This window comes from Gordionus sp. m RMFG-2023, chromosome 5 (genome assembly GCF_954871325.1).
Source record: "Gordionus sp. m RMFG-2023 chromosome 5, tfGorSpeb1-WG-v2, whole genome shotgun sequence".
Lineage (NCBI taxonomy): Eukaryota > Metazoa > Nematomorpha > Gordioida > Chordodea > Parachordodidae > Gordionus > Gordionus sp. m RMFG-2023.
The window spans coordinates 16,918,121-17,040,742 of NC_088779.1; the positions used below are offsets into that span (position 1 = coordinate 16,918,121).

Below are 122,622 nucleotides of genomic sequence, written 5' to 3' on the forward strand. Positions count from 1 at the left end.
TTTTGTATCTGAAATAATGCCATATTTCTATATAATAAAAATCTAAAAATAAAAAAATTATGCCATAAAAAATTCTAAATGTGGAATGATTTCAATTTTATTTAAATATTCCATCATAAAATAATTAAATATCTTAACAGTTAAAATAAAAATTAGATTGCCCTATAAAAAATTATAATGATTTTACAAATAACCTTTAGAAAATCTTGCATTCCAATATTATTTATAGAAGAGAATGGCATTAAATCCTTGCAACACATGAGAACATAATTCCTTACCAGAACCCATTTTTTATCTTTTATAAAGTCGGTTGTATCTTTTACAATGGGTTTGAAAAATAACTTTAAATTTTGTTTAGATATTTCTTCTTTACATGATAAGTCATATTTCTCAAGTAAATGTTTTATTATGTTTGATGTGCTGATATTTTTTGAATAAGATTTGATTGGATAACTAATTAAAAATTCACAAATATTTTTTAAATAATCAAAAAATTTACTCTGAAAATGAATAATTATTTTCATCCTCCCATCTTTATCAAGGGCTATTTGCAAGCATATATTACAAAAGACTTTATCTGTAGCAACACTGGTTCTCTTATTATTTGTGTCAGTTTTTAATATTAAGAATCCAAAATGTTTCCATGCAAAAGAAGGCTTTGCTTGCAAGTATATACTATATTTTGTTACAGGGTAATGCTGCATCCATTATAATTGTTTTAGTCCTGCTTTTTTTATATATGTTATAATGGCAACAAAATAAAAATGATTAATTAAAATTTCCTTTTATGATAAAAAATAAATTTTCTATAACGAGTTGAAAATTGCATTATGGTTTTATTAAAAATATTTGAAGCATCAATAATTAAAAGAATAAAATATAGATAATATCAATACAATACCTTTTCTATTTTAATGTCATAATCTTATTTTATCTAATAGACCCAAATTTATAACAAATAATATTTATTAATTTTAAAAAATAAAATCGCATTTTTTAATAATTCAAAAAATATTTAATAGCTTTCTTCTAATTACAATTCATAAATAATATATAAAATAATGTTTTTTATAATAATAAAAAATATGTATCACGCCGCCACGCCGCCGAAATTTTACATCGGCGGCGACGTGTTGAGCGCCGGCACTTTTTGGCGGCGGCGTCGGAGTGGTCAAAAATCACTGGCAGCGGCGCATTTGATAGGGCACATGTCTAAATATACCCAATATATATTCGTGATATACTTTTGATAATTTTGCATAAACGAAAGAACGATATATATTATGCCATTTTATAAAAATAATATCTTATATCTATTCTTAAGGACCCAGTCTATTTTGAAGCTTGCCAATTGGCCTCTCCGAAAAATATCCCCCATTATTCATGATTAATTTCTGATTATTTAACATAACTCACGAAAAGACGTTATAGTACACTATTTTTTTAAAAAAAATAATTTCCTATTTCTTTTAGATTATGCTACCTTTTTGATTTGACAATTTTCTCATCGAACTATATCCTTCGCTATTAATGATTCACTTCTGATTATTTTGCACAACTAGCAAAAGGGCAATATGAAGATATATTTATTATTTATAATAGATTATATATCTATTCTTAAAGATCTACTTTATTTTAAGTTTACCACATTGTCCTTCCAAACAATATTCCCTTCCACAAAAAATACAGATTGTGCGCTATTTTTATTTAAATAAGATTTTTTGGATTGTACATATTTCAAGCTTACCAATTAATTTTCTCTAACATCTTTCCTCTCTATTAGTGTTTTACTCCTAATGATTTTTCGTGCGAATGGATACAAAACTCAAGGGTTAGAGATCATATCAGTAAACTCATATTCACGCCAAACAATTTACTATAATAATGCATTCATTGTAAATATGGGGGTTTTAATTGAATTCATGTTCTAAATAATAGTTCTATTACGTTGAAATATTTTGATAGTTGCTAATAGAGCAGTAACAATTTAACTTATTCTTTTTAAAATTTATGAAGGGAATTTATTATAAATAAGAAATGTAATTAATAATTTTGAAATATCGCGGCCGAAGGCGGATAAATTTTTTTAAGGGTAGATATAGTTTTTTGAAGAGGGTTTGCATCCAGTGGACATCCTATCATGTAGACGCTGAGGACCAATTCAAAGATATGTCCTAGTTTATGTTATTATTCCGAGAATTACCAAAATTCCACAAACTATTATGCTTACAGAATAAAAAAATTAAATCACTTGTATTTTTTATTTTAATGATGAAAAAAAACAATTTCCAAATTAAATAATATAAAGGTGAAATATAATGTAAAATGATAAGAATAATAAAGAAAGATTAAATAAAATGAATTAGAAGTATAGTTTTCTTTTATAAAAACTCATTGTACTTATTGACTTAATTATTTACAAAAAATGAATGTGAAGATCAGGGTTGCCAGGTCAAAATTTTCAAATTGCGGGAGAAATTTAGTATTGTACGGGAGTAGTGTTGCGTAATCGGCTAATTTTAGCCGACTACAAAACGTAGCCGAGATTTTAGGTGAAAAAATCGGGTAAGACTAATTAGGTAAAGCCTAAAAATCGGCTAAGCCTAATTAGGCTAAACCTAAAAATAGGCTAACTAAAAATTGGCTAAGCCTAAAAATGGGCTAAGCCTAAAAATTGGCTAAAATAAATTAGTCAAAATTCTGCATCGATGCTTATAGCATTAATTATTATTTATTTATTTTAGTAAAATAATTTATTTTATTTATATTTAATGTAAATATTTTATTATTATCAAAAAATAAACATGATATGATTTAATATTTTTTATTTATATTATTATATTTTGAAATGAAAATTAATTTATTTATTTGATGTTATTTTAACAAAAAAAATAATATGCTGCTATATTGTAAAAATGTAATATTCTTTTTAATATAATTTATTAGTGATTTTCACAATCTTCTTTGTAAATACATCTTTTATTGAGGAATTACATTGTAAATTTTATTAGATAAATAAACAATCTTTTAGGTAAAATCTTTTATCATTCTTTTTATCATTTTTTTAAAATTATCTATTTATTATTAAATGAGGTGTATTTTATGAAACTTTTTTGATGTTATTTTATATGATCTTTTTAAGGATAATATTTTAATGTGACAATTGTCATAATCATTCTTTTATAAGTTTTTTGAATTTTTTTGAAGAAAGTATGTTAAAATAAGTATTAATAACATCAGTAGCGTACGCAGGAATTTGGTGTGGGGGGAGGGGGGGGGGGGGGGGGGATAATTAAAATTTTTTAAAATAAAATTATTGTTATTTAAAAATATCAAGCATAAATTTATTAGGACTAATAACTATTTCTAATATACAAATTTAAATTAATATGAATTATAAAAAATTAAATATATAAACCGATATATAAAAATAAATTTGATTAAAAAAATATTAAACGAATATAACCGCGGCATATAAATACTTTAAATAAATCTGAATTATAAAATATTAAGTGGATATAACCAGGATATGATTACTATAAAATAAATAATCCATAATAGAAATTTAAATTTTTTTGAGCTTTTAAAATTTATATATAAAGTATAAAAAATCTAAATGTTGGAAATATGAATAATTATATTTTTTATGTAAAATAAAAATATATAAGACATTTAAAAATGATAGCACAAAAAATATTATAGAAACATTATATTTTTATAATGTAAAATCCAATCTTCGTTGGGAGGGAGCTAATTTTTCAATTATCTCATCCGTGTTTGGCGTCAAATGCCTATGAATATTCAAAAGGGCCAGACCATTCAACCTACTTTCAGAAGTTGTACTTCTTAGGTACGTTTTTAATCTTCTTAAAGAAGAGAATGTTCTCTCATTAGTTGCAGTACTAATGGGAAGAGTTGCTAATATATATAATAATTTCAATATATTGGGAAAATAATCTAAAAGATGTTTGAAATGATGCAAAGCATCATAGCATTTTTTGGGACTATATCAACCATAGTTAATCTTTTATACCATAGTTGGAATTCAGCTAATAAAGCATCATGAGAAACATTAATGTCTTCATGATAAAAATTTTCCAAATATATTATTTTTTTTCTATCACCATCTGAAAAAGGTTCAGAGGGCTTTTGCGGAAGTAATATCTGTAGATTGATAAGTGTTTCTTGATAAATTAAAAACCTTTCATTTACTTGGGTTATAAATGTATCCAAAAGAGGTATAAAGACATTTATTTTATAATATTCTTCTATTGACCCTATATTAATATTTGGACGATAAGTTTGCCTTACTGTAAGTCGAGGGAGACAAATATTGAACTCGTATAGCTCTGCTTTTGATTCAACATTAACATATAAAATATGAAATTCCTCATCAGCATTAGCTCTAATTTCTTTGAGTTCTAATAAAATTGTCTCTGCTATTCTCATCATCTCAATCAAATCAATATCAGGTTTTTGAAAAGTATTACATAAAATAGTTGTATAATTAAATAATTTATTAATACATTCTAATGCGAAAAAAAAATTTGGTATAAGTATTGAATCCAGTAACTTGCTTGCTTCTGAAGAAATATATTTTTCAGACATTGTGATATTTCTATAAGAGCATTAATAATCGGCTCTTCTAACTCGATAAAAGCTGTTACTGCTTGATGTCGAAGACTCCATCTTGTTGGACAAGCTTTTTGCTTTCTCCTTGTTGGGTAAGGAGTTTCAGATATAATTCTGTTCAAAATATTTTGACGCTTGGGGTATCTAAACATCTCATAGATGCTAGATATTTTACCTGATATAAATATAAAAAATTTAATTTAATAATTAAAAACCTAAGCAATATCAATGGTAAAGAACATGAATCCGATATTGCTAAGTTGAGTGAATGGGCAGCACAGTGGACATATATAGCTGTTGGGCATTTTTTTTAATAAATGCCTGAAGCCCATTGAATTGTCCACTCATTGCACGTGCTCCATCATACCCTTGCCCACGTATCATATTTATATTTAGCTATATTTTTTAAAATAATTATATAATAAGATTAATTATTACTTTTAATTTTTTAAGATTCACAAATATTACATCAGCTAAAGCAGACCCAGTCATGCTTGAAACAAGAATAAATTGGAGAAACATTTCCTTGATAATGTTTTTATGAGTATCTACATATCGCGCACACAACGACATCTGCTCAATGCCAGCAATGTCCGTAGTCTCATCTGCCAAAATTGAGAAGCATGGGGCAGAATTGATTTCAACAATCAATTTTTCTAAAATGATATTGTTGCAAATATCAATTATCTCATTTTATATCCTAGGGCTGAGATAAGTAGCATTTTTATTGGTACTAATGAGGCTCTCCATTAATACAGGATCTCCTAATGCTTTAAATTTTAAAAGTCCACGGAAATTACCTTCGTTATTATTATTATTAAAATTTAAGCTTCCTGAATCCTTGTGGCCACGAAGTGCTAGGCCTTGCAAGCCACAATATAAAATAGCCTCAATAGTTAGTTTTATCTTGCCTCTATTTTCTTTTGCAATTTTAACCCTATTTTTATCAATTATTGATGAAATGGGAATCATATCCCCCTTTTGAATTGATTCTTTTGAGGAAATCATCAGTTCACAGCTTTTGTTTATTAAATTATCATACTATACTTTTTTGCTTTTTGGCATGATTTTTACCTTCAAGCGTTTTTTAAAAAAAGTCTAATATCCATGACTAGAAATTTGAAAATTATAATACCGGGAAATTTAAAAATAATAGATAAATATTACGCCACAAGGAAAGCTTGAAAACGAAATTAATTGATAAAGTAAATTAGTAAATGAAAAAGGTAATAATATAAAAATTTAAAAATAAATAGATATGAATAATTATAATAAAATATAAAAATATAAAAAATAATATTTTTGAAAAATATGCTCGGCATCTGCATTTTGGCTGGGGGGGGGGGGGGGGGGGGGGGGGATTTGTCCCCCTGTTTCTCCCCGCTGCTATCGCTAATGAATAACATGATATAAATTTAGTGAAGATGTACCAATGAAAAGTGACAATTGTCATAATCGTTATTTTTAAAGTTTTTTGAATTTTTTTGAAGAAAATATGTTAAAATATGAATTAAAAACATGTTTAAATAAAAATTTAGTGAAGATGTACTAATGAAAAGTGACAATTGTCATAATCGTTATTTTTAAAGTTTTTTGAATTTTTTTGAAGAAAATAAGTTAAATTAAGTATTAAAAACATGTTTAAATAAAAATTTAGTGAATATGTACCAATGAAAAGTGACAATTGTCATAATCGTTATTTTTAAAGTTTTTTGAATTTTTTTGACGAAAATATGTTAAAATAAGTATTAATAACATGTGTAAATATAAATTTAGTGAAGATGTACCAATGAAAAGTGACAATTGTCATAAAATCGTTATTTTTAAAGGTTTTTGACGACAATATGTTAAAATAAATATTAATAACATATGTAAATATAAATTTAGTGAAATGAAAAGTGACAATTGTCATAATCGTTATTTTTAAAGTTTTTGAAATTTTTTAAAGAAAATATGTTAAAATAAGTATTAAAAACATGTTTAAATAAAAATTTAGTGAAGATGTACCAATGAAAAGTTACAATTGTCATAATCGTTATTTTTAAAGTTTTTGAATTTTTTGACGAAAATATGTTAAAATAAGTATTAATAACATGTGTAAATATAAATTTAGTGAAGATGTACCATAGAAAAGTGACAATTGTTATAAACGTTATTTTATAAGTTTTTGAATTTTTTGACGACAATATGTTAAAATAAATATTAATAACATGTGTAAATAAAATTTAGTGAAGATGTACCGTAGAAAAGTTACAATTGTCATAATCGTTATTTTTAAAGTTTTTTGAATTTTATTGACAAAGATATTCTAAAATAAGTATTGATAACATGTTTAAATAAAAATTTAGTGAAGATGTACTCTAGATAAGCGACAATTGTCATAATCGTTATTTTTAAAGTTTTTTAATTTTTTTTGACGAAAATAGTTAACTTGCATCGATATTGATTTTAAAATAGAAAAAAAAGTTTACCCAAATTTTAAACAAGATTGTCTGGTGAAAATTAGCAAAAAAATAATAATTTCTAACTTAGGATTAGATATTATGATAATTTTGCATATTAATTTCTGACCCAATGAACGGATGTAATAAAATGCCAATTTGCTCCTGTTTTTGGGGAAGAATCTATTATTATCATATGTTTTTTCTATGGCATATACTCAGGCAATTTTTATTTTACAATCTATATTTTTACCCATTTACATCAAAGAAATTTTAAAAATAACGATTATGACAATTGTAACTTTTCTATAGTACATCTTCACTAAATTTTTATTTAAACATGTTATTATTACTCATTTTAACATATTTTCGTCAACAAAAATCAAAAAACTTTAAAAATAATGATTATGACAACTGTCGCTTATCTAGAGTACCTCTTCACTAAATTTTTATTTAAACATGTTATCAATACTTATTTTAAAATATTTTCGTCAAAAAAATTCAAAAAACTTTAAGAATAACGATTATGACAATTGTCACTTTTTATTGGTACATCTTCACTAAATTTATATTTACACATGTTATTAATACTTATTTTAACATATCTTCGTCAAAAAAATTCAAAAAACTTTAAAAATAACGATTATGACAATTGTCACTTTTCATTGTCTTCACTAAATTTATATTTACACATGTTATTAATACTTATTTTAACATATTTTCATCAAAAAAATTCAAAAAACTTTAAAAATAACGATTATGACAATTTTTTTAAGGTACATCTTCACTAAATTTTATTTAAACATGTTATCAATACTTATTTTAACATATTTTCTTCAAAAAACTTATAAAATAACGATTATGACAATTGTCACTTTTCTATGGTACATCTTCTCTAAATTTTTATTTAAACATGTTTTAACACTTATTTTAACATATTTTCTCCAAAAAAATTCTAAAAACTTATAAATTATCGATTATGACAATTGTCACTTTTCTATGGTACATCTTCACTAAATTTTTATTTAAACATCTTATTAATACTTATTTAACATATTTTCTTCAAAAAAATTCAAAAAACTTTAAAAATAACGATTATGACAATTGTCACTTTTCATTGGTACATCTTCACTAATTTATATTTACACATGTTATTAATATTTATTTTAACATATTGTCGTCAAAAACCTTTAAAAATAACGATTATGACAATTGTCACTAAATTTATATTTACACATGTTATTAATACTTATTTTAACCTATTTTCTTCAAAAAATTCAAAAAACTAATAAAATAACCATTATGACAATTGTCACATTAAAATATTATCCTTAAAAAGATCATATAAAATCATCAAAAAAGTTTCATAAAATCCACCTCATTTAATAAAAAATAGATAATTTAAAAAAAAATGATAAAAAAAATTATAAAAGATTTCACCTAAAAGATTGTTTATTTATCTAATAAAATTTACAATATAATTCCTCAATAAAAGATGTATTTACAAAGAAGATTGTGAAAATCAATAATAAATTATATTAAAAAGAATATTACATTTTTACAATATAGCAGCATATTATTTTTTTTATTAAAATAACATCAAATAAATAAATTTATTTTCATTTCAAAATATAATAATATAAATAAAAAATATTAAATCAGTTTATTTATCTAATAAAATTTACAATATAATTTCTCAATAAAAGATGTATTTACAAAGAAGATTGTGAAAATCACTAATAAATTATATTAAAAAGAATATTACATTTTTACAATATAGCAGCATATTATTTTTTTTAAATAACATCAAATAAATAAATTTATTTTCATTTCAAAATATAATAATATAAATAAAAAATATTAAATCATATCATGTTTATTTGTTGATAATAATAAAATATTTACATTAAATATAAATAAAATAAATTACTTTACTAAAATAAATAAATAATAATTAATACTAAGCATCGATGCAGAATTTTGACTAATTTATTTTAGCAGATTTATATAGGCTTAGTTAGACGATTTTTAGGCTTAGCCGATTTTTAGGCTTAACCTAATTAGGCTTAGCCGATTTTTAGGCTTACCTAATTAGTCTTAGCCGATTTTAGTCTTAGCCTTATTAGGCTTAGGCGTAGTTTTTAGCCGATTACGCAACACTATGCGTGAGAAATATAAATTGCGTTAGAAATATAAAAATTGCTAAAAAGTTCTGACCTTCGGCCGGGATTTTGAATTGACTTAATTATCCGACTATTATTTTTTATAATTAGTTTATATAAATACAAAGTCGGTAACTATTTTTCAAAATAAAATAATAGTGATTTATTAAAATATATTTTTTTATAAAAAAAACCAAAGTCAAAAAATGCAGATGCCGGATTATATTTTTCAAAAATACTATTGTTAATATTAATTTATATTTGTTAATATTTATTCCTATCTCATATATATATATATATTTAATTACATTTATTTATCACATTCATCTACTAAGTTATTTTATCAATCAATTTCGATTTCAAGTTTTCCTTGGCGTAATTTACCTATTATTTTCAAATTTTAGTAGGGTAATATTTATCTAAATTTCTAGTCAAATAATTATTATCTCTGAAACTCCTTGTCCAACAGGGAGAAAGAAATTGCAAGCTTGTCCAACGAGATCGAGTCTCCGCCACAGTAACAGCTATTATGGAGAGCCGATTATTAATGTTATTACTGAAATATCATAATGGCTTGAAAGAAATATTTCCTCAGAAGCAAGAAAATTATTGGATTCAATACTTATTCCAAATTTTTTTTCTCATTAGAATGTATTATTTAATTATACAACTATTTTATGTAATACCTTTCAAAAACATAACATTGACTTGATTAAGATGATGAGAATAGCGGAGAGCATTTTATTAGAACTCAAGGAAATAAAGCTAATGTTGTTAAAGAATTTCATATTTTATATGTTATTGTTGAGTCAAAGGCAGAGCTATACGTGTTTAATATTTGTCCCCCTAGACTTGCAGCAAGCAAGCTCATCGTCAAAACATTAATATAGGATCAGTAGAAGAGTATTATAAAACAAATGTCCCCTCTCCCAACCTTCTTCATATGGTGATAGAAAAAAAATTTAAATATTTGTTAGATTTTTATCATGAAGATGTTAAAATATCTTATGATGCCTTATTAGCTGTATGATTAAAAGATTAACTATGATTTATACAGTCCCAAAAAATGCTATGGATGCTTTTTATTTCAAACACATTTTAGATTATACTCCCAATTATTAAAATGGTTATATATATTAGCAGCTCTTTAGTAAATTAATTAGAGAACATTCACTTTTTAAGAAGAATAACAGCTTTGCAGAGGTACCATTTGCAGGACACGGCCCAGATTTTTTTTTAAAAAATTTTTTCCGGTCCCCGAATTTTTTTAAAATAAATTATATTTATTTTTGATTTTTATAGCTAATATATTTGGTTTTAAAATATACAGCTCGGCCCGGATATTTTTTCTAAAAAAATTTTCAGGCCCAGCCCGGGTGTTTTTTAAAAAAAAATTACGGGCCCGGCCCGGATATATTTAAAAAAATTAAAATACGGTCCGGCTCGGGGGCCGGGCCTGCAAGTCTGTGAAAAACATACCTATGAAATACAACATCTGAAAGTAGATTGAATGATTTAGATCTTTTCAATATTCATAGACATTTAACGCCAAGCAAGGATTGATAATTGAAAAATTAGCTCAAAACATACAAAATACAATTATTCCTAAGAAACTTTTTATAAATTAATTTATATTTCCAACATTTAAATTTTTTATACTTTATATATTTTAAAAGCTCAAAAAATTCAAATTTCAATTTTGGGTCATTTAAGTGATTCATATCGTGGGTTATATTCACTTTATATTTTATAATTCACATTTATTTTATAGTTTTTCAATGGCGGTTTATATATATAATTTTTTTAATTCACATTAGTTTAAAATTGTGTATTAGAAAAGTTATTAATCTTAATAAATTTATGCTTAGTATTTTTAATTAACAATATTATTTCTTAAAAAAAACTATTATCCCCCCCCCAGACCAAATTCCTGCGTACGCGCCTGATTGTAATATAATTGATATAATGAAAATATTATGTATCTTATTACTAATTAGTAGATTGAAAAGGAGGGTATGGCACATCATTGTTGCCAAATCTACCTAACAACACATTGAAAAATAGCCACCCTTAATAAAATGTGTATTTAAAATACCCCTCCCGATATATATCTTTATCATTAATATATAAATAAATATTAGAGTATAAAAGGTTATTATTATATTTAGATTTTTATAAATTTATAAAATATTTTTCAAAAAAAATAGAGGAATTTAAATGATGATTGATCTATTTAAAAATAAAATAAATAGGAAAATTAATTTGAATATTGTAATATAATTGATATAATGAAAATATTATGTATCGAAAATATTATATATCATATTGCATTTTACATTGGTGAATAATTGTATTCACTGATAGTAGCTTCTTGAGTGAGAATTGGTAATGTTAATATTTAAATTTCATATTTTTCTTTCTTTTAAATTTATTTAATTACCTTTTATATTTTCCTCTTTCGTAAATGTTAATTTAATTTAACGACGAATTTGTTAAAAATTAACCTTAAATTGTATATATGTAAATAATATTAAATATATATAGTTGTAAAATTTTCAATATTTTAGTAGTAGTAATAGTAATAATAAAATGATAAATTAAATAAAAGATTACAAAAATATTTTTTGGTTTTTCTTTACCTTCCTTCCGTGAAATTATCATGGTGGTAGATAATTATTACGCTACAAATTATACTGAAACATGGTGAAGCTAGACGAAAGAGGATTATGAAAAATGATTTAATATAATTCTAAAAACACGTAAGAGATGATTAAAATATAAAATTAAAAATAATATAATAAAATTTTAATGATGAAATATTTAAAATAAGAATAAACCTATATAAGACAATAATGATAAAACAAAATTTATAGATTAATTAGAAGATTATTAGTAAAAAAATTTAAGGATGATGAAATACGATGAGCACGATAAAGGGATGAAGTCGCAAGTACACAGATATCAGTGAAAACCGAGATACGATAATTATGAAGATTCGAGACATACAAATAATTATGAACCAAGATATAGAAACAATTATAATCCTAGAGTTTATGATAATGATAGGGGGTATAATGGGCCAGGACCGTGTAATAATTTTACAAGATTTAACAATAAAAATAATTATAACTATGATAACTATAGATATAATAATAATGATAATTACAAATATAATGAAAATAATTATAGATATTATAGACATCAGAACGAATCGAGATACATACCTAGATACAATAAATCAGAACAATAATCAGTCATACAACAACAGATTTGACTTAAATAGAATGGATGATGATGACAAGGCAAATAATGGTTACAAAGTTACGATATACCTTAATGATTTAACAATAGTCATGCAGATCAACACCGGGTCACGATTTTCGATATTACCTATTAATATTGCTAGAAAGATAGGAATCAAAGTCTTAAATAAATCGGATATGAAAGTGACTGGCTATGATGGGAAAAGAATAGAAATGTTAGGAATCGTTAAAATAAATGTGAGATATGAAGACAAAACTCAAAACTTAGATGCGTATGTAGTCCAAAATGACAAGATTGCAATTCTGGGAAGGATGTGGATAAAAGTTTTTGGAAACATACTTATTAAAATTGTAAATATAATCGAGGAAAATAGAAAAGTAGATAGTAAAAATTATGAAGGTACATATTACAATAAAAAGCATGAAAATTATAATCATGAATATCATAATAATAAAAACTTGAATAAAATTGAATTATGTAAATTAATACCAAATGTTAAAAAAAAAAATTCTTATAAATTAAAAGAAATAAATCATATGATAATAATTGATGAAATAATAGTGATTAAATACAATAATGAAATAAAAATTGAAGAAAATAATAAAATAAAAAATTTTATAATTAATAAAAAATTTAAAAAACTTTGGAAAAGAAAATTAAAACAAAGGTGATTAAATATCGTGATGTTGAAAGAGAGATTAAGAGTACGATATGGAGATCGTATGTTGAAAATGGAAGGAGAAAGAGAAATTTTGTTATAAAGAACAAGTTGAAGAGTAATTATGATATAAAAAAAGTGTTTAAATTGAAAAATAAAGGAGTAAAATTTAAAAATAAAAATAATTAAATAATAAATAAAAAATTATAATATAAAATGAAACAATTCCAAATATTCTATTATTCTATATTCCAAATTATGATTCTTATTCTTTTGAATGATTCTGATAAATTATTTATTCCATTATCATTTCAATTATTCCAAAAATATTTTATTTGAGATATATTGATCATAATATATATTTACAAACATTGATAAAAATGATAATAAATAACGAGATGAAAACAAGCTAGTGTGAAGATGATGTTCAAGCGAATGGTTGGATGATATGAATAACAAGCTAAAATTAATGAAAAGATATGACTGAGGCTAAACAACAAAATATCAAATGAAAATTCTACAAAGGTGAAAAAATATTTAGAGGTGGAAGAAGTGAACAAGTTCAAGTTCAAAATTCAAAGTCAAGTTCAAGTTCAAAAATTCAAAGTCAAGTTCAAAAGCGAGAATATGGCCTACGACATAAAAAATGATTGTTATAAATAAGTAAAAATTTTTGTAAAAAATATATATATATAATTTTGAAAGAGAAATGGGATGATCAATACAAACAGAAAATCAACAAACAATGTTCAACCAACGACGTTTCAACAATGATGTTCAACCAACGATGTTTCAACAATGATGTGCAACAACGATGTTTCATGACGTTCGATAATCGATTCAACAAACGATAATCAGATGGTCAAACAAGCGATCTAAAGATATACGAACAAATGACTAATGGAGCAATTGAGAAACAAATGAATGGAAGTGAAGATAAGAAACTGAGGAAAGAAGACGTTAAAAAAGGGGGGGGGGGAATGTTAATATTAATTTTGCTTTTTCTTTCTTTTAAATTTATTTAATGACCTTTTATATTTTCCTAATTTTCGTAAATGTTAATTTAATTTAAGGACGAATTTGTTAAAAATTAACCTTAAATTGTATATATGGAAATAATATTTAATATATATAGTTGTAAAATTTTCAATATTTTAAGTAGTAGTAATAGTAATAAAAAAATGATAAATTAAATAAAAAATTTCAAAAATATTTTTTGGTTTTTCTTTACCTGCTTTCCCTGAAAATATCAGGTAATATCATCTTGAATAGCTTTATAAATGATATAGTAAAAATATTAGTATCATATTGTATTTTATATTGAATTGGTGATAATTGTTTTCACTGATAGCAGCTTCTTGAGTTAGAGTGGCAATATCATCTTGCATACCTTTATAATTGATATAATAAAAATATTATGCACCAAATCTTGAAATTTAAATGATAATTGATCTATTTAAAAATAAAATAAAGAAATTAATTTTGAATATAGTAATATAATTGATATAATGAAAATATTATATATCATATTGTATTTTACATTGGTGAATAATTGTTTTCACTGATTGCAGCTTCTTGAGTGAGAGTGGTAATATCATCTTGAATAGCTTTATAATTGATATAGTAAAAATATTAGTATCATATTGTATTTTATATTGAATTGGTGAATAATTGTTATTACTAATAGCAGCTTCTTGAATGAGAGTGGTAATATCATCTTGCATAGCTTTATAATTGATATAATAAAAATATTATGCAAATTTTGTAAAGATAAATTATAGTGATTTGTAAAATTTTTTAAAGATTAATTAAAAGAATATTTAAGGTTTAATTATGGCATCCTACAATTGCATAGTTAACTGAAGCTATACGCTAAATAAATACGTATCATGACGTAGTGATGACATGACGTAGTGATGACATGATGTAGTGATGACATGACGTAGCGATGACATGACGTAGTGATGACATGACGTAATGAGGACATCGGAAAATTATAATATTGATAATAAAAATCAATTAAGCTTCAATTGTTAATGCTAAATTAATATTTAGACATTATGAGTGATATTGATATTCCATTTATAACACAGAATTTGATTGCAAGCTGACATAGAGAAAATATAATTTATATGTATTAATCTAATCTAATAAATAAAATTGCACTCATTTAATAAAAATTCAGATAGTCTTATTATTTTTAAATAATAAAATATAATTTATATATTAATCTAATATTAAAATACCACTCATTACGTTAATGTAGTTGAGAATTATATTTACGACACAAACAGATATGGGCTTCTCAGAAGTCAGGACGATGGCGACAGTACTAAATATCTCCATTTTAACATTTATATTATATAATAATAATAGTTTTGTATGGGCCCAATATGACTCATTTATATTCGCCATAATATTAAAAAAAATTTTGAAAATGTTTCAGATTGCAATCATATCTTCCATCTAATCATTATTTAATATATTTTTATTAAAATTTATTTTTTATATAAAAATATATAAATATATTTCATTCATTTATATTCCACTTGATATTTTTTTTTTATGAAAGTTGTAGTTTATAAATAAAATTCAATATATACATTGGATAATAATTATATTTTTCCATGAAGTTTTTATTAAATATAAAATTTAAAATTATGCATAAATATTTATATTTATAAAATTCTTCGTCTATTTTTTAATCTTTTTTCATTGATGCCAAATGAAGTTTATTTTATAATTGATAACCCAATTCAGTACAAAATAATTAGAAATTGATTACTTTAAAATATTATATTGAAACCAAAATAAACATTGCGATCAAGCCATTTAGGCTAGGAATTTATCTTACTGTTTCTTTGCTGTGTTTACAAAAGGTGGGTGCTGATTTTTAGAGAGTAAGGTAGGAAAAGCGGTTTGTCTCTAATAAATTTTCTGTCATGTAGAAGCTTTGTTAATAAATTAATGTCCATCGATAAAAAAAGGAAATCAATTTTTTAAAAAAGCTATGGTACATGGATTTCTACCCACACTTTGAGGGTTGGTAATATAACTCCAGGCTTGTTAACCGATCTTTTTAAAATGATCGAATCCCGATCACGATCTTTTCAAAAAATGAGGATCGAAATCCAGGATCGACCTTTTTTTCTATTTAAATTTCTGAAGGAAATTTCTGACCGATGCAAAATTAACTAATATATATTATAAATTTATTGTAATTGAAAAATAATATAATATAACAGATGCAAAATTAACTAATATAAAAATAAATTAAATATGGTAGAAATTTATTGTAATTGAATAATAAATATAACAATTATAATATATTTATTTATAATTAAAATTAGCTTTTAATAATAAAATTTTTTCTAAATTATCATCATTTAAACATCATCGTCTTTCATTTAGAACATGTTTAGCTTTACTAAACAAGCGCTCCACAGGAGCGCTTGATGGCAAAGGTGTATTATATTCAATAAATATTTTTTTTAAATTAAGATAAGTATTAAAAATATTCATGGAATCATCATTTGAATAAAAAATTTTTTTAACGGAACAAGCATTTTGTACAGTATTTTTCCCAAAAAAAGCATCAATGTCATCCATACATTCATTTGAGGTATCCGCATATGGTTGTTCCTGCATATTTTCCAAATATGCAACTAATCTTTCTTTTACCATCATATTTTGTGGCAGATTAATATAAGGCCAATTAAGTTTAAATTTAGGGTGAATCATGGCTGCCAAAATGTTACTGTCTTCATACAGTGAAGGAAATCTATATTATGAAATGATAAAGTGTTCATTTTATTCATATAAATCAAATCAAATATCTGCAAAACTTAACCCTTTTAAATTTTACAGTCAAGTCTGGCACATCATCTGTATGGTATTTATTTATATTTGGGTCATATCATAAATATTGATTAAATGTAAACTTAGTACTTAATATACAAAGAACACTATCTACAAGGGCTGAAAATACCGCAGGCAGCTAAATTTCAATTTATCTATCAAGAGTTAGATTCCCTGCTCCATATTATCCTCCCGTTCCAAGATTTTTAACGAGATCGCCAAAGGTTCCATAACCTATAAAATTTAAATTTATTTAGAGAATATCATTGTATTACTGTTGCATACTCTTTAACAAAAAAACATTCCTCTTGCCTAAACATTGCAAATCCAATTTGATCACATACTTGTTCTACTTCTGAAAACTTTTCAGAAAGCATCTTATCTATTAATTTCATGGATTGGTAATAAGAATTCCATCTTGTCTTGTTGGGAGCTATTAAATATCTTCCCAATTTCTCCAATAAAATATCCGCCATTTTTGACGACATATTTTGTTTATTAACTAAAGCAAAACATTTTGCAAAAGTGGATCTAGATATTCGTTTATAATGGAGATCACTATCTGCCATCTCCGCATCTGTTGTTGCAATAAGGTTAAGATTATGGCAACAACAACGTTGATGTTTTGGTAGGCTGATAGTAGGAATAATTGGGTCATCAACGGATAATATGTCATCCAAATTTATCAATTCTATATCCTCACTACTATCTTCTTCATTTTTCTCCAAAAACTCTAGAAAAAATTAATTAATTTAAATATTTTTTGCTAAATATAAATATTACTTAAATGCCTTGACAAAGTTGATTCCATTGTCAGTCACCATCTTCACTACCTTATTATGAATTTTATAGAACTTGTGGATACCCATGATTTCGTTGGCCAAAACATCATATGTTTGCCTCCCAATTATCCTCCTCAGTGCCAAAGCGGATGACCTTCTCTTGAGAGTTAACGGATCCATCCAATGTGCAGTAAGTCCAATAAAAACCCTAATAAAATAAACATTATAAAATTCATATAAATATAATATACCTTCGACGACCACTCCAACAATCAGCAGTGGTGCATACATAAAAAATTTCAGACAAATCTCTTATAAGATTTGTCGTCATATAAGAGAAGGAAATATATATCCTGTTGCCCATTGTTTGGCGACAAATAATTTTTGTCGCAGGAGAAAAAGTTTTAATCATTTTTTCAAATGAAGGATCATCAACCAGAGACAGTGGTTGGAAGGTGTCAATAATAAAATCCATGATAAACTTGTCTGCTGTTTTTTGCGATACAGCTGGAATGTTTAGATTGTTAAAATTTAATTTAGATTGTCTTGATTTGCAACCAGAACCACTTTGGTTTTGCAGTGATATATTTTTTTGTGTAGAGAATTCGTTTAGGTGTTTGGTAAATTTTTAAATTCACTGTGCTTTTTCTTTATAAATGAAAAAAATAGTATGTATCAAAGTTGGATGAAAATAACTTCTCCTGAATCAAATTTCATTTTTAAAATTTTATATGGAAATTTAAAGTTAAAAAAACAATGTACAGGCTGAATGAAAAACCTATATAAACAAAAAAATGATAAAGGGTTCAACATAAATTTTGTTAAACATATTAAAGTATATTATTTAATTTATATATGGTTAAAAAAGGTTCATTTTAAGTTTACAATATTGTCTTTGTCTATCATTATTAAAAGTTTCCCAAGATGATATGGTCTAAAGATTTTGATAAAATATTTTCCTATATATGAATATAATTAGCTTTTTGGCATTTAAGAACTATGGATTAAGGGTTCAACAAATTTTGTTAAACATATTGAAGTATGTTTTATTAGTGGTTAAAAGGGGGTAGGTTATCTTAAAAATTTAAGCTTACAATATTGTCTATCATTATTAAAGTTGCCCAAGATGATATGGGACAAAGATTTTGATAAAGTATTTTCCTATTATGAATATAATGAGGCTTTTTGGCATTTAAGAACTTATGGACTGAGTTAAATGATACAAAAAATACTTTCAATTCAAAATATATTATTAAAAAAGTCCTAAAAATGTTGTCAAGAGGATTATATAATCAAGCTCAAACTGAAACTATAATACTAATTGATTAGATTTAACATATTATAATAAAGAAATAATAGAATAGATATTTATTTTTCTTTTGGTGAAACATTGCTAAGTCAATACAAATAACATTGAACTGGATGTTTTAATTATATTAAAGAAAGTCAAAATACATTATAAAGGCTTAATTATTAGTTATTACACTTCCATTTATTATAAATACTCTTCTTTTGAAAATTAAACTAATATAATAGTAATATTAAAAAATAAATGCCTAATTATTATATATAAATAACAAAACCAAGATTAACTCTTCATCAAATATTTTATTAATTATACTGTATCTAATAATTCATTTTTTTTTATAAAGAATCTGTATTTAGATTCTATTTCTGTATGACCTGCTCAACTCAGGAATGTAATAAATTAAATTTAAACATGTTTACATTAAGATTATCAAATAAAAAAAAATTAAAAGAATTACTTGTAAATGTCTCTTTAAGTTCGAGGATGATATTTTGGAAGATGATATTATCTTCTTACAGAGACGGCATTCGGTGCTGATCATATTATAAGAGTTGCTTTCATCCATTTCACATAAAGTAAAATACTTACGTAATTTCAAAAATGGTAAAAGATTCTCATTCTCACTTATATCTGCTGTTACATCAATAGTAGAAGCAATAGAATCTTCTAAATCTATAATGGTCATTTACATTTACCTTTTAAAATAAATATTAATATATTAATATATTATTATAAATTTATATTAAATAACTTGTAAGAGCTCTAAATCTCGTAAAATTTAGGAAATAAATAAATAATAAATATATCTATAAAATAAATGGTGGAATGGAAGTTGATAATGGAAGTTGATAAAATATGAAGATAGATATTTTTTTTAAAAATAATATTTTAATTTAATTTTCAAAATTTTTATTTTATTTATTGCTTTTTAAGTAAAAAATTAATTTTTAAAAAGATCGGGATCGAATTTTAAACAAAATGATCTCGATCTCGATCCTCAATTTAAGTCAGAATCATAAATCTCGTAAAACTGACAAATTTGCGATCGAATCCAGGATCGTTGATCTTTTGATTCGATCTTTTAACAACTCTGTATACTCTTACCAACAAGAATACCTACCGCACATGTTACAATTAATTTTATTTGTATATAATTATAAATATTTGAATACTTAATTAAATTTATATATATTAAAAAGAGAAATTCAATTATTTTCTTAACTTTAATGATGTTCATTGATTTTTCAACTCTCACGACTTAATAATCTTAAAAAAAATAAAGATGGACTCTTGATCATATAAATCTTGCAAAGCATTATTAAAATATTATTCTAAAACATAGATTCTTATTAATCAGTTAGGTTTTATACCATAGATGTTTCTATATTATATTATTAATAATTTTAAATTCATGTCATAAAATCTTTTACTTTAGATTTAACGGGTCAAAAACATTGGAAGATATTTATATCAAAATCTCTTAGCCCATCGGTGGAATTTTAATTGCGTGAGATTTCGAAATCTCATAGATCACCTACACACGTTACCCCGGGCCAGTTTTTTTTAAAATCCGGGCCTAGCCATGCAAATGGTACATCTTTCCGATATATTTACACTTCTAAATGAATCATGAACTATTGCTGTATATTTTATTTCAAAAAAAACGCGTTGGTCTCTACGTTATAAAAAAGGAACGCATTAATCGCTACTCAAATAAAAGTAACGCCTTCGCATAATGATTATAAGACTATTATTAAAACGTATGTAGGCTGATTAAAAAAATATCAAATTATACACCCTTCCAATAGAAAATAGGGCTTTATGTAAAATCTTTTATTTATAAAATAAAAAATATAACTATTTCTAAATGTAAAATATAATTATATATTTATAATGTGTTAAAACTTTTCTTTTTATAAGATTATCATTTGAATATAATAATAACAAAATAAAAAGTTAGTTACGAATTTAAGGTATTTTATTAAGGTTAAAAAAATATTTCAAAATAAAGAATAGTAACAAAATGATAAGTATTCTTATAAATACAAAATAATAATATTAAAGCTAATATAAAATTATAATATTAACCAGCAAAATAACATTTCATAAAATTATATAATATCTAAAATTTGATATTGTACACACTCATAAATTGAATTTATATTTAATTAATTATGGAACTGAAGGATTGATTTTAATATTAAATTCCTTTATATATATTATAATGTAAACAAGTAAATTCTATTGGTTGGAAATATTGAACGAATAACTTTATACAATTAGTAGTTTGAATATATCCAGGGGCGTCGCTGGCCTTTACAATCTCAGGGGGCTCAACTAAAAAAAAATTTTTGATTTTCATATTTTGTCATTTATTATATTATGCATACAAAATAAACTGGCATATAAAAAACCACATAATGCAATAATAAAATTCTTAGCAACTTACATTGACAAAAGGTTATCAAACTAGTATAACTCTCTGTTACCATTTTAAACAATGTTTTATACAATAAACTAATAAAGAAAAATTTTATAGGCCTCTACCAAATCAACAATTTTTGAAGAAAAGGGTATAAACGACATCCAAATCATAAAACTATATGGTGGTTAGAGCTTCCTTTTATATGACATGATGGAAGCTAGATAAGTAATCGAGAAAATTATCGTGAGATAATAAATTTCTAAAAGATTAACATCCATTTTAAATGATATATTACCGACTACACAGTTGACCATTATTGTTTATCTAAAATATTCAATCATCAGCCATTGTTGTAATAATCTTAAATTACATAGAAACACAAATAATATACACTGGTTAATTTGCAGTAATAGCCATGACACTCACGATGAAAACTTATATCAGAATTTATTATGTTGGATAAATTGATAAAATAAAAACACTATTTGAAAGAAATAATTATTCAAATATATTGCAGTCTGAGTTATTTACATACAGCAATGTCATAATAGAAAGGAAACATTTTCTAAATATGAAATAAGGACCAGAATGATATGATGAAACAATTATGATTTTATATATTGTCGATATTATATCTTAAAATAATAGTAGTTTGTAATAATATCAAAAATATACTTGTATTAAAAAAAATAATTCAAAACTGTTTTTCGAAAAAGAAAAATATAGAAAAGAGAAGAAAAGATATCAATATTACATCTATATCAGGATGAATAATAAAATGTCTAATTTTTTAAAATTATTTATAACTAAATAGATAGCGTTAAAAACTTGAATGCATATTGTTACTATATTTATTATCAAAACCATTTATTAGTAAAATTTATTATAATATTAACTGTAATGTATTATAAAGTTGTCAAATACGTCTATAAGTGGCATTTTATCTAATATTTTATAACCAACTGTATATAATAGAGGATTATAAACTATATCTCTATTTATTTACTTTTTATAAAGTAATCTCTCATACTTATTTGGATCTTGAAAATATTTTTAGGAATAGGTATGATAATTAAATTTAAAAATAAATATACAGTTGATTAGTCATTTTGAACTCGGCTAATTACAATATTAAATTTGTTAATTTTGAAATAATATATGATTATATCTATTTAATTAGGGTTACATAATAATTTAAATAATAAAAGTCAATTAAACTTCAACTGTTAAAGCTAAATTAATATTTAGTGGGTTAATGATATTATATTTTTAATACAAAATTTGATTGCAAGCTAGCATAGTGAAAATATAATTTATATGTATTAATCTAATCTAATAATTAAAATAGTATTCATTTAATAAAAATTTAAATATTCTTATTAATTTCTAAATAATAAAATTAAATCTATATATTACTTAATGGAATTATAAAAGAAATCATTCAAGGAGCTATCAAAAAAATTTATTTTTAGTTCAATGAGATATTAAGGAGCCATTAAAAAAAAAATTTTTTATTTCAGGGGGCTCTTCAAATTTTTCAGGGGGCTCGAGCCCCTCCGCGCCCCCTCTCTCTAGCGACGCCATTAAATATATCTAATGTTGAAGGTATCTATAAATTATATATAATTATTAATCATATGGCCATCGCATCTTATAATTTACAAATTAACCTTATTCGCTCAAGCTGTTTCTCGAAAATTAAAGTAACGAGTAACGTTTTATTTTAAATTTATTAAATTAATATATGAAGTAATAAATATATTGCTTTACATTTTATTGGGTAATAATTTACAATTAAATTAATGCTATACAAAAGTTATAATAATTATAAGAAAGAACATTCTATCTATTAAACGCATGGATATATTCCCCGGTATTTTGTCGCATTTTGTTTTTAGGTCTAAGTAGATCTAATAATGACAAAATGTCAGGTTTTTTCCCCATTTTAGCGATTATGCTAAAAATGAATTAAAACTGTTAACATAATTTTGACCATATTTCTGGGTTTCGAGAAAAAATATATTGAATGCACACTGCTTTTGATTGTATTCCAATACTCGATAAACTAGCATCTCAAATCGAAGTTCTAGTAGGATATGGTATTTAATATAAGATAAAATTGTTTATTAAATGTTCAAAGATAATGTAATTTTATTTGGAACAAAGCAAGGGCATCTCTGGAAATATCATATTGATTGTATTAGCATTATGTTTTACATTTTTAATTTTTCATTTAGATAATAATGATTTAAAATTAACAGATACTTACAACAATTTCACTAAAAAAACTTTATCACAAGTATCTAAAATTTTGTTATTAAATGATGAATATTTATTTTAGCTTCATGTTGATACTCATCATAAAATACTCATATATTTATCTGGTTATATTTATTTTAATTATATATTTACTATAGTAACTATTATAGACAATATGATTAATATATGTGACTTGGAAACATTTGAAAATATATCAACTTTAAGTAAAACCAAAGGTGCTTCACAATTTTCTATTGATTATTGGGTAAAAAAAATTAAATGATTATAATAATTTAGTTGTATAAGTTATTATTGAACACAGGTACTAATGTGACTGCACAGTTATCATTTTGTGTTTTAATAAAAAAAAGACTCATATTTTATCAATGGAAAAATAAATATCCAGTAGAATATTCTGTAATTTACAATATTTATAAAATAAATCATATTTGTCATCCCTTTTTTAAGCAAGAAGCTACTTTACCTGAAATACCAAAGACTTTTATTTGGTTTAAAGACTCAATTATTTTTGCAACCAAATCAGAATATTTTACTTTTGCAGTAAATTACAATTTTAGGCATATTTTATTATTAACTGTAGATAAATACAGGATTAGTTAAAGAACTTTTTCCTGCTGGTAAAAATGGAGATCCTAAGATATGTGCAATGTTTTTACCATCCTCTAAAATATTACTAAGTATTATATATAACCTTAATTTTAATGAAACCAAAATTTAATATATATTAAAAACATGACTAATTATCCAATCTATCTTTATTTTAAAATTATAATTTTTAAAACTTTAAGGGATAAAGCAAAACAGGAAACCAAAAATCCATTATAAATCACTAATTTGACAAAAATATACAAAATTAAATAACTTTAGGAAAGTCTCAACAAATAATATATTAGTCAACAAAAATAATATAAATAATAGTGTATGATATGAATTAGAGCACTGCAAAATTCTTTTTTTGCCCCAAGCTAATTTTATTTTAAACCCAATCTAACCCAAAAATTTTATTTTCTAGCCTGGCCTTAAATTTCAAATTGAAAAATATAAATCTAATTGAGAGTTTAATTAATATTTTATTTTTATAAACAATTTTTGCATATTTTTTAAATCTGAGCTTGACACTGTCTAAAATTTGAATCTAATCTTCCCAAATTAATTTTAAATTTAAGCCTGAATTTTAAGCCCCAAGCTTGACTTTGGGTAGAATTTCAGGATTTAGAATGAATTAAATATTTTTGAATTTGACAAAAAATAATATTTATTGTGTTTGTAAAAATAAGTTCATAAACTATATTTTCCCTATTTTTTTTGTAGTAGTACTATAAAATATATTGGTAAATGATGACAAATATAATTAATAATCTATATATTAGGGAGATATCCCCCCCCCTAACATTGCTCTTATTAGTGATCTGCATCGGGCCTAATTTTTCAAGCCCGGCCTGGCCCGAAATTTTTTTTAAAAAATTTTCCCGGCCTGGCCTGAACTCAAAATTTATTTTAGAAAAATTTACTGGCCCAGCCAGGCCCGAATTTATTTAAATATAGAAATTAATTCTTATAATTACTTAAAATAAAAGACATATGTTATATAGCGTTTAGTTTCAATAAATTAAATCAAAAATTTTTATTTTACATAAAGAATTCAATTATAAAATTGATAAATTTAGATATATTTAATAAAATTTCCAAGGTCCGACCCGACCCGGCCTGAATTTTTTTTAAAAATATTAGGCCCGGCCCGAACAGGATTATTTTAAATGGCAGGACTCGGGCCGGGCCTAACTTTGCAGATCTCTAGCTCTTATTACAAATAATTCTCCAACTGTTTAATCAATCCATGAATTTTATAACATTGTAATTTAAAAATATATTTATCAAATGATTCTAACAGTAGATACTTCGAATACTATTTTTTTATTACCGATGTTTCGAATACGATTTTTTAAAAATAGTTTGAAGATATTTTAAATCGTATACCATTTTTAAATTGCTGATATTTTTATATTGCGAAAATTTCTGACTAATATTATATTGTGGATATTTCGAATAAGATTCATATTTTGTATTGAGGGTAATTCGGATCGAATACTATTTTATATTTAGGATAGGGATACTATTATTCTATGCAGAGATTTCTGTATAATATTTTTATATTGCAGAAATTTCGGAGATATTTAATTCATCTCCTTAAATTTTGTGGAAATTTTGTTTTTTTAGATTATAAACTATCAAAAGCGATATTTTAATTGATTTTATCCATTATTAATTGCTATGTCGGTTATTTTTATTAATTATTGGTTTTTTATTCAGGATCTCGACATTTTGTATTCAATACAAAATTTAGCTTATTTTTAAAATAATAAATTCCTTTTTGCAAATTTCAAGATAAATTCATTCTAAATTCTAATTCGATTTATTTTCTTGAAAGGTGGCATAAAACTCTGTTTATAAGATATAACTAGCCATATACAATCTCTAGGGAGGTGGGGGGCTCAAAAGCTTTACGTTGGTCATATTCGTTTAAAATCGTTTTTTATTAAGTTTTTACATTGTTATTACTTTATAATTTTATCCTATTAATACGTCGCCGTAGGAAAGTCAATAAATAAGACTTTATTTGTCAAAGAAATTGTATAAAAAACTGTATGAAATACGTATTTTAGATTGTCGACGTTTTACAAAAATACCTATTACTAAAATAATGTTTTGATTTACTACATATCCTCAACTTTTATTCTCATTGTAACCTGGGCTAGAAACAATTTGAGTTTGTATAACTATGAAAGGTTCCTGTTCTTAAAATTTAAAAAATGGAGTTTGGTTCACAGATTTAATGCAGTTTGGAGGATTTTAGGCTCTAGTTTCAATTCCAAACTGTTAATAAAAGCTAGGGAGGGTTGTGCATTTGACTGATTAACTACGATTTGGTCAATTGACAAATATTTGACCGGTCAAATATTATCAAATACGGTCAAATATGGTCAAATTCAAATAAATGTTTTTTATGACAATATTAATTTTATTTTTTATATAATAGTAAAATGAATCTAAAATATTTTTTAAATTCACTCATTCAATAACTAATGTTTCACTCTTCGTGGCAGAGTCTTGTTCTGATTCATATAGCATATTATCATTTTCGTTAATATTGTTTAATCAATTTTCCTGTTGTCGAGATCTTTGATCGATTTCTGTTTTAGTAAGAATATAACCCATATCAACCAATTTTCTGAAGAAGTAGAACAAGGAATTGTTAGTAAAATAACACTTCTATTAATAGGTATGGTGAGCAAAGCCTATTCCACTAAGTTGAGGCCGGAATCTGATTGCTCCTTATGGAAATTACTGCCTTCCACATAACTTGGTATTAAATGTACAGTTTTTACTTCTGAAATTTATGATATCACTTGAAATATTTTGATCATCACCACCTTGCAAAATACCTAATTCTTATATTATATCATATATTTCTTAAATTTAATATTAGATGCTATCCTTGATATTGGAAACTCAATAAATAAGCAGCAGTGTGATCACATGTATTTATTACTTTTTCCTTAGAGTATTTGACCGTATTGGCCAGGTCAAATACTCCTCCGGTCAATTGACTGGCTTGCAAACCCTGATAAAAGCAATGTGTTTTTTCAAGGGATTTAAATAAATCAACCCTCTATGATGAATCACATTTTTAACAAACAACATGTTTATATATTTACTAGCTAATAACCCGTCAAGAATGACGGGGTTGAGGGGTAATTAGTTTGTATATATGGTATTAAATATACTTTATTGATATATTTTATAAAAATATTAAAATTTAGGGGAAAATGAGGTAAATTTGTGTATCACACCTCACCTCATAAGATATTCTTAATTTAAAGTATGATGACCCGTCTTTCTTGATGGGCAAAATGAAAAATATATAACTAAAAGTACCAAAGCTCCCGTTAGTCAGCATTGCTGAGCCTGTCAAAAATGACGGGGAATGAGTTTTCCTTACTCTTATGATAGTTGTTATCTTTTATTTAAAAATAATATCCAATTGTTATTATTTTATAACCCCCTCCCTCCTTCAGGCCAGGTCCAATCCATTAAAACTAAATGTAAATGCTATGTTTTGAGTCAAAATATATTTAAAGCTTTTACTTAATACCCATATCAATATTATTTGTTAAAATACTACTGATCACCTATGCCTAATATTTAATATTGAAAATATTTCCCCAACCCCAACCAAAGATCATAATAATTTTGGTAGTTAAGAACTGGAATATATGGGCCTTGGTTTTTTGATCAGGCCGAGCCCAGGCCTGTAAAAAAAATTTGTCTTAGGTCAATGTCTGATCCATAGTTAATAATAAAAAAATTCCCAAGCGTCCAAGCTAATAATAATTTGAAAAATTCCTAAGCCCAGCTCAATATAATTTATAAAAATATTTTTCAGGCCCAGCTCAATATAATTTATAAAAATATTTTACAAAGCTCAGCCCGACCCATTATAATTTTAAAAATTTTTTCACAAATCTGGCCAACCGATAATTATTTTGAAATTTTTTCCCAAGCCTGGAGCTTCCAATTTTTATCAAAATATAGTTTCATATATAAGAAGAATTGTATTACAAAATTAATATAGAAGGGGGCTGAGTTGGAAAGAATGTTTGCCTATGTAATGTTAAGTCTGGGGATCGCGTTGATGTAGAGGTAAGTCTCCTTCGATTATTAAGATTGATATGATAGGAAAGTCGATAGAAAAAATAACATTAAGATTATACAACGTTCATTTCTTGATTACGGAGATTATATATATATAGGATTATACTAGTTGAAAATTTATAAAGGCTAAACTTTGTTAATATCATTTGGTCTTTTATTACAGGGTTTCCCATTTAGAAAAGGCCCAATAGAAAAGTCTTAATCGAGAAGAAAAAGACTTGATGAAGATATAAAAGAATTAAAAGCTTAAAAGGTTCTGTCTAAAAGGGAAAACGATCAGTCAAAGAAGGAAAAGGTGCCGTTCCAAAAAACGGAAAAGTATCAAATAAAAAAGAAAGGCACGATCGGAAAAAGTGGCACTAAAAATAAGATATTTTTAAAAATGGTGCCTGTTATAAAAATATAATATATATTCATATCAGTAAATATTCAATTAAAGTAACCAATGACCGGAAAATTTTTTTTTTATTATTTAATAAAAACCTGAATTATTGCGCTTATATTTTTATTTTCAACATTATACTACTAAATACTTTTATTTTAGTGGTTTATCATATATTAATGATTTATTAGTATAGTACGAATGTAATTCCAGATGAGGGGAAAAAGGGGAAAAAATTCCACGCCTTTGCTGGTTAAGCCAGATATGTTTGAGAAAATACCTAATTTATTTTTGGTGTTGATGTACAAAAATAATACAACTAATGTTTTCATCTAATTCTCAAAGAATTGCGGTCTAATAACTCAAATATCTTGGAGACATATCCAGATAATGGGGTAAATAGTCATATATACACGCCTTTAGTGGTTTAGCCAATGAGTATGAATTAAATAAATAATTCAGGTGATATTGTATAAAATAGCGCGACAAATATTTTGCAATTAATTCTAAATGAATTACGAAATAATATATCAATTATTAGGGACGAATTTCCCAATACGTTGAATAATAATAATATATCTCTCCATGAAGTAAAATCAATCTTTTTTGAAAATGTTTTTCGACCATGGAGTTGTCTTAATTAGTCTTGGTTGGCCTTCACTATTCTCGAGGGATGTATAACGTAATTTTCCTATACTTATATTGAATTATCTTATTAAATTAGTATTTTTAGTAATTCTATATCAATCAATTACTTTACAATCCGACCATCTCAGATTATATTAAAATTTGATATATAAGTTAATGAAGTGTTGTAATTGACGATTTCAAAATATTATCCCCTAAACTACTAGAAACGGAGATCTGGGATATCAAAGTGGCAGTGTTGTAATTGACGAATCCAAAATATAGCCCCTTAACTACTAGAACCGGAGATCTAGGATATCAAAGTGGCTCTGCTTGGTCATTTTTCAAAAAAAGAAGATTTTTTAGAATTGGGATAACTCTAATATTAGATGCACTTTATATTCTATTATGGGTTATTTTATAGCCCTAAGTAAACTCTTGCACGTTGAATAAAATTAATCTTTAATTTATATATATTTTTTAAATCGTGGTTAAAAATGTGTAATCAATTTTTAAAATGTTAATATTAATTTTTTTCTCAAATTTTTCATATTTTGTAAAGAATACCAAGAATTGTTCATACAAAAATTTTCAGAGTGGTAAAAAAAAGGAGTAGGAAAAATACTTAAAATATAATTATCACTAGAGTGCTAATAATTTTATATAGCTTAAAATTTTATTTTTGAAAATATAAGTCAATCTATATTTTTTTATATTCATATAGTTTTATTGAGTAAAATCGCATTATGGATAAAAATAAAATTTCCACTAGATAGCGCAAATAATTTAAATAAGTTATATAGCCATATCCGAGGCGCTGGAACATAATCGTGCTTATTTTATTTATATCAAAAAAAATTAATAAGTTTTCCAAAAATTTACTTTTTATCCTAACCTACAGTATTGTGATGATTTAATGAAACATGTTGACGATTAAATTAAAACCCATACAGATAAAAATATTTTGTTTGCAAAAATAATTCAAATAACACATTTGCAATTTATTAAAAAAATTTAAACTTATAAAAAATTAAAATAATCGACCGAGGTTTTTTTTTATAAAATCAATTTTTATCTATAAATTGGAAGACTTTTTGAATGAGTTTAAAAATACACAATTTCTTTTTGGGTAACTTAAGGTCAAATTTAAACTTATTTTTTCATTTTTTGTAATATTAAATTTACCTTTCTTATATCATATTTTCTAAAATGACTTGTGAAATCTTTATTTAATGTATAATTATTTTATATATATATATATAAACAAAATATATATATTTTTTATTTCTATTGCACATATAATATAACGAAAAAATATATCTATATAATAATCTAGGTAATTATCTACTAATTTAGTTGTTCAAAGGAATTTGATATATCGTATCGTATGTGAGTAGAAGCATGTGAAATCATAATTAATGAAATTAAACAAAAGGCTAGTAATTACCTCGATTATATGGATTCTGCTATTTGGTTTTGGATATATTGATCGATATTGATTTTTCAAAATGTCAAAATGGGGTTTAGTTGCTGGGAATAAGGTGGAAGATGTCCTATATTTAGATAATTTTGAGTTATTATATGGGCACGATGAATAGGCGCATAATCCATAATTATGAGTGAATTCATCCATTTTAAATTAAATTGCTGTAAATGCCCCGTTTATAATCGTGTAACCATTAATTTCTATGGTACCCAAAAGCGATACGTTTTTCCCCTTTGAAGGATGGAGTTTGTTGGATGGCCTTTTACCCATAGGCCATTCATAGTGGGAAATGACGTGGGAATTGAAACCTGTTTCATCATAATAGAATATGTTTTAAAATGACACCTTAATCATTTTTAGGCAATATTCTTTCCGAATATAGATAACATCTGGGGAATTCCATCTATCGTGTATACTTTTCTGGCTCCGTTTCATTAATTTGATGCATCTTGATATAGCCGACTCGCTTAACCTTTGATATGGCGGTAAATGTTATATTATGTTTTTAATGGTATAGCCTTTATTATTACCAAAAAATTCATCTATATTTGATTGAAGTTCTGTGTTGTCTTTCATCTTTCGACCTCTATGTTTTGTTATATAATCAGATAAAGGGTCGTCGTAATATTCAGGGAAAGTTTCCTGCTTGAAACGATAAACTGAACCAATGGATAAATTTAGATCTTGGGCAATTGTCTTTGCATTGGGCTGATAATCAATTGGTTTGCTCCAGAGATGCTAACCCGGCAAAATTTTTGCCCGGTTCGGTTCGTGTTTTTATTAACAATCCAATAGGAATCTTTAAGAATAAATTTAAAAAAATTTAAAAATGGAGTAAATGAATTAAGTTGTTTAAAATTTATTAACACTTCACTTAATTGGAAATTTGAAAATATTATAAAATGTCAAGTAAATAATTAATATTCGTATTTACAATTATGCAAATATATTATATTAATTTAAACATTACACTGAACCCGGTTGGGTTCGGTTCGGGATATTGAAAATTTTATAAACGAAGTTCAAATTCGGTTCAGGTTCAAATTTTTTTCCCCAAAACCCGGGTTTTCTTCTCCGGGTTCGGTTCGAACCCCTAGTTTTCTCAGCCATATTTTAGCAAATTCCATTTTTTCATCGCTCCAATTACCATTTTTTTTCCTCAAACGAATAGATCAAAATTTGCTTGCTCTTGAATATTCAAATATTGACATCGGTTTGTACTGTCAGTTAGACATCTAAGGGAATTTGATGGGATAGGTGAATAACTTTGGTATATTCGTTATTTCAGATAACCCCCCGAGAGAATATGAAATTTCATTATGTTTATCTAAAATTATGTATATAATGTTAATTAATAATCGAATATTGTATTAACAAACCTGAAACTGGAGATAGATTCAAAAGACTAGCGATAGTAAAATTTGACATTTAAAAAAAATAGATATATAATTTTTTATTGGAAAGAAAATTATAAATTGAAATTTTTTTTTTAGAAGTATTAAAATTGTCGCAATATTAAAAATTATTAGAAGTTTTAATTTAAGTTAAATTACCAGAAGTTTTTAAAGATAATAATGTTTTTCTCAACATTTTCTTTCAAGTTTTTAAAATTAAATGTGTTATTTTAATTATTTTTGCAAACAAAATATTTTTATCTCGATGGGTTTTAATATGTTTCATTAAAAATCATCATAACACTATAAATTGGGTTCACAGTCCAAAAACAAGAAAAATTTCATAAATTTGTGTTATCATCAGGTAATTTTACTATCCCAACAGAATGACATTTATTTGCTACTGCGTATTGGAAAAGTACTTGCGATGGAATAGGGGGAACTGGTAAACGCTTTGAGCACACCAGTTTACAACCACCTTATGAAAATCAAATAAAACTTTGCAATTTCTTCAAATTCGCTGAGGAAAATTTATAAAAATATTCATTTTTTCTATACATTCCATGATGAATATTAAAAAGAGTCAAAACTTTTGAAGAATCGGTTTTCAAAAGCTCTTTCCATTCCTGGAACTTAGTTTATCCTGTTAGCTTATCACAACTAATTACGAAAAAATATTCCAGTGCTATAAAACCACACGACAAAATATTCAAAATCGAATAGGTGGAATACAACCAATGATATTAAAGGGTATTTAACATGAATTTGATGCTATTAACAAATTTAATTTATTTATTAGTAACTTAATTCTAACCCTACAACACCAAAAGTGGTGCTGTAGTGTACCTTCGCTGTACTAATACCTGATATTCTTATTCTTCAGAAAAATGATTTTCTATGTCATCAACCTTTTGGCCACTACAGGAGCAACTTGTAATTTAACTAGTGAAGAATCCGAAATGACCATATATAATTTAAATTTAAGCAAATCAATATAACTAAGCATCTATACTTTTAGTAATTTTTCTATGAATTAATTTAATAAATATTATCGAATAAATAAAAATTCTGACTGTTATTTTACAAAATTTAAGTTTTTAGCTATTTTAAATTATTTGCGATCTAGCTGAAATATTATTTTTGCGCCAAAATAAATTTTATTCAATACATATTATATTATGGAATAGTTTTGTTAAATAGCTCGTTTTGAGCCGATTTTTAAAAACAGCTAATCAATATTTTATTCAGAAAAATATTATGCAAGCCTGAAGATTTTGTTCATAGAAGGAACAATGGTCTAGACATATATTATCGAAATCTAGAGGCTTAGTTAATAATTTTCTGGCTGAAATATTGAGTTAGTCGTTTTTAAAAATCGGCTCTAAACGAGCCGTTTAACAACGCTATTATGGAATATAAAAAATGTAAATTGACTTATATTTTCAAAAGCTATATAATCTTATTAGCGCCATTTAATGGTAATTTTATTTTAAACATTTTTTCTACTTATTCTTTTTTTTACCACTGAAAATTTTTATATGAACTTTGGTACCCTTTATGAAATATCTGAAATTTGGGAATAAATTTTATACTAAAATTTAAAAAAATTAATTACAAATTTTTAATCACAATTTAAAAAACAATATATATTATAAATCATTAAACAAAAGCCACTTTGAGACCCTATATCTCAGTTCTAGTAGAGTTAATGGGCTAATATTTTGAATTTGAATTTGTCAATTACAACACTTCACTAACTTATATACCAAATTTTAATAAGTTCTGAGAATGTCGGGTTGTAGAATTATTTATTTTATATAGAATGATCCTTATGTATTTATTTTTAGAATATTCAGCAATATTTTTTTCAATACTAACAATCTCTACTTTAAGGCTTATAAAACATAACAAAATTATGTGATTCCTATAGAATCCTTGTCAGAGATCGGCAAACCACCCCCCACCCCCGTTTCGGCCCTTTAAGATTTTTTGCACAAGTTGACCGCCCGCACGTTGTTTAAATGTTTGTCCAGCCCAACCAACCTGATAATTTTTATAAACTAATTTACTGGCCCAGTTTGAATAAATTTTTCGGCTAGGACCGTTTAATTTTTGTTTCTTCGGCCATCACATTTTTACATCTATCTAATTTTTCCCGATGTTAATTAAAACTCCTATATCTTTACTCCTTGAAAATCTATTTTAAATTATATCATACATATTTTTTTAATTTTTTGTAAATTTACTATTTTATTTATAGATTTAGTATTTTAGCTAGATAGCTTGAAATACTCATATTGTAATTTATTTTAAAATAGATATCAAGATTTGGATGTTATGGTTGTCCCATTAAAATTTTACAAAAATAAAGATTTACGAGGTCTGGTCCTATTTTTGTTTATGAATGGTCTACCTAGCACGTTTTTTTATGTACGAATTTCCCTACACAGCATTTTAAATTTAAAAGAATTTGCTCCCTAGCTAGACTTTCGAACGGGGGTTTGGATGTGGTTTATTACATATCCATCTTTAATCCTTTTTTATAATTATAATCTACAACTCTTATATTTTGTTAACCTTTATGTGTTTTCAAATTAACATTCTAAAAATTGAAGATTCCTATAATAAAATATATGATCACAACGTCAAAACGGAGAAAACAAAACAGTTGCCTTCCACTTCCACAAATTCATATAATAATAACTTGCTTATTTCCAAAGAAATTGACACCTTAAAGGATAATGTTAAAATTAATACCGATGCCAATTTTGTGCACTCAGAAATGGTTTACTTTAACGATCCAAAAAAAAATATTATAGCAGGATTATGCAAAGATGAAATTACAGTTTTGTACGATATATCGAATCAACAGATTATACACAAAAATGTTGTAACTTGGACAGAAGCTCCGATTTATTTGAGTAATTTTAAATTTAATTGCAAGTTTCAATTATTTTAACCGTTGTCTTATTTTAAATAATTCTCTTAATGTTTTAGAGAAGGGGGTATATTTTTTGCACGTTTATTATTCAAAAAAATTAAATGAATTGGATAAAAATTTTAAAACCCTTTTTCCTTTTAAAATGACTATCTAAGAAAAGAAGGCTTGAGGCGCACTATGTATATTCATAATTTTCCAGCACTCATCTTTTTAGGTAATAAGCTCTTTAAATATCCTTTTTCAGTTATAGTTAAAATCCTTCTTTACATTTGATGATGCTGACTCTTTATGGGTCCATTTAAGTTTGGGTCTGCTTCTCTATCCTTTATTAATCATTTATATACTTTTACCCTTGTTTAAAATATAGTTCTCAAGAATCCTCATTGTATGCCCGTGCTTATTTACAATGTTTATTTGTTTTTATAGGGATTGCTTATTAAACTTTCTATTATATTCCTTATTTTGGTTACCCCGCCTATCATCCTTAGCATTTTTGTCTGTAAGTTTTCCTCGTTTGATTCTTAGTTGGCCATGCTTCTTTTTCCCCTTTAATTGTGGAATTATTTTGCTTGATAGCTACAGGATAAATTTCAACCATGATTCATCTTTTTATATCCCAATTATGTCATTGCTTTGTAGAGTGGAACTTTAATATTTTCAATTCATTTATATTGATATTAGTTTCCTCCGCCTATTACCATATATTCTGTTTGTTGACTTTCAGCCCGAGATTTTCTAGGATATTAATTTAACTATTATTTGTTTCTACAAGTATTACTATATTTTATTCTATGGAGCTGACTTCGAGTTCATCTATGATATTAAATAGGGAGGTGAGAGAATATCCTTGATGAACTCACTCTCTAGTGTTGTTAAACGGCTCGATTTTTAAAGATAGCTTGGAGATTTTGCTCACTGATGGCAGAAAGGTTTGGACATCTATTAACGAAATCTCGAGGCTTGCATAATATTTTTTAGCTAAAATATTCGGTTGGCCGTTTTTTAAAAATCTTGCTGTTTAACAAGACTATCCCTCGGCTATTGGGTAGGTAACCTGAAGGTGAGCCATTTAACTTGCATTTATATATTTTTTGGGTCCTTTTTATTGCATAAGATTAACTAGATAAACTCCTTAAATTCGATTAAAAATTTTGTCTATATCTACAAATTCATATGAGTCTTTTTGTGCATTTTTCAACTCTTTGTCTAATTGCACGGATTGCATCAATAATTTATTAATCCTTATTTTAGTATACTTATTTTTGTATTGAAATTTTAAGAATTTCTAAACCCTTATATGATAGCCTTATTACCGCAAAATATTGAAATTCGTACTATACAACCAAAGTTATTGATTCAAACTATTCCAATAAATAAGGCTAAAGGAGTCGAGATATCATCAAAGTAAATATTTAATATATTAATTTTATATCAATAAAATAAAAACTTTCCAATTTATTTTATGTATAATATCGAAATTTTAATAACATATTGACCCTATCATTTATTATTTTTTAAATCGGTTATTAGCCGATCGATATAAATCTAAAAATAAAAAAGAACTCGGTATTATTTTTTTGATATTTATTTTAATTACTTATTCATTCAAATATTAATTTTAACATTATATATAATTTATTAATGTATATTTAACTTGATTCTTATATAGATGCTAGATATTTATGATGGATATAATTAACAATAAATAAAAATAACATTTATCACTTAAGCCCACAAAATTGTACTACTAGACTAATTAATATTTGATACCGCGAAACTTTTAACCAAAACAGTTTTTCGCGAATGTTTATTATAAAGAATGGATTTTATAATGTAACTTTTATCAGGAATCCACATTGGCGAATGCTATTTCACGAAACGTATATCGCGAAATATATATCGCGATTGTTGCTAATAGGGATGTAAATATTTTATTTTGAAACATTTATTTTTAAGACCATATAAATTAACTAATATTTTAAATAATAGTTTGAAAAATCGATTCAATGATAAAGTTTTTTTCTTCTTTTAACATTAATAAATTTATATACTGATTATTGAGCTTAGAATAGGTTTATAAAATTTATTATTAGTTTATGCTACCCTGTCCTATGCTTTCCTCATGACTTACCTAGGACTTAGGTGATGATTTAGCACTCAATTTTTATTAGATTTCATTTGGGTTTATTACCAATATCGAGCTCTTATGCAAAAATTTACAGGTCTGCTCTCCTAAGATATAAATTTCCACAGCAAAAAATGTATAAATATATAAGAATAAAATAAAAAACACGTAACCCTTTATTCCCGGTGTCCAGATAGAAAGTCCGAAAGGCTTGGCCTACCATAGCACTCAATTTTTATTAGCTTTCATTTGGTTTTATTACCAATATCGAGCTCTTATGCAAAAATTTACAGGTCTGCTCTCCTAAGATATAAATTTCCACAGCAAAAAATGTATAAATATATAAGAATAAAATAAAAAACACGTAACCCTTTATTCCCGGTGTCCAGATAGAAAGTCCGAAAGGCTTAGCCTACCAAGGATCTTCGCACATACCGCCCCGGTCTGCCTAAATTTTTTTTTAACATTTACCAAAAATCAGGCCCGGCCAGTTAAAATTATACTAAAAGTCCGCGATGGAAATATCTTATTCAAATTGTTTCAGATGTACTTATAAACAAAAAAAGAAATGGCTTATCAAATTATTTCATATTATTTATAGCAGACTATATAAATGAATATTTAAGTAAAGATATATAATTGAGATTTTGTGAATATTATACCATATTTCTAAATTTTGGAATTTTATTTCGTTTAACCTTTTTCTTTTATGTTACTTTTTCCTTTTATATTAATTGATTAATTTATAATTAATAGAGTTTAATAAAGGAATTAGAAATTATATTATGATTTCAAAACGATAATTTTATTTCTTTTGTATTTAAAAAGGCACTAATATCAACTTAACACACGCGACAACCCGAATTTATTTGTACGAATTTTCTTACACATTTTTTATATCTGTATCTAATTTTCCCAATATTAATTAAGGCTCTATATCTCTCTGGCTATCTATTTCCACAACAACTGTTTTATATTATGAATGATTATGTTTGATATCTTTATTGGAAAATAACTTATTTAATATTTTGCCAATACTATATTGTTTATTAATTTATGTTTAAGCTAGACAGCTAAAATAAAAAATGAACGTTTTCGTATATCCTTAATGTTAATTTTTATTTTTCTTATCAACTTTCCTATCTTCTTAATGTTAATTTTTATTTTTCATATCAACTTTCATAGCAACTTTCCTATCAACTTTCCTATCTTCTTAATGTTAAATAAATCGATGGAGACTATATTTCTAATGTTAAATTTTAAGAAAATTTTTTGTACATAATGGAATTCGAACCCCTGACTTAACGTTTTAAAGGCAAACGTTCTTCCCACTCAGCCACCTTCTATATTAAATTTTGTAATATAATCTTTCTTATATATGTTATTATTTTGCTATTATTTTTTATTTTTATTGGCTTTTTAATCCTTATTTTTATTGGTTTATTAAGGTCTTATTTCATTGGTTTTAATTTATTTTCTTTCTATTTTATTGTTTTAAATTTATTTTCTTTGTTTTATTAATTAATAATCAACCATTTTTAATTAACGATCTTTTTTTAATTAACGATTTTTAAGATGATCACAACCTTTTTTAAATTTTTCTCGGGGTTCCGATAGAGCAACAATTTTCTAGAGAAATAAGAGATTAAAAAAAAAAGAGAATCCTTTTTATTAATATTATTTGCACGAAAAATCAACTCTGAAAATTTAATAAAAAAAGTTACTTAATTAATCGTCTAGGATTTTTAAAAATAATCAGAGAAAATCATTAAAATTCTAAGTATTTTTAACCCTTCACTACAAAGGTGGGGTAAATAGGACCCCACAACTTTTATAATCTTTGTAATACAAAAGCTAGAAGATATTCCGACCTGATTTTTTCAGTAGTTTAATATTTTGTAACAAGGAATACAACTTCCAAATTTCATGATTATTGATTTGATAGTTTTTGAGATATATGCTATTTGTTGAGCTTGGGGTAAAATATACCCCACCTATGTAATGATGTAATTTTTTTTTTAAATCCAATTTTTTTTTGTTACTAATTATATTTATGTATGTCAGGTTAATAAATATAATTGAAAAAAATATAATTATATCTATTTTTTGATTGATATATATGACTTTAAATTTGAAAATTTTATATTATTTATTTTTTCGGTGGAGTAAAAAATCATAAATTTAACATATGATTTTTAATTTGAATTATTCTAGTGACATTTTATACTTTGAAAATAGAATTATATGCTGGCAATCAGCCTGAAGGACCTTATAAATTGAGAAATAAGCCTTTTGATGTGGTTGAAAGGTTAATTCAGCCCATTTCTAAGAGTAATAGGAATGTCACCACAGATAACTGGTTTACCAGTTATGAACTTGCTATACATTTATTAAATTCCCATTCATTAACAATAGTAGGAACTTTAAGAAAAAATAAATAGCAGTTTCCAACATCATTTAATTTTAAAAAGAAAGATATTTGTTCAAGTTTATTTGCCTGCTAAGATAATATGACATTAGTATCATATGTACCAAAAAAGTATAAGCATGATGCTTTCTACCCTTCACTATGATAACAATATTGATACATCAACTGGGGATTTGAAAAAACCAGAAATTATCACATTTTACAATCTCACCAAAGCTGGTGTTGATGTTGTGGATCAGCTATGTTCAAATTATTCAATATCCAGAATAACAAATAGATGGCCTATGACAATTTTTTATAATTTGTTGAATATATCTTGCATAAATTCTTTAATAATTTATAAATCCAATAATTTAAAGGAGATTAATAGATCAAAGTTTATAAAATTATTAGCAATGGAGCTAATAACTATTAATGAGTAATAGATATGAAAACCAACATGTTAATAAACTACTAAAAGATAATATTGGGAACATGCTAAATATAGAGGAATTAAAACCTATCCAAACAAAAAGGAAGGTGCTCCTCTTGTCCAAGGGTTAGGGACAAGAAATCTTCATTTATTTGTTCAAATTGTTCAAAATTTATATGCAAAGATCATATGTATGTAACATGTCGTGAATGTTTTTTTTAAAAAAATGCATGAACTTTAATATCAAATATTTTTTTTAATATCTGATGTTTTATTATAAAATTTATTTAATTATTACTATAAAATATTGAATTAATAAAATATATAATCAAATTTGTTTCCATTCATTTATTTTTGGTCAGATCATATGATTAAGGAAAGTTCCAAAAAAAAGATTTTTTTTTGAGCAGCTTTAGTAAATATATCATAACTTTATTTAGAAATAAATGTAAATCTAGAAATTTTGTATTTATTATCTCTAATATTTTTACAATAAGTATATAAAATTTTAGTTCTTAAATTTTATTATTTTCTGAGATATAGCTATTTAAAATTTGGGGTAAAATAGACCCCACCTATGTAACCGCGGGAGTTTTTTTCACCTATGTAGTGAAGGGTTAATCTTTATGAATTCTAAGCATTTCAGAATATTTGTAAAAATTTACTTTTAATTGCATGAAGCGCATTTTTAAAATTTATATTGGGAGTGGGGGGGGGGTGTTGTGGAGTAAAAAACCTGAACCTAATAGCCCCCTCCTTACTTACAACCATTGTGTGAGAGAGACCAGAAAGAAATTGCTAATATATCTTTTATCAAATCAGATACACATGCTACTTAATAGACAATAAGTTAGCTTATGATTTAAGGAACTTATCTGGGTTAATTATAATATGTAGTTTTCCTTTTAATAAATGCATTCGCAATATATTTATAGCTTCGCATTTGCTCGCGATAATGACACCTCGCAAATACTTTCGCATAAAAAAATTGCCATAAAGGGTTCGCGATAAAAGTTTTGCTATGATGGATTCGCGATTAAGGTTTGGTAGAAATAATTTTCTATATTTTTTTCGCTATAAATGGTTGCGAAAAAAAATTCACATAATTGGTTTCTCGATATTACCTTCACTCTAAAATTCCTTTGCGTATACGATATTCGCGATAAAAGTTTTGCGGATATGTGTTTTGCGATAAAAATTTGGTTAAATTAACCTGCTAAAATTTTAGATGTATTGAAAATTTTATTTAAAAAAAATATATTAAATATTTAATGGAAAATTATATTGTTGGGTGATTGGCCCATATCAACCTTGATATCGACAAGATCAAATCGGTCTCAGAAAATGATATCGGTATCGGTACACCTCTAATGATAACATAAGATTCTACTCATGTTAGGATCAGTGACTTTGCTAGTTTTTTTTCAACTTGAGCGCAGATCATTTCCAAAATTACCAAAAAGAAGAATTTTTTATCGAAAATTAGTAAAAAAAAGAATATAAATATATCTGAAATTAGCCAAACTAATTTAAAATAAATTTTGGTTACATGTAATTTACAAGGGTTTTTCTGATAAAATTTAAATGACCTCTAAAATATTTTAAACAATGAATTAATTTATAATTATTTGAATCGTAGCTTTCTATATATTCACAGTTTAAAATATTTTTTTTTATAAACTAACCCATATACCTATTTGATTTTAGTCCACCATTTCTTAAATATATTTTGACAGCTTTGATTTTATATCACTAATAGTTCAATCTTCTTAGTATGGATAGAATTTCTTTTTTTGGGTTTACAAAAATAATCATACTTTTTTAATGCTGTAAAGTAGCATCTTTGCTAAAGGCTTTATATTTTTTGAGCAAAAGAAGCGCCATTCGTTGCTTGTTTTAAAGATAACGAGTAGGTTTTTTCGCGTAATGTTAACGGTAACGCAAAACGTTACTCGTTACTTTAAATTTTTTCTTAAAAATATGGAAAAAATCAGGGATCCAAATCGTAACAAATTTCGGTTAAGACTCGGATAAAAATAACGGTTCAAGGTTCAGGTTCGGTTCGTAAAAAAGTAAAATATAGATTTGGTCGAACCTCTAAAAACCGGTTTGAACACTTTTATATTTAAACCTACATTCGAATTATGTATAGGCAAATAAAACCTTCATTTTTATTAATTGCAAATTATAAAATAATATTTAATTTATAAATATAACAAATAAATTTCAATGATTAATTTTAATGTGAACAATATTTAACTTTATTTACTTAAATTTTTATAAAGCCTCACAATTATATTTTAAGATTCGTCTCACTCAAATTAAATCTAGTTGATAAACATATTTCTAATTTGGGTGCCAGTATGATATCACACAATTTACATAATTCTGGGTATCGATTACCCTGATTTCTCCAATAGTCTAAAATATTCATATTTTTTATTTAATTTAGGTTTTTAAAAAAATTAAATAAAATATTTCTAATTTTCTCCTATTTTTGTAACAGACTCTGTTTGTTACCATTTTTTTTAAGAAGATTTTATACTAAATCCTCTTCAGATGATACATTAACCGTTGATTCACCTTCACTAGAATTTTCCACTCTGATAACAAAGTTTAATTCCATGTTATGCCATATTTTATACATATGCTTACTAGCCTTGGTTTTTTCTTCAGTCAGAAGCACTTGATATCTATATAATAAAAATTAAAATTATCATTAAAAAAATCTTATTTTTTATGAATAGATGGAAAAATATATAAAGTAAAATTATTTATTAAGGTAAATAAAATTTATATAAGATATATTATTTTTGATGATAAAGGGACAATGTGTTTAAAAGTTGTTTCTTTCTAAAATTCATAGCATCTATTATTGAACCAGCAAAGTAAAAATAGAAATTCCTAATTTAGCTTTTAGTCATATGCCATAAAAATCCCATAAAGTTAGCTGCTCAAGTTGTAAGTTCTTGGAAGCTACCTTAATTGGTTTTTGAATATTTATCAACCAAGCTGTAAAATAAAGTTCACTGTATGATAATGATAATTCATTATACACATCTTTTAATTCATTCATTCTCTCTAGCATGTCAGAGGTTGATAACCATCTGTGACAATCCAATATAAGTTTAAGTTTAATTTTTTTAGTATGATTGATATCGATTTTGTCCTTAGCTTTTTGCAGGCAGTACGAGCTTTAATGATAATATTCTGAGCAATTTTTTAATTCACGATCTATCACAAGTTGTAAGGTATAAAAAACAGGGGCGTCGCTAGCCTTTACAATCTCAGGGGGCTCAACTAAAAAAAATTTTAAGCCCCCCATATGCATACAAAATAAATTGGCATATAAATAATTAAAACAATACAAGACATTTCTAAAAATAAAATTTTTTAATACAAAATCTATTTATTAAAGTATAAAATATTTTCGATTGCTAATATAAAAAAGATTTGCGTCTAAAGAATTGCAAGTGATAAAAAAGATTAATTAATTCATACATGTGCCTCAATTGATAATAGTTTTTAAAAACCACATAATGCAATATTATAATTCTTAGCAACTTACATTGACGAAAGGTTATCAAACTAATATAACTCTCTGTTACCATTTTACACATTTATAGAATGGACTAATAAGGAAAAATTTATAGGCCTAAACCATATCAACAATTCTTGAAGAAGAGAGTATAAACGACCAATCCAAATCATATAACTATTAAGTGGTTAGAACTTCCTTTTATGGTAGCTAGATAAGTAATCGAGAAAATTATTGTGAGATATTAAATTTCTAAAAGATTATTATCCATTTTAAATAATATATAATATATAAACGACTACACAGTTGACCATTATTGTTTATCTAAAATATGCAATCATATGCTCTCAGCCGTTGTAGTAATAATCTTAAATTACATAGCAACACAAATAATAGATGCTGGTTAATTTGCATTAATAGCCATGACACTCACGATGTAAACTAGTATCAGAATTTATTATATTGGATAAATTGATAAAAAACACTAAAAATCTTTGAAAGAAATGATTGTGCAAATATATTGAAGCCTTGAGTTATTTACACGGCAAGGATGCCATATTAGAAATGAAACATTTTGGAACTATAAAATAAGGACCAGAATTATGATGAAACAATTAAGATTTTATATATTGTCGCACCATCTCTAGTTGGTATATTATATCTTAAAATAATATATATTTTTTTTTTGAAGGGTAAATTCTCTCTTTATTTCAATAGTTGCTGATATAATATATTATCAAAAGTTTATAGCAAATAATAAATTTTTTATATGGTAAAATTAATAAAGGTAAAAAAAATATAATTTGCGAAAGGGTAAGGGATAAAAGAATGGAAACTAGGAAAGAGAAAGGAGAGAGAGAGCATAGACATAGGAGATTATTCAATGGAAGAGATGAAACTTAGGTAGTTAGAGCGAATGATGGCTGTAGCAAGTCTTTGTCAAAAAAAAAGGGACTCTTTAGGCTGATCGGTTTTTTCCCGAATCCGTTTGCCTAATTCTTTAAAAAAACTTAGAGCTTTGCTACCGAAGGTGGTAAGAGTAGAGCAGGCGATAGGTATGAATAAGAAAGAGGGGTCTATGGAACTATATTTGATAGTTTTACGAGTTTCTGCTAGAGCGAGGGCATCGACGTTGTGGTTGGATGGTGCATTTGGGTCAATGCAGGTGAAGTCCCAGACTAGTAGCTGTCCCCTTGACCAAGGAATCAAGGACATTCCATCAGGACGTTTTCCGTCGAATCTAAAAATGCCGGTCGGTTCAAGTCTTGATGGAATGCCTGCGGATTTGAGAGCGCGCAATATGATGTCATTGCAATTGGTGTGCCGTGGAAAACGGCCTCGGCAAAAGCGGCAATGGAGGCAATGTCTGCCCTTGCGATCGACGCTGGTTTCGCAATGTTTGCATTGGTACGGTAGAACAATTTCGCAATTGAGCCGTAATCCAATAGCAAATCTTAGCTCGTCAGCGGTCAGCAATAAGTCGAGGTTGTTGGAGGGTATAGTTTCCAGAAACTCGTAACCCGATCCTTGGTTTAATTGGTGAAAGACTGTGAGATCGTCGTCATGAAGGCTCGATTTTAGGTAAGCGACGGAGCCTTCGTTGAGTGGAGTATCCCAGTCTCTCTGTAAACAGGAGGAGGGTCGAGGAGTGTTTGGGACAACGGAATTGTCCCAAATGGTCTGGGCTTCAGCTAATAATGGGTCAGGAAAGTGAGTAAGCTGGCTAATGTGTGAGTCAGATGAGAGGCGGGAGGCGATGAATCCACTGATGGAAAGAGTTAAAGGTGAGCGTAAGCCGATGCCCCCGAGCTTGCATGGAAGTGATGCTTGTAGCCATGAATTATGGTTGAAACGAAGATTAAGGATCTCTTCGGCAAGAGATTTGACGGAAGTTTCAAATGATTTTAGTGAGTCGGGAAATTTAAAGATTGAGGTGGATCGAAGAGCGTAAAGAATTTTAGGAATGTAGTAAAAGTTTTTGAGGAGAAAAAAAGCTTGATGGCGAGGGAGAAATTTAGAGATGTTTTTGAAGTGAAGTAAGCTGGATGATGCGTTAGAGAAGAAGTGATTAATGGATTGCAAGCCACCGACAGGTGAGCCGAGATGAGTGAGGGATGATAGCTCGGTTGTAAGGAAGTTATGGGTGAATGGGATGGAACAATGAAGTGGACATATTTCGGTTTTTTGTTCGTTAAGTGAAAGTCCAATTGCGGCGGAATGTGTATTAATGATGGCGAGGGCCTTGGCGACCTCGTGAGGGGAGCCGCAGAACATTCCGTCGTCGATGTACCAAGTGTGGAGTGGAAGATTGCAGTTGGTAGAAATGTTTTTGACCATTTCGTTGATTCCAATGCAGAAAAGTATTATTGTAAAAATAGGGTTTGACTAAACTGCGAATGCTAAGGTAAACTGCGAATGCTTAGGTAAAAATTTTAATATATTATCTTTTATTTGTAGTGAGATCCATTTTCCTATGATATAAATAACTTATAAAAAATTAAATTTTTAGATATATTCAATAATAAAGAAATATACATTAATAGGTGAATTATATTTTATCTCATAATAAATCGTTTAAATCTTTTAATAAAATTATATTAAAATATTAATAATTAAATTTTAAATTTCAATAATATTAAATCCGCAAGATGGCGTATTGTTATTTTATAAAAAAATTTAAAATTATTTTTTTGTTTTATTATATTTTAATATTGTTAATTAAAAAGTAAGCTAAATTCCATATATTATCTATCATTCGAAAAATTGCAAGAACAAATATAGGTTTTTATAAATTTACATATGATCACATTTTAATGGTTAAAGTAAGAAAAATTAATTTTTTTAAATAATTTTTGCATACTTGATATTGATCTTTTTTATAAATAGCCACTATGTTTTTATTGCCATTATTACAATATTACCATACAATAATATCATTCTAATAAATAAGATATCACAGAAAAATTTTATCGAAAATATAATGTTTATAAAAGATTATTTTACACCTAGCATAAAAATGTATATAATGTATAAAGATTTACCATTTTTAGGGGAAATATATAATTTAGATAAGGGATTCCGGTAATTTTATAAATGTCGTTATATTTTATTTATAAAATGATATATTGGTTTTAAGTAAAGAATGGAGAGGGGGGATTGGTGTATTTGTTCGAATTTTCAGATGATTTAGAAAGACTTTGATTTGCTATTCTGAGATATAATAACTTGGGGTTTTAACGTCGGCTAATATCTAATGAGAATTGTTGGTGGGTTAAGCGTCCATGTATTTCTTTTTCTACATTTTGTTTTGCTAAGTTAATCGTTAAAGTAATATAATTTGATTGTTTAAATGACCATGAAAAGTATCTTTGGATTTTGTGGCGAACTTTTGGTTGAGTGGCCCTAAAAAGGGCCTTTGGGTATTATGGCCCTAAAAAGGGCCTTTGGGGTTTATGGCTCTAAAAAGGGCCTTTGGGTGTTATGGCCCTAAAAAGGGCCATTGGATAAATTATTTCTGAAATAAATTAGTGCCTACTGGTTAATTTTTATGTAGGAACTATAATAACTAGCCTCTAGTTCTATCTGATCTAGATCTTTTAGATTGACACGGTTTTTTAGATCCTGTAGGTTGAATTAATGTCAATCCACCACATGTCGAGGTAATTTTTTTCCGTTTATTTGTACTATGTGATTTAAGCACATTTAATATTATTTTTTTACGTTGATCGTCACTTATCTGGTCCCATTCATGACGAATTTTTGTCACATCATACTTTTTTGTTAAATAATAATTTCCCAAACCAAGAAGGGCTCTTTCAAAATCTTTTTCTTGTGCTAAACTTAATTCATAAATTTTATTGACCATCATATGCACAGGTGTTGTAGAATCTCGGTTAAACTTTATTTTTAACACATTATTTAAAGATTCGCAGTTATTGTTAGTATAAAGATAGGATATCACCTTATTTTTTAAAGGTAAATATACATATAAAAATAAATTATTTTTTAAACTGGCATCTATATGTTTCAATAATTTAATAAACTGTTTATCTCTACAATAATCTCGCAGTTTTTCAACCTTTTCTCCAAAGATTTTATCGCTTAATGAAAATACAAGTCCTTCTTTGCCAAAAATTTTAGTTACAATATCTTCCCTTGTCCTTGAATCCATTCCCTCTTTATCCTGTAAAAATAAATTTAGATTCTTTTTCTTATGATAGGTGCATAATATATGAGTAGAATTACTAAAATTCTTTCTTAACGAAGTTATTAAACCTAGCTCCTCATCGCTGCCGAATATAAGATTTTCAACATTTATTTTATTTTTTTTGAAGACGCCTTCCAAGTGCGAAAAGAAAATGTTAAAAGTTTCATAATCAGAGCTGCCATGCAAAAATATAGGACCAAAGAATATAGGATGATCCTGTGAATATTTAGACATGAGCACTTGATTCTTGAAAACTGTTGTCGTCACAAACAAGGGACCTAAATTATAAGTTTTATCAACACCTATAATACTAGGAAAATCTTGAGAACAAATATATTTAATATTATCTAACATTAAACTAGTATATAATATTAGCGAACATACTCTGTCTGGGCTTATATTTATTTTTTTTAATATTGGATATTTATGAATATTTTTTAGTAATTCATTTATCTGGTCAGAAAAATTTTTCAAATAACAAGAATCATTTTATGCAATTCGTTAAATTGTATATTACGAATTTGTTTGATATCTCTGGGAGTAAAATAATTTTCTTCATTAGCTATTAAATCTTGGTACACGTCTTTTGGAGGCTGATGCACTACCTTTTCCTTAATTTGTCGCATTATACAAACTGGGGTACGACTATAAACCCCTAGTAGTTTCTGTTGTTTCCATGTGGAAACAACCCTGGATATGTTCCTATGTATTCAATTATAAATATAGATTGAATAAGATGAACTGAGCTATTTAAATGTTTATCTAAATGGCATATTCTTCTTTTATACGTTTCACAATTTTTCAATTTTGTATAATAACGATTTAAAATTACTAAATCCTGAGGATTTGGTTGTGGTTTTGCTGCAATAAATATATGATTATATCGTTTTGTGGTGGACTTGCCAAATAAGCCATCCTTAATAACCATAGGACCACTGCTAATTGTATTATCATTGATATTTATACTATAATAATATTTTGTTGTACCTGTGGATGTACCAGTCCACGCGCCACAATCGTCGCCATACACTAATTTTTTACCCCTTTCTTTCAAAACCATATTCTCTTTATTACTTATTGTAAATATAACATTGTTTTTGATACTTTTTGATACCGGTTGGTATTGATTCTAGAATATTTATGGGATTCAATAACATTTATAATAATATCGGTGTCTAAAAAAGGTAAGCTGCTACTAACAATTGATGATAAATTAGTAATAGTTGGAGAATTATTGTTAACTGAAGATGGAAATATGAATAGTGAATCATTAAGGATAGCTGGCATCAAAACGGGTGATAAAAAAGCGATACTAGATGGGGAATTGATTAGAGGTTGAAAAATATGTGGAGGATTATTTGCTGATGATGAAATATGTGATAAATGACTCATACTAGACAGGGATTTGATTGAAGGTGAGATAGGTGGAGAATCATTGTCAACAGAAATTGGAGAATCGAATAGTAAACCATCATCAGATAAAATAGTTGGTAAATAGCTAATAATAGGTGGATATTCGATTGGAGGTGGAAAAATATGTTGGGAATTATTTTCAATTAATGGAAATATAAATGGTGCTACATCAATTCTAGGTGACAAATGACTAATAATTGGTGGAGGACTCGATGGTAATGATTGTAGGTAACAGAAATAATTTGGTTTAAAATTTGCCAATTTATCGGGGTAATTTAAACTCGACCACATAAAAACTAAGTTATTTGAACTTGTTCTTCTTACGGCCCGCCCATATACTGGTGTGGTATATGCGCTATACATCCCACGATTAGAAGGTGGACAATAAGATTGAAATGCTTTTCCCAAAGCTGCACTTGATGTATAAAGATGCATCATTTGTGCCCAGCCTCCTACCATCAATGCATCATTTAAAATATGATTGTAATCAGTAGTGGAAATTCTTTCATCACTTATTGTTTTATTACTACTGTAAAATTTATCATCTATATCATAATACTTTCTATTAATTATTATTTCAATTGCTGTCAAGAGTCTCATGTAGAGATGTTCCTCCTCATGACCAAAAATTGCTAGAGACAAGCAACGATAAAAACAATTGCCATCCGCAATAACTTTTCTAGGCGAATAATCTTCTAAAAGATGCCCCTGAAATGATTTTAACAACCTTTGAGAAATAAGGTCTTCCTCCCCAACTAAAAAATTTTCATTACATTTAGTTGATAAATTGTAATGTAAACTGATAAGGCTCAATTCATTTACTGCTGAATTAACTGAAAAATTATTCTGTAATCTAAGCAATGAAGAGCATGGCTTCACATCTATCTTCTCCATCATTGCCTTTTTGAAATAAGATTAATAATTAAAATTAAATATATTTATTATTTCTGATCACTTAAAGATAAAGGTCAACAAAATTAGACTGTTAACACTTTATAATTATTTGTTTTATACTGCTCAATCATTGATCATAACATCAATTGTAATCAGAGTTGTGCAGTACCACAAATATTTGTATCTAAAATACAAAATACAAATATTGTATTAATTTTCTTATTCTTTTCTGCCATATTTAAAATATATTGACGACCAAAATTAATTGAAAAATTTACAACTTATATTAAGATAAATGGATATAAAATAACCCAAACAAAATTAGTAAAGATTACATTTTATATATAAATGCAGGGATCAAAACTGAACCAGAAGCTTTATTTTTAATTGAACCTTTATATTTATCCGAAAAGGTCTAATACTAAATTATTTGAAAATTTTGATTATCTTATAAAATAATAAATATATTTTAAATACTCTTTTACAAATTAATATTCAACTCCCATTAAAATAGTCTCCCTTCCCTATCTATAAAAATGGGCTATTACTGATATTAAAATGCCTGATATATTAACTCATCATTAAATATTTTATTAATTATTGTAAATATTCATTCTTACTAATTGAATATGTTATGTTCTTCACAAATAAATAGTAAAAACTATATTTTATAAACTATTCTAATTTTATTTTGATATTTTGAAAAAAATACTAATATCTGTATCTAAGATTAATTTTTTCACATCTGTATCTAGATTATTTTCTTACGTGATTATCCATTTCTGATTGAATATATTAAGATATATGACGACTAGAAAAAAATCTATTGTTATTGAGGTAAAAAAAGGTAAATGAATGAATGGCATCATGTGAAATATTTATATAAATATGATTCTAACTATTTAAATATAAATTAATCATTTACTATAATATTTAGATAAATCAAGATAAATAATATTTAAATTATTTTATTTAAATAGTAACTTGGTATTATTGAATATCATTTGACACAGAATAATATTTTATATAGTAATATTAACAATATACTTTACCGGCATGATTTTGTTTTAAATATTATACATAGCCCTCCACCATGCGTATTATGATAATTCAGCTTATTAAAATGAATCTTTAATGTTTTAGGGGTAAATTCTGATATATAACATTTTTAAATGATTATATTTTTTTATAATAGTATTTTATAATTATACACGCCAACTTGCGGATTTAATATTATTGGAATTTAAAATTTAATTATTAATATCTTTAATATAATTATATTAAAAGATTTAAACGATTTATTATGAGATAAAAGATAATTTAACTATTAATGTATATTTCTTTATTATTGAATATATCTAAAAATTTAATTTTTTATAAGTTATTTATATCATAGGAAAATGGATCTCACTATAAATAAAAGATAATATATAAAAAATTTTACCTAAGCATTCGCAGTTTACCTTAGCATTCGCAGTTTACCTTAGCATTCGCAGTTTAGTCAAACCGAAAAATATACTTGTATTAAAAATTTAACTCAAAACTGTTTTTTGAAAGAAAAAAAAAATAGCTTCCCTAACGTAAAAAAGAAAAGATATCAAATTTATTACATCTATTGAAGGATGAATAATAAAATGTTTAATTTTTAAAATTATTTATAACTAAATAGATGACGTTAAATACTTGAAAGCAAATTGTTACTATATTTATTATCAAAAGCATTTATTAGTAAAATTCATTATAATATTAGGGGAGACCGGGGATGGTTGGGACACTTTTCGTTCAAACCTTAATAATTTTAATATTAGTAGACTAATCTGAATAATTAAAATATCTTCTGAATCCCAAAAGTATAGGCTATTTGAAATAATTAATATATATTTTATGAAGATTATATTTTTTTAGAAAATTGAATTTAAAATAAAATTTTTTTTGTCCCAACTATGACAGACTCTGTGTACGTTGCGACACACATATGTGATAGTTGGGACACTCGTGAAATAGAGGTCTAAATAAATTTAAAATCAGTAATCCAGTAAGACTAGAGACTATGACACATATGATTTTATTGATAATATTATAATTCACAATCAATAACTATATAAAAAAAATTTTAGCAAAATTTAATAAATTTATTTTGGCGAAAAAAAATTGTAAAGAAAAAAATGTAAAAAATTTTTTTTTTAATCATAAACATAGTGAAAGATAAGTATTTAATTATTTATAATTCACAATACTAAATTAATAATAAAATTATAAAATTGATGATAAAATGAGCTAAAATGGCGTGTCCAAACTATACTATGACCAACTATGACCGAGCCCACTAACTTTATAAATATCATCCAAAATCATATTAATTCATATTTATTGATTCTGAAAGTTTGCCAGATTGGAAAATAGGGTTTAGGCTTTCCTAAAATCTATTTATTATGATTTTTGAAGCTTTATTTATAAACATAAACGATAAAGTTTGCAAATATTTTTTATTACTTTTGGTATGCCAAAACACATTTTCTTCTGTAAAAATTAAAATACTAAATATTTTTCAAATCTTTTTTAGCCAATCATGTATGACAAAATTATCTATGTTAGGCTCAAATTTCCAGTCTTATAAAATAATAGCTCAAATTATAATTAGAATGTCCTAACGTTCCCCTGTACTCAATGTACCCCGGTCTCCCCTAGCTGTAATAAATATTATAACTGTCAAATACGTCTATAAAAGTTGCATTTTATCTAATATTTTATAAACAACTGTATATAATAGAGGATTATAAACTATATGATGTCTATGTCTACTTTCTTATTTTTTATTATACTTATTTGGACCTTGAAATATTTTTAGGAATAGGTATGATAATAAAATTTAAGAATAAATATACAGTTAATTAGTCATTTTGAACTCTGCTAAAAATTTTTAGTTTTCAATTAATAAACGATTATATTTATTTAATTAGGTTTATAAAATAATTTAAATAATAATAGTCGATTAAGCTTCAACTGTTATTGCTAAATTAATATTTAGTGAGTGATATTGATATTCTATTTTTAACACAAAATTTGATTGCTAGATGACATAGTGAAAATATAATTTATATGTTTTAATTTTATCTAATATTTAAATAGTATTCATATAATAAATATTTAGATAGTTTTATTAATTTTTAAATAATAAAATTAAATCTATATTTTACTTAATAGAATTATAAAAGAAATCTTTCAGGGGGCAATCAAAAAAATTTATTTTTAGTTCAAGGGGTTAAGATTCCATTTAAAAAAAGTTTTTTTGCTTCAGGGGGCTCGAGCTCCTGCGCGCCCCCATCTAGCGACGCCACTGATGAAAAGCACATCTTATATTTATAATATTATATTGAGAATCATTAAGATTGATTGTTAATTCATTAGGTACATTTGTGATAGTAGTAGAAATATCATTAAATTATCTATATTTTGTGTTTGTTCTTCATCATTTTCAGACATTTAGTTTTCAACATCTCCTCCATAAATAATTACTATCTTAATTAGATTTGCCCCATTATCAGTTATAATGTATATTTGTGATGTTTTGATTTCATAATTATTTAATACTTTTATTAAAATAAGTTTTAAATTTTCTGCAATGGACCGTTCAAAATTTCTTTCAATGCTAATGTTCTCAGAACAATTTTTGCTTTTTGAATAAACCGAAAATTGATCCCAATAATGGACCTGTTCTATACGAGTAACAGTCAATTTTTAGAGATAATAACTTACCATTTATTTCTTTGATTATATTTTGCCGAATACTTAAGGCTAATTCTGCAACATTAGATTGAATATACAGAGAATTAATTTTAATATTACCCATGCCTTCTTATATAGGATCAAAATTTTTTTTAAAACAGCTATCATCGATGAATTTGAATGGTCTGCAATTAAAAGTGACAAACTCAGTACAAGTATCGATTAGATATTGTTTTTATTTTAATCTTCTATCTTCTGTTGGCTTGATGACGTTTATACTTTTTTATTTTATTAGATTTTTGTTGTGATATTTTGTTAATTTTATCGAATTCTAGAGGTTTCTTATTATATGGCGCTCAAGATTTGCTCCATGATGGCTTTTCATATTTATTTGACAATCAGCAATATTACATTTTGATGTGTCATTTCATTGGCATACGCAGCGGGGTGGGGCAGGGGGACAAATCCCCCCCCCCCCTTCCAAGCCAAAAAATGCAGATGCCGAATATATTTTTCAAAAATATTGTTTATATTAATTTATATTTGTTAATATTTATTCGTATCTCATATTAAATATATATTTAATTACATTTATTATCACATTCATAAGTTATTTTATCAATTAATTTCGATTTTAAGTTTTCCGGCGTAATATTTACTTATTATTTTCAAATTTTTAGTGGCGTAATATTTATCTACCATTTTCAAATTTCTAGTCATATAATTATTTCTGAAACTTCTGGTCCAACAGGGAAAAAGAAATTGCAACCTTGTCCAACGAGATAGAGTCTCTGCCATCAAGCAGTAACAGCTTTTAAGGAGTTAGAAGAGCCAATTATTTGCTATTACTGAAATATCACAATGGCCTGAAAGAAATATTTTCTCAGAAGCAAGAAAATTATTGGATTCAATGCTTATTCCAAATTTTATTTCTCATTAGAATGTATTATTTAATTATACAAATATTTTAAGTATTACTTTTCAAAAACATGACAGACTTGATTAAGAAGATGAGAATAGCGGAGAGCATTTTATCAGAACTCAAGGAAATTAGGGCTAATGTTAATGAAGAATTTCATATTTTATTGTTGAGTCAAAAGCAGAGCTATACGTGTTTAATATTTGTCTCCCTCGACTTGTAGCAAGGCAAGCTCATCGTTAAAACATTAATATAGGATCAGTAGAAGAGTATATCTTAGATGCGGATACATTTATAACCCAAATAAATGAATTTTTAATTCATCATGCAGCACTTACTAATCTGCAAATATTACTTCTAAAAAAGCCTTCTCAACCTTTTTCAGATGGTGATAGAAGAAAAAATATTTGTTAGATTTTTATTATGAAGATGTTAAAGTATCTTATGATGCCTTACTAGCTGAATAACTATGTTTATAAGATTAACTATGGTTGATATAGTCCCAAAAAATGCTATGGATGCTCTGCATTACACATTTTAGATTAAATTCCCAATGTATTAAAAGGGTTTATAAACTCTTCCCATTAGTAAACTAATGAGAGAACATTCTCTTTTTTTAGAAGGATAACAGAGGCCTGCAAAAGTACCATTTGCAGGGCACGGCCCGGATTTTTTTTAAGATTTTTTACCGCCTGGCCTGGGTTTTTTTAAAAAAATTTTTTAGGCCCAGCTTCGCTTTTTTTAAAAAATTTTCAGGCCCGGCCCGGCTTTTTTTTAAATAAAATTTTCAGGCCCGGCCAGGATTTTTTTAAAATAAATTATATTTATTTTTGATTTTTATAGCTAATAATAACGATTTCAAATATAGCTGTTTTAAAAAATACAGCCCGGCCTGGGTGTTTTTTTAAAAAAATTTCGGGCCCGGCCCGGGTATATTTAACAAAATTACCTGCAGGTCTCTGAAAAACATACCAAGAAGTACAACATCTGAAAGTAGATTGAAAAGTTTGGATCTTTTGAATATTCATAGGCATTTGACGATAAGCAAGGATGAGATAATTGAAAAATTAGCTCAATCCCAGCGAAGATGGATTTTACATTGTAAATATATAACATACAAAATACAATTATTCCTAATAAACTTTTTGTGTAAAGTCTAAAAAAAATCAAATTTCTATATTTGGTCATTTAATTGATTCTTTACATATAATTTTTTTATAATTCACATTAATTTAAAATTGTGTATTAGGAATAGTTATTAGTCCTAATAAATTTATGCTTGATATTTTTAAAAGACAATAATATTTCTTAAAAAATTTTATTATCCCCCCCCCCCCCAGACCAAATTCCTGCGTACGCGCCTGTGTCATTTATAATACTTTATGTTAATAATTTACATTTTAATTTTTCTCTAGGTATTATAATTTAAGCTTAAAAAATTTAAAAAATGTTGTAAAATGGCAATATGCTAAAGTTTATAAAAATTATGACAGATACTTATCAATCAAATAAGATTAATAAAAACAATTCGAATATAATATAAATTTTTGCAATATACTAGTTGTTGTAATATGTAAATTACTTTGAAATAAAATAGAGGAAAAAGAAGTAATATTCAAATCGATTGTTAAACAGAAAAACGTAATGAATTATTAGATTTTTTGAATAAAGACGATGTAAATGAATTGGAAAAGAAAGTATATATAATCGGGAATATTTTACTTAAAAAAAAGAAGAAGGATTATGATTTTACGAACTTAATTTTTAATTTTAATTTCTTATTTTAATTATGATTATGTAATTAGTATTTATATTAATTAATAAAGTATTAGTAGTTAATTTATTTATACCATTTATTTTATTCTCTAAATTCTCTCAACCACTACATTTGTTGGCCGAAACATTATGTTCTATGGACATATTCAGTCTACTTAAAATACTAAAATTTTACAATGGTGTTGGAGAGAGGAGGCGACAGAGCAATTACAACAATTCAGTCTAATTAACTCTGAAAAGAAATTCTAAATAAAGGGGGAAGGAGATGTATGAAATGACTATCGATACTAAGACAAAGAATGAGAGCAATAAAACAATGGTATCAATATTAATGGTCGTAATTCGGAAAAGAATAGAATTAGTCGTTTAGCTAAAAAGAATTCGTCACAAGAGATCGTTATAGGTACAAGTAATCGTTTTATATAATAGTAGGTTGGGATTAACCAAAAATCTTCATAAAGAAACAGCTTTTCGTCATTAGAAATTTTATGCCGCAATCGAGCTCACTTAGAGATCAAATTTTTATTTGAGATCAAAAGATAAAAGAAATAGTTATCGTATAAGAGATCTTAAGACGGATATAGTGACAAGCGACTAGGTAGAACAAGTGAAAAATTTATTGACTCGATCACATTTATCAAAATATAATTAAAATAATGATTTTTCAGGATGCAATCGTTAATCGTTGACAAATTATCGCCAATTGCTTATCAAAACTTAAGTATAGGATACAAAATCGATGATCTTAAAAACAAGAATTCGGGAAAACAATCGTTAATCGTAGATCAAGCATCGCACATCGTTGACCGAGATAATGATCATTAGTTACAAGAGAACGTTAGAAACGAGCAAAAGACCAAATTAATTTATCAGGAGAATAAGACATAGTATCGATAATCGTTGACTAGCAATCGTGTATCGTTTAGTTAATCAAGTTGTCAGTGCTAAAAGCTCATCAATAACAGACTAAGACAAAAAACAGAATCTATCGGTGATGTAAGTGAGCAAAAAATAAAACAGTAATTGGATACATGCTCGAATATGGGATGTGGGGCCTAATTTAAGTGTAAGGGTGTTGTAATATAAATTACTTTGAAATAAAATAGAGTAAAAAGAAGTAATATTCAAATCGAAGTAATATTCAAATCAAGTAATATTCAAATCGATTGTTAAACAGAAAAACGTAACGAATTATTAGATTTTTTGAATAAAGACGATGTAAATGAATAGGAAAAGAAAGTATATATATTCGGAAATATTTTACTTAAAAAAAGAAGGATTATGATTTTACGAACTAATTTTTAATCTTTTAATTTTAATTTTTTTATATTATTTTAATTTCTTATTTTAATTATGATTATATAATTAGTATTTATATTAATTAATAAAGTATTAGTAGTTAATTTATTTACACTATTTATTTTATTCTCTAAATTCTCTCAACCACTACATTTGTTGGCCGAAACATTATGTTCTATGGACATATTCAGTCTACTTAAAATACTAAAATTTTACAATCTTACACATTATTTTAGCATCAAATCATGAGGTTCTAACCGGTTTAGAGGCATTTTAGCGGTTCGGTTCAGATTCGACTAGAAATTTTTTTAGTGGTTTAGGTTCGATAAAAGGTTTTGGCGGTTTAATGGTTCGGTTTAGGTTGGGTTTGGATCCCTAGAAAAAAATTATTTTAAATTTTATAAATCATTTAGGCTGAGTTTATAATTCAGATAAACTACCAAAGTTCTTCATTTTTATTTTATTTATTACTAGGGCTGTGCCTATATTTAATATCGGATCCTATCGGCAGCGATTAGCGTTTTCAAAAATATCAGATTGGGTCGATCTTTTTAAAAACATATCCGATCCGATATTTTTTATTGTTTTTGGTTATATTATTTATTTTATAAATAATTTCATAATAATAAATTAATGAAAGGAACTAATAAAAAATTTATTTGTTGTAATGTTTAAAAAAAATAGTTTAAAATTTTACACTATTTTTTGTTAAATGAAGCTGTTTAACACTACATTCATCCATAATTTAGCCGAACATGAACCGAACCTCTAAAATGCCTCTGAACCGGTTCGAATCTCATAATTATATGCTTATAAAATAATGTGTAAGTTATTATTAGTATATTGCAAAAATTTAAATTATATTCGAATTATTTTAAAGATTATTGTCAATCACATTTGATTGATAAGTGTCAGTCATAATTTTTATAAACTTTAGTATATTGTCATTTTACAACATTTTTTAAATATTTGAAGCTTATAAATTATAATGCCTAGAGAAAAATTAATTCCAATATATAAATTATTTAAATATAGTATTATAAATGACACATCAAATCTGATATCATACTGGTAGAGCCGGCTACCCAAGTTGGTGTGGAAAGATGTTTTTACAATTAAATTTATATTATCTCATTGTAGATGTAATTTGAGTGAGACGAATTTTGAAAATATATTAATTGTGCGGTTTATAAAAAAATTTTAAGTAATTGTTTATATTAAAATTAATCGTTGATATTTATTTGTTATATTTATAAATTAAATATTATTTTATATTGCGCAATTAATAAAAATGAAGGTTTTATGTATGTGTTTTTTATTTTAATTATGAAATAAATAAAAAATTTTCCCTATACATTATTCGAATGTAGGTTTGAATACAAAAGCGCTCGAACTGAACCGATATTTTTATTTTTTGCGAACTGAACCTGAACCTTGAACTGTTATTTTTATCCGAATCTGAACCCGAACAGATATTCTTTTCAGTTTGGATCCCTGTTTAAAAGAAAAAAATATTTTAATTAACTACAAATATCGACTATTTGCGTCCCCCAAAAGGAGACATAGTTATGTGGAATATTTCAAGTTAAATTTTATGCGGGATAAAAAGGAATATCAGATCAAAATTTTGAAAATCAAATGTTAAAAATAAATAAATTATTACAAAGAACTTATCTTATAATATATTATGATTGTATATTTTTATTATCTATGTCGAAAAAAAATAAAATTTATATATATATTTAAAATTTTTTACGCGTTTCTTTTTTTGAATAGCCAATGATATGTTTTCACAAATAACGGCAGTCCTTTTTTCAAATGTAACCGGCTATCGCGCTTCTTTTTTCAAAAAGTTTACAGCACTATATTTTCCATACCAATATATCTAATATGATAAATATCTCCCTATTTTTCTATCATATCATATTACATCTTTAGAAATTATGTCTAGAAAATTAAAAACTCGTTTAAGATTTAAATATTTTGTTATGACATTAGGTAATGCTCTCCGCTGTAACCGCCACATCTTCCCATCCGTTGTTTAATTTTGACGTAGATACTCTCTATTGAAACGTTGCATTTATTATTTAATAATCTTTAATTGAATTCTCTTTGTTTTGGGGAATCTAGTAAAATCAGATTTTCATCCACATTTATCTAATGAATTTCTTCCGACAACATCCTCAGTTATCGGTACTTAGGTATGAAAATGTTGAAATTTCAGGGGGAGCATATTTTTTAAAAATGTTTACTTAAATGATTTTAAACAAATAAAAGTTGTAAATTTTTAGCCCCGCCCGTCCGCCCATTTTTAATTTTTCATAACCCGCCCACCCGCTCGCCCTTTCTTTAACAAAATTAAACCTTTTGCCCAGATGGAAAGGCGGGTTGCAGATGATCTCTAATATACATATATTTTTTTATTGTGATGGTATTTAAACTCATTCTAAAGTTTAAAATCCTTGTAAAAAATGTTGAGCTTCTACTTTTATAAAATTTTAAACAAGTGTAACTAAGATTAATCTATATCAGGATGTAAAAAAATTAGAATGCCAGATTTTTACCTTCATTGTAATTATCGACACTAAAAAAAGGAATATGGAATATTTTATATTTAATTGTTCAAATATTATTTGAAATGTTTTTATATGATATTCTTATTATTCTAGTAAGGATTTTGCATTTTTTTAAATATTATTTTAATTATTATTATTTTTAAGAACATCCAACCTCAGATTTCTTTTTAAAATTTTGCATAAATGTGTTGTTAAATAATACTGAAACGATTAATTAATTACAAATGGCAAGAAAAGTTATATGATATCCAAAAAACGCTTGTTTTTTTAGTATTATTATCGATTTATAAGGAAACAAAGGCATACAGATTGGTCTAAATGTTTTATAAAAATCGGAAAAATGAATTATTTTTAACGATTTAAATTAGAATATGGATAAATGGACCGCAACATTAAGAAATCTATGCATATTTTTTATTTTGATACTAGAATCAGTTTATTTTTGAATTCTGTAGATTTAATTGAATTACAATCGATAAGGGTAAAAATAAACAATTTGACCCTTGATATTCCCAGAAATGTGAGAGCTAGGATGCTAAAATTTGAACCCTCTTTTAGTTATGTGTACCTTAGTTTGTAAACAAAATTTTACCCAAATTTTAAAGGGCTGGAAGAATCATGATTGATTTATCATGGGAAATGACCCCTATTAATTAATTATAATATTTAGAGCATTAAGTCAAAATACTCAAATTTTAGCACTCAAGAAAACCCTTGAAATTATTTCTTCGGGGGCTTGCAGCAACTTAACGATGTCACTGGTTAGGACCTGAGTTCACAGGCATTTCATTCTCGGATGTTAAGCCTGCTCATGATTATATTATATAACAATAAATTAACATAATGAATTATTTTGTCTTAAAAAAATAAGAGGCATATATGTTTGGTCCGCTACAACTTTACATTTATTGAAACCGAGGAATTTTAACAACCAAATGAACGAGTTGATTCAGATCAAACAATTTGAGTTGGCGTTACGATTAACTGTAAATTTCAATATATATTCTAAATAATTTGCAATTTTATCTCAACGATGCATTAAAAATGGAGTTAATGTTTATTAGGATATCTCATGTTTAGACGACTTGGAAAGGGAAAGGGCTATTAAGAATATACAATACATGCACGCTAAAACCCTTTTTAACCAAAAAAGATATAAAGATTCAATGTATCTATTCGGCCGTCTTAAAATAGGTTTGGTTAATTTCTTGATATTATAAAATTTCACATTTTTAAAATGAATTCTTAGATCCAACTAAAGTCTTGAATCTATATCCCAACATGTTGCCTTCCGATTTTGACGATATAATTAGTAAACTTGACAAAACGAGTTCCGATAATTTCCAAGAAACAGAATGCGACTCCCCGACTTCCCCTTATGATAATAATCAAGAAAATAATAATTTCACGATGAAGACTCAAGAAATAGATTGGAACAACGCTCTCTTGGCTTTGATCGAGTACTTAACCGAGATGAGAGTTTATTTTTTTGCCTTGCTAAATGAAAATAGTAATATGATACATATTTTAAACAATATTTTTCTTAATGATTATTACATTTATTCGCAATAATAAAATATATTTCTGTAATGTCGATGGAAAGTTAAATCATTTCAGTGGCTTAGACAAGAGGGATTTTGGGGATGAAAGCTCCCATGGAAAATATTAGATTAATGTTTTCATATTATATATATATATATCTAGACGAAAATTAAATTTCTTTTTTAATAAAACACGCTCCTTAATTTTCTATTTTTATAAAATCATATCAGAAATTTATTCCCCTATTTAAAAAGTGCAGGAAAATTCTATGAATAAATAATAATAAATTTTATTTTTTAACAAAATTTTCACATTAAAAAGATTATAAAATTAAAAAATCAGGAGGCTTCCCAAAAATGTTTATAATTCCTATGAAATCGACATTTGATCTTCTTATAAGAATTTAAAAGCCTCAAACTTAGCGGTGGAGGGTAGAAAATCATCTATTGTAATCTTTTTCAATTTCACCTTAACGAAATCATCTTATTTTGATATCACATTTTACAAAGATGCTATATGTCTATTTGACTATATGCCATTTAGGATTGAAAGCTCGGATAATCTTTCATCTGTCTTACTTGACTTGAAATAACTCTAATATTGGTTTTAACTTATAAAAAAATTTCAGGCGCATACCACGGTTAGCGCATTAGTAGAAATCATAGCTAAATTTCCATTATTTATTGATTAAAAATAAATTTTAGTGCAGCTGTAGTTCATTATCAGGTTAAACCACTATGCAAAGCAATGTTAGTTCTTTAACGGCCTAACACATTAATATCCGATGTATCATTGTCATATTTGAAAAGGTTAGCAAATGAACATTCTACAACAACCACTAAATATGATTCCACTATAAGTGACTTAGAACAAGAAAGCCATTCTTCTCAAAAACGCCACACAGGATATGATTGTTCTAAATTTTTGGAGAGAAAAGTGGATCACTTCCGAATCTTTCTAAGCTAGCCGAAACCAAAATTCTTTTTGTTTCAGAGCACACCAATTGAAAATGTTTTCTCTACCGTTGGGTTGACGTTGAATTCAAGGAGGTTATTCTTGTGCCCGGCAAATTTAAATAATATGATTTTTATACATGATAAGAATAATATCGCAAAGTTTAGTTTGAATTTATAATTGAGTTTTCTTTTCAATAAAGTTGTAAAAATACACCGATATTTTTTAGTGTACATTTTATTTTTTAATTTAATTTAGCTTTTCTTAAAAAAATTATTACCAATTTTAAATATTTATATTATAAAAATGTAGGCACGCCGTTTTTAGCCGCCGGCGTTTTTAAAACTCTCGCCTGCTGCCAATAGTTTCATCGGCGCACAGGTCTACATATAGCTTTAACTTTAGAATTAGTGAGAATAAGATTTATATCAAATTTTTGAGAATATAATGAGATTTTAACTATTTTGCTTCTATATCCTATTAAATAAACAAAAAATAAAATATTTATAAAAAAATTATATAATTCATTAGATTTATTTTACAAACCACAATTTAAAATCTGATATATAAGATTCAGCCTATGGCGTCCATTATAGTTCTTATTTCGCCTATAAGTTTCTGTTTATTGAGTGGAATTTGATTGATTATTAGTACGAGGCATTACATACTGGAGATATTTAGTGCTTCTATAATTTTCGTTCTGCCTGATGTCAATCTTGGGATTTTGCCAATATTGTTTTTTCTCTAGACTCTCCCGAATAGGTTGAAACACTAGAAGGTATTAAAAACTCACTAATTATTAATATAAGTTTCAGAAGTAACGCTTCCATAGCTGACTTCACGCTTAAGTCACCATACCATACTTTTTATTTAATTTATAAATCGATTACTTTTTGGTGAACGAGAAAAATTTATCAAAATATAAACCAAACGGTTTTTCTATATTCTTCGTTCTGTATCAATGACTTTATACCTATTTACCAATAAATTTTTCTTTACTACCTTCAAAACAGATTATAGTATTAAAATGCACTAACTAAGCACTACTTATTATTGGTTGGTATAAGTTTAGGATTAATTATTAACTCACTTCACCCGTAGTGGCATCGTAGCCTTTGTCTTCGCTAGTAAAATGCTTGTTATTGATGCACGTAATAAGCACGAATATTTTCTGACACTCACGTCTGATTATATTGTTTACAAAAATTTACCAAATTAAAATCGCAAATATGCAGATTTTTAGCGAAGACAAAGACATTGTTATCATTTTTTATAACCCGTTTGTGGTTTGTAAAACAGTAGAGAAATTAATAAGCATTATTTAGGCACTTATTAGCGCTAACCAGATATTTAGTTTTTCTATATTTTGTATTTTTCATTCTGCTTGAAACCAGTTTTGACATTTTTTATTATTTTTCTAATAACTTTTTCTTATACTATTTATTCACCAAACGGATTAAAATAATATTCAATTAAGCACTAAACATTGTTAAAATTTTCAGAATAAATGCTTTTAAAAATTTTGTTTTTAATAATTTTTCCTTTACATTAACTACTATACTGGTTAAATCACTGATATAGGTACTAATAAAGCCCGAAACATTGGTGTATATTTTCGATTTGGGCTTTTGTTCAGGCAACTAAAAGAGATTAAAGATATTACATATTTAAAAAAAAACAATAAATATAACAATGGGAAAAAATATTTAATCAGTATTTTATTTTCTATATGCGTAACAAGAAATGGGGGTTTGAGAAAATCATCATCCTACCCCCCTCCCTGAATAAATCCTGTCTACGCCACTGCCAGTCTTTACTTTTTCTAAAAAATGATAACGTTTACAACACCGGCAAAATCGATCCACTATAAAATATTTTTTATCATCTTCAAGATGGAACATTTATCGATAAAGCGTCGAATTCTGAATATCTCAAAATCATAGACACATGCTTGCTAAAATGTTATTCAAAAACGAACGACGCGCTTATAGGACCCTTGTTACGTTTGCCCAAAAATTTCTGTGATACTAAAGTTTGCGAAAGAATCCTTAAAAAACGCGGCAAAAATGAAGAACTAGTTATACTTTATCAAAGAACAGGCTTGCACAGAAAAGCCCTCAACACATTGGTATCGGTCATCGACCACAATTTGGTTATTGATAGGGAAAATGATAAGGATGAAGATACTGCTAGGGCCCATAACATAGAAAGACTAGTGACATATTTACAGCGTTTAGGTTTGCTCATTGATTTCTATGTTAAATAATATTATTTTCATATTCATAATTGCATATTTGTAAAAAGGATTTTTGTTTAAATATTACTAATTATATTAATTTGACCAACTCCTATACGGCTTAGGCAAGTTTTTTGCTTAAAAAATTACAAACATTTAAGTCGAGCCTCAACTTTAGACGAGACAAATAAAATTAAGATAAAATGATAAGCCTTTTTAGATATATATAAATAAGTGATCAAAATCACAATTAAATCTTTATAAATTATGTTACTAAACGCCATGAAACTTTAATACTTATTCCTTCTTAGGTCCTAATCATATCGATATGATATTGGAATACTCAATTAATATCATTAAAGAAAGACCAGAGGATGCTTTAAAGGTATAGTTTAAAAACCTTTAAATTACACAATTCATAAATGTTTTAAAACATTATATATAAAAGTTTAATATCGAATAATTTATTTGAAGATTTTTACAGAAGACATTCCTGAAGTTGAAAGTTTGGATCGTGAAAAGATACTATATTTTCTTATCAAACACTCTCCGGACCTTATAATACCATATTTAGTAATGTTGTGTTGGAAAACAATTTAACTATTTTTTCTATTCTAATTAAAATTTAAAAATATTACTTATTAATGTAACCCTTACTCAGGGTTGGGCAGTATCGCGGATATGAAAATTCTAAAACATCTTGTATATAAGATATAAATTTAAAAAGGTTATCTTAATAAGTTAGAATTATCCTAGAAGCCAATCTATACAGTAATAATTATGAGTACTGTATTTATATATTTTTAACCTTCCCAAATTTTATGTTTTTAAAACTATAAAATTTTTAATTTTGATGATTAAAACATAGTGCTGTAAAAATATTTCCTATTTTGGCATCTATTCGTCACCTTTAATTATTAACTAATCAATACAATACCGAATGTAAAAGGTTATGCCAAAATTGGGATTTTGAGTGTGCCTATAAATTTCAATTATTGCTCCTCTTTGCGACTATTCTTAAAATTTTATTCCAAATAACAAACTATTTATTAATGTTCCTTTTTGCTCAAAAATATCTTTTTATATGTAGACATTAATATTTAAAAATTATTTTTTTACAGCTTAACATTTTAACCGTTTTACGATTAATAACTTTACTGCAATATATTTTTATAATCTCTGGGTAAAAAACGTTTGTTGGTAAAATATTCAAACCAGGAAAGTTTTCAAAATATGGGTAAGAAAATAGATATAAAAATGCATCCTCACACCAAATACAAGGTCTTTACGCTCAAGGAAAAAAGTTACTTTATAATTTTTTGAAACATTATCAAATATTAACCTTTTATACCATAGTTTGCATTCAGCGAGTAATGTCATGGGATACTTTAACGTCTTCATAATAAAAATCTGCCAAATATTTAATTTTATCAGATTTGAAATAAATTCTGGAGGATTCTGCGGTAATAATATTTTCAGAGTGCTGCGATTTATTAAGAACCTTTCTTTCATTTGAGTTGTAAAAGTATCCTGAGAGAGGGGTAAAAAGATTTATTTTACAGTATTTCACAAATATTAAATTCATATTTATGTCAAAATTTATTAAATTCGTCATCTACATTTGCCATAATTTCCTTAAATTCCACTTCCAATATATGGTTCATTCTCATACCTCAATCAAATCGATGTTAATTTTTATCAAATATTTTATACCTTAGTTTACGGTTAAAAAGTGGCAAATTTTAAAATGGTGGCTAAATGTAACGCCAAAATTTGAAATCGACATTAATTCATAGAATAAATTAGTAGTACATTTATTTCTGCTCTAAATATGATAAATAAATGTAAATTGGAATATATATGCTATAAGAGGTGTTGTAATTGTGGTAATATTCAAATATACTTTTAAACAAATCTAGAAAAAATAAAGAAATCTTTAGGCAAATTGAGACTATGTAAATGTAGATTAAAGAAAAAGGATATATAATGGAGAAATTATTATGCGAAAAGGACTTGTTTTCTTTTTTTAACTTAGAATTTAATTTTTTAAAACATTAATTTTTAGTATTTTAATTTTTACTTTTTTTTGGTTATGTTTTCCCTTTATATTAATTTATAATTAATTTTTAGTATATTTAATAAAGGATCCAAAACTATAATTTTAGTATTTAATTTTATTTCTATTTTATATTTAAGTTCCTAATCTCCCAATCCAAAGTCACTCATCAAGAGGAAGGAAAGATAATTATAAAATAAAAATAATAATCATAAAACAGTCATATTTTTGAAAATATTCTAGCCGTCATCTAAATTTTTGTGATTTTGGGGGGGGGGGGGGATTTGTCCTACCTGCCCCCTCATTTTGTTCGCACCTGACCCTGGTTTAGGTTCATTTTTAACATTATATTTTGCACACTACTGACACTAGGCATGGAAAGAATTGTTTTAAAATTTATTTATATCTTTATTTTTTTTAAATTTGTCCAACCTTGCCTATATTTAAAAGAAGATCATAAAATTACTTATACTTACTAAAATAAATAAGGAATACATAATTGATGAATGGGAAGATCAAAATACCTTGTTTCACAACGCGCTCATTAATCAATATAGAGAAAAGGTGCAATATGAAATAGAATACTTTCGAACAGAATACTTGGCTAATGAAAATGCTTTATACAATATATCTCAATGGAATATCTTATTAAATGGATATAGCACGAATTACGATAACAAGATTAAAAATACGCTAAATCAAGATAATAATTTAAAGCAAAATGGCGAAAATATAATAGCTCAAGATGCCCAACAAGTTTTGATACCGGTGAAAGATATGCATGATACAGATATTGAAAGCATTAAAATAATGCTCGATGATGATGAATCTACCAACTCTTTGGAATTCTACGAAAAACAAGTTAGAATGGGGAAAAGTTTGGGCAAGATCAAACATTTTAGACGCAAACTAAGGTTTATATTAGAGGAGTCTGAATACTATATGCCCGATACACTTATCATCAATTTTCCAATTCGAGGTTTAATTGTGTTTTATAGAATTTTACAAAATCTATATTCATAATATAAAATTAATATAACTTTTACTACTCATAATTTTATTCTCACCCAATTAATTAAGACTTTAATTTGGAACGAGCTATTTTATTTGGTAAAATGTCAAAACACGAGTCAGCGCTTGCGATATATTGTCACGTATTAAATGATATTCCTTTGGCCTTAAAACATTGTCACAAATATTATTACAGGAATAATGCTTCAAATGTAAGCTAAAATTAAATAACATTATAAATTAAGGGTGATTTCACAGAATTGATTGTATCTTATAATAATATAATGAAGATAGCCTGCGCAAATTATATAAAATAATTATTTAACATAAGGTGAAATGATTTTTTATCACAAATATTGTTTTTTTAAAAAAATCTTAAGTTTACAAATAAATTTCTCACCGATTCATTTTTTCTTAAAGGGATGAGTAAAATTAAGTTTTTAATATAAATTAAATTATAATAAGGCAAATCATTTAACATACTATTGGTAAAAAATATTTTAATTGTATTTTTTTTAAATTAAAAAATAAAAATGCTAAAAATAGAAAAAAAAAACCTTTAAAATCTAAATTATTACAATTACAAAAAGTTTTTCCGAAACCAGAGTTACAGTAGCTATAGTTTTTTGGACTCCTTGAAATGATTTGGGATATTTTAGCTATGATTTCATTGTTACTTATTATCTTGTGCATTTTCTCAAGCTATATATATTATGATTATACATATTATCGGATTTTAGAAATTTATTAAATAACGGCATCATTTTTTCGCAAATTCATTTATTTATAAGGTCATTTCCAGACAGAACATAAAGCGGTTTCTTTATTAACGATAAAATGGTGCTTGGAGTGAATTATAAGCCTCATTTTTTAAATATTATAGGGGAGACCAGGGCTAGTCGGCGCAAGAGGCTTGTCGGTTCAAAGGATTAATGACTTTTGCTAAAACCTTTTTAGAGAAATAATTATTAAATATTTAAAAATATAACAGTATATATTTATAGGTAGATGTTTAAGGTATCTATTGGTATTTTGTAAGATCTTATATGATAATTATTATCGGAGCTATGATGATTTTGACAAAAATTGTGCCGACTAGCCCTGGTCTCCCCTATTATACAAAAAAATTAATTCAATAAATTATTATCCTTTGTTTCGAAACATAAAAATAATTAATGGAAAAATGTCTAAGAAACCTCAACCTTCTAAATAGTCTAAGGGGATTTTCATAAAATAAATCAACTTCTCTCAAAACCTGTAATCTTAATATTCAACTTTATCAAAAACTAAAAGTATAAATTGATTAACAAGGAGTCATTTAAATAATAAATGTTTGGCTTAATGTTTCTCCAACGTTTTTTTTAAAAACGAAAATAATTTTTTTTCATTAGTTTATAAATGGATGATCATCAACGATATTCCAATCTGTATTTATCGTTGATATAATTTTTATCGAAACCTCAATAAAATCAAGTTTCATATTGCTTTATTTTTAAAAGAGGAAAAAAGTCTGATAAGTTTATTGATTATTTTAGTTAAAATGATATGATCCCATCTTTAAAATGACATGATATGGAATTATATCATTAAAACATTATACAAATTGACAGGGAAATAAACTAATTCCAACATTTAAAATGAAATATATATGATTATTTTAAACTATTTATTTATTTAATAACCCGTCAAGAATGATGGGGTTGAGGGGTAATTAGTTTATGTATATGGTACTAATATACTTTATTAATATATTTTATAAAAATATTAATATTTAGGCGAAAAATAGGTAAATTTGTGAATCACACCTCATAATATATTCTTAATTTCTGATTCAATTATCATCTAATCAGAGAGAAAAGTATGATGACTCTTTCTTGAAGGGCAAGATGAAAAATATATAACTAAGAGTACCAGAGCACCCGTTAGTCAGCATTGCTGAGTCCGTCAAAAATGACGGGGAATGAGAATTTTCTCCTTACTTTTATGATAGTTGTTACCTGTTATTTGAAAATAATATCCAATTTTTATTCTTTATAACCTCCTCCCACCTTCAGGTCAGGTCCAATCCATTAAAACTAAGTTTAAATGCTATGTTTTGAGTCAAAATACATTTAAAGCTTTTACTTGATACCCATATCAAATTTGTTAAAATATTACTGATCATCTATACCTAATATTTAATATTGAAAAAATTCCCAAAGGTCCAAGGCCATAATAATTTTGAAAAAATTTCCCCAACCCCAACCAAAGACAGATCATAATAATTTTGGTAATTGATAACTGGAATAAAATATTTAAAAAAATCATAATGAATTTAAAAATACAATCAAAATCTATAGGCCTTGGTTTATTTGTTTTTAGTCAATGCCTGATCCATAGTTAATAATAAAAAAGATTCCAAGCGTCCAAGCTGATAATAATTTGAAAAAATTTCCCCAAGCGTGGCCCAATATATTTATAAAAATATTTTCCAAGCCCAGCTATACGCATTATAATTTAAAAAATTTTCTCAAACCTGACCAAGCGATTATAATTTTGAAATTGTTTTCCTAAGCTTGGAGCTTCCAATAAAAAAGATAAATATTGATATATTTAAATTACTTTATCATATTATAGTTTCATATATAAGAAAAATTATACAAAATTTAATGTAGAAGGGGGGTGACTGGAAAGAACGTTTGTCTATCGAACGTTAAGTCAGTGGTTCGAATCTCGTTGATGTATAAAAAAGAATTTTTAAATTTTTTTTTAAAATAAAATAATTTAACATTATAGGTATATAGTCTCCTTCGATTTATTTAAAGTTCAGATGATAGGAAAGTTGATACCAAAAATTAACATTATGATGATAGGAAAGTTGATACCAAAAATAAAAATTAACATTAAGGTTATACGAAAACGTTCACATTTCTTGATTGCGGCGATTATATAGATTAGATTTTAACAAAATTTTTCTTCGATAGATATGTTTTAAAATTGTGAATCATATAAATTTTTTAAGGATTAGGTGATATGCTTTAAATAACGACGTTATTTTATTTTCAAAATTTTTTTTTATTAATCAATCTTTAGATATATTTTCAGCTGTTCAGCACCCTTATAGACCCTCCGGATCTGATAGAATTAAAAAATTTGCCCAATGACACACCAGATTTCAATTATTCTCATAACAATTTGGACGAAGAAACGTTGGAAAAGTTTAACGAGAATGTGCGATTAAAACCAGAATCAGATTTTACATCAGCTCTTAAAATTTTGCTAGAGCATTACGACAAAATACCAATATTGAAAGTTGGGTTATAAATTTAAAATATATACTATCTTTCTCATTAAAAGGTACTGGAAAAATTTCCATCTAACATTGAAATAGGCCAATTATATGATTATATTATCGAATCACTCACCGCATCTTATCAAAAAATAAATCACGACCAGATACTGAAAGGGCTATTATATTCTCAGGATATTAAAGTAAACAATATCTTCAAAATATCCTTTTATATATATATATAAATAACAGTTGCTCATTGTTCAAAAAGAGTAAAGTCAAATTTTAGGCTTCGAGCATTCTGAAATTGTAATCCGCAGCACTAACAGTTGTGTATTAACATTTTTATGCTATAATAGTGACATTTAGCTAAATATTTTGCATAAATTATAAACGAAATATATTTACACGTAAAAAATTTGGATATGAACTTTATGTTTTGTAAAAAAAAGGTGGTGCGAGAAGCCTTGTTTTAATATTTTATTCACTTGTTTTTGAACAATGTACCTATGTTATTTATACAATTTTCCTGAGATTTATTTTCGATTTTCTAGGCCGGGGTTTATCTCCAATTTGGCAAAAAATTTTTTAGACTTTTACAAACAAAGATGCACGGATGACCATTTTTTTAGCGATGCCCCGATGCTATTAAGATACCGGAAAGATTAATATAAATGTAGATTGTATTGGTATATCTCTTATTTGAAAAAATTATTTATGAGTATGTTTGGCTATTATTGATTCTATTTTATATCTTTAATTTTAATTTACAATATGCAATATTATGAAATAAAAAATTATTTTTTAATAGATATAATCTCGTCTTGATAATTCCGTCAGCATTTAAAATTCTCCCTCCCGTCTGTTGTTTTAAAAATGGTCTATTCATAAACGAATTCGAATCGAATAGTGCATTATTCATATTCGATTCGTTTAAACAAATCGAATATGAATAATGATAAAATCTACTATTCATATTCTACGAATAATTAAAATGAATTTTCTCAATAAAATATATCATATCCAAATATATTGACAAATTTTTTTATTGCAAATTTGATATCAAATATAAAAAATTATTATAATAATCTGATAATAAGAAAAATGTAATCAATAATCTGATGATTAAAAAAATGTAATCAAGTTATAAACAAAATTAAAATTTAATTCATAATTCTAAGCCAATTTATAAAGCAAAGAGTTTTTCCTATATTTTCTTTTTTATATGACATTTTGACAACAAATAGTTCCAACTAAGAAAAGCCTTTCACAAGCAGTTGTTGTACCTTGTATAGATAGGTAATCCTTAGGTTTGAATGAAACCTATTATGATTAATAAGAGAGGATGTTGCTTTGTCTTAACTTTTTATAATGCTCTTGTAATGATTGCAAGCAACCTTTTCAACGCCTTTATTAATTTGATATTGATTCCATATAATCGTTCTTTTTTTGAGAAAATTTTGTCAACTTCAACATCAGGCATAACTATTTTATCTGTGAAATTCTCCTCTATAACATAATTAGGCTACTAACAATAATTTATTGACCCTGGTTTGTATTTTAATATAATTTATGAGATTCAAAAAATACGGCAAATAAAAATTTAAATATTGCTTTTTAATATTCACATCAGAGATTTTTTAAATTTGTGCTAGTCTTTTTATAAACACATTACCTGTCAGATTGGAAGGTCATCAAATAGAAATGATTAGATTTATTAAAAGCCATTTATTAAATATTCCGAATAATTCGTTTTCTTTGGCCTCGTGATACACCGGTGATCGATACAAATGAAATCGATCAGAAATACAAAGATAAAAATAGATAGCATGATTAATAATATAATAGATAAGTGAAGGAGCTTACCACCAGAAAAGGTGAAAGCTAAAAAGAAAAAAAAATCGAATCGAATTTTCGAATTTTTTTTGAATATGCCTAGCCTGTAATGTTTGATTTATTTTAACCCGCCCTGTTTGCTAAGAACTATCATATTTTTCAATTCATGTTCAAATTACCCTCTATAAATGGTTTGTCGATGATATACTAGCAACCTTCAGAGGTCAAAACTTTTAGGCTCTACCTAGATTTAAATCCATCCCATTTTCAAGCGCTGCCCAGATTTTTTTTAATGGCTCAGCCCGGATTTTAAAATTTGGATTATTTAATATAATTTTGGCGGTATTTGTATAATTGTTTTAAATGGAATTTGAAAATATGGGCAGTAAATGAATACTTCCATTACATAATTTTTTAAAAATATTAATCGACCCGGGATTTATATTTTTTTTAGAACATGAAACCCCCTCCTTTACAATGAATGCATTATTATATTATATTGTTAGGCATGAATATGAGTTTGATGAGAATATCTAATCCTTTTAAATTTAAATTACATTTAAAAGAATATCAAAAAGTTCTATCTGGAAAATAATTTCTATGTTGTATGCAATATATAGATTTATTCGATGTCTAGCAATATCATTGTATTATAATAGGTCTATAAAAGTATTAATTTTTTGCAGCAATACATTTTGCCCTATTTCATTAAAAATTTTAATAGATAACCCCCCTCCCCTAATAAATTTATTCTACCCCCAGCTTACCCCCCTTAAAAGCTTACTCCTATCCCACTCAAAAAAAATAGGTGCAAGCTATCCCCCACTCCATTCATAAATAAAATAATATGAAAACAAAAGGATTAATAAGATAAATTATAAAAATTAATTTAATATAATTTGGATTTGTTATTGACCAGTGATATCGGTAAAAATTAAAAGTATCTGTGCATCTTTTATAATGACATACTAAATATAATACATTACCATACAACAACAGGTTCAAGAAGAAAAATTTACTCTGCTTTCACAAAAAATCACGCTTTCAGACCAAAATACATGTAAAATTTGCAAAAAAAGGATTAGTAGGTATATAAAAAAATTTGATTAACAATATAATCATTTGGTCTGTAAATAGCCAAACTCAACCCTAAATGTGTCTGAAAATAACTCAACCCTAAATATCTACTTGATTAACTTTGTTAAAACACAGATAAATGCTAGGGTTAGTTTACATTTACTCGTACGTTAACAAATCTGACTTTTTAATAAATTTTTTAAAGTTTAAATCATTTATCATCTACGTTTTTTTTAATTTTGAAAGATCTAATTTTACCGAAATCATATTCCAGCATGTATAAAATATTCACCCTGTAAATTTGGAATGTTGCCATCAACTTTTTAACTTACTTTTATTAATTTATATATATTTTTTTCATATAAATTAAAATATACTCAAATATTTATGGCTAAATGTCTGACACAAGATAGGTATTTTATACATGTTTGAATAAATTCCACAAAATCAGGTGAAATGTAAAGACGCGTTGTTAAATTTTAAAATTTATCTTAAAAAACCCGAATCAATGAAGCATAGAGTCTTAATTCGTTATACCCTACGACATATATATAGTGCTGTGATTAGGGTTTTAACAGCTTGGGCAAAAATATTTTGGGCAACATATTACAAATTCAAAGTCTATTCTATTTTTTTCTATAATATTTTGCATTTAATAGAATAAAATTGATAAACATCATAAAATTATCAAAGTTATTGCTGAATATTATTTAATGCATAATATTGAAAATATTTTGAGCTTGAGATTTATTTTTAGAACACTAATTTTGTTTATTCATCCTTATATTCAGGGATCCAAACTGAAACGAATTTCGGTTCAGGTTCATAAAAATAACGGTTCAAGTTCGGTTCGCAAAAATTAAAATTTCGGTTCTAAAAAAAAACTAACAACTCAAACAAATCCCCGAAACTAAACCAAAACTTTCTAAAAACGAACTGTCAAAAAATTATACTAAATTATTAAAATCAGAAAACAAAAGAAAATATATCTGACACACTAAAGAGCTAAAAATACACGAATAGTTTCTTTATTGTTTTTTTTAATTTTCATATTCAAAAAATAATAATCATTATATTAAAATATATTTTACATGTTATTTTCATATCCAATCAACCTTATTTAAATCGGTTGATTGGCATTTCGCGTAAAAAAAATAAATGTATTCGTATACACAAATACGACATGCCACCCCTTTATGGGCTCATGGCATATCGGCATATATATATATGTTTGTTAAAAAAAATGATCGATATATAACGGTGTTGCATGATCAATTAAATGGCTATAACAGATTAATAAAATTTTATAAAGTCCTTCAATTTTATTTAATTAATTCCATAATATCATGATTACCTTGAATATTTCAAAAAAAATAGCTAATTTCAATGTGAATGATCCATTGTGATAGTGGATATAACTATGAGAAACACCAAGCCCGAAAGGCACCATAGATATTTCCTGAAGCATCCAATTTCAGCATCGTCATTAATATTATTTTAAACATTAACATTAAGTGTTTTTTTCCAGTGATAATAAAATCTTTGTCAAATCATATGCTTCGTTTTCCACTTCGATTTTTTTCCGTTTGCGATATCCATTCGTAATGAAGAATGTTCATTGACTAATCATTGATGGTACTGTGGTATTCCTTCGTGGAGTTTGGGAATAATGATTAACGTTATTGTTATGAGGCGAATGTTTCAAAAAACCCGTTCTGGCAAGATGTGAAAAACGACGACGCAGAGAAATGTAACCTCACTGAATAACATGGCCATAGCGTAAAGGAATTGAATTTTGAGGAATTTAAAAAAATAATTAAAAACTTTTATTAATTACAAAAAAAAATTTTAAATTACCCCTCAACCAGGCATCATTCTACCATCCTTCCCTTTTTCATTTTGTTTTAACAACATTTCACATTCCCTTTTACGGCCTGACTGAGAATAAATAGACCATTATAAAAAAAACAAAGATATAGAGAAAAAAAAAACATTTTTTACAAAAAAAAATATACCGCAACCAGAAAATCAATATTTCTCTTATAACACACAAAAACATATAAAAAAAATGTTTTTATCTTCCCTTTACCACAAACCTTCCACCGCATATCTTATCTTTATTCTACTTTTATTAATGACTAAACAACATTAAAAGTATTTAATTTTAAAAAACAAAACACGTGCACGTTCTTATCTCACACTACCAAAAATATTTCTCCCCTTTCATTATCTTCTTGCGGCCTACCAAAAATGAAAACAACCACAAATATGTAATAAAAATATCAAAACGGTTTCTCTACTCAATACATGATTCCCTTTTAACTATTAATAATATAAGATACCACAACTTTCCATTTTAATCTTACATTACATTTCAACTTTTATTTATGACTAACAACTGGTAACCTCAATGAATACCAACTTTTCTCATTGCAAACATGGAAGAATTAAAACCAATACCCTTGCATTTTATCAATATATCTTACTACCATCGTGTAATAATAAATAAAATAAGACAAATAGGTTACCAACAGTTCACATACATTTTAATTCCCGTCTTTATTTTTTAAATAATATTTATCCCGCAACTCCTCATAATCACGGAACACCTTTAATGCATATTAAGAGTATCTTTTCCATTAATTCTCCCAAATTATATATATATTAAATAATCGCTTTCACCCCGATTACTCCCTGGGTTTCACTGTTGTCCTCAACTATTAATTCAGTGGAACCTATATATATCTCAGAATTACAGGTTGAATTCCCTTCTTTTACAGTTGAGTCCGTCCCTTCTATTTCCCAAATTATATCTCGAATCTAACCCCCAGACTCATATTCTTAGTCCCCTTTGCAGCCCCTGGTTTTGCAAAAATATTCCAAAAATTATTAAAGGGACCCAACTGAACAATCCAACTCCACCTCATGATGGTTTCCACACTTTCCTTCACCACCCATAAATCAAGGAAAAAGATTACATCATTAAGATTAACTCCCAATTTGGCTCTTCCCAACACGGCAACTTCCGACCCATAATTGTCTGACGCACATAGCCTCTCTTTCAAGTTTACCCCCAGGCCAATACTTATAAAAATTCTCCTGCGACATTAGGGAAATACTAGCCCCGGTGTCAAATAGCATTTCTATATTCCTATGGTCAATTTTCAAACTAACCCTCGGACACAAACATGGTCCATCTAATCTTTCCGTCATTAAAATACCATATGTTTTAATCGGAGAATCAGCGTTTATTTTATCTAAAATAATAATTTCATTGGCATTCACATTGCCCCTTAAATTCAACTCGGAATTTAAATTCTTATTACTGACAATTACATTTCTTTTAACAAGATCTGTGGGTTTCTTAAATAAAATTCCTAACATCCTTTCTAAGAGAATAACGGACAATATTCCTCGGATATCGTTCCCACCTAAATCGACTAACCTCCCTCTCAGGGAAATTACGAGAATGATTTCTTATTTTTATTCTATCATTCCCATTATCTCGACTAATAATATTAAAAGTTTTATTATACAAATTTTTCCGAACTCTCGGAGCCCCGACTCCTATATGATTCACCTTGCAATCATATAGTCAACACAAATTTTGAGATACCTCCATGCAGTCCACAGCCACATGTCCCGGCCTTTTACATTTGAAACATAATCTGGCCCCGTTTAAACTAACCATCTTTACATTAGCATTTCCTACTTCACATTTCTTTAACGGAAATCCATCTTTAAACCTATGCTCTGGGACCACGCAGGTATCCCTCTTATGTCCTCTCCATCCGCAACGATGGCAAATGATCATTTCCACAAATTTTTTATTTCCCGACAATTCCTTATTTTCCTCGTAATCATTAAATTTCTTATTAATATTTCTATCACCCACCTGGCTCTTAACCGGATTTTTGCTTTCCTTTTTCAACGCATTTATGGCTTCTTTCATTTCCTTTATTTCCAGGAGGATCCTATCTGACCTCTTCCCAACATTTCCAGCCTTGATTTCCTCTAAAACATCTTTTAGATTACTTTCCAAGTCTGCTATTTTCTTCCCATAAATATCCGATATTAAATTAAAATACGTTTCTGCCATTTTCTTTTTATAAACATCTGACACCGCAGTGTCCTTCTTCCAATTGCAATACATGCCTGCCAGTACCGCAGTACCCCTTTTTACCAAATATTTCGCCATAATCACCAATAAATAATTATTACCAATATACCAATTATCATTCCCTGTTTAATTAAATCCAATTCATCAAAACTTTTATATAAAACTTTAAGACCCAAACTATAATGAAATCTTAGCAGCCACGCTGTAATCATCATGATACCTAAAAAAATGAACCATTTGGTCATGAATCTTTTAGTTACAAAAACTTTAAATATTCGTAGAAAATATTAATACAGCACCTTAAATAAAAACTTCACTATCAAAATCGTATAATGGTTAGTACAAATGCGCAGTCAAAAAATTTAAGAAAATTATATAATTAAAAATTTTTTGTTTTACCTTCTAAACCGAATAACTCCTAGGAAACGCACGGCACCACTAAAAAAAACTAACAACTCAAACAAATCCCCGAAACTAAACCAAAACTTTCTAAAAACGAACTGTCAAAAAATTATACTAAATTACTAAAATCAGAAAACAAAAGGAAATATATCTGACACACTAAAGAGCTAAAAATACACGAATAGTTTCTTTATTGTTTTTTTTAATTTTCATATTCAAAAATTAAATAATAATCATTATATTAAAATATATATTACATGTTATTTTCATATCCAATCAACCTTATTTAAATCGGTTGATTGCATTTCGCGTAAAAAAATAAATGGATTCGTACAGAGACCTGCAGGCCCGGCCCTAACCCGGGCAGGGCGGGGCCGTATTTTAAATTTTTTAAATATACCCGGGCCGGGCCTAAAAAAAATTTTTTAAACATATCCGGGCCGGGCCTAAAAAATTTTTTTTAAAATATATCCGGGCCGGGCCTTAATATTTTTTATAATAATTTTTGTTAATGGTTATTAGATTATATTATATTATAGTTATGATTAATATAATATTGGGTGATGGTTAACTATACCTAACAACCCACAGATCGATCTAATTATTAATTTCCATTTATTCAAAGTATTAATATATTTTTTTATAATTCATATCTAAATTTTTACAACATATTTTACCAAAACAATCAAATAAAGGAATATCTTAAATAAGCCCCAATATTCAAGTATTATTAATATATTTTTTTATAATTCATAAAATTTTTAGAATATATTTTACCAAAACAATCAAATAAATGATTATCACTTCCTAAAGTTTGTAATTGATTTTACTTAATATAAAGCATTTTTTAATTGAAAAATTTGTTTTACACAAGTATCATTTTATTTCTCTTTTTCTCTGTCCCAAATTCAAGCAACTACGTATGTAGTCAGGGACAGATCGCAAAATGACGGAAAACTATATAAAAGATTATATTAAATTACAAGAGGCTCAGAAAGGAAATACCATCGACCAGTCAAATTACGACTGTTGTTAAACAAACTGAATTGTTTTATGACAAATGGGGCGATGGTAATTCTGGTAATATGTCAATACCCGATGATGAATATTATAATTACATAAATAATAGATAAAACATTTAAGGTGGATAATTTGTTAGAGTGGTTGGCGGCTCATCAAAGCGAATTTCCAATTTTAGCAAAATTGGCAATTCCTGCTTTAAGTGCAAGCTGTGAGCGGAATTTTTCCACTACTGGGAGAATTCTTGAAGAAAGAAGAAGTAATCTTCAACCTGAAAAGGTAGATATGCTTCTCTTTCTTCATGATAATTTGTGAATTTTTAATATCTTTCTTGAGTATAGGGTTTCGTCAATCATGCTGTTTTTTTACTTTGCAAACTGCCAAATATTTATTGCATTTATTATATTTACCTTGAGTCATGAAAGTTTTTAATCCAACATTTTTCATTATTTTTTTTTTACAATTGTTAAAAATTTATATTATAAAATAAATTATATTAATATTGTGCAATTAGATTATATTTTCAAAATACTATTTATTTTACATGCATTTTTTTAAATAGCGATTTATTTTTATTTTATAAATTAAATAGTAAATTAAATACAATATATTATATTCTCAAAATATTTTCCATTTTTATAAATTAAATATTAGTTTTATTTTTTTTAAATGTAATATAAAATATAGTATATGACAAATATTATTACCATTTTTATGAATATTAGTTTTATTTTTATAAATGCAATATAAAATATAGTATATACTCAAAATATCCACTTTTATAAATAACAGTTTTTTAATTTTTATAAATTCAATATAATATTCTCAAAATATTAGCTTTTTACATGTATTTTTTAAATAATAAGCGATAATACTCGCTGAAAAATATGGTAAAATACCTCATAGGTGAATTTTTGTCTATACCAGGTCGAATATAATTTTCAAAAATTCCGAGCCGAGCCTGAAATTTTTTTTTTAAAAAATATCCGGGCCTGGCCTTAAATTTTTAAATCCGGGACAGGCCGGGCCGTAAAAAATTTTTTTAAAAAATATCCGGGCCGGGCCTTAAATTTTTAAATCCGAGCCGGGCCGGGCCATAAAAAATTTTTTTAAAAATATCCGGGCCGGGCTTAAAAAATTTAAAACCGGGCCGGGCCATGCAAATGGTACCTCTGCAGATCTCTGTCGTATACACAAATACGACAGGTTCGAACCTCTAAAAACCGGGTTGAACACTTATATTCAAACTTACATTCGAATTATATATAGGGAAGTAGTGTTGTTAAACGGCACATTTTGAGCCGATTTTTCAAAACGGCTAACTCAATATTTCATCCAGAAATATTTTAATCAAACCTGAAGATTTTGCTCAAAGAAGGAACAAAGGTTTAGACATATATTATCAAAATCTCGAGTCTTAAGCAATATTTTTCTGGCTAAAATTATTCTTTTCACATAATATTTTGTATTTAATAGAATAAAATTGATAAACATCATAAAATTATCAAAGTTATTGCTGAATATTATTTAATGCATAATATTGAAAATATTTTGAGCTTGAGATTTATTTTTAGAACACATTTTGTTTATTCATCCTTATATTCAGGGATCCAAACTGAAACGAATTTCGGTTCGGTTCAGGTTCATAAAAATAACTGTTCAGCTTCGGTTCGCAAAAATTAAAATTTCGGTTTGAACCTCTAAAAACCGGGTTGAACACTCTTATATTCAAACTTACATTCGAATTATTTATAGGGAGAGAAGAATATTTTTTTATTTCATAATTAAAATAAAAATCATATATATTAAACCTTCATTTTTATTAATTGCACATTATAAAATAATATTTAATTTATAAATATAACAAATAAATATCAATGATTAATTTTAATATGAAAATATTTAACTTTATTTACTTAATAATTTTTTTATTAAGCCGCACAATTAATATATTTTCAAGATTCGTCTCCCTCATATTTCAAAATAAGGAGATAGTATAAATATAGATGTTGAAAAACATCTTTCCACACTAACTTGGGTAGCCGGCACTGCCAATATGTATGAAATCAGATTTGATGTGTCATTATAATACTATATGTAAATATAATTTTTCTCTAGACATTATCATTTATAAGTTTAAAATATTTTAAAAAAGTTGTAAAATGGCAATATACTAAAATTTATAAAAATTATGATTGACACTTATCAATCAAATGCGATTTATAATAATCTATAAAACAATTCGAATATAATTAAAATTTTTGCAATATACTAGTAATAACTTACACATTTTTTAGCATAAAATCATGAGGCTCGAACCGGTTCAAAGGCATTTTAGCAGTTCGTTTCAGGTTCAGCTAGAATTTTTTAGCGGTTTAGGTTCAATAAAAAATACCAGTTTTTAGCGGTTCAATGATTCGGTTCAGGTTCGGTTTGGATCCCTGCTTATATTTTTGGTGACTATTCATTTAATTAAATTGTGTCTAGTCATTATGATTATTATATTTTAAAAAAAGAAATAGAGATAGTATTAATCATTTTTATGGACATTAAAAATAAATATTGTTATATTCTAATGGAAAATTTATAAGAGCGGAAAAAGATAAAAAATCATTAGTATATTATTTTAGTTTTTATAGTTATAATTTTCGCTTTTTATATCATTGGAAATTTCTCGCTTTGAATTAATAAAAATTTTTAATGCGTTGAATTATATAATTATCAAATTCGATTACTAAAAGTGATTAAGAAAAAATCATAAAAATGGTTGCCAATAAGAGTCTCGAACTCGCGACCTTCGCATATCAGCACGAAATATCATGTAGGCTGGGCCCCCATCCAATACAATTATTCTGGCCGCCCCGAATCGGGCACATGATTTTTTTAATGTTTTTACTACCACTTGAATCGTTAACTCCTTTATCTCTTCATACTCTACCTACTTTGAATAAGCATCAATCACTGGTATATAAGCCAATGGGTATGCACTCTTACGGCTGTATAGATTTCTACCATACAATTTTTTTAAAATCTTTATTCGATACTCTACCATAAATTACACATCATCCGGCTTATATCTTCAATCTCGTTGTTCATTACAGGCTTCTCCTCCATTGCTTTATCAGTTCCACACTTTGATGTCCCGTATGAATCAATGCCATCACCGCATCCCTTAATTTGAATGTTACTACTGATCCCATCATACCACGCATTTGTCCTATCGCCAAATCTTTTTCTACTTATGAAAATTTTTTGTCTCCCATTATGCACGCTTTTATCCGCGTCAATTCACATTTTGATGAATCATATGTTTTTTACTGTACTATTTATGCAATGATGACCACATAAGGGTTCAAAAAAGTAATTTTGCTCTAAAAAAATTTGGCATAATACTTTTTATAAATTTTTGTTATTCATACTAAACAAAAATACTATTTTTTTATCTTAGTTTTTATTATTTATAAAATATTCCAGAAAATCCATAATTTTATTGTTATTCTCATTATATTTATCGAATCTTCAATTTGATTTGAAAGGAAAAATTACAATAGAATATTTGAATTATTTTTTGATCAAGAAATGTATTCACTGCTTGTGGATCAATCACATATTCATTCCAAACATAACAATAGACCAAATTTTATTACAATCGAGTCAGAGATGGAAAGATTTTTGGGAATTCCTTTGCTGACTAGTTATCATTCCTTACTGCAAGAAATGGACTAATGACAATGATTACTATACCAATCGTTAGGAATTCAATGACACAACATCCATTTCGCGATATCAAAAGGAATTACATTTGTCTAGTAACTCAACTCTTGATTAAGAGGATAATCTTTATAAAATCCACCCATATTTAAATTTACCAAATAAAAAGTTTCAACAATTCGGTATATTTTTACATAATTTAGATACCATATCGAGGAAGACATTCCTGTAAAATGTTTATCAAAGGTAAATCCATTCAATTTGGATATAAATCACGGACGATTGCTTCCTCCGATGGATATATTGCATTTAATACATATTAAGGTAGAAATAAAAGCCCAATAACTTCGAATTTTGGATTAGGAGGCACGGTTGTTACAAATTTATTCAAAGTTGTCCAAGTAACTTCTTTGTATTCTATTTACTTCGATAACTTGAGGTTTTTCACAACTGTGACTATAAGAGAAAATAGACATGAAAATTCTCCTCTAGAAACAATTAAAATTATGGCAAAAAAAGAGATGGGCTATTACGACTACCTATGGAAAAGACATATGAAATATTTGTAGTTCGATGGAATGATAGTTCAGTGGTGACAGTTGCAACAGCATGTAAAGCTCCAGCCCTCTATGCAACATAGCAAGATTTTCTCAAAAATAAAAATTACACAACCTAATCTTATAAATTCATATAATTAGTATAGTAAATTCATGAATGAAATCAAGTGAATTCTTATAATAAAAATTATTAGTATATTTCGGAGGAAAATAACAACGACACTTAAAAACTTCTCCTTTTGTGAATAATTTAAGGCAAGTTTTTAAATCAAACAACAAAAAGGTTCCTCATATTTATTTTATTTATTATATTTTCTTTTTGAATTTTACAGTCAAGATTGCTAATCTAATTAATATTGAATCAATCAAGGTATTGTTAATCTAATTAATATTGAATCAAAGGTTAATTTATATTCTCTAATATTATAATTTCTTTTATAAAGATTATACAATAATACTTATTTCTTCTAATGAAGATGATTTAACAATACCCTGGCCTATCATGAAACTTTCTTTTACACCTATAAAGAAAATTAAGGGCACTAGGTCTACACTTCGTAAGTATAGATTGTGCCTAATATAAATATTAACCTTAAGGAAAGATCTTGGCAAATACAAAACAAAAATTACCTTTGGCTTTATTTAAATAAAACACATAAATAGCACATTAACTGATAAGGATAAAAATAAATGATTTGAATAAAATACTATTCATTTTTTTGAAAATAAAGATCATTCTTTAAATATTTTTAATAAATCTCTAATTAAATTTTTTTTAAATTAAATTTAATACTATCCTCCCATCTTCTGCGACAAATAAACATTTAACTCAGCGAAAACTGTGCTGAGCACTAAGCACTCTTGTTCATCTGATCAAAATTATGAAAATCAATTGTTAAAAATGAATGTATATTGTAAACATAACTAGGGCTGTGCCGATATTAAATATCGAATCGGATTGGCACCGATATTTAGCGTTTTCCAAAAATATCGGATCGAACCGATACCGGTAAAAAGCCGATCCGATCTTTTTACTTTACTTTTTTTGTTATTTCATGTTTATGTATATCTATTTTACATTATTATAATATTTTTTGAGTAATTTTTTTTAAACAATGCAATGCAAATACACAACACCCTCTAAATTTTATTTCTTTTTTAAAATAGATTTATAGTTTTTGAAGTATTTTTTTACAAAAATAGAAAGGAACACCCAAAGTTTTATTTATTTAAATCTTTTTAAATAATAACGCCAAATTTATTATTTATACTTTAAATAAAAAAATTATTTTAAATATGATATCTGAATTATGAAATATTTTACAAAAGACAAAGATAATTTTGCAAATGCGTTATCTGCGGAATCATCTCAGTCTGCCTTCAGTACGGCAGGAATAGATAGTCCATATCGTAGAAGCTTATTACCAGAAAATCTAGATGCTCTCATATTTATTTTAAAAAATCTAATATATCAATGGTAATGTAAGTCGATTGTCGTCGGTAATAGTATTTTAGAATGTCTTGTCGTCGGTAGTAGTTTTTTTATTAAAATGTATTTTTATAATATTATTTAACTAATAAATATCATTCATATAATTTAAGAAACAAAATAAAATATTTAATAGTTTTTGCTTTTTCTGAAAAATGGTATATATATCATATAAAATATGTTCAATAGTTTAATTTAATATATCACACGATTAACATTATCGACTTAAACCGTCATTATTTAAATGGATAAGTATATTAACGCTTAACACAATAAAAAATAAATTGTTACGAATATGTAACATATTATAATTTTATAATTCATACCAACATAAAATGAATATATTATTAAATATATATTTTTTTAATTAGTCTTAATGTAGAAATAATAAAATTAAATTAAATGAATAATTCGATTTTTTGCATAAAAAATATTGATTTCTTAATTACATTTGGTTCAATGGGGGGATGGTAAAAATCAGTATAAATATCGGATCGGTTTTGAAGCAATATCGGATCGATTAAAAATATGTAAATCGGCATACCCCTAAACATATATATATTTTTTGATAACAAGTAACACGTTACTTTCTTTGAATAGCAAGTAGCGTGTCTTTTTTTCACAAGGTAACGGTAACGCGTACCTTTTCTGAAGTAAAGTTTAAAGCACTAATTATATATATAGTCATAAAATAAATGAGAACAATAAAAATTTAAAAATAAGTTCTTTATTTCCAATGTTGTAGGGGTCAAATTTTCGATTGTCATAGTATAGACTCGTGGACTTTCTTACCTTAATTAATTACTAATTATTCTATAATTGTTTTGCAACCTTGGTTAAAATATTTACGGCCCTAATATTTAAAAAATTTGGCAACCCATGTGGTCACCTTGCTTTCCCACTTCCTAACATGGCCCTTATATCATCGACCATTTATTTTGATGTTTGAGATATCAAATTATCGTCGTTGATCAAGTTATAATTTCAATATGGTTATTTTCAGACCGATTGGATTTTATCAATAGCCCAACATTTTTATAGACGATCAAACGTCCACCTTGGACTAACCCACCAGAACGGGACACAATCCTGACTAAAATTAGTGTCCCGGATAAGGTTAGCATCATCCCGTTTTTCAAAAAAAGGAAACAATATTTTTACGATTTAAAATTATTCGAAATATAACATTGTGATTTATAAATATGCCCTTACTTATAATAAAAATATTTTTTTAAGAATTATTGGGACGGGGACAAACATGGACCCTTCCCGTCAAAGTGTATTTATGACGCGTTCGGCCCTGGTAAAGTCTCTTTAGTACGCGCCCCGTTCTAAATTCACTAAACATTTTGATACATTATTTTTTATTTTAATATTAATACTAGTGCATATGTTCGCTATCCTGATACAACCTTCGCTCATTATTATTGCTTCAAGGAATGATGATTCTTACAACTAATTTTGATCAAAGCAATGTTTATTTTAAAAAAAATTGTTACTAATATTGTTAAGAAAGATTTATGCTATTATTTATATATATGCACATTTATTATATTAAAAATAGCGTAATATCGATATTTTATTTATACAAATTGATATTAAATGAATGAAAGTTAACCATTTGACTATCACTAATTTTAGCAAAAGCAAATTGTGTTACTAAAAAATATTGTATGGATAGAACTGTGAATAAAAAAAATATTAATTTTTTAAATCATATTTTTTTCTATTGAACCTAATTTAACCCAAATAAAAGGGTAATCTAATCAATCGCTGTGATAACTCGCTATGGTATGGTGACAGCTTGAGCTGGACGGGAGGGTACTAAAGCACATATACTATTTTGAGCACCAAGTAGCTCAATGCTATTATATATGGATGGTGAGGGATCGTCAGTGGACAAATATGGCAGTTGCCTGTTCCACGATGTGAGAATGCGACCGAGTCGCTGTGGACAATTAGGGAATATTCTAAAAAAATAAAGGAAAATGGCACGTCAATAGGAGTCTGTAGAAACGTTTGTTTATTAGAATCAGTGGTGTCGTATACATGGGGGGGGGAGGGTTGTGGTTAAATCCCTCCTCCCCATGAAAAATATGAATAGGAAAAGTTTTATGATTTAATTGTACTTTTATATTGATATCAAGGCGAAAATTTATGCCATTTTTTAAATTTGTAAAAACCCTTCCATTATCTGTCCTTATAAAATCATCTGTTAAATTTTTTGGTCTATTTAAAAAATTGCTTTAAAAAATCTTAAAAATCTGCGAATAAACAATAATATAGGCACATTTTATTTTTAATAGGACCTCATATAAAAAAACTTATATATTATGCAAAAGAAAATGAAATGAAATTAAGCTGCGCTTCCCAATCACGTGATATCGAAGTTTAATTATATATATTTCCCATGTAAAACACACTTAGTAGCATTTTGCCAAACAATTTCTCTCTTAGGGTCGGGAGGTAAAAAATCATCTATTGTAGATGTTTAATTTCACCATACCAATTATTCTTATTTTACATATTTTTCAAAGATGCAACAAGTTTATTTGACCATATTTTTATACTACCACTAAGTTACGGAATGAAGGCTAAGCCAGAGACATGATTTTTATAATGATAATAAAAAAAATTCTATATTTCGTTCTATCTTAAATTAATACCAATTTTAGAATTGCCATTTGCTAAGAATTTTTATTTATACTATTTACTAAACGGGTTGAAGCATTAAACCAAAAGATGTACTAGAGCATTGCATATTAGCCTAAATTTTAGCGTAATTATTTTCAAAGGTTTGATAAATTTAATGTTTAGGGATGCCTTATAATATGTGTTTCAGATTCATATCAAATTTTTGAAATAGTTTTTATTTTGCTTATAACTTGGTATCTGTTTAGTCAGTGTCTACATGAGAGGGGGGGGTTTGAATAGTTTGCTTACAATTCTTCTTAAAAAGGGTAGGGGTATTCATTTATGGGAAGGGGGGGGGAGGAAAAATTTCTTGAAGGGTTATCTTTTAAAAATTATACTGAAAAGGGGCAAATGTATTGCTGTATGGGTGGGTCTATTTATCGCTCGGCTAACCACATAATAAATCATTTATTACTAAATATCGCTCGGCTAGTAAATGTCGCTCGACAAACCACATGATAAATTATTTATTACTAAATATCGCTCGGCTAACCACATAATAAATCATTTATTACTAAATATCGCTCGATTGGGAAATGTGGCTCGGCTAACCACATAATAAATCATTTATTATTTAAATTACGCTCGGCTAATTACATAATAAATTTTTTATTACTAAATATCGCTCGGCTTATATTTATGTATTAAATTTCCAAACATTTTCCAGTGGGTTTTCACTTTTCTAATATTAATTGAGAATTAATTAGTTTATAAATAAGATAAAGGTTTGGACAGGTGTAAAAAATTATCTATTAGATATTTTAGCTTCAATTCTTTTATAAAATTAAAATTGCTCATGACATTTTTTATTTATTAAAGTAAAAGAAATAATATTCTATCCGCTAGATGGCGTCTTTAAATTTTTTATTATAAAATTTAAAAATAATATTTTTGAATGTGTTTAATAAATTTCGCCATATTCTATTAAATATTTTTAATTTTTTTATTATAAAATATAAAAATAATATTTTTGAATGCGTTTAATAAATTTTGCCTTATTGTATTAAGAAATTATATAGGATAATCATAATTATCCAATATTTCTAGAATATCGAATATATTTCATCAATATATATCAGAGTTGTAACCCCCCCCCCCCCCCTTCTAAAAAAATGGGTTCGGGTGAGAGTTCAGTGAAAAATCTCGTAGTCGTAAAAAACGGCTCTGACTAGTGCGGCTCAATAAGCCGTTTGAGCCGATTCTATATTTAAAAATATTTTATATATTATCAAATTTATAAAGAATTATACAAACTATTATTTTATATATATGATCCCCAGAGTTCTTAAAATACACTTTTTAAATGGATCTAGATGCAAATACACCCATTTTTTAAGTTTTAAATTAAATATAGGGGAAAATAAATCCTTGAAAAAAAAACCGGAAAAAAATTCCCGAATAATTTTTGTTTAAATTTTCAAAAATAACCCTGCCGCTAAAATAACGAAAATATTTCTAAAAAATTATATTCAGTGTTTTCTGAAAGTTGAGTATTTATTCTCGACGTTTGAGGATTTTTTTAGCATTATTTCTGTTTTAATTCTAAGCGATATAGGGCAATCTCAAAATATGAGAATTGATAAATCGGTTGGTAGCTTTGATACTTTATAATTTAGTAGATAGCATAAAAAGTATAGATTTGTGACATCTTGGAAAGAAAACATGATAGATTTTTATAGAAATAGATGAAAATTATGATTTCAACTTTTGAAAAAAAAGATGGAAACAAATAATATTTTTATTATTTAATTTCTTTTGGGGAAAAAAAGGAAAGGGAGGGAAATACAATTGAAAGTTATGCTATTATGAGAAAAAAAAATATGTAAAAAACGGAAGTTATTAATATTAAAAAAAAATATAACTCAAATTTTAAGATGCCAGCCAGGCGGCAAAAGGATTCAAAAAGTATTAATAGTTAAAAATTAAAATAACATAATATCAATCACAATTCACTTCAAAATATAATCATTTATTTATTACATATCATCAATTTTTTTTCGAATTCATATTCACAATGAAGGATGCTATATTAAGGTTAATATTCATTTACTCTTCATATTTTCTTTACCTATGTAATGATTCACAAAATAGTCAATTATTTTATTATGGTTTTTCTTTTTATTCAAATAAAGATACATAGGTTGTTACAGGCTGTGACCCTATTAAAAAAGGGTTCGAGTTTATTTGCAAAAAATATCTGAACCAGGTTGGGATTCAGGTTCGGTGCCCAGAAAATTTTTTATTAAAATTAATCTTATATTTAGTTTAAGAATTCACCGTAAAAATATTTATCATTTGGAGTTCTGGTGACCATCATTTAAAAAAACAATATGGAACTATATAATATCATTCTAGGGCCATAATTTAATAAAATTTGACAAATCGCTGTTTTTATTAGGAAATTAGATTGGTAGGGTAGTTTTTGAATTGTTTTAAAAAATAATATAAATATTAATTTTACCCAATGTTGTAGGCCGACTCTGAATATTCGCACAAGGGTTCAGACAGAGCACTCACATTTTCATACATCCAAATTGGAAATCAAAGATTTTGGCAATTTTATTTGATATCAAGAAATTTTATTTAGTCAATTTTAATAAAACCTTGATATGGTTACATTTTAGAAAAATCTTATATGATTTAGGGTTATCTTCGTTCTTTTTATTTACTCAAGATTCATCACTTGAAAAAAAATTAATTTTTTCTTTTTTTGCAGATTAAAAAGAGATCCAGCTATGGCCTTAATAGAAAAAAATAAATTAAGAGATCCACAACCAATAACATTAAAGAAAATATCAAAAGATTCAAGTGAAAAAATTATACAAATGGCGCAATCTCCAATCTTAGAAAATTATATTCCGCAGTAAATTGAATCTGATGGTAATAGCTTTTACCGGGCGGTTTCAATGTCATTATATAAAACACAAATACATCATATTTTTTTAAGACTGATAACGGCAATAGAAATAATTATGAATCCTCAATATTATGATAAAAACCATCCTGATTTTTTCCAAAACTATAAAATTAATCCAAATATATGGGTGAATGAGTATTATGAGATACTCGATTCGGCTCTAAATATAAATGTTTGGGCTGAGCAAATTCATATATGCGCATTAAGTGCTGCTCTTGGCAAACCAATTCACGTATTTTGCCCATCAAATTCATTAAAGGCTTTTACCGATATCCTTTATGGCAGGGGTGTAAGCCAGAGTTTAAAGCCTCATATTTTAATCATGTGGACATCTACCATATGTCCAAATGATATATTTAATATTAGAATCAATCACTTTGTATCTCTCATACCAAATAATTATATTAATACATTAACAAAAAAACCCCAACTGTCCAACAATATCATAAAAGATTTATCATTTTCGATAGAAAATATTTTAAAAAAACCATGTAGCGAAGATATCCGATTAAAATCTTTACGTTTTTTTTTAAAACAATATTATAGCCGAAGGAGGTCATCCAAACTATGGGTTTTTTTTAAACATTGTAAAATCCATAAAAATTTTGCTTTCTCCCAATAATATATTGCACGAAATTTCTTTAGGTATAAAATATAATATGTATTTTTTAATTTCTAATAATAATTTTACAAATTATAAGAATAAAAATTTATATATAGATGATTGTGGGCCATGGACAGGCTCAAAATCAAGCTCAAGAAAATTATATTATAATATATATAATGATATTGTTCAAGGTCCGTATATTTTTAAAGATGGCCTATTTAGGCAGGACACTCATCTAGGTGGTTCTAGAATTTTTAAAAAAATAGAACCTCAACCTTTAACCAAAAATATAATTGTTCTTTATAAATACTATAGTATTTTAAAGAGAAGTAAAGAGTATAAACGCCGAATTTTAAAAATTAATTTTATTGAAAAGCCTAATTACGATTTCAAAGATATATATTTAGTGGAATATATAGGACAATGGCCAGGTCCCGCTTGCCATGGGAATTCCAAAAAGATTGTAAATACTTATGTACGGACTTCAAATCAGTTATTATCAAACATTAGAAATCAAATAAAGGACAATCAAACATGTCGTAATATTTATAATAATTATATATTTCAAAAAGACTCAATTAAACCAAAAAATTTAAAACAAATTTATAACTTAAATTATAAACTTAAAAAAGATACAAAAGTACCTCTAAATTTTTCGGATAATATTTTACAAATTACTAATGATCTACATATTTCGCCATTTATCCAATCAATAATTCACATCAAAGAGAAAACATTATCGATAATTTGTTATACTCATTTTATTATTAAAACTATTAAGTTTTTGTCAAACCAATCTGACTTCTGTATATTAGGCGTTTATAAAACATTTAATTTGGGTGATCTATACCTAACTGCTATAGTATTTAAACATATAGCAGTTAAGAGATATAAAACAGATGAATCCCTTATATTTTTAGGACTAATATATTTGCATGGAGATTCTGATATGACCACTTATCATACTTTTTTCTCTCATTTGCATTCTGTATTTTAAAAAATAAAATAAAATAAATATTAAAAATATCATATTTGGTAGTGACCAAGAAAAGGCTATAGTAAAACCTATTCAGGAAATATTTAAATTTAATACTCATTTAATATGCACACGTCATTTAAAAGACAATATAAGAAAATATTTGTTGGAAAAACAAGGTGTAAATGCTGTTATGTCTAAAAAAATTATACAGGATATTTTTTCTTTTAATGGTATTATATTTTCTCGGAATGACCAAATATATAATGTAAAATTAAACGATTTATACAATTATTGTAATAATGAAAATTTTAATATTTTTTTGTCATATATAAAAAATAAATTTCAAAAAGTAATTTATTAACATGTTTACATTCCCCTAAAAAATAAAATAATAAATTGTTTATGGACAAATAACAACTGCGAATCTATGAACCATGTTTTAAAATCATATATAAACTGGAAACAACGTCCTTTAAAAGAATTAATCGAAAAAATTAAGGATATCACAATGTTACAAGAAAAAGAATTTGAAAGATCCTTCTCAGGAAAAGGAGAATATTTTTTAAATAATGAATATCGCAATTATTTAATACCCGAATCGATAGATTGTCATGATACATTAAATAATTTACTTAATAGTCAAAGCAAAGATAAATTACATTCATTAGATAAAACTTTATCTGTTTTAAAACCAAAAGGCTCAAAAAAACCACATCAGCGACGTAGAATTAAAGCAGAAAGGACTCGATAAAATATTTTTTATAAATTTTAATTCCTTATTTTTCCCCAATTTTCCCCTGCTCATAATCTATTTCATCAATATATATAATTTTATTATCCTAAATGTATATTTAAATCTTCTCTGACGAACAAATTATATTTTATGAACGCAATAATTATATTATAATAACATTATAAATCAATTTGGTAAAAATAATTATGATTTATATATGAATGAATAAAATGAATTACCATCGTTATTAATTTATCTGATTAATAAAAATTGCAAAATTTAAAAAAGACTACTAATTTTTTACCAAAATATAGATAATGCTATAAAAAAAATCATAAATATTTAGTCATCATGATAGAATATGGCGAAATTTATTAAACACATTCAAAAATATTATTTTTAAATTTTATAATTAAAAATTTAAAGACGCCATCTAGCGGATAGAATATTATTTCTTTTACTTTAATAAGTAAAAAATGTTATGAGCAATTTTAATTTTATAAAAGTATTGAAGCTAAAATATCTAATAGATAATTTTTTACACCTGTCCAAACCTCTATCTTATTTATAAACTAATTAATTCTCAATTAATATTAGGAAAGTGAAAACCCACTGGAAAATGTTTGGAAATTTAATACATAAATATAAGCCGAGCGATATTTAGTAATAAAAAATTTATTATGTAATTAGCCGAGCGTAATTTAAATAATAAATGATTTATTATGTGGTTAGCCGAGCCACATTTCCCAATCGAGCGATATTTAGTAATAAATGATTTATTATGTGGTTAGCCGAGCGATATTTCCCAGTCGAGCGATATTTAGTAATAAATAATTTATCATGTGGTTTGTCGAGCGACATTTACTAGCCGAGCGATATTTAGTAATAAATGATTTATTATGTGATTAACCGAGCGATATTTTCAGCCGAGCGATAAATAGACCCACCGTTTTAAATGGGTAAAATATCGATCCGATCCGATAAAAAATATTAGTACATCCCTAATTATAGACCCTATTTTCTAAATGAAACCATCTCCTATCCTTTTAAATGTGATTTAAAAAGGAGAAGGCATTCTATCAGTAAACTCATATTCATGCCAAACAATATACTATAATAATACATTTATTGTAAATGAGGAGATTTTTAATTTAATTCTTGCACTAAAAAGTAACTCTTTTACAAAATATTTTGATAGTTTATAGTAGCCAGCATCTACATTAGCAGGGTGGATAGGAACAGTTTGTTTCCAAATTTTCAGAAAGGGGGGAGTGGTTAAGATAAATTTATTGAGAGTTTTTTATTTATTAAACTTTTTAATAAAATAAGGCAAAATATATTGCTCTAAAATATTATTTAATATTTTTATTATAGACCTATTATAATAATACAATGATATTGCTATACAATGACGAAATTTATCTATTGCAATCATAGTTTTAAAGGATTATATATCCTATTAGCAAGCTCATATTCATACTAAACAATATACTATAATAATAAATTGCATTCATTGTAAATAAGGGGGTTTATATAAATATTCATGTTCTAAATTTTGACTCTTATACATTTATTTTTTTTATAGTTGGTAATAGAGTAATGATTATTGTAAAATATATCAAGAGAGTGCTATCATAACTAAAAACGCGCAATTCAAAATGTGGGAATATCGTTGGCGAAAGTAGCAAATTTTTTTTAGGGGGTGGAGATAAGTTTTTCAGGGGAATTTGTATCCATGAATATCCAGTCATGTAGACGCTGGTAGTAGAGCTTTAATAAAATAAAATTTATGGTAGTACAATTTTTACTACAAAGGTGAATAATGTGAAAATATCGCCTACGAAGGCGACGAAAATATTTTATGGAGTAAGTATAGATTTATGATAGGGGTTCGCATCCAATGAAAATCCTTTCATATAGACATTGTGTTTAGGGGATGAATTAGTAAGTACTAATCAGATATTACATATTGTGGAACCTAGATATTCAGGGGTTCTATAATTTTCGTTCCATAATGATTCAATCTTAGCCTTTTTTTCCTATTTTGATAGTAATGTATCCAACAAGTTGTATCTCTAAAATGTATTAGATACGATCAACTCATTGATAAAAGTTTTCAAATTAATGCTGCCAGAAGATTTCACACTTAAAGCATGATAACATGTTTCTATTTGGTTAATAATCTTTTTATGTTTTATGATTGGCAATATTAATTAAGTAATTCATTAGTATGATAGTGTCGTTAGAACGCCACGAGTCACGACCTTGACCTAAAATTAGTATTGTTTTTCGCTATCTGGTTCGAAGCCGGAAAGTAGATATGCTACAATTTATAATATGATCTATGAAATAAAATTTAATATTGTTCCCCACTCCCCCCCCCCAATGAGAGTTATTTATTTATTTTAGCTAATAAGGAAATTATAAATACCATTCTTTTCCATCTCAAAATTAAATAGTTTCAACTTTAAAAATACAGTAATAATTCCAATCGCATTTCAATCGTTTAGTTGACTAAAATTGTGCCATATTAATTTTTCTTTTATACTGACTACTTTGCTAGTTAAAGCATGAAACATTAGCATAGATTTTAGAATTAGTGTTTCCAAATGTCAAGCCAGTTTTAAACAGAGATGATATAAAATGTTAAAGCAAAATTAAGTAACCAAGAGAAAATTTATATTATCTAATCATAATTTTTCATAGATAGGAGCCTCCAAAAGTTTTTATAACCTCCCTTTAACAAGTCCTGCTTAAGCCCCTTATTACTATATATATTTTAACAATGTCAATATTTGACAGATATCAACCAAAACATCATCTATGATATTTCCATACTCTCATTTTTTCAATTCGAGTTATGAACAAAAAAATAATTAATGAATTTATTATAAAAAAGTTTCATATTAACGATATTTATTCTCTATATAATTGCAATGAAGCACTTGAGTAATTATTAACTCTTATGGCAATTATCACATTGTTTATATGTTTTAGAAATATTACAGAATTAATTAAAGATAGTTTAATTTTTAAACATGGTAATTCAGTTATTATAAATGGTCCATCATCTTTGGCTAATAAAGTTTTTATAATTAATATAAGACGTAAATATTATAATAGATTATAAGAGATGCAATATCAACTACAGAATTAAGCTTAGAAAATCAACAAACTATAACAATATACCTCTATGGTATCAAGATATATTAATAAAATATATTAAAATATTTTTAAGGATTTATTAATAAAGATTTAGATTCAGCTTGCACTACTATTTTTTTACAGCTGCAACAATATTTTAATATTAAAATTGAGGTAAATTAATCTACTAAATGATTCTAATATAATTCTAGGAACAAATATCTTATTTACAAAAACTACAAATCTTGATTAATATATTAAGTAATTTAAAATCAGATATTTATAAAATTTTGATGTTAAGATAATACTATTGAACTCAAATTAGATGTAAAATCTCTACCAAGTATGATATTTGTTCTTGATGACTTTGTGGCCTTTGCTGAAAATTCTAAAAATCAATCATTGTTATATATTTTATTAGACGCTTGCCAAAATTCTAAAATATCTTTATGTGTTATAGCCATAACTCCAAATATAGTAATGTTAAATTACATCACAGTTTATTTTCTTTATAGTATATCTATAATTAATATCATAGTGGACAGGTCCTTCAGAAAAAATAATTTAGATCCAGATTCCTTATAAAATGGATCTTAAATACAGAACTAGTATCTTATACAAAATATCAGGCATTTTTAGTAAAATTACCTATTTACATTTTTTCTTCTCCATTTTATGGCGATTTTCAGGTTTACCCGGGTAGGCCAGTTTTCCCTCTGATCTTTCTTTTACATTTTTGACAGTCCTGACCATCAATATTTGTAAGATTCATGCTTCTCATATCCTCTGCTATCACATTTGTCCATGCCATCTTGGGTCTTCCTCTAGGTCTTGATCCTCCTACTTCCATCATTGTTTTTCTCTTTATCCAGTCATCTTTTGTCATACGTTCCACAGTCTATTTTGTCGCATCACCATTCCAATCATTTCTATACCCAATCTTGCTTTCAATTCCTTGCTAGTTTTTTTCTCTCTCAGAGATACCCCACACATCCATCTAATCATCCTTATCTCTGTTCTTTCTAATTTGGCTTCGTGAGTTGCTTTCATTGCCCATATTTTCCCGCAAAAACTAAACAACTTCTCACACAGCTTACAATAACTTTCCCCTTTAACTTCAGAGAGACTTTTTTATTTGTAAGAATAGTTGACATCTCTCTGAACTTCTTCCAAGCTTGTCTGGTCCTTGCAACAATGGCAGATTCTACACCACCATCTGTGTTTAGCATATCACCTAAATAACAAAACTTATTCACTTTTTCTAGGGTTAACCCATTGCCAATATCCAGACCACCTATTTCTAGGTTATCATTATTATATATCCCTTTCATGCATGTTCTATAAATAAAGGTCATTCTTCCTAACATCAAACTTCCTTTTTTCGCGCTACATCTATTATGTACCCATTTCTGGCATCTGGTGCATTGGATAGAATTTCTAGCTGACTCCTTTCCCACATACACCACTAGGTCACTTACCGGATTCCTCCATCTTTAGATTTTCCCCACCAATCATCACCTTTGTCTTACCAAGATACAAGATAAAATATATTTGTATCTTTTGATAAATGAAAGGATCATAAGTACAACATCTTTTTATAAAATTATCATTACCAATTCAATTTGAATAGAGTATTAAATAAAATTTTTATTATTTGTTGGTGAAGAACATAACATACATATAATAAGTACTAGGGCTGTGCCGATATTAAATAACAGATTGGCACTGATATTTAGCGTTTTTGAAAAATATCGGATTGGTTACTTTTCTTATTTTATGTATATTTATTTTACATTAATATTATATTCTAAATAATTATAAATTTTATTTATTTTTTTAAATAGATTTATAGTATTTAAAGTTTTTTTATAAAAATAGATAGGAACACCAAAAGTTTTATTTTTTTAAATATGGTATCTGAATTATGGAAATATTTTACAAAAGACAAAGATAATTGCAAAATGTGTTATCTGCAAAATTCTAATTTCATAGGGAGGAATAATGAAAAATTCATCTAATTCTACCATTATTCGTAAACTTTTTTTTAATTATTGTAGAAATATAAAAATTAAATTAAATGCACAATTTGTTTTTTTGCATAAAAAATTATTTCTTCTTAATTACATATGGATCAAGGGGGGGGGGGGGGTGAAAAATCAATATAAATATAAGATCAGGCTTGAGTCAATATCAGATGGATCAGTGAAAAATATGTGGATTGGCACAGCCCTAATAAGTACGAATATATATAATAATTAATAAAATATTTAATGACAGTTTAATTATAATAATCAAGTATTTTAAAATTAGCTCATTCATACCATAGACAGAGAAGGGAGATTAGTATTATGGGAGTTGAAACATTAAATTGCAAAAGTGCATTTGAAATTTATTAAATCAAATCATTATTTTAAGATAATCAATTTTTCAAATAATTTATCAATAAGTCTTTGCTGTTTTGGAGTATTAAACATTGTGCCAAAACTGACACACTTTTTAACTAGAATTGATAACGGTATTGTAATATTATATTTAAAAAAAAATTCATTAATGGAAGGATTAAGTATTTCTAATGTATTTTGACATGTTTTATAATAATTTAAATTTGCTAAATGTTATTTGCATTATTGAACTTAGCAAAATTTGTTTTACAAAAAGAAATAATCATTATTTTCTTTAAGATGTTAAATCTACCAGTGTTTTAGTTTTAGCTTGATTATATATTACTAGTAATACATTTACATATTTAGAAATTATTTTTTTTATCATCCAACTCAATACACAAGTTCTTAAAATATGGTTGTGATAATGATGCCAAAAAAGCCTCTTATGCAATGCTTGCTGTGGCGTAGCCAGGATTTTGCCCCTAAACCTCCCATTTTGTTTGAACACTCAATTTCTTATAACTTAGGCTATGTTAAAATTATTTTAAATATTTGCATATATCAAAATTTTAGAGAGTATTTAATATAGTTTTTATTTATTATATAAAAATACTTTATTAAACAACTCCTTTATTTAATCATGTATTTATTTTTATTATTTAAAATAAATTTTAAAATGTTGATATTTTATATAGATTATAATATTAAAAATTTTATTATATAAAACTCTATTTAAAAAGAATGTAATTTAACAATTACATAAAATATAAGTAATTCTTATGCAAATAATGATATTTAAAAAATAGTATTAATTGTATAAATTTTAAGAGTTAATACAAGAATTATATAAATGTTATAACTAAGAAGTCATTTTATGAAAATATTTGATTATAAATATTTTATATTAAAAATTATATTGCAATTTTTTGATTTGAATTTATAAAGAGAGGTCTACTTTTCTCTGAGATTTTGCTAATTTATCTAGAATCCGATTTTTATCTAATTTCTCCTTATAAATATTTAATAGATCTAATCCATTTAAACATTTTTCACCGGTGATATTTCTTAAATAGATTTTTAACCTTTTTAAGTTGAAAAAGACCTATCATTTGTGCAGGTACTATTAATAAAGTAGCTAAAATAATTAATAATGTTTTGATATTAGGCTGGGAATCTAAAGTGCAATAACACATGGAAAGGACCTGCAGAGCATTTTTTTGGTCCCAAAGAATACTATTCTGTCAAGATTTTCATACCAAAATTGGACATCACATAGTAACCTATCATATGAGCCTACTAAATCATTCATCGGCATAAAATTCTGATATTTTCTTAATATCCTATCATGTTTCAAGTGTAATCAATAGTTTAGACTCAACCGTCAAAAGAAAATTAAAGGCTTTTTAAAATAAAATTATGACTAATAAATCTTTCCTTTAATTAAAATAAAAATGTATCGATAAATAAAGGGAATAAAAATATTAATTTTATAAAACAATCGATGCATCAACATTTGCACGATTGGATTTTCTAGGTGTCTATGCTTGACATTTGTTTAAATATAGATTAATGATTGTTTTTTCATATTCACAAATATATTTTTATAAAATGGAAGATAAACTAGACAAATTTTATACAATGCAATATAATTTAAAAAAATATAAAAATAATAATACTGTAGTTAATTATTATTTATAATAAAAGGAAAGCATAAAAATAGTTTTTTAAGTTTCAAGCATTTATTATTAATTTAGTAAATGAAAATAAGAATATTTAATTCATTTTTCGGAATTTGAGCCTCAAAGCCCACAATGCTTACGCCACTTAATGCTTGTAGAGAGTGGCGACTCTTGGAGCTGACAGGGTGGTAGAAAAAGTAAAGCCATAAGGTATTACTTCACAGACTTGAGACAGGTGGCATGTTTTTATCCATTATTGCTTAGCAGTTAATCAAGATATCTGATAAGAAAGTGTAAATAAAAATATGTTTATTTGGGGAATTTATTTATAAAGAAGGTATTAATGCTTTCAATGCTAATTTCCAAATAGATCAAAGATACATCGTCGGGATCTAGATACAGACATATCATCTAAAAACATATCTAGTATAGATGCAAATATACAGTGTTTGCATTGTTTTCGAACAGAAACTCTTATTATGAGAGCACAAAATATGTAAACAACATTTTAATATTTTGCCCTTTATTTAAATCGAACATTATGTAAAAAAATGTTAATACCTTTATTTTTATCGCTCTTTCTAACAAATTCTTTATTTAAAATGAGTCTATATGAAAATTTTACATTGAACTTATAATTTATTCTTTAAAAGTCAGTGAATTCTGTTTAAAATAATTTTATGAATCAATGGTATTGTTTTTAGTAATTAATGGGTATCATGACTAAACGAGGATTTATATATTTCTTTACATGAGAAAAATATCCTTCACAATCTTGAGTTGATTTCTAGATATTAAAGAAAAAAAAAATTTTATATTTTTTTTATTAAGTTTTAATATTTTATATATTATTTTAATATTTTATATATTATGTATTTTAATATTTTATATATTATGTATTTTAATATTTTATATAATATGTATTATATATATATATTTTTATTATATTAGTCATACATAATATTTTTTAAATTTTTATTTATTCAAATTAAAAATCCATTTAGCATTCAAATATTTTTATTTTATATATATATAAGTATATTAAATTGTATCTAAAATCATAACAGATACCTCTAAAATAATATCTTGATAAGATACATTTTTAAAAAGTGTATATAAATAACGATACCTTTTTATAAAATTGTATCTGCATAGAGATACAGATAGTACATTTTTTTATTTTGATACTTTATTGAGATACCTTAACAACTCTGTTAATTTCCTTTATTCATTACTATAATATATATATAAATATTCATATTTGTATAGAATTCTTTGGAAAATTTGGAGAAAAGGGTAAAATCAAGATTCAGCCAAAGACAATATTTACTTTTACCAATAAGAGACTTTGAATTATTTCAAAAATTTCTTCTAAATATGTTATCAATACGCGGGAAGGACATTGATTTAATTGGTGAGCTTCATACTTTTGAAATCACTGAGTGGAATCAAAATATTAATGTAAGTGAATAAAGTATTGATAAACTTAAAAAAAAATATCACCCGATACTCTTTGGGTATCGATAACTTTTCTGTCCGATCTTTTTAATTTTGATAAAATATTGTATACTAAGAGACCATCATTAGAAGGTATCGAATCTAAAATTTTAGCCTTCTAGTACTATTAGTTCTTGAGATATAATGGTCAAAAGTACCAAAAATAACCTTTTTTTAAAAAAAAATACGATTTTTTTAAGATTGATAAGTTAAAAAATAATGTTGCTCAAAATAAAAATTATATTCCCTTTTATGACAATATATTATAGGCCTTTTTGCTGGGGCTTTTATTTACGTTATATATTTTGAACCTGAAAGATCCAGGTGTTTCGCCTTCGGAATTTCTATGAATTTAATATTTTATTATTCACTTACATTATATCTCTTTGCAAATAAATTTAAACTTAGGACAGCCATGGGTTTTTAAGTTATGGCGATTTTTAAAAAATATATAATGCTCCTATATAAATCAGAGACCTGCAGGCCCGGGTACACGGGAGTGTCAATTTTTTAAAAGTACCTGGGCCGGGCTTAAATTTTTTTTTAAATATCCAGGCCGCGCCTAATTTTTTTTTAAAAAAAAACATAGTCGATCCTGGCCGTATTCAAATCACCATTATTGGCTATTAAAATTAAAAATAAATGTTATATTTTAAAAAATCCGGGTCGGACCTGAAAATATAAACCCGAAAAATAATTAACTATTATTTAAAATTCATATATAAATGAATGTAGAAAATTAATTATATATTAAACAATTTTTATAATAAAAATGTATAATAAAAAAGTAAAGTAGCAAAAAAAATTCAATTTTAATTCAAGTGTTGAAAACACGAATATGTTATTTGACATCCTCTTATGACAGTAGATCAGGAGTATATAAGCCCCCCTCCATTATTTCTAATATTAATTAAATAATAATAAATATCATAAAATCATCATGATCATTATATTAAATTAATAATAAAAGAAAATAATTGTTTTATTAATATAGTTTTGTATTTTGAATTAATAAAAGTATTTCTTATGACACTGTATTTTAAATTAATAAATCCTGTGAATAAAAGTAAGGACAGATAAAAAGTGATCAAAAGTCCACTTTTATAAAAAATATTCCTTAAAATTTTTATATTCAAACCCATGATATTGCTTACCATCCTAGTGAATATGATTACTTATTGACATTTTTTTCATTGAAATTGCCACATATATAAGTTATTTAGATTTAGCTTATATTTGTTAATGGAAAAATTTTTAAAATCCTTGAAAAACATATTTATTTAATTGATAAATAAAATTACCAAGATGATAATTTGTAGATTTTGGATAAAAGGATTCTTTTGAAAAATTGCAGAGACATAAGTATTTATTTGTTTTTAAAAAATTCTATTTAAACAGCATGGGAAAAATTCTCTTTAAACAGCATGGGTCCACTTACTTAAAAGAGCATTATTGTTAATTAGAAACCAGGATAATTAAAAAAAAATATATTCTGATAGTGATCAGGAATAAAATAATAGAAAAAAAAGTCAGAGATATTATCATTATGTGTATAAATATATAAATTAAGAAGAAGAAAGTGTGTATGTTAAAAAATAAAAATATTAATTAAATAATAGAATTATACTTATAATTTATTGCAAAACGAAATTATCAGTCGTCAAAAAAATTTAATTTGACGAAAAGCCAAAAATATGTACTATCTTTCATGAATTTTAATTTTTTTATTATATTTGGAAAATTAATAAAAAAATTATATTTTTTCACAAGAAAAAGATGGTTATAACGCAGCTAAATAAATCTATTTCATGATGTTAGTGTTGTCAAATTTTATTATTTATATTTAAAAATGGGAAAAATTCAAAAAAATAAATAATTTTAACAAAAATGCCTTATTTTATTTAGGAATGCCATCTATTTTTGAAAAATATTCATTTTTTAAAATCTTAATACTAAAAAATTCATGGCTATGTCAAAACCGCAGTATTATTATTTTTAAAAATATCCTTAATCTTTAATAGGGCTACAAAATAATATTTTATTTTTAGCATCATTATTTTTTAAATTTATCTCAATTTTTAAAAATCGAATTTTCCGTAAAAAGGTAATTTTTGGCACTTTTGACCATGAATATCTCAGGAACTATTAGTACTAGGAAAATAAAAATTCGATGCTTTATAATGATTTTCTCTCAATATGCAAAATTTTATCAAAATATAAAAAGTCGGGCCGAAAAGTTATAGAAATTACCTACCCTATTTTAAATGCAACAAATGATGCTACTCCTACCAATTTAAGCTTTTACTTTCTTCTAGCTTATATCATTTTTATTAAAATGATTATAAAAAAATAATTCTTTAATAAATATCGTTATTAAAAGATGTTGCTAAATGATGGGAATTTTATAGAAAATCTGAAAAATATTTTTAAATTTTCTACCGATTATAAGCTCTTGCTTAATATAATAATTACAGCCATCATAAATGGAAGTATTAATTTTGATAACAATATTTTGCCCATTATGAACGCATTTAAACAGCAAACCGATAATTCTCAATTACTCATATTTAAAGGTATTTAAGCAATAAATATCATTATTTATATTCCTTTTTTATAGACTTCTCAATCTTAGAAACGTGCGTGGTTTTGGCCGCTTTAAAAATTTTATTTAGGGATGATGATGAATGCTACTTTAATTTTGATATGCTTATGATTGGTTGAAATTTTTTAATTATTTTTTTGAAAATTTTATTTATTTAGAACTATGTGCGCATAAAGAGACAATGGCATTTTTCAGAAGCACGCCAGAAGCTATTTTTATGAAAGTTACTCATCAGATATATTTTTTTTATATAACTTATCTTTTTTTTAAATAGGCGAATTTTGTCTATGTATACCATAAAAAAAAGTATATAAAGAAATAATAATAACTAATATAAAAAAATGGGAATTTAAAAAGATGTTAGGAGGGTGAATTGTCTGTTTTTTGGCATAGGTTTAAGAATAGAGATAAAGTTGGATCTGCATATCTTGAGAGATAATTTGCCTAAGGTATAAATTTTATTTGCGGTCTTATATTATATTTTATTGAATGTTTTTTGAAAAAAAAATCGCTTCTTACGAAGTTCTCTACCCTTGCGTTTGGCGCGAATCGCGGCGAAGTATACATAATAAATATAAAATTATTATAATATTTATATCTTATTTTGAATACTTCTTCACGAATTCGCGCTAACTGTGAATGAGTGGATTAAGTGGTACCGAAAAATAACATACGTTTTTTAATTGCGAATATTTGTTGCGTTTGGATGATTCGGCAGCCACGTTTGATGCATATTGATCGTTTTTAGCATACATATCTATATAATTGTATGAATTTTAATTTTGAAATAATCCTAGATTTATGAATGCCTTTAAATCATAACATAACAACCCTACTAGAGAGGGAAAGGCAGAGGCTCGAGCCCCCTGAAAAATTTGAAGAACCTCCTCATAATTTTGAATTTTTTTATATCAGATGTAATTTTGAAAATTTTAGCTAAAAAAAGAAGGTAATTTTGAATTAAAAAAAAGGTAAAAGATAATTTTTAAAATAATTTCAAAAAATTTTGAGCCCCCTATGATTGTAAAGGCAAACAGAAAGATCAATAATCTTTAAATTATTTTATCTTAAAGTAGCGCGAAGATTAACAATATTAAAACTCAGCGTTGGTAACGGCTAGTGATAAATTCTGTCAAACCATTTGCTAAACGACCAGTTTTTTGAATACATACTAGACAACGACCAATTTTTGATACCAAATTTTATTAAAATGCAATAAAACCCACTTTTAAAATGTTAAACGGAATTACGCCGTCGCCGATATTCTTTATACCATAGCACAGAATCAAACTTGTTAGCTTCAGAAAAAATATGTTCCCTGCTGGATTTGAATCCAGATCTATGTGACTGGTGATTTAGCTCATCACCATTTAGGCCACAGACGCTACTCAAAAACATCAATTTTTCTCATATACGATCAAACCTTTCTAATTTGGGGACCGGTGAGACCTTGTATTTCGCTCAACTTAAATAGTTGTCCAATTTATTGACTTTTAAAAAACATTTTACCATCTTATATATTTTTAGATTAATAAAATGTGAGATTAAGTTCAACCATTTTCATATATTTTTTTTAAATATTAATTTATCAAAATTATGAATAAATTATTATAAAATAGTTATATAATAAATAAGAATAAAAATATAAAATTAATTTATGAAATAAAATAAGATGTTATCTTTGTTTGATTATTTGGTACAAATGTTATTTTCATGACCTTTGATGTCATCTTTGGATTTATGAATATTTTTAAGAGTTTCTTAAGAAATAATGATTATTTAGAAATTTAATAACCTAAATTTCTTATAAAATTTTATAATATAAATGAATGAATGTAAAAAAAATTACAAATGTTAATTGAATAAAATATTAGAAAATTGGTAAACTAGAAGTAGGAAAAAACATGATAAATTAGAGCTCCTAGTAATTTTGAAATTTAATTTTAAACTGGACGTAATATGACCATATATAACATTTTTTGTTTTTTAATATTCAAATTGATCTTAATAATAAGAAATATTTAACAGGGTAAAGGGCCGATTAGATAAGATTTGTTTTTATCTAGTTTAAAAAAATATATATATACAACGTGCTCTATCGAATATGCAATAGGTCAGCTGATAATTTCAATTCTATTGCTCATGACAAGAAATGACCCTGATATTTAATCTAAACCTTAGCTTAATAAAATTTTCTTGAATATAATCGAGCATCGTATATTACTAATTAACCTTACCACCTTAACTAAAACGTAAGTAAATTAGATATAATTTTTAAAAAAATCGGCACATTTTTATGTACCAGATTATTTTTCTGTTAAATAAATCGCTTTCCTTATTTGAAAGAAAGAATCTTATTAATTTTATTTTTGTTTACGTCGATATATTTAGTATATTTTATTTTTTATTCAATTTATAATAATAATTAAGACATATCAAAAGTTATGCGAATTAGAAGTGTTTGTTCCCTCGTCTATCACTCAATCAACTATTACAAAATATTCCATATCTACTCAATTCATGGACATCAACAAAAATCGAGACTTGCGTCGTAACAGTTTTGATACTTCCCTCATACGATTCAAGCCCTTCACTTCGAATTTATATTTTGATTATGATTACTTCTTAAATAATCTCGATAATGTTTGTACAAACATACCAACCGACATATATAGATGGGCCAAAGATAAATTATAGAAATATTTATTATTATTGATATTATTATTTTATAAATTGATTCTAGTATATATAAAATAAATTAGTATTTTTATTAATAGGGAAGATCGGGTTGGGATGACAACTGGGATATAACATCTCTAACTTTTTAACCCTTGTATTACTAAATATATCAAATTTGCTCAAAAAATGATTTTAGTTCAATGATATAAATCAGAGACCTGCAGAGGTACCATTTGCACGGCCCGGCCCGGTTTTAAATTTTTTAGGCCCGGCCCGGATATTTTAAAAAAAAATTTTTACGGCCCGGCCGGGCCCAGATTTAAAAATTTAAGGCCCGGCCCGGATATTTTTTAAAAAAAATTTTACGGCCCGGCCCGGATTTAAAAATTTCAGGCCCGGATTGGAATTTTTTAAAATTATATTCGACCTGGTATATACAAAAATTCACCTATGAGGTATTTTACCATATTTTTCAGCGAGTATTATCGCTTATTATTTAAAAAATGCATGTAAAAAGCTAATATTTTGAGAATATTATATTGAATTTATAAAAATTATAAAACTGTTATTTATAAAAATGGATATTTTGAGCATATACTATATTTTATATTGCATTTATAAAAATAAAACTAATATTCATAAAAATGGTAATAATATTTGTCATATACTATATTTTATATTACATTTAAAAAAAATAAAACTAATATTTAATTTATAAAAATGGGAAATATTTTGAGAATATAATATATTGTATTTAATTTACTATTTAATTTATAAAATAAAAATAAATCGCTATTTAAAAAAATGCATGTATAATAAATAGTATTTTGAAAATATAATCTAATTGCACAATATTAATATAATTTATTTTATAATATAAATTTTTAACAAAAGAAGATAATTATATTATATAATATTGTAAAAAAAAATAATGAAAAATGTTGGATTAAAAACTTTCATGACTCAAGGTAAATATAATAAATGCAATAGACAGTTTGCAAAGTAAAAAACCAGCATGATTGACGAAACCCTATACTCAAGAAAGATATGAAAGAGAAGCATATCTACCTTTTCAGGTTGAAGATTACTTCTTCTTTCTTCAAGAATTCTCCCAGTAGTGGAAAAATTCCGCTCACAGCTTGCACTTAAAGCAGGAATTGCCAATTTTGCTAAAATTGGAAATTCGCTTTGATGAGCCGCCCACCACTCTAACAAATTATCCACCTTAAATGTTTTATCTATTATTTATGTAATTATAATATTCATCATCGGGTATTGACATATTACCAGAATTACCATCGCCCCATTTATCATAAAACGATTCAGTTTGTTTAGCAACAGTCGTAATTTGACTGGTCGGTGGTATTTCATTTACTTCCTGAGCCTCTTGTAATTTAATATAATCTTTTATATAGTTTTCCGTCATTTTGCGATCTGTCCCTGACTACATACGTAATTGCTTGAATTTGGGACAGAGAAAAAGAGAAATAAAATGATACTTGTGTAAAACAAATTTTCCAATTAAAAAATGCTTTATATTAAGTAAAATCAATTACAAACTTTAAGAAGTGATAATCCTTTATTTGATTGTTTTGGTAAAATATATTCTAAAAATTTAGATATGAATTATAAAAAAATATATTAATAATACTTGAATATTGGGGCTTATTTAAGATATTCCTTTATTTGATTGTTTTGGTAAAATATGTTGTAAAAATTTAGATATGAATTATAAAAAAATATATTAATACTTTGAATAAATTTGCAGGAAATTAATAATCAGATCGAACTGTGGGTTGTTAGGTAGTGTTTAATCATAATTATAATATAATATATTCTTATAACCATTAACTCATAATGTAAAAATTTTTATAAAAAATATTAAGGCCCGGCCCCGCCCGGCCCGGGTTTAACAATCTTAAGCCCGGCCCGGATATACTTTAAAAAAAATTTTTTAGGCCCGGCCCAGCCCGGGTATATTTAAAAAATTTAAAATACGACCCGGGCCGGGTTTAGGGCCGGGCCTGCAGGTCTCTGATATAAATATCTACAATTATATTTAACTTTGGTTTGAAAAATAAATTTACGTTCTAACTTGAGAAACATATTTTATTTAAACTTGTAAAATGACTTAAATACTGTAGATCGCAAAACGTAACATTTTTTTAACATACTATCAGAAATATTTTTAATTAAATTTGTGTTTAAAAAAATAAATTAGACCATAAAAAGTATCTAATTTTTTAACTTGCATAAAAAATAGCCGGTATTTTATTTTTAGAAAATGTAGACTGCGAAAAACAAATGATGTAGTTGCTAAGAATAAAGTATAAAATATAGATATATTTTATGTCCTAAATCCTTAGTTCTTCTGGGGATAAACGCAGGCCCAAGCTTTCACTTGATATGGCCTCCAGGCATGTTCAATAGTAAATATTAAACGGAACAAATTAACAGTGGCAGGTCAAAAAATTTTTTTGCGAGGAGACAGAAGGGCGAAAAAGATTTAAAAGTGGTATTGTTTAATTGGGAGTCATTATATTGCATGAAGCTGGATTCATGTCAACACGCTTCTGGATGATATAAAGGAAAAAAGTGAGTATAGGTAGGGAGGACGAAACCCTTAGCTAAGGGAGAGGTGGAAATGCCATTAAGAATTCTTCCAACTAGACCTTGATTTGGCCTTCAAAAGCCCAAAGAATATTGATAGTGACTAATATTGGTGCCGAACGGAGGCATGTGTAATCAATAAGAAAGAAAGCCAGGGGAGGTAATGATAAGAGTTGTTCCATATGACTCAATTAAGTGTTGTTATTTTAAAAAATATAAATGGTGAGTAAGCCTATGATGGGTGGGCCAAGATGTATCTGGCAGTTTGAATCGATGCATTATGCACTTTTCCAAGTGTAAGTCATTTATGATCTGTAAAACTTTGAGCACCTCTTGCATCAATTCCGTGATAATTGGATTTTAAAAAATTATCAGTAATTTAAAAGAATTTTTCAGTGAAGAAGCATCCATAGAGGCAAGGGAAGCATTGCTTCTTTTGAAATTTTTCTTACAAAATTCACAATATATTCTTTATATTATCTTAAAAACACTAAACTGACCGTTAAAAAATTAATATATTTTTATAACGTTTAAAAGATTAATATTATTTTTACTACGTTAAGAAAGATTACTCTTATTTTTACTACGTTAAAAAATTTACTATTATTTTTACCAGAGGCCGTATATTTTAAAGCCAAATATAATCACCATTATTAGCTATAAAAATCAAAAATTAATACAATATATTTTAAAAAAATCCGGGCCTAGCTGTGCAAATGATACTTCTGATTTTTACTACGTTAAAAAAAATATACATGATGGAAGCAAATTTAATATTGTTGTTTTTTTTAAATAAATAATTTAAAAAATCATGCTTCATACATATTATTCGTGTAATTTTTTTATTATGTTAAAAAAAATATAAACGAGGGAAACCATTAATATTGTTTATTTTTTTAATAAATAAAAGAAAGTTTTTTTTCCTTACTTTTTTTAAATAAATTTTTTTTTTCTTTTTTAAAAGCAATAAATTAATGTTTAATAATTGTAATTGTATTATTGAAAATTTATTAATATTATCATTTAGCTCAAGAGATTTTGATGCGAAAAATTGATTAATGAAAAGGAAGATTAAAACCAATTTTACAAAACTTAAAAAAAGTAATCAAAACTTGCATTCGTAATTTTTCTCGATAAATATGAAAAATATGAGTAGCTCATTGGATGTGAATTTTCTATATTGTTGGTCATGCCTATTATTCCCCAAGAAAATATTTGGAATAATAAAGTATTTTCGGATATGAATAATTTTTCAATGGCAGTTAAACAGCTTGAAAAATCAACCGCTCATTTGCAGTCGATGATTCAATTAAAAACATTTGGCGAAAATCGTATTAAGAATATGATAGATTCGATGCGCAAAATATCTATCGAACAGCATAATTCGAAAGTCAAATTAAATAGAGAAATATTGAAAATATTGATCAACTCTAAATTTTATTGGAATTGAGGAGCTCGCATTCCTTAGTGGTGATGAATCTTCTAATTCAATAAACAGGAAATTATATTGAATTAATTTATTTGCTCGCGGAAGAAAATTTACTATAGAAACATCATTTAAAAAATAGTACAGTTTTTATTGGACTATCAAGCAATATTCAAAATGATTTAGTGAGTTTCATCTCATATGTAAACACCAAAAAATATTAAATGAATTGGAAGAAACGTAATTTATAACATTAATATTAAATGAAACTACTGAAGTAATAAATCTCAACTTGCTATTGTTTTTCGTTATTTTAAATAACGGGACATTGTAGGAAAGATTTATTGAATTCTTTGATGTTATTATGCATCGAGATGCTAATTCTTTATCCAAATTTGACATTAAATTCTTGAATGATAAAAAAATTAATAGATCAAAGTTAAGATGGCGCAGCTATTAGATCAGGCGATTCACATGAACTACAAGCGAAAATAAGAGACGTCAAACATTCAGCACTTTATATTCATTGCTTTGCCCATAAGTTAAATCTTATATTATCAAAATTTTAAAATAAATTTTAGCAGCAGTGTGCCGCAAAGTTTACTGTAAAGATCCATGCGAAGGTCGCTTACATATAAGAAAATTTTATTCAGCCGCCTCACTTAAGAGGACTTTGGTATCCCTTTTTTATATTAAGCCGCCTCAGACTTTGATATCCCCTTTTTTATATTCAGCCTTCTCAAGAGGATTTTGGTATCATGTTCAGCCACCTCACTTTTTGTATCCTTTTTTTAAATATACGCCCCACTTAAGAAGATTTTAATAAAGATGACGCAAAATTTAAGGTCTAAGATAATTTATTTATTGATGATATTTTTTCTTACAAACTAAAAGTTATATGACAATGAATACGCAAAATTCAAAAAAAATATATATATAACAAATTTTTGTCATATAAATCTGTTACACAGGATTTACTCAAATTTGTGATATATAGACCTAGTATACGGAAGTGCTGACCAAATATTTGTCATTATGAAAGTACTATTTTTTTTCACCTTTCAAAGAAAGATATTTAGAAAAACCGCCATATACATTGAATTATAATTTTTAAACGCATAAATTTAACCACATCTAATCGGAAATAAGATCTATTTGCTTTTTAAAAAAGAGGTTGGATACGCGATTGATATCATCTTATCTGTTGACATTTACAAATAACCTAAATATTTAATTTGAAGTTGATCATAAACTTTTTATATTGCGGTGATGAAGAGTTTAAAATTTATAAAATATTGGAAAATACAATAAAATATTTTTGGGGCGTTTATAGTGTTACTAATATGGATGTGTAGTTTAATCCTGGGAAGAAGGATTAGGAGAAGCCGAAGCGTTAGGTTAAAGAGGCGAACTTTGACGATTGAAGGACACAATGAAGAGGAAAGATATGATGGGCCGAGTGACATGGTTACCGGTACAGGAATTAATCAAAGAGTGGACTGATAGTGCTTCAAAGGATTAAATAGAAATGAAAAGATAAATGACCAAGAGAATGGAAATCGGTATAGATTAATATAATCAAATGTTGGGACCATTTAGCGGTCCAGAGAAAATTCACAGGGAATATAAATGGAGATGAGAATGGGTTTGGCGCGCAGAAGAGGGAATATGAATTTGAATTGTTATAATTGCCGAAGACACAAGCCGAGGAGATTAAAGAGAAGGTAAAGTGTGTTCTAATGAAAAAATAAAATTAATGGGATGTGTAAATATGATACAAGAAAGAATAGTATATGTCCCTTGTGCGATAATTATAGATTTTAATGGAAGTATGGTACCAATGTTATATGACACGGGAGCGGCTATTTCTGTAATTGGATATGATAAATATAGGAGTATTTGGCTCGAGGAGATGATCATGAATGAAAGATTGAGAATACGGTAATTCGATAGATCACAAGTATCGGTAAAGGGGAAAGTTGAAATATAAGCTATAGTGGGAGAAAAGTGGAGATATAAGATTTGTGAATTATTAATTGGAGGGTTGAAGCAGTGATGGGGTGACACTGGATCACTCGAATAGGTTCAAGGTATATTTTTTGTTGAGTATTTTTATTATGGGGCGTGTTTATACCCATAACTAGATAGGATGTGTATGGAGACATATCGGAGGAATACGTAGAAACATTACCAGAAATTGAGGCAGCATTAAGTGGGAATAGGGTTGGAAGAGAGCGGGGAAGTATAGTAGAGCGGAGAAAAGAATCTGGGAGAAGGGTGAGAGGAGAGTAATATTAGGAGATGAATAAATAAGCGACGTTAAATATAGGAGGGATATAAGGGGGAGAATTCTAGGAGAGAAATAGGGGCGAATAATTCTAGGGGAGAAATCAGGGAAACTTTTAGGGGAAAATAGGGGCGAATAATTCTAGCAGACAAATCGGGGGGACTTTTAGGGAGAGAAATTGAAGAGAATTCTAAGCGAGAAAACGAGGGGATTATTAGGGTGGAAGTTGAGGAGACTTTTAAGAGAGTAATCGGGGGGACTGTTAGGGAAGAAAGATGGGATAATACGATGGGAATTCTTTAATGAAATAGAATTGCCAGAGTAATGGACGATGGAGATCGAGGAGATGGAACAAAAAGGTGGGGTAAAAGCGCGTATTTGAGGAGTTGAGATGAAAATAAAAGAAATGGATCAGCAATGAAAGGGAATTGCGGAATAAAGAAATGGAATTAGGAAGGAAAAAAAGTGCAAAGAGTCGTAGATTAGTAGATAATTATTAAGAGATTTTCGATGTAGGTTTGGGGTGTCTATAAGATTATGAAGTGAATATTAAAATGAAGGAGGGCTGTGTGCCAAAGTTTTGTGGATTGCGACGAGTACCTTTCGAACGGCGAAAAGAAGAAATAAAATTGGATCAATTGGTAAAGAGGATTGTGGGTCCTGTGGAATATAACGAATGGGCAACACCGTTGGTGCCAGTGAAGAAGGCCAGCGGAAAACTCCTTTTGTGTGCAGATTTCCGGGTCATGCTAAACCCGTGCGTTGTGGAAGTGAAATATCCCCTGCCACGAATTGAAGAGATATTGGCAAGCTTGAAAGGTGGGATATATTTTTCAAAAGTGAATTTTTCGAATGCTTATTTGCAGTTACGGGTGAAGCATGAAGTGCGAAAGTTATTAATTATCACTACGTCGAAAGGATTGGCTTTTGTAGGTTACCGTTTAGACTTATCGTATCTGCTCCAATTTCCAACGAACTATGGCAGCCGTTTTTCAAGGCTTAGAAAGAGTCTTTAACTACGTGTTGGTAACGGGCTCCTGAGCAGCATAGAAATTAGAGGAGGTATTCCGACGAATTAAGAAAAGGAATGCGGGCGAGTGCTGAGAAGAGTATGTTGGGAATAACGAAGGTAGTGTATCTAGGACACAAGATTAATGGGAGATGAGGCCACTGAATATAAATATGGCAGGAATAACCAGCATGTTGAAACCGAACAACAAAGTGGAGGTGCATGCCTTTCTTTGAGCCTGAATATGTGTGGTGGAAGAAATTGAAGATGTGAGCCGGAGTTGTTTGATGCGTAATTCATGGGTGAGTATGTCGCATAGAGACAAGAAAAGGATATGGTCGAAGGCTGCACAGCCATTGGAGTTCATAAACCTAGATTTATTTGACTTTGAAAACAAAATATATATACTCGTGGTGGATGCCTATTCCAAATGGGTAGAGTGCGAAGAAGTGAGGGGGACAATTCAGGTGGTGGTAAAGACGTGGTTCGGAGTGGCGAAGCTAATAGTATCGGATGGGGGTCCAGATTTCATAAGTGGACAGTTCAAATTATTTTGTTCTGAAACCGGGACGAGACACATTTTGGTGCCACCATATAACCCAAGTTCGAAAGGTCAACCGGAGAGGTTGGTGTCGATTGTCAAAAATGGTTACAAAAATCAAAGTATGGAGGAGTGAAAATTTGGATAGCAGTGGCATATTGTAACAATAGTCGAAAGGGAGAAGAACAATCTCCGGCAGAAGGTTTTTTTGGGAGGCGAACCAAGATATTATTGGATTTAGTAAAGCAGAAACCAAGTCAAGAGAAAGTGAAAATAAGTGAGGTAGTGGGCCAGAATATATACTGGTACAAGAAAATGGGAATTCGGGATGATCATGGAAAACATTGAACATAAATTAAATCAAGTAATGTTCACCAATGGAAGAGAGAGAATCATCGAGATCAATAAAAAAGGGGCGTAGAATTTTTGCGATCGGAAGTATGAATAGGAGGAAATAAATGATTGAAAATTTGTGGTGGAAAAATAGTTAATATAGTGCTTACTATATCCGATGAAAATCTTAAGGGGCAACTAAAGCAAAGATTGGATAAACACCTATGCGCTGATAATTATAATGAAAGGTGGATCAGCGATTACAGGCGAAGAAGGGGAGGATACTCAAAGAGCTAATTACCGTTCAAATTCGTTAATACACCAAGAAAGGATAATAATTATGTCGGGGGTTGAAGTGCGACGTTCGGTTTTTGAGATATTTTTTTTTCTTGAAATTTGCGTATTCATTGTCACATAACTTTTAATTTTGTGTATTCATTGTCATTTTTTTGTTATAGCATGTCATCATTATCATAAAAAGTTAATATTTAAAATTTTTATGATTCGATTATTAATAAATCTTTATTTATTCATAAGGGAGAAATAGTATAAAAGAAAAAAAAAGAAGACGAGCATATAAAATTAAGTTTTTTAAATTTATTGAATTAGTTTTAGTTTGGCATATTATTAAATGATTGTATAATTACCAGAGACCTTCATGAACCTTAATTTTATGACCAAGCCCCGCCCAGGTTCACCATAAAAAAATTTTTAAGCCCAGGCCTAGCCCGGCCCGCATTTAATATTTAAAAAAATTTCCAGCCCGTCTCAAGCCCGCAATAAGATTTAAAAAATTTTCTCAAGCCCAGTCCAAGCCTATTAAATTATTTTATGTATACTTATGCTGAAGTATATTAATGGAAATATAATATTTTATTTAGTAATTATATATAATTAATGAAAATGATATAAACAAAATTTTAATTTAAATTGTCATATTATCATATAAAAATACATATTAACAAAATTTTATTGTTTAAATTTGGTCTTCACTCTTCGATAACCCCCAATAATGCTGAAATCGCGTTCATTGGAAACATTTGATGCTGCAATTTTATAAATTTTATTGTCCATTTTGCTAATTTTGACAAAAATTTTTCGTTTCTTCCACGGATATGATCTTCATAATTGATATTCAAATATTAGACACTAGTAAATTTGCCAATATTTTTTAGACTAATAAAACTTTGAATAAAGTAGGTATTGTATTTCGCTCCAACTCTTTGGTTGCCTGATCATACGGGGTCAACATGTCTATCAATAATTTTAATCCATTTTTATCAATAAAATTTAGCTTTTTTCCTCCATTTTTTTCCCGTAAAGAATTTAAAATTTCTTCATATTATTCACATATACTTTTAAACATACTTAATTTAAAATTCCATCTTGTTTCAGTATCTTGGTAAAGTGTCTTTGGTTAACCATGATGTATTACAACCCAATCTATACAAGCAGCTGCATATATATATATAAAACATGTTATTGTTAATACAATAGATTCTATTCAACTATAACTTTCCCTCAAAATATAAATAATATTTATTACCTATAGCTAGACCTGTACGCCGGCCGACCTTTTTTGGTTACGCCGAAAACGACGCCGTTTAAGAAAATCACGGCGGCGCGCCGCCGATGCCGGCACAGGAATTACTTTCATATTTTATAACTTTTTATTCTAATAATTGGTCAACATCACTGTTGTAATTTTTTTAATGTCAATCAGGATTTTGATGAATTTTTATTTTCTACTATTTTAAAATCATAAATATATTGACGTCATTATAGAATTCAATCAATCAAAAATTCCAAAAGTTAATAATTTTACATATTAAAATGGATGCATCTACATTTAATAATTCTATAAATAATTTTAGTATCCTAATTCTGGAAAATAAAAAATCCATAGTCTGGAAATTTTTTGGTTATTTACACTTAAAAAAAGATAATAAAACAATTTCCATAAATTCTGAGAAATTTTACTGTAATTGTTGCTTAGAAAAGGCTATTGGAGATGATTATGATTCAAATAAGCCATTTTCACAGTATTATTTTTAAATATTATTTTCTCATATATAGCCAAAATCTTTAATAAATTATATATTTTTTGTAAAATATAATCTATCTATAAAATTCAAAACTTTTCAATAAACATTAGCACAGGTAATTTGTTAAAATACTTATCTTCTGAACATAATATTAAAGCAAATACTTCAACAAAATCGCAAGATTATTTTATATCCGAACCAAAATTCCAGACAAATTCTAAAACCTCTAAAAATTGGCTTCTAGCAAGAAATTATGTGTTATTATGTTGTGCTGACTTATTACCCTTTCAATCAATTGATATATAGGAATGAAAGATTTTTTGAAGGTATCAAATTTATATATATATTATCTATTATAATCAAATTATCAATTCTAATTCTGATTTGACAGACACGACAACACTAAGCCGTACTACTCTTAATGATGTTTACCTATCAATGAAAGCACATGTACAAGAACAAATTAACTCAGGGCCAAAATTTTGTTTACATTTGATATATGAACAGATCAATACAGAAGAAGAAACTATATTACATTTTTGAAATGATTTACTTTACTTTAGCAACTCATTATATAACCCAAAAACACATAGTTGAAACTATTCTAACTGAGATTGATAAAATAAAAGAGGAATTTAATTTAAAAAAGAAAAAAATACAAATGGTCACAGATGCTGGGCCTAATGTTATCGATTAGGTGAATATGAACTCCACTTATGTTTGGGTCATGGTTTGCACATCTGGTTACAGTATATGGTATTAAAAAGGTACCCTTTGTTGATTTTAAAGAATTAGAGAAATTATTACTGCTCTAAGATATAAAACTGCAGAGGTTGAATTTGAATTCGAAGAAGATCAAAGAATATGCTTAGGTACAATATATTTAACATCAGACATGTTAGATCTTGACAGCACTTGATCCATACCCGGATACCCGTTTTCAAATTGGCAATTCCAATGATAATAGTAACAATAATTCCACGCATATGAAAACCTAAAATTAAATTTCCCAGTATATTAATTATGCTAGAAAGCATATCTGGATTAAATAAGAATTTAATTAATAATGTTTTAAAAAGAATTGAGAAGCACTTTCTCAAATTATCAAACCATGAATCTGATCTGGTAGAAAAACTATTAGCATTTCTTCCAAAATTTAAAGAAACTGTCGAATTTCTTTCAGTACAAAAGGGGCCTACTTTAAACTTGGCGTTAGTTTTTAGAAGTGAAATTGAAACACATTTAATAGTAAATGATAATGATAGTTCTGTAATTATTTCACTTAAAGAAAATATGCTAAAAAACTTGCTTTACGATCCGGTTTGTAATCTGTAATTAATATTATATAAGTATATTTCTTTTATTTTTTATTTAAAATTATCTAGGTATTGGCTTCTCTTTTAGATCCAAGATTTCGAAAATTGACAATTGTGTCAAAGTATTTAATAGAGCAAAATTGCTCAGCTTCAGAATTTATAATAAAACATCTTAAACTTATAGAAAATGTAGATAATCAGGTAGTAAATATAGCTAATGAGGATCAAGTGGAATTATTAAATTCAAGTTATTTGACAAAATTAAATAAACATTCAACAATATAAATTATGATTCCAGGTTAGGTGACTTAACAAGAATACCACAGTTTTCTTGGAAAACGACATTCACAAGATGTGGACATTCTAAAATTTTGGAGAGAAAAGAAGAGTGAACTTCCCAATCTTTCCAGGTTGGCCAAAAATATTCTTTGCATTCCGGCCCACCAGTACACCTAGTGAAAGAGTTTTCTCTACTGCTGGATTGACGTTAAATTCAAGGAGATCATCATTATGTCCCGAAAATTTAAATAAAATAATTTTTATACATGATAATTATAAAATTACGAAATCGATTTTGGATTCATAATGAGTTTTCTATTAAATAAATATTAAAAAATATTCCGAGATATCTGTTGAGTAGTGTATATTTTTTTTTTAAAAAAATTATTAAGCAATTAAAAAAATTTATGTTATAAAAATTTATAACTGCGCCGATTTTGTTGACGGCGGTCAAAAATCGGGGCGCCGCCGGCCGTCGATTAGATTTTTGAAAATTGCGCCGGCCGCCGATAGTTTCGTCAGCGCACAGGTCTACCTATGCCTATACACTTTAAATCAGTTATGTCAAGAATACGTGATAAACAAAGCAACGCTTGGTTCTCTCATGAAAAAAGCCCATCAAACTGGGGGATTAAGGATTAGATAATTAAGAGGACCATCCACGGTTTTGGGCAGGCCGAAGTTACCTGTGCGCGCAAGAGGCAGATCCCCTTATATAAAAGCTCATGGGAAATAAGCGGAGAGGTAAAAACCCATGCCCGATTAAATAAAAGATGTGATTATGTGAGGATTATGCTGGCTATATTAATTTTACTTTTAATTAGTATTGCGAGAAACCTAGAAATCATCATGATTAAATAAAATAATAAACAAATAAGCAGCTTATCAAAAACTAGTATTTTATTTCTCTCTTTAAAAGATGGTCCCATTCCATATTTGGATCTATCACATCGAAGAAACTGAACCTCCTCGTAAAATTAGATCTATGAAATATACCACCTATTAAATACAAAAACATATATAAGAAAAAAATATATAATAAAATAATATTTAATAAGATGAACTTTTAAGGTAAATGTTAGGATAAATACAGAGTAATAAGTGTGTAATAGGAAAGTACAGAGTAATATTTACGTAACTTTAACTGTAAAAGGGCAAGATCTGTAATAAGTGGGATAAAAATAAATAAATAGTCTAATTTATAGGGATTAAGGAAGAGGAAAATGGGTATTAAAATACAAATCAAGTGTGTAAATTATATTTAAAGACTAATTGAGATATAAAATCGAATAACCATCTATTAGGTGTAAGTTGGATATGTTTTGAAATTCAGGTTTAGAGAATGAGATAATACAATGGAATAATAAAGTGGCTCAAGCCTCCAAAAGAGGGAATATTTATAAGGAAAACTAATGATTTATAAGGTAGTTTTGGTTTTTATTTCAAGTAATTTATTAATAGATCTTTTCTTATTTAAGTGAGTAAACTGTTAAGATTAAATTCATTTTTAAAATGTCAAATATAGTTTTGTTTAGCAAGTACGTCTTGTAGTTACAGTATATTTTGTTTTTATATACCGGAAGCCAGGTTATTTTCGCAATTCCTAATTATATGTGCGAACAACTGAATTCTTCTTTTCTTTAGTGATACTGTATTGAGTATGTTTTCATAATTTCCATAAACCATCGTTAGATATGATTCTGGGATATATGTAGCCATTAATGAGTCTCAGACAACTATTAACAAAAACCTCAAGTTTTTTAGTTTACGACCCGAGAATAAGGGGATGATTATTGAATTAAACATTTGAATATAAAAATCTTGCGGTTAAAGGTTTTTTTTAGTACATCATCTTAGCCAAAGCAGAATTTGATAAATATTTTTAAAAAAGATTACCACGAGTAGCCCCAACGAGATGGGAATACAATGGTCTGCTGAGTTTTGAATTATTTGAAGGATCTAGTCGTTTTCTTGAAAATATGGTTGATCTGATATTGTATAAGGTAATTATGTTCAAACAACTTGTGGCTAATTAAATATATTAAATGATACAAATATTCTAATTTTGTTATATTATTTTCAAGAATCTTTCTTATTTGATATATTTCAAACTAAATCATCGATATATCTTATTGTCTAACGATTTCAAGAAGTTCAGTTAAATCAAGCAGAAAACTTTGATGTTTTTTGGAGAAATTTAAATCAGAGAAAATTGAAGACAAATTAGATAAAAACTTAATAGTTCCAGATTGCCTAATACAAAGGAATTTTCTAAAAAATTGATAATTAAAATAACAGATAATATAATCAATGAAATTGGTTTTCGGTTCGATACAATATCAAATTCGTCGAATGGTTAGATATTAGTAAATTCCAAATATTTAATCAAAATCTCCCAAAATATTTATTAGACAATTTAAATAACACTTATTCTCAATTTTTCGATTTACACAAGCTGGAAACCGAATTAAAGGTAGTGTTTCGGGAGGATGAATTTAGAAAGAAAAAGAATGTTAATGAAATACTTGAATTTTTAATATCTAATGATTTGATGAAAAGCTTTAAAGAGTTTTTAAATTATGCAAATTCATCTTAACTTTGGCTTCAACAACTGCAAGTACAGAATAGGATTTTCCATCTTTAAAAATAATCAAATCCTATTGCAGAGATGAGTCAAAATAAAAAAATATAAATCTATCAATAATTTTATAATTCAGTACTTGTTTATTTTACTCAAAAACAGAATTCCACTTATTTATAAATATTAATTTTTTTATGGTTTGACTAATAAATAAAAAAAATTTTGTATTTGGTTCCCTAGTAATAACTCGACGATTTGTCACTGGAATTTTTAATATTAATTTATTGCTGTTTTTATAAATAATGCACATATGTGATGCTAGTAAGAAAGTATT

General features: G+C 26.6%; 4 protein-coding genes and 2 long non-coding RNA genes across 10 annotated transcripts; 4 read left to right on the top strand and 2 right to left on the bottom strand.

Moving 5' to 3' along the window:
• The first annotated feature begins 23,489 nt into the window (after nucleotides 1-23,489).
• On the top strand, nucleotides 23,490-87,484 carry LOC135930052 (vam6/Vps39-like protein). Of its 4 annotated transcripts, XM_065466832.1 has the most exons (22): nucleotides 23,490-23,630; nucleotides 23,672-23,728; nucleotides 23,769-23,830; nucleotides 23,873-23,915; nucleotides 23,961-24,055; nucleotides 24,097-24,207; nucleotides 24,259-24,351; nucleotides 24,392-24,488; nucleotides 35,029-35,334; nucleotides 36,635-36,758; nucleotides 61,539-61,653; nucleotides 61,732-61,861; nucleotides 61,917-62,177; nucleotides 65,056-65,400; nucleotides 65,711-65,784; nucleotides 65,874-65,972; nucleotides 67,945-68,434; nucleotides 68,536-68,678; nucleotides 71,539-71,757; nucleotides 71,803-71,937; nucleotides 74,570-74,658; nucleotides 87,332-87,484. In XM_065466832.1, the coding sequence occupies exons 1-22, from the start codon at nucleotides 23,558-23,560 to the stop codon at nucleotides 87,387-87,389; spliced, it is 3,219 nt and encodes a 1,072-aa protein (XP_065322904.1). In that variant the 5' UTR covers nucleotides 23,490-23,557; the 3' UTR covers nucleotides 87,390-87,484. The 4 variants fall into 4 exon arrangements, with proteins under 4 accessions (XP_065322904.1, XP_065322906.1, XP_065322905.1 ...); XM_065466834.1 differs by lacking the exon at nucleotides 74,570-74,658; XM_065466833.1 differs by lacking the exons at nucleotides 74,570-74,658; nucleotides 87,332-87,484 and adding an exon at nucleotides 72,289-72,502.
• On the bottom strand, nucleotides 46,756-51,238 carry LOC135930053 (uncharacterized). 2 transcript variants are annotated; one of them, XR_010572715.1, is made up of 2 exons: nucleotides 51,140-51,238; nucleotides 46,756-47,167 (listed from the first exon to the last, which is right to left on the bottom strand). XR_010572715.1 is itself a non-coding variant. In XM_065466836.1 (2 exons), exons 1-2 carry the CDS (start codon nucleotides 51,149-51,151, stop codon nucleotides 49,139-49,141), a joined length of 1,251 nt encoding a protein of 416 aa, XP_065322908.1. In that variant the 5' UTR covers nucleotides 51,152-51,208; the 3' UTR covers nucleotides 48,522-49,138. The 2 variants fall into 2 exon arrangements, 1 of the variants encoding a protein (XP_065322908.1); XM_065466836.1 differs by lacking the exon at nucleotides 46,756-47,167 and adding an exon at nucleotides 48,522-50,377 and having other exon boundaries at nucleotides 51,140-51,208.
• Nucleotides 58,840-60,814, bottom strand: LOC135930054 (uncharacterized). The gene is made up of 3 exons (XR_010572716.1): nucleotides 60,656-60,814; nucleotides 59,848-59,976; nucleotides 58,840-59,585 (listed from the first exon to the last, which is right to left on the bottom strand). It is a non-coding gene; the product is annotated as an uncharacterized LOC135930054 (long non-coding RNA).
• On the top strand, nucleotides 84,219-85,008 carry LOC135930433 (uncharacterized). The gene is made up of 3 exons (XR_010572767.1): nucleotides 84,219-84,740; nucleotides 84,790-84,859; nucleotides 84,901-85,008. It is a non-coding gene; the product is annotated as an uncharacterized LOC135930433 (long non-coding RNA).
• A 9,881-nt stretch (nucleotides 87,485-97,365) lies between the features above and the next one.
• Nucleotides 97,366-107,956, top strand: LOC135929853 (origin recognition complex subunit 4-like). Its single transcript, XM_065466584.1, has 6 exons — nucleotides 97,366-97,497; nucleotides 102,353-102,544; nucleotides 104,961-105,153; nucleotides 105,198-105,296; nucleotides 105,341-105,405; nucleotides 107,613-107,956. The coding sequence occupies exons 1-6, from the start codon at nucleotides 97,366-97,368 to the stop codon at nucleotides 107,877-107,879; spliced, it is 948 nt and encodes a 315-aa protein (XP_065322656.1). The 3' UTR covers nucleotides 107,880-107,956.
• A 7,545-nt stretch (nucleotides 107,957-115,501) lies between these two features.
• LOC135930213 (uncharacterized) lies at nucleotides 115,502-115,870 on the top strand. Its single transcript, XM_065466994.1, has one exon. It carries the CDS (start codon nucleotides 115,502-115,504, stop codon nucleotides 115,868-115,870), a length of 369 nt encoding a protein of 122 aa, XP_065323066.1.
• The last annotated feature ends 6,752 nt before the right edge of the window (nucleotides 115,871-122,622 follow it).

Coding starts and splice junctions, on each gene's coding strand:
- LOC135930052 (XM_065466832.1), top strand. CDS start 23,558: ATGCACACTGCTTTTGATTGTATTCCAATACTCGATAAACTAGCATCT. Junction 61,654..61,731: donor AGTTGGCGTTACGATTAACT/GTAAATTTCAAT, acceptor AATGTTTATTAG/GATATCTCATGTTTAGACGA. Junction 71,758..71,802: donor ACAAAATACCAATATTGAAA/GTTGGGTTATAA, acceptor TCTCATTAAAAG/GTACTGGAAAAATTTCCATC.
- LOC135929853 (XM_065466584.1), top strand. CDS start 97,366: ATGATATTTGTTCTTGATGACTTTGTGGCCTTTGCTGAAAATTCTAAA. Junction 97,498..102,352: donor TAGCCATAACTCCAAATATA/GTAATGTTAAAT, acceptor ATATTTGTATAG/AATTCTTTGGAAAATTTGGA. Junction 102,545..104,960: donor AGTGGAATCAAAATATTAAT/GTAAGTGAATAA, acceptor CGTTATTAAAAG/ATGTTGCTAAATGATGGGAA.
- LOC135930213 (XM_065466994.1), top strand. CDS start 115,502: ATGTCGCATAGAGACAAGAAAAGGATATGGTCGAAGGCTGCACAGCCA.